Source organism: Seriola dumerili, unplaced genomic scaffold, assembly GCF_002260705.1.
Source record: "Seriola dumerili isolate Sdu_G_001 unplaced genomic scaffold, Sdu_1.0 BDQW01000242.1, whole genome shotgun sequence".
Lineage (NCBI taxonomy): Eukaryota > Metazoa > Chordata > Actinopteri > Carangiformes > Carangidae > Seriola > Seriola dumerili.
Genome location: NW_019174497.1, coordinates 2,103 through 140,925, shown reverse-complemented (window position 1 = coordinate 140,925; position 138,823 = coordinate 2,103). Strand labels below are relative to the sequence as shown.

At 40.6% G+C, this 138,823-nt stretch overlaps 14 protein-coding genes across 26 annotated transcripts in view; 9 read left to right on the top strand and 5 right to left on the bottom strand.

Moving 5' to 3' along the window:
• The window catches only part of LOC111229559 (synaptotagmin-7-like), a 67,466-nt gene extending 53,122 nt beyond the window's left edge, over positions 1–14,344 (top strand). The window contains exons 4-9 of the mRNA XM_022755918.1: positions 6,784–6,886; positions 9,130–9,397; positions 10,871–11,040; positions 11,429–11,543; positions 12,223–12,422; positions 13,157–14,344. Coding sequence (XP_022611639.1) covers positions 6,784–6,886; positions 9,130–9,397; positions 10,871–11,040; positions 11,429–11,543; positions 12,223–12,422; positions 13,157–13,261 — 961 coding nt within the window. The 3' untranslated portion in view covers positions 13,262–14,344. The remainder of the gene's footprint in view (positions 1–6,783; positions 6,887–9,129; positions 9,398–10,870; positions 11,041–11,428; positions 11,544–12,222; positions 12,423–13,156) is intronic.
• Positions 14,345–27,792: 13,448 nt separating this feature from the next.
• LOC111229585 (protein phosphatase 1 regulatory subunit 32-like) lies at positions 27,793–31,368 on the top strand. Its single transcript, XM_022755960.1, has 11 exons — positions 27,793–27,919; positions 28,034–28,157; positions 28,588–28,750; positions 28,861–28,906; positions 29,123–29,223; positions 29,912–29,977; positions 30,074–30,160; positions 30,240–30,305; positions 30,436–30,530; positions 31,139–31,243; positions 31,336–31,368. Exons 1-11 carry the CDS (start codon positions 27,793–27,795, stop codon positions 31,352–31,354), a joined length of 999 nt encoding a protein of 332 aa, XP_022611681.1. The 3' UTR covers positions 31,355–31,368.
• Positions 31,369–33,329: 1,961 nt separating this feature from the next.
• Positions 33,330–34,885, bottom strand: lrrc10b (leucine rich repeat containing 10B). Its single transcript, XM_022756377.1, has one exon. It carries the CDS (start codon positions 34,744–34,746, stop codon positions 33,574–33,576), a length of 1,173 nt encoding a protein of 390 aa, XP_022612098.1. The 5' UTR covers positions 34,747–34,885; the 3' UTR covers positions 33,330–33,573.
• A 5,466-nt stretch (positions 34,886–40,351) lies between these two features.
• fads2 (fatty acid desaturase 2) lies at positions 40,352–46,696 on the top strand. Its single transcript, XM_022756428.1, has 13 exons — positions 40,352–40,536; positions 41,081–41,349; positions 42,211–42,321; positions 42,691–42,888; positions 42,986–43,087; positions 43,158–43,283; positions 43,372–43,432; positions 43,516–43,592; positions 43,827–43,924; positions 44,340–44,436; positions 44,548–44,627; positions 45,753–45,878; positions 46,172–46,696. Exons 2-13 carry the CDS (start codon positions 41,149–41,151, stop codon positions 46,221–46,223), a joined length of 1,329 nt encoding a protein of 442 aa, XP_022612149.1. The 5' UTR covers positions 40,352–40,536; positions 41,081–41,148; the 3' UTR covers positions 46,224–46,696.
• A 75-nt stretch (positions 46,697–46,771) lies between these two features.
• Positions 46,772–70,147, bottom strand: eps8l2 (EPS8 like 2). Of its 6 annotated transcripts, XM_022756426.1 has the most exons (21): positions 69,922–70,147; positions 66,301–66,351; positions 65,860–65,906; positions 59,777–59,836; positions 58,070–58,231; positions 57,409–57,558; positions 56,035–56,114; positions 55,755–55,864; positions 55,573–55,643; positions 55,332–55,458; positions 53,961–54,049; positions 53,781–53,855; positions 52,539–52,687; positions 52,282–52,447; positions 52,161–52,195; positions 51,968–52,073; positions 51,583–51,702; positions 50,196–50,271; positions 49,929–50,100; positions 48,705–48,837; positions 46,775–47,724 (listed from the first exon to the last, which is right to left on the bottom strand). In XM_022756426.1, coding segments are annotated over exons 2-21 (2,007 nt in total). In that variant the 5' UTR covers positions 66,302–66,351; positions 69,922–70,147; the 3' UTR covers positions 46,775–47,646. The 6 variants fall into 6 exon arrangements, with proteins under 6 accessions (XP_022612143.1, XP_022612144.1, XP_022612145.1 ...); XM_022756422.1 differs by having other exon boundaries at positions 46,772–47,724; positions 55,573–55,864; positions 59,777–59,841; XM_022756423.1 differs by lacking the exon at positions 69,922–70,147 and adding an exon at positions 67,232–67,511 and having other exon boundaries at positions 46,772–47,724; positions 55,573–55,864; positions 59,777–59,841.
• A 6,465-nt stretch (positions 70,148–76,612) lies between these two features.
• Positions 76,613–97,938, top strand: myrf (myelin regulatory factor). 5 transcript variants are annotated; one of them, XM_022756311.1, is made up of 28 exons: positions 76,613–77,192; positions 81,591–81,634; positions 85,717–85,807; positions 85,948–86,223; positions 86,779–86,840; positions 87,493–87,715; positions 87,843–87,943; positions 88,116–88,230; positions 89,072–89,267; positions 89,365–89,441; positions 90,008–90,118; positions 90,224–90,329; positions 91,309–91,509; positions 91,787–91,895; positions 92,098–92,207; positions 92,303–92,463; positions 92,588–92,660; positions 92,760–92,842; positions 92,952–93,020; positions 93,124–93,207; positions 93,425–93,492; positions 93,807–93,881; positions 93,961–94,188; positions 94,362–94,455; positions 94,794–94,856; positions 95,368–95,473; positions 95,581–95,655; positions 95,801–97,938. In XM_022756311.1, the coding sequence occupies exons 2-28, from the start codon at positions 81,616–81,618 to the stop codon at positions 95,879–95,881; spliced, it is 3,057 nt and encodes a 1,018-aa protein (XP_022612032.1). In that variant the 5' UTR covers positions 76,613–77,192; positions 81,591–81,615; the 3' UTR covers positions 95,882–97,938. The 5 variants fall into 5 exon arrangements, with proteins under 5 accessions (XP_022612032.1, XP_022612031.1, XP_022612030.1 ...); XM_022756310.1 differs by lacking the exon at positions 81,591–81,634 and having other exon boundaries at positions 87,843–87,922; XM_022756309.1 differs by lacking the exon at positions 81,591–81,634 and having other exon boundaries at positions 90,224–90,314.
• Positions 97,939–98,744: 806 nt separating this feature from the next.
• tmem258 (transmembrane protein 258) lies at positions 98,745–101,702 on the top strand. The gene is made up of 4 exons (XM_022756370.1): positions 98,745–98,831; positions 99,402–99,511; positions 101,316–101,444; positions 101,544–101,702. Exons 1-3 carry the CDS (start codon positions 98,829–98,831, stop codon positions 101,440–101,442), a joined length of 240 nt encoding a protein of 79 aa, XP_022612091.1. The 5' UTR covers positions 98,745–98,828; the 3' UTR covers positions 101,443–101,444; positions 101,544–101,702.
• Positions 101,703–101,793: 91 nt separating this feature from the next.
• LOC111229871 (transmembrane protein 138) lies at positions 101,794–105,706 on the bottom strand. Its single transcript, XM_022756369.1, has 5 exons — positions 105,589–105,706; positions 104,425–104,983; positions 103,232–103,403; positions 102,946–103,021; positions 101,794–102,854 (listed from the first exon to the last, which is right to left on the bottom strand). Exons 2-5 carry the CDS (start codon positions 104,550–104,552, stop codon positions 102,742–102,744), a joined length of 489 nt encoding a protein of 162 aa, XP_022612090.1. The 5' UTR covers positions 104,553–104,983; positions 105,589–105,706; the 3' UTR covers positions 101,794–102,741.
• Positions 105,707–105,893: 187 nt separating this feature from the next.
• cracr2b (calcium release activated channel regulator 2B) lies at positions 105,894–114,645 on the top strand. Of its 3 annotated transcripts, XM_022756365.1 has the most exons (19): positions 105,894–105,929; positions 107,737–107,987; positions 108,065–108,176; positions 108,312–108,459; positions 108,991–109,137; positions 109,248–109,338; positions 109,430–109,525; positions 109,612–109,799; positions 110,808–110,879; positions 111,103–111,157; positions 112,045–112,124; positions 112,226–112,346; positions 112,580–112,706; positions 112,803–112,884; positions 112,994–113,108; positions 113,361–113,468; positions 113,591–113,667; positions 114,208–114,338; positions 114,553–114,645. In XM_022756365.1, the coding sequence occupies exons 2-18, from the start codon at positions 107,739–107,741 to the stop codon at positions 114,290–114,292; spliced, it is 1,953 nt and encodes a 650-aa protein (XP_022612086.1). In that variant the 5' UTR covers positions 105,894–105,929; positions 107,737–107,738; the 3' UTR covers positions 114,293–114,338; positions 114,553–114,645. The 3 variants fall into 3 exon arrangements, with proteins under 3 accessions (XP_022612086.1, XP_022612087.1, XP_022612085.1); XM_022756366.1 differs by lacking the exon at positions 114,553–114,645 and having other exon boundaries at positions 113,594–113,667; positions 114,208–114,481; XM_022756364.1 differs by lacking the exon at positions 114,553–114,645 and having other exon boundaries at positions 114,208–114,481.
• Positions 114,646–114,671: 26 nt separating this feature from the next.
• Positions 114,672–119,478, top strand: cd151 (CD151 molecule (Raph blood group)). Of its 2 annotated transcripts, XM_022756367.1 has the most exons (9): positions 114,673–114,817; positions 115,779–115,863; positions 116,619–116,810; positions 117,539–117,613; positions 117,908–117,928; positions 118,279–118,383; positions 118,540–118,695; positions 118,779–118,865; positions 119,015–119,477. In XM_022756367.1, the coding sequence occupies exons 2-9, from the start codon at positions 115,780–115,782 to the stop codon at positions 119,072–119,074; spliced, it is 780 nt and encodes a 259-aa protein (XP_022612088.1). In that variant the 5' UTR covers positions 114,673–114,817; position 115,779; the 3' UTR covers positions 119,075–119,477. The 2 variants fall into 2 exon arrangements, with proteins under 2 accessions (XP_022612089.1, XP_022612088.1); XM_022756368.1 differs by lacking the exon at positions 117,908–117,928 and having other exon boundaries at positions 114,672–114,817; positions 119,015–119,478.
• A 135-nt stretch (positions 119,479–119,613) lies between these two features.
• On the top strand, positions 119,614–122,691 carry gatd1 (glutamine amidotransferase like class 1 domain containing 1). The gene is made up of 7 exons (XM_022756363.1): positions 119,614–119,772; positions 119,950–120,026; positions 121,582–121,687; positions 121,784–121,891; positions 121,988–122,079; positions 122,170–122,263; positions 122,374–122,691. The coding sequence occupies exons 1-7, from the start codon at positions 119,724–119,726 to the stop codon at positions 122,487–122,489; spliced, it is 642 nt and encodes a 213-aa protein (XP_022612084.1). The 5' UTR covers positions 119,614–119,723; the 3' UTR covers positions 122,490–122,691.
• Positions 122,692–123,326: 635 nt separating this feature from the next.
• chid1 (chitinase domain containing 1) lies at positions 123,327–127,508 on the bottom strand. Its single transcript, XM_022756362.1, has 12 exons — positions 127,130–127,508; positions 126,807–126,950; positions 125,915–126,047; positions 125,744–125,788; positions 125,517–125,623; positions 125,368–125,429; positions 125,161–125,250; positions 124,945–125,046; positions 124,629–124,778; positions 123,708–123,788; positions 123,577–123,619; positions 123,327–123,433 (listed from the first exon to the last, which is right to left on the bottom strand). The coding sequence occupies exons 1-12, from the start codon at positions 127,232–127,234 to the stop codon at positions 123,335–123,337; spliced, it is 1,161 nt and encodes a 386-aa protein (XP_022612083.1). The 5' UTR covers positions 127,235–127,508; the 3' UTR covers positions 123,327–123,334.
• Positions 127,509–128,002: 494 nt separating this feature from the next.
• On the top strand, positions 128,003–135,686 carry ighmbp2 (immunoglobulin mu binding protein 2). Its single transcript, XM_022756110.1, has 16 exons — positions 128,003–128,124; positions 129,038–129,120; positions 129,862–130,031; positions 130,126–130,321; positions 130,437–130,534; positions 130,699–130,862; positions 131,024–131,224; positions 131,306–131,453; positions 131,543–131,717; positions 132,570–132,752; positions 132,840–132,958; positions 133,044–133,138; positions 133,760–133,883; positions 133,983–134,828; positions 134,928–135,127; positions 135,378–135,686. Exons 2-16 carry the CDS (start codon positions 129,044–129,046, stop codon positions 135,573–135,575), a joined length of 2,994 nt encoding a protein of 997 aa, XP_022611831.1. The 5' UTR covers positions 128,003–128,124; positions 129,038–129,043; the 3' UTR covers positions 135,576–135,686.
• A 353-nt stretch (positions 135,687–136,039) lies between these two features.
• LOC111229685 (zinc-binding protein A33-like) lies at positions 136,040–136,975 on the bottom strand. Its single transcript, XM_022756109.1, has 3 exons — positions 136,967–136,975; positions 136,764–136,882; positions 136,040–136,680 (listed from the first exon to the last, which is right to left on the bottom strand). Exons 2-3 carry the CDS (start codon positions 136,783–136,785, stop codon positions 136,130–136,132), a joined length of 573 nt encoding a protein of 190 aa, XP_022611830.1. The 5' UTR covers positions 136,786–136,882; positions 136,967–136,975; the 3' UTR covers positions 136,040–136,129.
• Between the last annotated feature and the right edge of the window lie 1,848 nt (positions 136,976–138,823).

The following is a 138,823-nucleotide window of genomic DNA, read 5'->3' as shown; positions in this document are numbered from 1 at the left end:
CAAATGTAGATTCGTTTATAAAATATAACGAATAGTTAAAAATTAAACCAATGATTTAATGACCCTTTAGTTGGCAATTCCCATCTAAACTTCACAGATGGTTCAATATGAAAAACTGTTCAAGAAAGCTAAAATGTTCCAATATTTCATAAGAAAAAGCAAAGATTAGACCAGCTTGTAAAATATGAATACAAATCTATGTCGCAGAATTCTGTTCTGCTCCATTAATCATCTCTCTGCCCCTCAGATTAATGCTAAGATGTTTAGGAGGCGACCCAACCCCTGGGTTGGGCTCGACCTGACTAAACTACCTAACAGTATATAAGTGGTTAAACCTAGCCCCACCTTGACCAGCTACAACATTAATATACTTCTTACACATTGATCAGACATGTGTCAATGCTAATGATTTTTTAAACATTTGATAATTAAATGTGTCACCAACAGGAACATTTTATTGCAGAAAGTACATTTTGCTGAGAATACTTCTGTACTTTAGGTTAAGTAGGGTTTTGAAAGCAGGACTTTTACTTGTACTGGAGTATTTTACATTGTTGTATTGGTATTTTTACTGATGTACAAGATCACAGTGCCTCTTCCACTGCTGGAAACAGAAATGCTAAACAGCATGTAGGGACAAGTAACAACAGAGAGGCTTTTCATTTACCCCTCAGCAGTGTTTATGCTTCATTGTTGCTTGGCCATAGTTGAAGGCAAGCAAAACAAACACAGTCTTATCCCCACTGGCCATGAGAAGGTGTTATAGTGCATGATATTCATTACGCTCCTTCACTGACCTTGTGTGTGCGATCGCTGGATGAAAGCGTTCTGCGCAGCCATTTGTTTATGAAGTGAGGCCGGAGCTGACTGACAGTTTGAAAGGCACCAGAGCTGGTGGTAGTGATAGAGACTTTCAAACCAAGGTTACACACTCGCAGGGGAGAGAGTGGGAGGGAAGGCTGCGCAGTAAAATAGCGGAGGAACTCGGATGGATTACAAAATTGTATGTTGCTTTGATTATGGGGCCACACATGCTGAGATGTTTATATCCCAGGCATCCATAGGTTGTGGATGTTAGAAAGCTTAATTAGGATGTTAGAGTGGCTCGTTAATGCCTCATTGGTCTTCACTCGTACAATTCTGTTTCGATTCAGTGAACCTATACTGTAGGTTCTCCTCCACTGTTGCTATAAAGAGAAGCCACAATCCCCGAGAGCTTTGAATCTAGATCTCTCTCTGAGCAGCAAGCCAACGGGCCAATGAGGGTGGAGGCTCGGGACAGGGGAGGCGGGATACGTCCTTGTGCCACATTGACATTAAATCCACTTGCCTTTGGTCTTTCAATTATTCATCCATGCATGTTACATCATTTTGAGTAAGCCAGCAGAGTTGTTTCTTGTTTCTGAACACATCTTGCAGATATTAATAGATATAGCTGTAGATTTCTCTGCCTCAAAGATGTGATGCATTCTGAGATTCTCTGAGTGTCCATTAATTGCCAAGTGGGCTATATGATATTGCTCCATAATTTATGAGCTTATTACATTGCTTAAGTGACACGAAAGGCTATGATAAACAGGCAGTTTTGACCTATTATCTAAATCAATATAAATGTGCGTTTATTTGACATCATGACTGCGTTTGTGCTCTTAACGCATTAGTCTGAGTAGGAGGAGTTTAATCTTTATGTGGTGGAGGATGGTGTGTTTAGGCTAATGTAATGTTAGGTCATTTTGAGGTCACATGCATGTTTAGTGCGGTTTACCAGTCTTGTTTTCTTAGATAATAGAAAAAAAACTGCTGTCATAATGCTTCCAGATGATATAATCAGTATGTGTGTTTGGACAAACACATGTAAATTGATTATGCTATGTTCTGCTAGTCTGACACAGTGCTCCTCCTGTGACAGGGGCTTTGCAGGCCCGACTAATCAGCAGAGTCTTCAGGGGCTCTGGTTAAGACTGCCCCTGAGGCTCTGGCGCCCTGTAGCCACCATGCTCATCCTCACATCACAAGGGGAATGTTGAGATGCATTCAGTTACATGCTAAGAGAGGGGGGAAAGAAGATAACACTGACGCGGGGGAAAAAAAAGGAACCACAAAATGAAGAGGAGGAGGGGAGCACATTCATATTTCCATCCATCTATATGTCAGGGGAGGATGAAAGAAAATTCAGAGTGCAAATCCATCTTCCTTCCATGAGAGTAGTAGGAGGGAGTGCTCACTGTATTCTGCACATCCCTGTGTTATGCAGGGCTGGAGGCAGCACTCTAGCCAGCAGGTACATGCTGCTACACATGCTCATCTCATACACACAGATAGATGGATGGCGGTTGGGGAGAGGAGCTATTAGGAGCATTAACCTGGGACTCCTGTGTCCTGCCTCAGAACAGGTGGCACATCTGCAGCAGCCTCCACCTCAGAGGCAATCTTTGAATTTAATCGGGATTCACAACATTTGGTAGACTCGTGTTTGGAGTTTTAATGGACTTGAAAAATGTTTTGATGATTTCATGTTGCTGAAATTCCCCGGGATGATAGGTTAGTTGTTTTGGTTGAGCTCGGAAGAATGACTGCTAAATTGCAGAGAGTATTGGGAGGCTATAAAGGGAGGTGGGGCTCTGAACCGTTACAGCATTATGCTCATCTTTGGATTCGAAAAGAATCCTGTTTGCCATCTACAGTATTTTATTTGATATAGTTAACAGGGCAATTGCAAACCAACCAAGAAGTAATGTGTTAAAATACATCTAAAATATGGCTTCTAATAAAGATAAAATAGACATGTAACAGTATTTATAGAGATCCATGTTTGGAACTGACTGAATTGTGGTGTTGTTTTCTATTTCCTTTTTGGAGTTCAGTGAAAGAAGCAGATACATTTAGCACCTCCCTTGTTGCTTCTTCCTGAAATGGGATTTCAGTAAACGATGCTATTTTAGACTCATTTCCAGTTCCAGAACGTAGGAAGTAATTAGTCAACAGTGAAAACATCCACATTCATGTGCTGCAGCAGAGTCTTTGGTCATAGCTTGAGAAGTGAAGCAGCAGGGATGACTGGCTGACTCCAGTGTGAACGTACATGTGTTTCATGTGGATGATGAAGTTATGTAAGCAGCGCCGTGCTTCACTGCTGCGGTTTTGACTGTGAATGATCCTGGGAAGTATGATGTGGCCCCTGAAGAATGATAGATCTAGTGGGCGACTATAAAATTGAGCATAGACATTGAAATACCTCACTTCACGGTCTCAGGCGAGCGTGTTTGTTTGAGTGTGACATGTTTGCAGAGGGGTGGGGAGTCTGAGTGTCTGGGGGAAAAAAAAAAAAAGCTGGGGCTGGGTTGGGCTTTCTTTCTCGCGTCTCTCTCCAGCCTAGAAGTGGAGTGTCTTTCCCCCCCTCCCCTCCCCCTCTCTTCGAGCTGCTGGCCCTCGGTCAGGTAACAAAACAGGATAGTATCACAGGACGGTGAAACCCAAAGTGGCCCCGCCTGCCTCCATATGTCTGTTCATGTGAATGTGTGTGTCTGCGAGGCTCTCACCCGTACCTGTCATATATCCTATACCTTATCTTCTTTGTTCTCAGTGTGTTTGCCTGTTTGCTGCACCCCTCTAAACACACCCTTCCCTTGCGTCCACTCCCAACAACCTCTTGTCACAACACCTCAAACCCCCATATGTATGGTCTGTGTTTCTAGAGCCGTTGCTATGCCAACAGCCCACTTTCTGTGCCTTAGCTGTGGGAGAATCTGATTTGAACTCGAGTCCACTCTGCCTCCCACTGGATACTGTAGACAACTGCAGGCTCTAAAGCATAAATTTCCACATCAACCCCCAAGGGGTCAGACAGAAAAAAGCATTGGCACCAAAATGTAGCAGTTGTAGTATTACCATCTGCCACAATTAATATTGCTTTTTTAGAAATGAAATAAATTGAGACCAATCTTCGTTTTCAATTCATGATACTCTTCAAAAACTGGATGATCTGGAGGAAGTACCTTATTTTCTGCAACAAATCTGCAGCCCCAGCCGCTTTGTTTAAACAGCCTGGAGGCAGCGCTGGAGCAGAGGACCACCTCAGGTGCTGTAGAGCAGGGCTGGTAGAAAGGCCATTCCCCTGGCTGCACTAGCTCTTACCTGAGAATGCACTGAACCCCTGAATGAAGCATGAAGCAGAATGAATAATTGAAGACGTTCACTCCCCCATCAATAGTTGGGAGGTGGAGGAGGAGGGAGGTGCCTTGCTTTACTTCAAGCCATAAGTCTCTCTCCTAGCTTCAGAGCTCGTTTGAGCTCATCGTCAGATCTTGGTTAAGTGTTTTTACCCAGCCTTTTCCTCACCTCTCAAACCTGTTGCCTGCAGTTTAGAGTCTGTGCAAAAAAACAGGCCCCCCGAAAATGCATTTACCTCCTCCCTTGGCAACTAATACAACTAACACCAATTGATAAATAGTCCCTTCCCTTCTCGAAATGGTTAACATCCCTCCTTCCCCCCGTCTCGCTCTGGTTCCTTTGCTGGTTGAAGTGATTGTCTGTTTGCTTGTCTTGTTTGCTTGCTTTTTCTGTCTGTCTATTTGTCAGTATATTTTCCCCTGGTTCTGTCCTTGTCTTCTGCAAAAATGTACACATTATTGCATTCAACATCAATTCTCATCCAAATTTGCAGTTCAGAGCGCCCAACAAAAAAGTGCCACCCATGAGACATACATTCTCTCAGTGAAAAGCTCAACAGAAGAATGCTGGCCAGACAGACAGACTTTCAATGGGCTACTTGTTTCCTGCCTGTCCAAGGCATTGCCTTCACTCTCTGAGTGACAACTACTTGCATATATTATATATGCACATGTAGCCAATGCCCGTTTGTGCTTTGGCCCCTGTGTCCCCAGTCCACACTTTTAGAGTGTTGCTAATTGGTTGGAAAATCAGGTTAGACTTAAAGTGAACTTGTATCATTTGTAGTTATATCTTCTATTTAACAATGCCCTCTTCTGTAACACTCTAAATGTGCACTTCCTATGTTCTTACTATTTGTCCCTTTTTGTGTTTTCAATGATATTATATTTTGTATTGTATATCTACCCCTTATTTCTCTTTCATTCTATATCTCATCTATCGTTTATTTTGAGCTCTCCACTTAAAGAACGACGATTCTTGCTCTCTCTCTCTCTCTCTCTCTCTTTTTCCTTGTGATCAATTGTATTTATTGTCTTTTTCTTTTCCTCTCTGTGCTCTTTTTCTCCCTCTAGCATGTTCGCCCCTTTGTCTCCTGTTAGAAATATTGTGTGTGCATAGCTCTTTATTTTTTTTTGTCTCTTATTCTTTGATACTTATCAGACTGACCAAACTAAGCCTCTCTTGTGTTTCCAGGCTTTCCTTCCTTCATTCCCTATCTTTTCTTGCAGCTCTGTTTTTTCTCTCTAATGTGCTGGTGTTTGTAACAATCTCACTCTGTTTTGGTTTTGGTTTTTTGTAACCTCACTGTTCATGCTATTAATACTTGCTATCTCTTCTAATACAGAAAAAATAATTTTCAGCTTGCTTTTCTCTTTCTTACATTCCTTGTTAAACCTTCTATCTTATCTACAGTCTTTATGATTTCTGTCCAGTTTGTGCGTCTGCAGCATCCTCTCTGCATCTGCTCGTTTCTTTTCTCTTTCTCTGTGTTTCTGTTCTTGTCTTTCGTCTCTATTTACTGTTTGTTTCTTGCCTAACGGTGTTTCAGTGTTCAGCCTCTCCATGTGCCTTGAGCAGTCATCTATGGAGTGCTGTGTGTCCAATGTGTCATATTGCATTGGCCAGGACTTTTGCATTTGGCTCTTTCTTGTTCTATCTTTTCTCTCATGATTCCTTTGATCTCATAATATTTATCCTCTTTTAATTTTTTGTCTTCTTTTGCCGGTTTTCCTTTTCTTTACACTTTGTGATTCTTGTTGTTATCATGATGTATGAACATAGAGGTTTTTCTCCCACTTTAATGTTATGTTTTCAACGATCCTCATGTGAAGGAACTAAACTTAACATCTATTAACAATTGTACCTAAGTATCAGCTGTGCCATGGGAGATCTCTGCTCTCTCCTTTTATGTTTTTTTTTTTAATCAATATTTTGTGTTGATGCAAAGTTAATAACTGAGAGATTTAAACACACAAACACTATAACATCTGTCCTGTTAAACGTCTGGTCCTCTACATGTTGCTATACATGTCTGTCTACTGTATATATAGTAACGTCCTGTTGCTATACATGTCATTATACATGTGTGTCTTGTTAATGTCTTTAGAGGGACTAAGGGTTGATCATAAACCTCTTGGGATTGGACATAATTAATGGGTTTCTATCAATTTTAAATTTAGTGGTTCTGTTTTGTGTTCTGTCTGAAAATGTGTTTGTTTACTTAGTGGAGGTAACTTTCCTGTTAGAGATATGGATGTTTGCCACACTGGACATATGTATAGTCATCTCAGATTCCAAGTTTCATCAAACACAACCCACTGCATCAAATGTCCTCAGTTCTAACGCCCGACGTTAATCTGTGGAATCTCTGGCAGATTTTATTTGGCATCGCTCATGATAGCTAGAGAAAGCACAATCTACTTTGAAGCGACTTCTGTCCAAAGCAAACTTGGACTCAATTGGTCATTTCAGATAGACGATGTTCTAGCGCCAAACAGGTGGAGGTTGGACTCCCTGTGTGCTCAGACATTCTCTCTTTCTGGAGATGAGTTAGCTTCTCAGCACGTGTCCTCGCTCTTTTCCCTCTGCGTCAAACTGTGTTTTTGCTTACAGGGGCAACAAGCCAGCTAACAGCCCCAAGGGTCAACCCCCTGATGCTGACGGTCACTCCTCCGTCACTGACCTGGCCAACTCTCTCACCGGAGACATGGTGATGGTAAGACCCTCTGTCCCACCACTCATCAATCCCACTGTCACTTACGCTGATAACTCTCGGTGTACACGATATAGGCAAAAGTATGTGGACGCCCCTGTATTTGTGTCCTAATCTTTTTCGGGCCCCATAATTCCAGGTATCGGATAAGGCAGGGAAATGTTACTGAAACAGGAGGAAATAGCAAATTTGTTTGAGACTATTTTTGGTTGTGGAAGAATACGCACTAGTTGGTAATTATGGCACCAGTACGATGTTTGTGGGATTGCCTCAATTCCCTCTATTGAAGGAAAATCACCCATTACAATAACGTGGCCCATTTCTGTGGTTTTAGTAACTGTTGCACAACAGTGGAGCTCTGTGGCACAGAGGGATCATTTATATCAGGCTTTGCCTACACTGACAATATTTGTCAGTAGGTTCAAGTCATTGCTACTTTTTGGCTTGTCATGGGATTTGTTGACAATATGAAAAATCGAGTATTTCCCCAGAAAATCTTAAAGGGACACACCAGTGTTGATCTTCCATAAAACTGGGGAACTCTTGGGGAGACAGATTTAAAATTGATTGGTCAAAACTGAACAAACTGTTCAGTTCACAAAACTGTAACAGATGTGAAGATTATATATTCAGATTTTTAACAACTAGCCTGGATCAAGCTCCAGAACCACTGGATCCCACATGCATGCATCCTACAGTTTGTAAAGCAAGGGCAGATAAGTAAAACTTTCAGTTTCAAACTTGTAGTCTCAAACCCCAAGTCTAGAAATAACCCAGAAGCCAACATCAGGGTTATTTTCTCAGACCTTTGAAAGCTCCATCCAGAGCCACAGAATACATTTTACAGCTGTTTTCACAGGATGAGTAGAACTCCTCCTGATAAGTAAACTGACCTTGACATGACCGTTCCAGTTTGGCGTGGAAGAGCTGGACTGGACTGGACTGGAGTCCTGAGCTCAACCCCCGTCCAACACCTTTGGCAATGAATCAGAACGCTGACTGTGCAGCAGGCTATATCAGCCAAAATCAGTGTCTGACCTCATTAATGCTTTTTGCGGCTGAATGGAAGCAAATCCTTTCAGCGAGAGTCCAAAATGTTGTGGAAAGACGTCCCAGAGGAGTGGAGGAATCACACTGATGCCTGTGGTTTGAGAGTGAAATGTTCAGTGATCACATACGGTATTTGTGTCCACATACTTTTGACCATGAGGTAATTCTTGGTCAGCTGGAAGGGCTCGTGCTGCCGAGTCATCCTCCATGCACAGGATGATTTACAGCTGCACATGGTAATAACGGAGTCATTATAGAAAAAAATACACAGCCAGTTCCCACAGTGGCAATCAAGTGAGACAAGCCATCCAAGGTGACTCACACTGTTTGATAAATTAGACTTGGAATATTTCACACACAGTTCTGAAACCCATGTTGACAAATTCTGAGTGAGTCAGTCTTTGTCACTTTGAAATTCTGAAATCAGCTATTTCAGGTAATGCTCCCAGTGAGTGTTTGCATGCAAACCACTTCTCAGGCTAGTCTTCTTCAAAGTGTCAGTGGAGGCTCTTGCACAAAGTTGGTCTCATGAACTACTTGTTTTTATCTCTTTCAAAGTCCTCAACTGCCTCGCTCCAATGAATGCTATTGTTAGAGAGAGACAGAGAGAAAATTAAAGGACAGAGACAGACGGTGGAGCAACAGGGAGAAAAGAAACAACCATAAACACAACACAGCTGCCAGTGAAGACAGGCAACCTTGAGCTGTGCCTCCCTGGCCGCTCTCTCCATGTCCCTTCATTCAATGCTCTCTCTCTCTCTCTCTCTCCTGCACTTTCTCTTTGTCTCTTGCTCTCCCTTTCCCTCTCTCTGTCTGCTGCTTTCTATCAGATAGCGGCCTTTTAGTACACAGCCATGATAAAGCAGTCAGAGTGGCTGTGAGAGAGACTGGGTGGTCTAAATCTTCCCTATCTACAATCTGAGCACCTCCTGCCTCTTAAGAACATTAGTAAGGAAATTAAACTCTCTCACTCTTCTTAATGTCAGACCAATCTCTGCCTTTGAGCAGCTGCCTCTATATGCCAGGATAGAAATGCAGCTCTAAAATCTCCTCCTCCTCCTCACGGTCTGAGTGCACGTGCTTGTGTCACAAAAAGTGTGTGTTCTTAGACTGAACCTTTTGTGTGAGTGGTTGCCGCTGCTGCTGTTGCATGTATGAGTGTTCATATTTATGTGACTTCGATGGTGGCCCTGCAGCTGTCTCCAGGGTCGGAGGATGATGACGGTGAAGGGCCTATCAGTGAGAAACTAGGCCGGATCCAGTTCAGCATAGGCTACAGCTTCCAGAACACCACTCTCACCGTCAAAGTTCTCAGGGGCCAGGAACTCCCGGCCAAGGACTTCTCCGGCACCTCCGACCCCTTCGTCAAGATCTACCTGCTGCCTGACAAGAAGCACAAGCTGGAAACCAAGGTCAAGAGAAAGAACCTCAACCCCCATTGGAACGAAACTTTCCTGTTTGAAGGTCTGTGTTATTTCCATTCAGCTACTCATCAGAGACCTGTCTGTTATTGTTGTTGTTGTTACACACTTTCCGTTACATTTTGCCATTTTACCCATAAAAATTCCTGAAAACCTGTTTTTATATCATAAGTGTATCCCTATAACATGAAATATTCATAACTAAATAAGCAACTCTGAACATTTAAGCTAAAACAATTGCTATAATTTAACAGTAAAACACTGAAAAACTCTGATAAGCTGCTGCATCTGGACTGTGTGGGTGTTGTTTCATCAGATTTCCACTTGAAACTAGTGAGAATAGTACGAATGAAAATAGAAGTGCACAAATCTCTCATGTGAAATAACCACAACTGTTCACACTTTGGCAGATAATTATGTGTTCATATGAGACCCCATTGCTCATTGAATGAAGCTGAATGAAGAGAATAGGTTTTCAGGGGCTTTAAACATTCTTATATAAAATGATCTGTGCTTCTGTGCTATGCTTGAGAGGGTTGGTTTCCACAGATTCGACAGCTTGGCATAACTCTTTAAAGCAATAGTGGGGCATTTCGGAAAGGTTTTACTAATTATGAAGAAACAGTCAGGAGCTGCTTCTTTTAGCATAAAGACTGGAAAGCTGGAAATAGCTATCCTGGCTGTTTGAAGGTAAGAAAATGCATGTACCAGCACCTCTAAGCCTAATGAACACATTATGTCTCATTTGTGCAATCCATATAAAAACCGAAGTGTAAAAACGTAGGTCTGCTTCGGTTCTTTATGCTAAGCTAAGCTAACCAGCTTCTTGCTGTAGCCTTATATTTAACAGACAGATGTAATAGTGGCTTCTCATTTAACCAGAGAGCGAATAAGCTCACTCACAAGCCCGAAATCTGTAAAGTCTCTCATAGCAATGACAATGTTTCTCAGCGCTCAGAGAGCATCGTGGGAGTTGTGTGACAAGTCACAATGAATGTGTGAAAATAGAACAAAATTTTTTGCATTGATAAAACCTCCAGCTCAAGACACTGCAGTCATTTTTTGTTTAAAAAAAAAAAAAAATCTACAATATTCTTGAGCTCTGTCAATGGCAGATGTTTAGTAGCAGCGTCACAGAGCGATGAGGTTTCACACACCTGTATGATCTGAATTTGTTTCATTAGGACCATCGTGCTCAGATGACAGCGCAGTGTTAAATTAACCAAAATAATGTTCAAAAGGCTCAAACCTTTTCCAAAATTAGAACAATGGCCAGTGCTCTTGAAAAATGAATGTGATAGGTCTTCGTGACTGGAGTATAATGATCCGTCTCAGTCATCTGAGAGAGAGCGCTGGCAGGTCCTGCCGTTTCTGAAATGCACTTTGGCCTTTGCCAAATTCATCCCTGTTAGCACGGTGCAGATTACACTGCTCTCTCTACACTGTCAGGAATATTTTTTCACTCTCTGTAACTAAGCTCACTCCTCAGCGTTATCTGTTTCTGCCTCTGTTTTAGGCTTCCCTTATGAGAAGGTGAGAGAGCGCACTCTTTACCTTCAGGTGTTGGACTACGACCGCTTCAGCAGGAATGACCCCATTGGAGAAGTGTCAATCCCCCTTAACAAGGTGGAACTGGGCCAGATAAAGACCTTCTGGAAGGAGCTCAAGCCCTGCAGTGATGGCAGTGTAAGAGAGAGGGGATGACCATCAGGTCATCAGGCTGAATGATGACAAATCCAGTTTTTTCATTCAAATGTTGTGATTACAGTTTTATTGAATACGAGTTTGATGCCATTCGTTGACTACTTTTAGCATGTGAGCTTGATTGATGTAATTTTAGGGTGAGCAACAGGCTCAGCTCAGCCACCCTGGTCACTGGACCATCTGTGTTTGGCACAAGGGGTTAGAGCAGAGAGGGCAGCGATGTAAGATTACACAATAAAATAGTGAGTAATCTGAGTTTGATATTCCCTGATGAAATGTGATATTAGAGTGAGCGAATCATACTCCATTGTGTGTGTGTGTGTGTGTGTGTGTGTGTGTGTGTGTGTGTGTGTGTGTGTGTGTTCCTCAGGGGAGACGGGGAGACCTGCTGGTGTCACTCTGCTATAATCCCACTGCCAACACCATCACTGTGAACATCATCAAAGCGCGCAATCTCAAAGCCATGGATATCGGGGGCACCTCAGGTAGAGATTCCTCCTCGTTTGTTTAGTCTTTTCTCTTTCTAGCCCTTGTCCACCGGTCTGAAGCCCTTCTTCTGACATTGGAAGCTCTGTGGCTTCACACACAGCTCTGGCTCTGTGTTCAAACATTTCCTGACCTGTCCGTGCGGACGACGGCTGCCGTCTGGCTCCTGAGCCGGGTCGCACCGCAGATAGCTGCGGCAGCAAGGTGACACTACGTCAAGTGTGTCTCCCTTGCCCTCTCTCTATCCTGTTCTGTCTCTTTCTGTATATCTATGAGGATCTTCAGCCTCCCAGCCAAATCTGTGTCAGCCCAGTTTGGTGCTAGTTTTCAAAGTATCAGGTCTCACTGTGAAATGCTTTCTGTGGCATATCTTTGTAAAATTACCTCTTCCTGCCACAGCAGGAGCGGTGGCTGTTAGTATTACAGAGTATGATAATGCTCCAGAATTGGTAGTACAAATCCCAGGCCCTATTTCCATAAATACTTCCTCATTTGTATGTTTCCTAGCTCAAGGGATAAGTTGACCTTGAGCTCAAACTAGGTATCTGCTTCCCTGCTGCCTTCCCTGACTTTAACAATTAAGAGGGTAATTGCAAACCTGACCCTAAAAATCCCCCTCAATGTGCATCTTCATCCTCCATCTCATGTAAACTGCTGCACTTTCCGTCCATATTGCAGATCCATATGTGAAGGTGTGGCTGATGCACAAGGACAAGCGTGTAGAGAAGAAGAAGACGGTGACGATGAAGCGCTGTCTGAACCCTGTCTTCAATGAGTCCTTCCCCTTCGACGTCCCCGCCCATGTGCTGAGGGAGACCACCATCATCATCACCGTCATGGACAAGGACAGGCTCAGCCGCAATGACGTTATCGGCAAGGTAACACTTTGTCAACTTAGTCTTGTTGCCCTTGGTCACAACTTTTCCGTAGCATTTCCATCTCGGGACAACACTGAATTAAAGCAGCGCCAGCATCAAACATGCAGAGACAGCAGATGCATGTCATGCTGGCCTTACAGACCACTGTAATAAATGTATCACTCAATTATGATCTCTTCAGAACATTTGAAAAAATTCAGGTTAGATCAGTCTGCATTTCCAGTCTTTATGCTAAGCTAAGCCAACTGGCTGCTGGCTCCTGCTACATATTTACAGTACAAACATGGTTTGGCTGCTGAATGATCTCTCATCCACTATTATGAACTATCCTTTAACGTCTTGTCATTCTGTGTTTGTGCACTGTCCGACTTGGTAGAATAGGCAGCAGAATTGGCTGAGTGAAATGAAATAATGAAGTTATTCAAGAACTCGCTGTGAAGAGTGAAGCGCAAAGTGTCCCTTACATTCATGACAGTCATTGATTAAGGTTTTAACAGCAAATTTCATTTTAAAATGCATCAGTGATGCTGTTCTCCAGCGCTGACACTGCTGCCTTGTGTGCATCAGGTGCCGAATATCATGTGAACATCTTCCTCTTGTTTCGTCATTTCTGAATAAAAACGGCATGTCTTTACTTTATCAGATACAGTAGATAAAACCAGCAATGTTTCCTATTCCGCGTCTGACAGGACTCTGTCTACATCATCATCCCCTCTCTTCCTCCCTTCTCTCAGATCTATCTATCGTGGAAGAGTGGACCAGCGGAGGTGAAGCACTGGAAAGACATGCTCGCTCGGCCGCGTACTAACGTCGCCCAGTGGCACGCTCTTAAGGCCTGATCGCACCGCCCAGCTCCCTCCATGGCCCCTTCCCGTCTCCTACCCCGCTCCCACTCCTCTCTCCCGTCCCCTCCTCCCACTCCCGTCCTTATGCACAAGACTGACTTGCTGCCAGGCTGCGAAACACGGGTACAATTAGCCATCTGCTCTATTAAACCTTTAAACTCCTTTCTTTCAAAATCTCTACTCCTCTCCGACTCTTCTCTCTTCTTCTCTTCCCAACTCTCATACAGCCGTGTCTTAATTTCTATGTCTCACCACTTTGCCAATGGTCCCCCTGTTTCTGACTGTCTGTATGTCTGTCTGTCCTTATGCACTTTGCCTGTGGAGGTCTGATGTTCAGTTTCTTTGTCGACCCCTTGGTTCTGAACTGCACTGCAGCCCCTGACCCATTTAAGGTGCCAGTCCCGTGGGATCACAGAGAACCTTAAATAACGATCTAATCTCATATAATCCTATTGTATGACTATTCCAGGTACACAATGCTATACAGTATGTACTGTATGTACATATACATATTAATATATTAGGCGTATAGATTGGCAGAACTCCCCCTATACACATGACTAGTATACAGTATGTTATCCATAGCCTGTCTGCTGTTTCCCTTCTCTCCTCTCTTCATTTGTCACCTCGTCTTTGTCATCTATCTTAAGTGTACAATATCCTGTCCCCCATCTCAGTCCTCCCTACTTTAACTCAAAAGTGGTTTAATGTTCAGCTGAAGTTGTCGAAAGCAATCAATACTCCGTTTGTGATGAAACCAGCTGAACTCAAGATGGAATTGTTGATACTGCTGTCTCCCTCTCTCCTTCCTCTTCTCTATGTTCTTCTTTTTTTCCTCCTTATTGTTCCCTCTTTCTCTTCCTCTGGCACAATATTAGTGAATCCCTCCTTTCTGGACCCCCACCCCCCTTGTCGTCTGTGTGCTGTGGGTGCTGTGCTGTAGCTCCAACAAAAATAGAGATTAAAAAAAAGATAAATAAATAAACTGAACTTTCCGATGTTGGGAAAGCGGGAACACAATAAACTCATGAAATGGATCGCTCCTGATTTTTCCAGACAAAAAAGCCCTGACATGGAGAGAGAAAAAAGAAGATGTTAAAAAAAAAAAAAAAAAAAAAAAAAAAAAATTCCCCAAGATACGATGATGTCATTTTTCACAGCATCACCAACTGAGGAAACCAATTTAAATCTTCTTCCAATGTTAAGATGAAAACAGAAGCAAAAAGCAAAGTTTGTGCTGTTGGTGCACACGCATTCAGTTGTGTGTGCACACTTCTGTCTGTTTATCGAAGCTATGAATTCTTTGTGCTGCCCTGTGCTCTTGTTTTGTGCTGACGGGGGTCGATCCCCAGCAGTTTTGACTTGTATGGTGTGCTGCGTTACTGCTGTGTGCCTGCGTGCGCGTGTATATGTGTGTGTGTGCGCATGCGTGTGTGCGTGTGTGTGGGTGTGTGTGTTCACAGGAGCAACACCAATTCAGACTCGGCAGAAATCTTCTTCTCTTTTCTCTTTCTCATCTTGCGCTCTTCTTGCTCTTCTTACTGCCATTGTTTCCCCATCCTCCTTTACTGCCCTGCCTTCTGAACGAGGGCACGGGGAAGTTCTATCTGCACTTTTTGAAAATGTAATAACAATAATAACGATGATGATAGTTTTAATGATGATTATAGTACCGGTGAAAATTAAGGGAGGAGTACCTGAAAGGGTGAGCAGCAGTTGGGGAGAGGCGATGTCCTCTCTGTGATTTCAGGGTTTGGAGATGAAGTGGAGGACACAGAGGATGGATGTAGGGCTCTCATCCTCCTCTCTTTGTTCCTCTTGTTTTCCTCTATGTACCTGTGCACGTGTGTGTGTGTGTGTGTGTGTGTGTGTGTGTGTGTGTGTGTGTGTGTGTGTGCGCGCGCATGCGTGTGCGCGTGTTTGTGTGTTTGTATGTCAGCTACCAGACTCCTGGTGGCAGGCTGAAATGTCAGACCAGGATGGAGACGTCAGGTGCGTCTGCTTGTCACATGGAGGCCGGCCAACACAACAGTGTTACTACACAATGTGTTGCTCAACAGCAGGTATGGTCGGAGCTCTAACCAAGAGTCTGTCTGCTTCTATGTGAGTCCATGAGGCTGAACAATAGGTTGCATATCTGGGAACAGTCAGACAGACAGATGCATTTTTTTTTTTTTTGCTTTAACACGGAAAGCGAAACAAAATAACAAGGCCTTCTCTGCGTTCTTGTTGTTGTTCCCAGAACCTACGAATGACTGTGCATCACAGAGAGTGGGTGTGATATTAGATGATGGTCTGATCTGCCACTGTGAGATACTGTAGAAGCAGATTAGACATTATCTCTTCCCTGAGTGCTTGAGAGCACCACAGAGTGTACTGGTAGCTGCCCTGCTTGTCAGGCGCATTCAGCTCAGCTCGATATTTCTGTAACGTAAATAAAACAGTCAGAAAGCAGCAACGTGAATACCGTCAGCCATTAAGAGCCACTCACACAGGCATCTGCTCTTCCTTAGTGTACTCTCTACTGTAACTGTCTGTCTGGGTTTTTACATTCTTAAAGACCTGTGAAGCATAATCCTGTTGGTAAGTCAGTTTTTTTACTGCAGTGGCTTAGTTTTTATTTCTAAATGAGGACTCGCCTTTCAAATATCTGTCAGGTTAGACTGAGCAAGCAAATCCTAACAGCTGATTGTTTTTTGGCTGAGACATCAGTGCTGGCCACATCAAAACCCATGCTTGTTGGTCCTGCAGTGGGTTTTATTTTCTCTTGTCTGGCTATAATTTGATAGTGTCTTGTATTTTGATGCTTGTTTTGATTTATGCCAATGATAACCTGATCACCATTCACCACTGAGAAACTGAAAGATAGTGTAATTGTAGTCCAATCTACACCGGGTTAGTCTCCGGTCCAGTGTCTCTGTAAGCCAGTCTGGGCCGCACACAGTGTGCTGTATGTGTGTTCTGGAAAGTGTGCTCCGTGTGAGCCTCGGTGCTGGCTGCTGCGATGCACTGATCCAGTCCAGCACCCTTCAGAACAATTGGCCAACCGTGGAACAGGGCCCACTGTTTTGACAGCCACTGCCTGCATTGTCACAGCACATTACACTCCCATTAGGTGGTCAGAAAGGAGCAATATCTGCTTCCTTGGACCTGGGGGACACACTATTTGCAGAAGTAGTACTTGCTAAGAATAATAGAAAACATGGAGCACCGTCCGTCATTAGTTACCCTGAGAATGATGGGCAGGGATAAAAACTTGTCAGTCAAAATTAGGAACATAATCAGTGGGCGATCGCTGCTGCTCAAGCTGTGAAAACCAAATGTGGTTTGACTGTGCAGGTGTGCAGGTGATGAGTCAACACAATACCTCTGCCATTTCCTTTCACCAGGATTACATCTTGCTCAAGGAGTGATAAATTACTATGCTACTTTGGTTTACAATGCTTCGTCATCAGTAACCCTGTAAACTGGGGGATATGGCTTTATTTTTAGTAACATGAGGCACAGTGTGATGCCACTGATCCTCCAGGTAGACTGGAGGGTGGGAGTGCTTTGGGATACAGACTCATCTTAAATGTTTCTACATGTAATTTGTTTATCCCTTGTGTTTTGTTGACATTGGCTTTTCTTCCCCATAGTTTGGGGTCCAATAGACCTGAGTGCTGTATATGTAAACATAATAATAATTGCTAAATCAACCTTTCTCTTTTGTTCTGACCTTACTAAACCCCAGTATGTAGATAAGCAGTAACTATTCCTTTTACCATAAACAGAGCTTGCACATTTGACACACTGACCATAAAGCATTGTTTTAAAACAAATAAGGAAATATTTCATGTTTTATATGGAATGCATATACAAATATGCAGTAATTTACAATCAGAGTACAAATGCAGAGGTGTCAAAATTTGTCTAGATAAAAACACACTACATGAGCAGTCATGCTCAAGGTCATGAATCTTCCATAAAGGTAACTAGTACCTCTAAAATATTGCAAGAAATATGCCATATACAAAGTATATGAAATATCAAATGTAATAATTTGTATACTTTCATAAGATACAATTTCAAAATCAAACTTTAGAAAACAAAGTGTGACATACTTCATCAGAAAGAAAGTTTCACACTCCATAAAATAATCAGGAGTCCCAAACATTATGTTCTGTCACTGCCAGCAGTCAAACAGCAGCACCATTAAAACGGATAGTGAGCTCAGAGCCAAACAGTATAAAGGAGAAAGCAATTTCCAAATCCCAGTTTTATTATACTGCCACCTGTCTCACGCCTCTAAACTTATTGCGTTTTGTTGGCACCAACACTGTCAGCAATGACCTTCAACAATCCTGAGCTCATGAATACGGCATGGCAGCGTTGCAGATGCTCAGTCAAGACTTTTTTTTTCAGACTTGCTCCACTTGGTGCACTTGCTCTCCTTGTGTCCAATCTTTCATCGCTGCTCCGTTCCCTAGTGAAGCCAACTGGTAGCTGCAGGTGTGGATAATTACAGTTTGATTCCTGAGCTTTAATTCAAGTTGACAGACACAGCCAACACTGCTCACAACTTTGCCACTGAATAAAGGCTCTCAAAACAGACTTTTTGGTTACATAAATGATACCTTTCCCCAGTGTATTCGATATCTATCCCTTCACTGTTCAGTCTGTGGAGTATTGGAAAGTTTCTGCAAATTTCTCTTGCATTAAATGCCAATTTGTGTTTTGGCTGCATGACTAGGGATGGTAATGTTGTTCTGTCGGCTGGTCAGCCACTTTTGTCCGGACTGAAATATCTCAGCAACTACTGGATGGATTCCCATGAAATATTGGACAGAGATTCATGGTCCCCAGAGGATGAGCCATACTGAGATTGGTGACTTTACTTCTGGCACCAAAATGAGGTTGACATTTTTTGTTTTTAGTGAATAATGTTAACAACTATTGGAGTGACTGTTTTGAAATTTGGTACAGACAATCATTTCCCCCCTGAGGAATTATAATAGCTTTGGTGATCCCTTAATGTTTTCTCTAGCACCATCCTCGGGTCAAAATTTTGATTAGTTCAATACTTTGGTTCACGACCAAATACTTGCAAAACTAATGATATTCAAATCAGACTCAGCTGTACTTTTTATTTAGCGCTAATTAGCAAATGTTAGCATGTTAACACGCTAACCTAATATAGTGACTGTGGTAAACATACCTGATATACATCAATATTGTCATAGCGCGCACGTTAGCATACTGATGTTAGCATGTGTCTCAGTACAGCCTTACAGAGCTGCTATCATGGCTGTAGACTCTCAGTCCTGTTATCAGTCTGTGTCGCTGGACACATCCATCTCCTGGACTCCATCTTCTTTGAGATGTTTATTCCTGGGTGTGTTCCCCCAAATTTATCATTGTCACCCGCAGCCTTCACTTCTCTGTTTACTTTGTAAATAACTGAAAGCTTTATTGGCTGAAGGGGTTGCACCTGTTTGCCAAGGGATTAGCAAGATATTCTTCTGAGCCTGTTGATATTGTTTGTCCTTGTCATACTCTCAGCCCCGTTCTTTCTTCACTAGTTTTCCTTGATGGATATGGCTTTCTTAAGATGAGCGTCAATGACTCACTCTGTTGGAAAGCTGCCTGCTTTGCTGTAGTTTGTGCAATATTAAATTAAGGGTACCCTGTACTTTAAGAGTTGGGGAACTTAAGGTGTGTGTGTGTTCGTGTGTGTGTGGTTTACAATCAGGCTGAAGGAACCTCATCCTGGAGGCACTGCAGTTGATGTTTTATTCTGCTGAATCATATTATGACGACTGCGGCAGCCCAGAAGTCTTCTGGGTCACCTTTGTCATTGTGTCCAGTCGGTCCCTGTGTGAGTCTCGCCCTGCGCAGACGGACCTCACCTCCCCTAACTCACCCTTTCAATTGTTTTAAGCATCTGGTGAAAACCAATGTGACTTCTCCCAATCAGGGTTCAAGTAAGCATTATTTGAATGGTAACAAAATGAATATGAAAAACAATAAGTAATAATATCTTTTTTCTTTTTGTTCACATTTGACTGTTGGTCAGTGTGTATGTATGTGTGTGCTTGGTGTTCTTGTGTTTGGGTTTATTTCTTTACAACAACGTGATAAGAAAATCCTTCTGTTTTTGAAAACTTTATGTAAATATTGTTGGTGAAAATTAACATTTGTTGTACGCCGAGTTTTCATTTGTCACTTGAAATGATGAAGAAAACAATGATATTCATGAATAACAGTGGTGATGTTGATGATGCTGAAGCTGATTATACCTGCCCTTCTTGAATAAGGGCTTTTGATGTCCGCTGTATTTTTGTTGGAGGTGTCGTGAGGTCAGGGCAAGAGAAACAAAGGGAAGGAGTGATACCCAACACATCCCAGGCCCACTGTAGCAACACTGCCACATACCTTACCCCACCACCCCCACCCCCAACCCCCCAAAACACACACACACCTCCAGGAAATAGATGATGTAGCCTGTGTTATTTATGCCATAAAACATCTTTGTATTTTTATTACAACCAGCGTGTTCCCTGGCTGTGTGAGGGGATTGTTCACCTCCCTGTGGAGTCAATCTGCCCCGGTCGCTTGGCATCACATCTCACCCTGTCTGCTTATAGGCTTGGGGATTTACTGTAATGCCATTGTGTTCGACGGGATTGGCCCTGTACTGACACTGATGATGCCTTCCTCATTGAATTTGGAGTCACTATTGCTTTGCTGGAGGCCATGCATGGGGATGGGCATGTATGTAGGAGGGAGTGGAATTGAAGGGGAAGGACGTACACTTCCCGTCTGACCCTGTAAAGGGAATTCGCATGCTTGACAGTCTGACTCTTATTTGGGGTTAGACTCGTGATTAAGCACAACTGACTGCCGTGAACTCGCCCGACTAATGTGGAGCTCAGAGTGAATAGGCCCGTCTCTTGCTTAGTCAGATATTTGTAAGAACTCTCAAACTCCAGCAAGAAAAACCCAGTCTTAGTGTGAGAGCCAAACTATGAATCGCCATAGTGGAAATAAGGGGTTTTAATCATCAACATAAAGTGAGGGAGAATAAGCTTGATCTTTCCAAATGTCCAAAAGATGCCCTGTGCCTTCTCAAGAGACATAGCCCTCTGCTGCATCCAAAAATTAAAAAAACATGCACAGGGCTGTAGTCCAGCTATTTTCACTGCAGGTGTCTGTGCGCCCACTTCCCTATTTTCCATATGCCATAGCCTTACGTATCTGGCTGGGCCTGTGTACAGTGCAGGGATGGAGCTTATCAGTTTCATATGACTTTTCGGACTGTCCTCACCTCAGACCCGATACGATACAGCAGATACTCCCAGCAGCCGTGTGCAGGAAGGACAGTGGATACAATCCTGTCTTCATTTGTAATACCATCCTTCTACTCCCTCTCACGGGAGTCACAAAATACACACACGCAAACAATCTGCCGTTTATTGATGCACTGAAAATAAATTCTGACTATTTTCCCTAAATCCAGATCCTTCAGAATATGTATTTGTCTTTCGTTGCTGGTTGTAAATAGACTTTGTGACTCAGTTAGAGCAGCCTCTAACTCCTGCCATAATGTGGACCTTTTTTTGATCAGGTAGGTAATAAGCAATACACTTAATTGATCTTTAACGCCATACTTTGAAATATTACTTACCGAGTCTGATTGAGACTCCTTTGCATTGAGGGATGTCGAGGGTAACACTCCTGTTTCTTCACCTCTTTTCTCAACTTGCCACGGCCCACCTCTTCAACAAAGAGCGCTCTAACTTAAAACACACAATTGTGATGTGTACAATCTAATTTAATGTATTTATTTATGTATTTTTGCCAACTTTGTATAGTGTATAAATATCTATAAATATATGAAAAATGACAGTACTGTATAGATTTTAGCTGCCTGGTAAGGTTAATAGTATATACTTGGTAGACTAAAAGAAAAAGCGTAGAGCTGTTCAAAAGCCAGTTACTGACAAAATGCTTTCTGTAAAACCCGGTGCCACTGGCTCTTTTTATATTCTAGGTTTCGTTTCTGGTTTATTTTTTTATTATAGCCAGTGGGATCCAAAGTGTGTGTTGTTCTTCTTTTTGTCCGTTTGTTAATCGGTTCGTTTGTTGTTTTTTCTTGACAAGACACAGCGAGGTTCTGGCAGCCAGGAGAGTGCAGTGGAACGCAGACTGGGACCCTGTGCAGTAGTGTGTGCGTGTGTGTGTGTGCGTGTTAGGTGTGTGTCCGTCCATGGTAGTGCTAGTGCTCTCTGTGCAGTGCCTCCTCCCCTCCCCTCCTCCCTCCTCCCCTCCCCTCTCTGATGTAGTTTGTCATGTGACGCAGTGTGTGTTAAGGTGCAGGATGACTGTGTTTGCTGAAGCTGGCAGATGTCCTCTCTCTCTTTCTCTCACTCGCTCGCTCGCGCTCTCTGTGTCTCCCCATTTACACCCTGCTTCTTCATTACAACGCTTTGTTTTAATCCTCCACCGGGTATAGATTTCCACTTCCTCTGCTCGATTGTTCATTTACTCTCCCATTCAGCAGGTAATGCATACACCTACCAGTCTAATTTCCCAGTAATCCATGCTTCCTCATCTGTCTGTGATTCTTTGTCCATTAACAGTGCTCATCTGTCACCCACCCACATCACCGTAGAGCACCTTGTTTTTCTGCAGAGCTCTGTGGACCAGAGAATGATTTAGCACAAAAAAAGAGGGGATTCATGCAACTCATCCCTGGTCATACCTTCATGGTTTTCCCTTTTGCGATGTTGTGCTGCTTCCCTCCTCTCGTTACAGACTCTGAGGAGAAGGGCAGCTGCTAGCTCAGCACACAGAAACACAAAGCAGCCATATTCAAAAGTCAAGCACAGACCTGTGACTCAAATCTATGTTGTGGTGGCTTCACTGCCGCCCCGTTTGTAGCAAGAGCAAGAGAATAGCCTTAAAGATTGGACCAACTACACAAAAGAAGTAGTGGGATATGTGCATTTGTAGTGGACTATTATTACCTTCCCTTTCCCACACCAGATTTATTACTCAGTATTCCGATGTGTTGCTTGGTTGCTCTGTACATATCTGTGTAGTGCTTCTGTTGATGTCCCTGTATTAGGATAGTAACGGGTTCTTACTGGGCGGCCTCCGCAGACGTCCTCTCCCTCCTGCCTCGTCTCATTTCCTCCAAAACTTCAAACATTCCATTTGAATCTCAAGTGAGCGACATTTTAAAGTTGATTAGACCTCACGCTGCCTGGGAGTAAAACAGCAGAAGGACTGAACCACAGACATTTCCACTGGAGCCATGATAATAACCAAGACGTCTTGTCTGTGCTCACGTCCCTCTGAGAACCACAAACCCGCAACTGACAGCACACTCAGCATAAAGACCCTCGCACACGCCCCTTTGCTCCTCCAGACCCGCCTCCGCGCCGACTGCACCTGGCTCTGAGAGGTCAATGGGTCACCGACTGGTTTGAGGAGCCACTGACCTCCCGGGGGGGGGGGGGAGAAGGGTGAGGTAGGTGAGGAGGTGGGAGAGCCCTGGGAGGTGGCAGAGAGGCGTGTCTCTGTGGGTCACATCCTGGGTCAGGAGGGAAGGGAGCGAGGGCGTCTCGAGGTCAAACCCAGTAGCACTTTGGTTGTGCGTTCCATGTTTTTTTTAGCCTCTCCTGTTTTTTGGCCGAGCGGACTGTGATCTTACTGATTGATTTTCTCGTTCTCCTCCACCCATCAGTGTTACAGAGTGTGTTGGGTGGACGGAGCCATGGAGCTGAGCTCTGATTTTGTTCCATATTAAAGAATCATTTTTACTACATCTGTGTCCAGAGACTCATTGGTCCTCCTGTGTTTTTCCTCTTTTTGTAAGGTTACTGACACTGACACTGGAGGTACACTACATGGCCAAAGGTCTGTGGATAACCAAACATTACACCTGTGTGTGTGTGTGTGTGTGTGTGTGTGTGTGTGTGTGTGTGAGATTGTTTAACATCTCATTCCAAAACCAGCATGATGCTGTAGTTGGAACAATTAGTAGAATAATTAATTTGTCAACAGAAAAAAAAAAACTGATCTGCGACAGTTTTAATAATTGATTCTGTCGGTCGGTCCACCATTTGAACTTAAATTTTGAAAAGATGTTCATGGTCCCCAGAGGGTGAATCCAAGTCATTAGGATTTTTCTGTGACCCCTGATTTTAACTCCACCATAAAGTTTGAATGAAATATTTTATTTGTTTTATGGCCATTTACTTGCAAGCCTAATCACATTCCCATCAGCCTCAGCTGCACTTTGTGTTTAGTGCCAATTGGCAAATGTTAACATGGTAACACACTAAACAAAGGTAGTAAACATGCAAAGAATTCTACGTGCTAAACATCAGCATGTTAGCATGCTGACATTAGAAGTTAGCTTGAAGCACCGCTTGTGTGGTTGCAGAAGTTTAGTGTTGTTTAAGCAAAAATACCGAGAAAGTCATTAGTTCCAGTTTGTCAAATGTGTGTCATCACTGGCTTCCTTTGTTTTATTTAATAGTAAACCAAATAATGTTTGGGTTTTGAGCTGTTGAGCAGAAAAAATAAATCATTTAACTATTTCAACTTGAAGCTTTCCAAAAGATTGGAGGCTGCTGGGATTCGCAGTCTGGTTCATCCACTCCAAGCTTTGAAAACCATTTCTTTGCCGACCTCATCCTGTGCATGGGTGCATTGTCATGTTGGAACAGGAAAGAGCTGCCCTTTGTTGTGCTGTATGCATCTATATGCTGCAACATCACTGTGTATGCCAATAAATTGAAAGCACAGAGACCATCAGCCCCAGAGCAAAATGTCTTCAGCAGAGGCCACAAACTTGTAGCAGCACAGTGTTTCTGTGTCCTGATTTTTTCTTGAAGTGTAATTGCGGTGAAATTAAACAGCAATATAAATAATTAGAAATTGTAATGACACCATTCCAATTTAACATGTACCATCATTTGGTGATAAAGGTAGCAATTTGCAAAGGTTGTGTTTGCCTTTGAGAGCAATTAAAAATGTATAGTGGAAAGCATCTGCTCTGAGCTCCACATTAGTCAGCATGAAGATAAATGAATCACACGGCTACATGCTACAGTCTGAAGGAATCTTTCATCCCATTTTGAAGGATGATGACAGATTTCTCGTGTAGTTTAATTAGCTCCTGCATTGTTCATACAGTTTGGCTCACTTCTGAAATCACACACTTAGTTATGCTGTGTTAGCTCAGTGTTGCAGGTTCAATCCATCAAATATGCAGTTGCATAAACACTCAAAGGCATTTTCTTGCAACATCAACATAATAGTGAAATAGGTTGTTTTTCTTGAATTTCATCTCTTTCTCATCGAGATACAGGATAACCTGTCTTCTACATGTCAGGAAATGTCTTCTTTTATACCTGAATCTCCCTCTGCTTATCACAGTCTGCCTCCTTAGCAATACATGCACCAAAGATGACTTAAACTCCAAATGGAAAAAAATGACAATGCAATTTACTCCAAACTGTCCATGCCAGATTTGCCTATTAAGTACAGCAGTCAAAAAGGAAGCAGTAAGGCGATAAGACTGAGAACAGTGAAGCGTTGAAGCAGAGAGAGCACCTCTGAGACCTGACACAAAAAGAAGGGTCTTAGCGCCTGAGCTGTCTCTTTATGTCTCTCTAAATATTAATTCCATGCTGTTCTATGGCAGACAGAAACAGGTTATTGAATCGACAGAGAAACCGTTGAGATTCTCCTCCCAGTGCATCAGAGGCAGAACTGGGCAGGAAACACAGACGAGCACTGAGCCAGCCGAGCTCCTGCAGACAGGGGCCGAGGTTTCGTCCCTCCCTGAACTACAGCAGACGGCTGCGGGCAAACCAAGCGCATCAACTCAACGGGAGACCCTCGCTTGCATCACCTCCATCTATTTTTAGAACCACTGCACCCACCTTTTTTCATCTTTTAAGCTCCCTCTGTAAGTGCTATCTCAAGTGCAAACTGTTGCAGAAGGTGAAAGATTTTTTTATATGTATATTTTTAGAATTTTTGTCATTTTGAACAAGAATGTGGCCTATAGCTGAGCCTGGCTGCAGCACAGTCATTTTCTATGTGAATTATGCAGATGCAGAACAAGCACAGATTGCTGTGTTGCAGAGATGAACAATCAGAAGAGAGCTGAGAGTCTGCAGGTTTTCATTTCAAACAGAGTACAGCAGGTGCTTCCACTGATCAGTTCCTGTCTGAATCTCAGGCTGAAGTTGTTCTAATAAGTGAAATCATCTGGTGTAATCTTTGACTGGAATGAAAATCGGCGCCTGGTCTATTCTTGCTGTATGGATCCCTGTGAATTTATAATTAGAAATGCCAATAATGCGCACATTGTGTTTAAGAGAAAGGAAGCAGGAAATGAGACTGTCAGTTTCAATGATGCAGGCGTTTCCCTGTAGTTATTTTTTGGAGGAGATAATGAACAGTTCCAGGCTTGGCACAACAGTATGTCAAGCAAGAAAGACTGTGGAACGGCAACACAAGCAACAGCTTGGTAAAGATAGGCTCTGCACACTGCCAGCGTTGGACAGATGGAGGGAAGAAAGGGAGCAAGGAGAGATATTGCAGAGGTGAAGAAGCAGTGTGAATCCAAGGAAATGAGATGAAAAGAGAAGGATTAAGAAGTGAGAATTAAAGGAACGGTGTGGAAACGATGTGACTGTTATGCATTGTCAGATTTAGTGATCCAAAGGTTGATCAGTTACATTTTATACATGTCATTCAGAGACCCACCCAATGATGAAATGGTGAAGAAAATCATGTCTGAGGAGCATGTGGGATCTGTAATATAAGGCAGAGGTAGTTTCAGACAGAGATCACACTGTTTTACCTTTTATTTAACACAAAAGTCCTCCTCTTGGGGGGTTAATTAGTAAGAGTATGTGTGCTTGTCTGTGTCTGGAAAAATAACACTGATGTCCAGCTCAGACTGTTTTTCCTGATGTCCCAAATACACCAGCAGGTGAGTGTCCACTGGGTTAAACTGAGAGGCTCATCATGTAAATGTGCGTGTGCAGATGTATAGATGGTGTTCGGACATTTTCTCCTGCTAACATCGGTGGATGATAACTCCCTGTCTCGCATGGACATTGTTATCAAGATGCCATGCAAATTTCAAGCCATCCATCATTTTTACATAACCTTACATCTTTTCTGGGCTTGACTACAGTCGGGGCCACTGTGGCATCACACTGCCATCCAGTGGACATGTGCAGTAGCTGTTCAGGCTGGAGCTGTGCATCTGATCGTTAAAGAGTCGATGAGCTCCAGGTGGAGAAATTCACCTTACAGCAGCACAAACCTCAGGTCAATTTTACATTTACAATTTTACAATCTGCACCATATACACCACTCTCTACCCTCAAAATGGATAAAATTATTTGAATGACAAAAACATGGTTGAAATATACACAGTACACCATAATAGTTACACTTTACTTTAACCCCTGTGTTTATAAGCAGTATATAACCATTTTAAAATGCAGCTATAAGCAGAAATTAGGATATTTCTAGGTGTTTAAGTTATTCTTATTCAGTTAAAATGTACTTCTTCTTAAAGTCCTTCAAAACAAATTCTGTGTACTGTATACTATTTATGTAGAGGTGATCATTAAATTAATCTGGACTTTATTTTTCTGTCTTTAAATTTGTTTTTTTTTACCTGTGTCTTTGATTGTAACCAGCAAAAATAAACCTCAAACTCAAATATCATCCATTTAAAAAAGCACATTTGGAAAATTTAAGATAATCTGAGCACATGTAAAAATAAAAAAACACAGATATTGTTCATATGCAATAGTTTGCTGTGTCGTTAGTTTTTTAAAAAAGCATCTGAATGTTAAACAATGTTTAAACTGCTGACAGTAAAGTGGGAATCTTACAGTTTTCCCTGCTGCAACATTAAATAACAAACACATGACAGGACATGTGTTAAAGAAATAAAGCACAGACCCTGATATACAGTAGAAACATTATTAAACTGTCGGCAGCCAACCTTTCACTCTGGACTCATTCTTCAGCTATAATGTTCTGCCCTTGTGCTGAATCACCTAGCAACAGAGACCTGTTTACCTACAAAACCCCACAACACAGAGAGGTGAGCAAACAGCCCAGAGTTGCAGGTACATCTCAAGAGTAAGTGAAGCTTTCCCTTGCTTTGGCAGATCCTGTTTTTTTCTGGGGTAAGTTATATCTGCTGTAAACACAAATAGCTGTAACTGTACTGCAGTGGTGCTGTTACTCAGAAATTCCCTCCTCACTCAAACAGCACTTAATAAAAGGAGCACTTATTGCATTATTTCCTATAGGTGCTGTAATTGTGTTTTCACAGAGCTTTGAGTTTGTTTGGCTTCAGTCCAACCTAAAAACAAAGGAGTTACACTTTGCTTGCTTCTTTTATTTTGTGGTTACAGCAGTGCGCACAGGCCCTGAGGATTTCTGCTATCCATCACTGTTGTCACTGACAGTTTCCATTACAGCAGTCACAGATGGCTGAGCCGAGGAGGACAGTCACGGCGACTGTTGGAGCAACAGGCAGCTGGGGAGGACTGACCAGTGACACACTCAAAGTCTATAAAACTTCTTACAGAGCGTCATATGGGGAGAGGGCGCGAGGTGAGAGAGGAAAAGTTTTGTTTCACATGAAACTTTAGAGTCAAACAGCTTTTATCATATTGATTAGGATTCAGTTTAGGATTCTGATGATCAATGTTTGTACGACTGTTTTAGACACAGGCAGAGTGAACCTCTCTTCACACCTCAGACGTGTCAATGAGACAGGCTACACAGCAAACCAGAGACCAGCTATATATTACAGGCCCAGTCTGGACCACACCGACAACCCCCAGTTTGGGTGAGTGGTCATAGAAGGCGAGAACTGGTTCCCTACAGGCTTTGACTATAACAATAACATTTAAATGATCTCAAAGTCTCAGTTGGCATTACCACACTAACATTATTAGCTTTGTCCTTTGGTTCAGTTAGCTACATAAAGGTTACAGCACTTACTGGATTTAAATATTAAGTAACCACTGATCTCAAAAATTGGTGATGTCAATTAAACCCAGTTTGTAGAAATGATTAAAATCAGCTCTGTGGATTTGCCTCCGCTCAGGTGCAACAGAGGTGAATCAAGTTTTGCTTGTGGTGCTCAGTGCATTGAAAAACTGGATTCACACATTTCTACAGGCTGGTCCCTTCACTGATTCAATTAAAGCAAATAGCCTGACTGTGATTAGCTCCAAGTGTTACCTCGAACTCGGGTGTGTTGTTTCTGTCTACAGACTGCTGTTATCTGACAGTTTGATGTCTCAAACCAAACGGCATTACCAGCCCCACATCCGCTCTGATTGTTCGGGGTCTTTGCCAAACCTCATTAACAGATCCAGAGACAGCGGCTTCTGTTATCTGAGGAGTCACCCAAGAACAGTGGCTGCCGAGGAGAAGGTAGGACGTAATAACAAATACACTTGGGAGACGTTGATGAGTGTCACATATGTCATAAATACTGAAAAGTAAATTTCTCATCACCTGTCTTCATGAATTTGTTTCTTCAGACAGAGTACCAAAGACTGTTTGGGCCTCATCGCCTCACGCCAGCAGGTAAAAGAAAGCTTGAAAATGCTGAGACTTAAAGTCCAAGCTTATGTGAAGTGAAGGTTTAAAGACAAGAGAAACAGGAACAGATGGTCTAGAAAAGAGAAACACACAAGACAAAGCACCAGTTTGTGAAACTACATTACAGACTGCTGTTTCATAATAAAATAAATAAAGACTTCTTATAAGTTTTTTGTTGCATTCACACTGTTGCTCTTCCAGTTTCCCAAAACCATGTGACTATAGGTCCTAAAGGAGAGACTGGTTTCACTGAGGGGACGGAGCTTCAGCTTAACACCTTTCAGGAGAAAAACAGCAGCATGGTGAGTATTGTTCATTGAGGGTAAGTCTGATTGTATTCTATATTTTACATTTCTTTATTCACATTTTCTTATTGTCAGTGAATCCCATGAAAAGATCAAAACTAACAATCAACTGATCCTTTGAATTAGTAAAGGTTGATACAGTCTATCGTATTCCTCTGTGCAATAGAGCCAGGAAGGAAAACATATATGAGCTGCACCATTGCACTGGGTGACGTACTCTTTAACTGTAATGACCCTGGGGAGGGGAGTTTATTTTAAGTCAATGTCACATACATCGTCCTGCTGCTGTTAATATTCTGCCAGAGCACAAATATTCACCAACAACTGCACTATTTACCCCCTGTTTGAGTAACGTGTGCTTCTAATGACAGTGCACAGATGTTTCAGGAAAGGTTCTTTAAAATAAAGTCTGCAGACATTTGTTGTTTAAAGATTTACATCTTCAATATGAACAAATGATCTCAAGCGCAGTGCAGCAGCAGCAACAGCAGCAGCAGCAGCAGCAGCAGCGGGGAAGATGGAAAATGTTTGAGAGACGGACAAACATGATGGTTTGTTTTGGCTTTTCATGGGGTTTATTGACAATAAAGAAAGATACAGACTGTTGCTAACCTCGTCCTTTAATTATCATCATTTAAAATGAGACCAACTGTTTCTTATTTGTCTTTGCAAACTTCAGGTTCAGGTTGAACCTCCTCAGACTCACAGCTCAGTGATGAAAAACGACTTCTTGCGACCGTCATTTCTGCAGGTTGATGCACAGTACCCTCCGACTCTGCCCTCTCCTTTAAAGTTGTCATTTCATTATGTGTAAAACTGACAGTGTCCTTCTGTGCTTGTGTTTGAGGGCACCGAGGCGATACCGGGCCTGCGCAGCCATTCTTGTCGAGAAACAGGATACACTCGAGGTGCCATCGCTCCCTTGGCCTGCCCAGTGAGTACTGACCCCCTCCTCGCCAGCTGTAGTAGATTTAGATTTTATCACTTTAACAGCTTTCCCTCTGCTCTTCTAGAGCTCCCTTCTGCCATCACCCCAGACTAAAAGTAATGCACTGACTGAGAAGACCATTGGAAAAAAGGTTAAATATTTCTATATCATAGTCTTTCTTCTTTTATATAAAAATGACTTCCATGTTTGGAGCTGTTATTTGGACTGTTGAGTGTTGTGGTGTTCACTCTGTTGTGTTTGTTGTGTGTTGTGTTTTTTAGGAGCCCACAGGGTCTCTTCTAAATGCTCTGAACAACCAGCCTTTCCCTAATACACCTTTTGATTGTTCACACTTCACGACACATTATAAAAACAAGTAAGTGTGTTTGGTATTTAGATCCTTCACTTAAGTGGCAAAACCAAACTTTGATGATACCCCATTGAAATAAAAGGCCTGAATTGAAAATAGTACCAATACGCAAATGTACATATGTATGGCATTTATGTACATGTAAAAATGATATATGAAACCTATTAGAAGTTGGAACTATTTTATATATCAACATATATGTCTCTTCCATATAAATCTGTATGTTTATGTATGTATGCTTATATTGTAGACACGTTACATACATATATATCCATCCCAAAGCCTGTCACTATATGTTGATATTATATACAGTAGAGTCCAAAAGTCTGACGCCAGTTTCCCAGGATGTGAAGAAAGACATGTCTAAAATCATTAAGAGAACCATATATTTAATATTTGAATAAACTTGCATCTAACATAGACATTTTTTGATATATGTATATATACAATTTTTACTATGGGTATTTCATATGTTATAAACGTGTATCATATGTCCAGAGGATGTATATGCCTTTCAGCTAATTCAGACTATGTATGTTGCACTGTTGCATATATCATTCAAACACCTGTTGAACTGACAAATATCCAGTTTAAAACTTTGTTTTTCTTTTCAGGTTCTGTCATGATGCTGATTTAGAAAAGCTGAGATGCGGCCACACCGGTGCAGGAGTCATCACTGCAAAAATGCACAACGGCTACAATCGTCGGGACATGGACAGGTACACACATGTTGAACAAATCACTACACATCACAAGTCCCGTCATGCTTATGTTTTTCCTTTGACTTACATGACCCCTTTTTATTTCACAGGTTCATCTTTAGGGGCTAAATCTTCACACACCCTGAGATGTTACCTTCACAGCTGGCTACTCATCACAAAAATGAAATTGTGGGTTTCTTCTCATCACATTACTACCTACATGGGTATTTATTTTCTCATAAAAACTGTGGCTTTGTGAGGAAGAACGGTTGCAGTATTACATTTCCTTATAATCAAATCTTGAAAACCTTGATCACCCCCACGTCTGTGTTGTTTTACAATAGTCCTGTCAAAAAAAATGGCTAATTTTCATCTCTTTGGGAAGTCCTTTTTGTGTGAGTTGAAAAGCTGCCAGTCAGACAATTGTGTGAAGTAAGCAGTGTGAAAGCCAAAGAGGGAGTGAAGGCGTTGAAGCACTGTCTTTAACCGCCTCTCTGTCACTGACCTACAGAGAATGAGAGGAGTGTAAACCAATGAGCAAAATAATTACACTCAGACTGAGTGTGGCACTGATTCCTGTGGACGTCTGTGCTGTGTCAGACTGTTTTGCCACCCACAGCCATGGAAGGAGCAGCCGAGCACGGACCGAGGAGGAGGATCGAGTTTCCACCACCGTCACATTATGTGTCATTTACTGCAGCTCCATACAGGACGCACACATACTGTGGACCAACTGTCTGAAACTGCAGTGGCTTTACATCACCCACAAAAGTCACATAAACTAGATTGTGTCAAAACAAGAGACACATAAAACCACACTGAGGGTCTGCAGAGAATTGTTGGTGTCAGAATAAGAACAGTTAGTAGATCTAGTTTAATTAGCTGAATATATGAGGTGAACAGTGAAATAATAAACTTTATGGAAATTGTAGTCATGCTCGTGGCTCTAAGGATGAGAATGTGGAGTCTTTTGGTCAGTCCATCACTTTGGTGCGCACCGAAATATTTCAGCAACCACATTCATGGTCTAAAGCGGATGAATCCTAATCACTTTGATGATCGTATGGTCAACTTTCCACTGATTTCTACTCAAAAGACCAAACAATCAATCAATAATGAAAATAACTTGCAGTCCTTGGTATGTCACTGATACCCTTACATGTATGTAATAAATACTGTATGGTTTCATGTGTGTAATGGGGGCAATGTTGTGTGTCACTTTTTGGAAATATAAAGAGAAGCAATCATCAGTTTGAGTCTGTTTCCCCAACACTGACACACAGGAGTAGGGAGACACGCTGCCACACGAGACCGAGCATAAATATTTCAGCGTGGGGATAAATATTTCACTCTTTCAATTAGATGTGAGAAAAAGATATGTGGAACGAAAGAGGATTAGATTACATACGAGCCCCACATGAATAATGAGTACAGAGATGAGAAGAGGACAAGGCCCGGGCCTGCTTCATGTTCGAGATGGAGCTAGAAAAGGTGTAGTCACCGACAAAAAGGAGTATACAAAGGTCATGATGGACTCTGACCTGCAGAGGGCTTCAGCTTTTTGAAAAATGTTTTTTTCAATGTGAATAATTATTCTTTTGTCCATGCATTTCATGTGTGGAGCCTCCCTATGGACTTACCTTTTATGGTGAGGCACCCCAGCTATTCATCGCTGCAATAATCCAGCTTGTCTCCCTCTCTCTCTTGGCACTGACGCTTACAGTACTGCTTACACAACACTGACAAGGTTTAGGGGGTTGTGTTTAGCATGGCATAAATTCTTTGTGAATCTAAATCCAATACACACATTTACATGTGCGCACGGCCTGGGCTGTAAAAATAGCGACGAGGCGAGAGCTGAGCTGCACTGGCAAGCACATAAAACAGACGCTGACCATGATGTGTGGAAATACTACAGTGTGTCAGTCAGGTAAACAGAAGCTGCTGCTTTTACTGGTTCTGAATTCAGAAATATCTCAACATGAATGACTGACAGACTTCATCAAAGGAGTTAATATTTAATCATGGAAGACTTGGTCTCCTGTGTACACTCAGAGGACAACGCTAATTTAAAACAGCCATAAACACTGAATACACACACTCACTCCACCTGAGACCTGCTCTGATTTGGTAATTTCCAGCTGATTGAGATGTCACAGGTGCTGTCAGTTTATAGGATCATAATGCCCAGCTTTATTTTCACAGTTAACAACGGATTAGAAATTAGCAGCGCAGCTAAGACAGTCCCACACTCGTCCTGTGTCAGCTTCTTTAAAATACTCTATTTGCAGATTTTCTTTCATCCGCCTCCACCTGCCTGCAGATCCTCTGAAGGTATGAGGGGTTTTTCATGCCCCTTCATCTTGTCTCCCCATGTCCTCCAGATCCTCGTACTCATAGTCCATCTGAACCCTTTCGTACTCCAGATCCTCGCCCTCGTAGTCAAACCCCTCTCCTTCACATATAAGCTCCTCAGTCTCATATTCGATGCCCTCTTCATCATATTCAAGCTCAGCACCATCGTACTCCCCTTCCACCTCCTCCCCCTTAACCAGGAACTCTTCCTCTTTAACATTTGCGTTGTCTATGGTCACTGCAGCTTGTTTTGAGCTGCTGTTCTTCAGAATACCGTGAATCACCGGCTCCTCTCCTGCCAGAGCTAACTCCTCAGCCTCTTTCTCTGCGGCCTTTCGTCGCCTCTCCTTCTTGGCCTCACGCTCCTCCAAGAACTCTGCAGCCCCTTCCCCGACGATCAGCGCCTCCTCACCCACGTTAGGAGGGTCCTTGACCGGGTTGTGGTCGTAGGAGAACAGGCGCAAGGCATGGAGACGCTTCAGACTGGGAAACTCTGATATCTTGTTGCGGTCCAGGTCTAAGATCTCCAAGTTCTCCATGCGCAGCAAGACTTTGGGAAAGGTATCAAAGCGGTTTCCATAGAGCCATAATCCCCTCAAAGCCTCCATACGCCACAGGTCAGGAGGCAGCGTCTTCAGCCGGTTGTCCCCGATCTGAAGGGACTTGAGGTGGGGCAGGTCGTACAGTACCCGTGGAAATCTCTGGAAGTAGTTGCTCTCCACCCAGAGGCAGCGCAGACTCTGCAGGTTCCTCAGCTCAGGTGGGAGGGTCATCAACCGGTTGCTGCCCAGGTAGAGGCGAGTGAGGTTAGTGAGCTGGCAGACGGCCATGGGAACATCTTCCAGCTTGTTGAAGTCAAGGGCGAGTATCCGCAGACCCGGCAGCTGGGAGAGGCTGTCCGGCAGAGTGCGCAGGCTGTTACCGCAAACATACAGCTTCTCCAGGTGCATCAGTCCACAAACACGCAACGGTAACCTCTTGAATTTACGGTAGCTCAAGTCCAGCACAGGGTCTCCACTTTCCAGCAACTCCTCCACCCCAAGTGGAAGCTCCTCCTCGACCTCCACTTCCTCCTCTTTCTTCTTCTCTGTGATTTCTGCCTCCTCGCCATCCTTTCCCCCCTCCTCTTCTTCTTCTCCCTCTCCCTTCCTGGAGGAGTTGCCCATGCTGTGGCCTGCAGCCCCTGACTCCTTATGTGAGTCAGGACAGAGTCATTTGATGCTGTACTCTCTGTGACAAGTTAACCCTCTGCCTGGGAGCTGCTGTTGTTTTGTGGTTGAACCCACTGGCTGCAAACAGCATCATGGTCCGGGCCAATTAACACTCTTGCAGCCATGCCACCGCAGTGTGTCAGGTTTGTCTCTGTCCCTTCATCTAGCGCTTCATCATAAAAACACCAGTGGAAAATGTCTAACAGAGTCTGGAGTAATAATAATGATAGTAGTAATAGTAGTAATAATAGTAGTGGTAGTAGTAGTAATAATAATAGTAGTAATGTAGCTGGTAGTTTAGCTCAACAAAGTACAGCCGAATTTTGATCTGAAATTGAATTCTTGCAGTCCTTACCCCTTCCTCTCTCCTCTTTAACCTCCACGAGGCTTTTAAGAGAAAGAGAACGCGCAGCTTTGAGATGACCTGTTCACGTGATCCGGTCTCTCTATCAGAGCAGGAGGGAAAAAAAGTGCCACTTTAGGACACTAAACAGTCAGCTTACTGCCGCTCTTCCTGCCGGCTGTCGGTGCAGGAGTCCACAGTGTGTGCGCAGCGGAGTGACCTGGCCGGCGGCAAAGAAAAACAGTTAATGGAAGTCTGTCCACTAGTTAATGCGGCTGCTGCCCATTAGAGGCCGAGCTCTCCCGGAGTTGTGATCCGCGCTGGAGACAGAGACTGCAACGTTTTGAAAAAGTGAATGTCGAGTGACTGAGAGACTCTGCTCCTGATGTTGGCCGCTTCTCTCCATCAGTGTGAAGGTTTACATTCAACTGAGCCCTCCCTCCCAGGCTCCTCTGTAACCGGAACAAGGGGACATTCACATCACATGGTCAGTGTGTGTGTGTGTGTGTGTGTGTGTGTGTGTGTGTGTGTGTGTGTGTGTGTGTGTGTGTTAGGGAAGTAGTCTATTAAAAAAATCTCTCCTATTTCTTGCATGTTTTTAGACGTTTTTTGTTAAATAGAAAACCGCAACAGTCTCAAGGTTGAACATAAATAAAAAAAATAAAATGTAAATAGGATCAATCTTTGCATTGACAATAACCTTGAAGCCCAGTGTCATATTTTGCTTGATTGTAAAAATGTAAGAACAGTGTACAACTAGGGAAAAAGTACTTGCCAAAGAGCTATTTACACCGTCCATATGCATTTGTAATTCATGTTGGTATGATCACCCAGAAGTAAATTGCCCAAGAAAGTTGTCTTTTTGTTTAAATAATGTTGCTGTACTTTGTTCCTGTCATTATTTTGTCATTATTGTATTGAACATGTTTGCACCACTTACCAAGGAACCATGGTTTTGAGTCAAATGCTGTAAAACCAGAAAGAAAAAAACAAAACACCTCGATCAGCTACAACATTACAAATACTGCTCACACAACAATCCGATATGCAGCTAACACTGACAGGAGCCATTTCTGCATAAGGAAGAGTTAGTTCCTTTAATATAGTTTTATTTGATACTTTAGGTACATTTTGCTTATGACAGTTACAAGCTTTTATTGCAGTAACATTTTGAATGCAGGTCTTTTACTTGTACATCGAAGTACTGCTACTTTTACTTTGTGTAAGTTGAGGATCCAAACACTTCTACCACTACTGTGAAAACATAATCATACATTAATACATGTAGAACAGTAAGAGAACAGTAATCATCACACCGTGTCCCTGACCTCCAAAGATGGTAATCCCAGCATTGGTTTCTATCAAGCTATCAAACACTACAGACATTAGCTTTAGCAGGTTTTTATAGACTAATTAAAAAACTGTGACGACTTTCTGCTTCGACACTGAACAGACACAAGAATAACATATAAACTGCTGCCAACACTCACAGTGTTCAACCTGACACAAGAACCAGAGAGATTTATTTAATTATTGATTCATTCATTTGTAGGATAATTAGTTGTTTAGTCTTCTGCAGTGTTATTGTGGTATTTTACACTAATTTAAGAAAAATAAGCTGTTCAGTTTTGATGCTAAATTATCAGATGATGTGAAACGACCAGATAGATAGATAGATAGATAGATAGATGGATAGATAGATAGATAGATAGATAGATAGATATAATGCAATGGATATTGAAATGAATGTGACATGACTAAAATGTATTCGTACACTGTGGCTCAAAATAGCTGCAAAATTTGAAAGAGCCTTGAGCAAGTTTTAGATAAAAGGGCAACAACAGTTACAGCACAGACGAACTTTCCAGTAAAAGAATGTTCACATCGTTTCCACTCACAGCAATGTGAAAATACTCCATCACAACTGCATGCTGTTATTTAAAGTGTAGCACCAGTGGTGGAATGTGACCAAATACTCAAGTACTGTATCTAAAATCTAAATCTTTAGGCTTTTGTCTTGACTAATATTTATTTAGATACTTTATACTTCATTTCCACTACATTTCAGAGGCCAATATTTGTATGTTTTATTTCACTACATTTACTTGGATGTAAAAGTAACTAGTACCTTTCAGATTAAAACACATACTAAATGATGTATTCTCTTCCTATAAAAAAAAACAAAACAAAAAAACAGTACTGTTAAAGAATAAAAATGAGCTCCTTCTTGACTCAAAATCGTGCATGAGTAATAGTAATCCCAAAACAATAATAATGCAAAACACTGATAGCCTTTCACCTGTGTAACATTGTACTTTTGCTGGGATATTTTACCGAAAATACCTCTGTATTCTTTCTTATATAGATTTTATAGGAAAGGACAGGACTTTTACTTGTAATGGAGTATTTTTACATTTTGATTATTGCTATGTATACCCAAGATGTGAATACTTCTTCCACCACTGTATAGAACCAGCAAGAATGTACTCATTCATAAAATCTAAGTAAGCTACAGGAACAGTCTTTTTTAAATTACTTAATGTTTATTAATTAATATGTTAACACTTTTTGTAGGTGATGCTGAGATAACACTCTTACTGTGACTACTATTTACTACATCCGAATTGGACTTGAATACAGTGCCTTCTGACTTTATTGAATAGCTGATAATAGCAGACAGGTTTTCTGATTGGCAGTGTGTTTTGCTGGTTGTGATACTGAAGAAAAGCCAGGAGAAGCTGCTGGGGTCAGATGTGCAGCGCTTCTGTCAGCCTGATGAACTGTGGCAGAAGAGGCGGACAAACGGGGAGACAGGCTGCACGCTGCTTGAGGATAATCCTGTCTGATATGCTGAGGACTTAAAGAGCTGATTTGCAAATTTCTGCATCGCATTGAAACGACCCTGAAATGACACAATGGACTGTAAGCAGCAGCAGCAGCAGCAGCAGCAGCAGCAGCAGCAGCAGCAGACAGACAGACAGACAGACAGACAGAGACCTCGGGGGGGTGAATGGATGTGACTGTGGAGGTGAATGTGTTGAATGCAGATGAAGCACTGCATGACCCAGCCAGCACATACTGTATATATACAAAAACAAGCAATTAAAAAACTCAAACAAATATAGATATTACAGTTTTTCTTCATTACTTACTCTCTCAAAATGAAAACTTTGTTTAGCACTGTGCAAACAATGGTGGTCAAAATGTTTAGATGTTTTGTCAGTATGGGGAACGTTCCTTATATCCACATTTCACTCTTGACACTGAAACTTTACTGTAGCTACTAGAGTGTTATTTGTGTTCAGCTAACTGACTGCTAATTTTATTTCAAACTGGATACAATTCAGATGCAGATTTCAACAGTACAAGGTTTTACATTACACATTGCACTCACATGGAAATTGTTACTGTATTTTTTATTTACATATAGTAACTGTATTACACCTTAGTCAACACAAAACTTGAAAAGTAACCTGAATAATTCCAGTGTTGATGAGTTTCTGTCTCATCCAGTGTTGATGAGACAGAATGTGTGATTGGTTGATGTAAGATGTGAGAAACCTGAACAGTCAAGTTTCACCTGACAGGCAATTTACATATTCAGCAGACGTTACAAATAAATCCATATTACTGTGAAGATCTTCTTACTGATAGATTGTGACAGTTCACTGGTACATGTGATGACTCACACAGACTTACACAATGAAAGAATTCATACATGTTTTGGAGAGTACGACTGTTCAGCTGAGAAGCAACATTATCAGTTTTCATCAGCAACACATGTACTCATTTGCATATATGTGCTAAAACATTTGCAATTTGTAAAGGAGTGAGAAATTCAGATCTGCTGTGGACAAGTGCCCAGTAATTTGTTGTTTTGAATAAATTCATTATCATTTGAGAATTTTGCCAAAGCACTTTGGAGTCATTTATCATCATGAACCAAGAGCAAATCATTAACGATAAAACATCACATTTGATTTAAATTACACGTCTGTTTCTGGATGATGACAGAGGCAACACAGGACTGTGATGATATCTGCTGAGGCATCCACGGGGTTAAATGAGGACAAGGTGGTGTCTGATCAAAGGAACACATCTGCACCACCCCCTGGTGGAGGTGGGAACTGCAAAAGACAATTTTCATACCATAATGGCTGTGCTCATCAGTGGTATGTTATTAATAACATAATAACACATCATACTAAACTTGCAAAGCTCCTTATTTTTGACTGCAAATACCCAATAAACAATATTTGTGATTTAGAGATGGAGCCAGCTGAAATACATTGACATGAAAACGCCTGGCCCTGTGCTTCCTGCAGCATTGAGATCTGACATATAGATCAAACAACACTTTTAAATTCACTTCAATTCAATTCAATTCAATTCAATTCAATTCAGTTCAATTCAATTCAATTCAATTCAATTCAATTCAATTCACTTTATTCCTCTCCGAGGGGCAATATGCAAGGCCGAGTAGTAATCACATAGTAGCCTATAAAAATTCAAAATATGTAAAAGGATAATAGGCATTTCTGTAATATAATAAGCATAGCAGTTGAATAAATATAATTACACACAGTGTCAGTCCACTTGAAAGTATATGACTGAGGTGACAATCCAATGCCAAGGCCATGTGCCGGAGTGTTCTGACAATGAAAAAATACACAGGTACTCATTATGGCTCTCCCTTATATCACTTATTACATTTTAAAATATGCTCAAATTGGCCAAAAAATCCACTTACATATATTCATCAAGCTGTATTTGACTTTTCTTACAAACTATGTGTATTTAGATTAATGAAATACTTACTGAAGGGACATCAACAATATATAGTATGTATATGATACACAATACAGTACATTTAACAACATTAATCATATCACTTTGGTGTCTCACATCACTGACATTAAAGAGTCTTTTTATGAAAAAGGCACATTCAATCTACTTTGCTTCAGAAAAAAAAATCTATATGAAATTATACAGTGGCAATGTTGAGTAATGTTATACATTAGTGAGGAACCTCTTGAATGTGCGTATGTGTAAATATTTGTTATAATGGGGGATAATGTCAGACCGACGTCCACCTACTGACTCTTTCCATCTCAGCGCTCAGGCGACGCTGCAATGAGCAGCTTGTTGAGCCCATTGCACATGAGCCCGTCTGTCCAGGATATACTGTTCGCCGATTGGCCCAGAAACCCTCGAATGATCAGCTCGGAATTTCTACTGAATGAGAGGGTGAATGTGTCGCTGAACACATTAGGAAAGGCACAGGATGGATTTTGGGGGTGTTTACTATTTAAAATGGACCTGAACGGAACGGGAGCAGATAAAGCGAGCTGGTCTGCTGATGTGACTGAAGACCAAAGAGAGTAGCTAAAAATCTGGAAACTGTAAGTGTGAAATATTTCTCATCTTCATGTAGTGGGCCTGGGGGCTGCACAGCCTGCCTCCCGTTATCCGCGATGATTGTTGAATTAATCAAAGCACAGGCGATAAACGTTCACCGAGGCGCAGTTTGTGGTTTAATAGGTGTGTTTGTGACCTGTTTTTACGCATTAATGGCACGTTATGATGAACTGCGACCACCTACACGCGCTGCTATAAAAATATACGACGCGGGTTACAGCCTAAATATATATTATTATCGGAAATTAATGCAGAGGTGTGCTCTTGACATTTAGATTCATGTTTAATGTCGATATAGACAAATGATGAAACACGCGCCAGCCTCCTGGTTGATTTCATCATCAATTATTAGTGATGTTGCCCTGCTCTTTGTCTGACTTGACTTATCAGCTGATGGTTAAAGTAAAGAGAGCAACAGGTTAAAACCTCTTCCTATGAAAGCTGCTCCCTCTGCTCAGTCTGTGACTCTCAGATTGCTGTTAAAAACACCTTTTTTTCTTTCTTTCTTTCTTTTTTTTTTACATCCAGGTGTCAGACTTCGTGGCTGAGTTGCTGTTCAGTGCGCAGGAGGATCAAGGCCAGAGACAGCGGTGAGGATGGGAGGTGGGGGCCAGCTGACAGAGCCGGGCAGCGGGCGTGCTGGAGGCGTCTACACCTGGGAGGAGGTGCAGAGCCACAGCAGCAGGAACGACCAGTGGCTGGTCATAGATCGAAAGGTTTACAACATCACTCAGTGGGCCAAAAGGCATCCAGGAGGGTTTCGTGTCATCAGCCACTACGCTGGAGAGGACGCCACAGTAAATATGCTTATTGTTTTCTTAGTGTATTCTTCAAAATAAAAGTAATGTATAAACACACTTCAGAGAATATAACTGTGGTTGTGGTGTTCATACTAAGAGCATTTACTTCATGCAACTTGATACTTCCACACCACCACATCTCACCAAATACTGCATTTATCAGACAGGTGTATTTACAAGTTACTGAACCTATTCAAATTTTACATAAAAACACATGAGCTCATAAAATCCAACACATCATTAAATATTAAAACAGTGGTTAACCCTTCACAAAATAGCAGCGTCTGGGATCCATGTCAGATTCAGGTGTCTATGAGTTGTTAGCAGTCAAACCAAAGAGACATTTCCCCTATAAACTTCTTCTTCATTTAAATAGCTGTTCAAGAGAAGAAAAAAAAGCAAATGTCAGAGAAAAGTGTGAAAAATTAAAACTAATTTGAGCAACAGAACTTTTTTCAACTTGTTTGTTCTTCTTTCCTACCCCATCAATCATCTCATGACGCCTGTTTTATCGTGTGATCCTGTGGAGGGAGCCTGACCCCTAGTTCAGAAACTAATCTACCAAACTGTATAAAATAAAACTGGCTGAAATAAAAACTAAGTTAAAAAAAAACAAAAAAAAAACAAAAATAGGCTCCACCTCGACCAGATACAGATCAGCAAAATGCAGCTTATGTATTATTGATATCAGTGATAGCAACTTAAAAAATGAAACACTTTCATTTTTTTTCATATTTGTGAAGAACACTGGTAGTTTTATTTAAGTAAATGGCCTGAGTGCTTCTTCCACCACTGATGAATCTACAGAACTTTTCATTTACCTCATGACAGACAGGATTTCTCATCTCTGTTTTCCAGGAGGCGTTTGCTGCTTTTCATCCTAATCCAACGTTTGTGCAAAAGTTTCTGAAGCCCCTGCAGATCGGAGAGCTGGCAGCGTCAGAGCCCAGCCAGGACCGGAACAAAAATGTGAGACTCATCTCAGCCTCTTCAAAGCAAACCTCACATTATTCATGTAACAGTTTTAGTCTCACTGTGACATGCATGGAAACACCTGAGGAACAAGATTAGGTCAGACCATTCTCAGAACTGCTTTTGAGTTGACTTTTTAGGCACGTGTGAGATTCTGGACACTCGTGTTTTGTTAGCTGTTAGATAACTCAAGCTGCTTTTGTTTTCCTCGTTCTTTACTGTATGAAAACCTTGATGCTACGTCTCCTCAAATGCTTTAAGAACATACATTTCTCTAAAACTGGCAAATGCCACAGCAGAACGTCACCGTTTGAGCTTCACAGGATGTATCTGTTTCACCGTCTCCTCCCTCCTCTCCGCTCTCAGGCAGCAATCATACAGGATTTCCACACTTTACGTGCACAGGCAGAGAGCGAGGGTCTGTTTCGAGCTCGGCCTTTGTTCTTCTGCCTCCACCTGTGTCACATCGTGCTCCTGGAGGCCCTCGCCTGGCTGATGATATGGCACTGGGGAACTAACTGGATGCTGACGCTTCTGTGCTCGGTCATGCTGGCGACCGCTCAGGTGACTCCGACACCATCATCTCTTGGTCTAAACGTTTCTGATGACGTCCGATTCTGTGGCAAACAAACGTCAAAATACCGCTCTTCTTCTTCTCTAGTCGCAGGCTGGGTGGCTGCAGCACGACTTCGGCCACCTGTCTGTCTTCAAGAAGTCCCGCTGGAATCACTTGTTGCACAAGTTTGCGATCGGCCATTTAAAGGTGAGTCTCAGTCATGCATTTCTTTTCTTAATTTTTTTTTTACTTAGATATTAAAATACAGTTTTCCTAGGGAGCCTCTGCCAACTGGTGGAATCATCGACATTTCCAGCATCACGCTAAACCCAACGTCTTCAGAAAGGACCCTGATGTCAACATGTTGAGCATCTTTGTAGTTGGAGCCACTCAACCTGTGGAGGCAAGTAGCACAACGCTGATATTTCTGATTCCTGATTTAATCTTTCACTAGCTGCTTACTCTTAACTCTGTTTTCCTCTCTGTTACAGTATGGCATAAAAAAGATCAAACACATGCCCTACCATCGCCAACACCAGTACTTCTTTCTTGGTATGTTTTTCAAGAGTCATTTAAAATGAATGTAACCATGAATGTGTTAGAGCACTGATAACTGGTAACTGTCTCTCTTACAGTCGGACCACCGCTGCTCATTCCAGTTTTCTTCCACATTCAGATAATGCACACCATGATCTCCCGCCATGACTGGGTGGTAAGAGCCTGTCTTCTGTGTGGCACGAACAAATCTAAATGAGGTTTTTTCATATAATGTAGCCTAACAGTTCTTAATGTAATGATCTGTGTTACAACACTTAAAGAAAAACGGTTTACTAAAACACTGCAGAGTGAGTATGACACATGTAAAAATATGGAATGAGTTAGGGAGTCATGAGTCTTGATAACAAATTAATTAAATTAATCATATTAACCTGCTTGTCTTGTGAAGGATCTGGTTTGGTCCATGTCGTACTATCTTCGCTACTTCTGCTGTTACATACCCCTGTATGGCCTGCTGGGCTCAGTGGCGCTCATCAGCTTCGTCAGGTAAAAGATCTTGTACATGGTACTCTGCCATAAAACCACAAACACACTTCCTATTTAACATACTAAACGTATGTTGCAGCACATCCTCTGAAAAGACATCTGTCAAAATTTGTCGTAGGAACTTTGTGGTAGATACACATTCATTGTCAGTGAAATTTAAATGGGAAGGTGGTCTATAAGGCAACATACCAGAACCCTGGAAACTTAAAAGTTGTACTTTGTGGTGTTTTATATCTCATAGTGAAAAATCAATAATAAATGAGTTATTCACATCAATAAACCCATTCGTCTCAGCTTACAAAGACTTGTAGAAGAGCGCTTTATTAGGAACGATGCTCAGTTTCATACAACACCTCGATCACATGGTGTCACACATTATTCAGTGACTGGTTTGGCATTGTTGTGAATGTTACAGGTTTCTGGAGAGTCACTGGTTTGTGTGGGTGACTCAGATGAATCATCTGCCAATGGACATCGACCATGAGAAGCACCAGGACTGGTTAACCATGCAGGTACCTGGTTTATGAAGGAAACCTCTTAAGTGCTGTGAAATCCACAGTCACCTGCAAGTGATGCCGATGTATGAACTCCTCTGCACTCTTCTGTCTGCTCTTCTTCTTTAGCTACGGGCCACCTGTAATATCGAACAGTCCTTCTTCAACGACTGGTTCAGTGGGCACCTCAACTTTCAAATCGAACACCAGTAAGTAGGAGTGGACTCATCAGCTGAAAGTTTGTAGGAGAAACACAGAGTTTCTAAAGTTTAATGTCAACTTTTTTTTTTTTTTTAGTATTGAGATGAAATTAGAAGCAATCTTTCTACAGATACAAAAGGCATAGAGGGTCGGTCAAACATCTCTGAAAGCTTCTGCTGCATCATCACCATCGAGTGCTTTGAGGCCAAACTATTACAGTCCAGGACCTCTGTGCTTGCAGACAAGGGGCTGAGCACAGTCACAAGAGACTACTGAAAATCATGATACCAATAATTAACTCTTTAAGAAGCAGTGGCCAACCATTACAAACTCAAACTGTGCAGCCAAGCACTCCCCAAACCCACTGAGTTTTCATTTTAAATTCCACTGAAGAGTTAGAACAAGCTGATGCAGCAGAGACCTAATATGACTGTAGAAGACCATTTTAACAACCGTAAAGCTGCTTGGTTTCAGGTTCAGTAGCTATTTCTCATTATTAGATATACAAGGGTGGAGCAATCAAAGTTAAAGTTATAAGGGGGAAAAAAAATTTTTAAGAGGTTAACACCCAAAACCTGCTTATCTGCTTTTAAAAAAAAACAACAACCAGAAAATCTCTCTTCTTCAAACTCTTCAAACTTTGGAAGTAAAATATTTTCATGTAGAACACCAACACTCAGACTGATTGAGGGTTTGAGAAAATTGGTTTTCAAGAAACAGTATGTAAAGTATTTATATTTCTGGATCTTGAGTGAATTTGAAGCACAGAGTGATGTATCTCGTGCTTGTGGAACTGAGAAAAGACGATAGATTTATGTTTTTTAGAGATAATTCAATTTTCATTTCTGGGTGAACTATATTTTCAATGTCCAACTCGCAATTATTGATTCGTCTGTGTCGTCTGGAAGTGAACATTTTCTGCATGTAAGTAGACATGTCTTGCTGTACAGGTGTCATTGCAAAATAATACACAGACACCAAAAGTGAACTTTTGAGTGTGAACCCATTTAATAAAAGCTTGTCATTGTGCACAGGCAACTGTCACTACACTGAACCGCTAAAAACAAATGCTGACACAGGTCGGATGTGTTATACAGTCTGATGAACGCACTCTGCTCCTTTTGTCTCTGAAGTCTGTTTCCTACGATGCCGCGCCACAACTACCACCTGGTGGCCCCGCATGTACGTGCACTGTGTGAGAAACATGGGATTCCTTACCAAATGAAAACTATGTGGCAGGGCCTCACTGATATTGTCAGGTACGTTTAATAATGACTGCCATTGTACAGTTTCAAGACTTATTAGACAGGACAGTTGTTTTTTTCTAGTTTAAATTATAATAGTATATTGGTTATAAGATGCATGTGAACCTACAGTGACAGATTAATGAACACAGAATGTATCAACAATATTTGTAAAAATGACCAGTTCATGGTAATTCCACAAAATACATACTCCCACAAGGTCTTAGATTTACCCAAAAACAAACAAGAGTGATGGTCCACTTGCTGTTTAACTGATGTTTTTTTGACATTTTTTTTTTCTTTCTCAGGTCACTGAAAAACTCAGGAGATCTCTGGCTTGATGCATATCTCCATAAATGACAAAGTGTATTCCCTACACTATACCTGAAAGGAGTGGTGTTTCTCTCCTCTTCTGCATCACAAATCGATTGTATCTGTTTGGTTTTATAATCCAGTGAAGTGTGGGAATGATCTTTTCTCTCCGTTGGTGTTATAGTTAAGTCTTAGCTTACTTTTCAGATTCTGTGCAGGATTTATTTTAGTGCACGTAGGATTGCCTTACAGTATCTTGAGCAACAGTAGTATGCTGTTATAAATACAACAATGAAAAACTGATCGTGAGTTATTTACAGTGATGTTTTTTTTTTTCTTTATCTATCATGTGTGATACCGTTTGAACAATAAAACATGACCATTACGCTGACAAATGCCAGCTCCGGTGTAACAGGGTTAAAATGTTCTGCACTTGTATTTATCTCCTGTCAAACCTAAAGTTTCCTTCTTTAACTGCAACTCTTTTCTCATCTTCTGATACAACAATAAAGAAACTGTGTTGGCTGTTTCTCCACCTCTGGTATTATTAATCCAGACAAAAACACTAAAATGATGTACAAAAGAAGATGTGATATCAAATATTTACCAAGTTTATTTTTGATTATCTTCTTGCGTCCCAAAGTATTTACAAACCCCCTACATCGTTTCGTTTAAGTCTTCATTTAATTATTCATAGCAGAGCAATGTACTCTCCTGTATGTACTACTTAATTTTCCTGTGTCAGTGCAGTTTATGCTGCAAAAAACCATATTAATGACAGCATTTCACTATTATCGACAATGATAATTGTGACTTTCTGTTTGGTGAATGTCTGAATTCTGATTATAAACAGCAAGATTATTTAGATTAAGACCTACTGCTGATTTCCAGTTACCAACCAGGATGAGTGCTGTATTTCTGATATCTGCTCAGAGGACTATCACAGAGCACGGTTTATTATTTTCTATAGCTGTAAACAGTGATGTGAAAATAATTGGCTATATATCAGAAGACGTGTCACACATTCTGGCACAGATTTAGATACAGCAACAGCTAAGATCTACTTATTTACCAGGTCATTAAGTAAACAGCTGCATTAATGACAATGAGCATACACATCGACTACACTGCTCATACAAATATGTATGTTACATACACGTTGTGCATATACATGCTCGCACACACTCACATACACACCCGCACAAACCAAACTGTACATCATTATATATGTTCCTCTTTTCGTACACAAACATCTCTTCATGACAAAAGTCTAATGAGACAATGAAGACAAAAGCAAAAGAATTAGATGAGAAAACACTTGGATACATACACATTGCATGATACAAAATAAATATACAACAATTAAAATGTATACAACATATAACGCATGTTCTACTGTGGGTCATGATTAACGGTAGATTGATTTAAGCAGGAGAAGAAGCGCCTGGATGGGTCGTGCTGGTCGGCAGCTTCAGTCTTTGCTGCCTGAGTCGATTCTCTCCTGCCTCCGCCTCATGATCTCCTGCAGCTCTGAGTCTCCATTGGTTTGCTGTATGGAAATAAAAGAAGATGAATGTCTCTTTATTGAATTTTCCTATTCAAATCTGTAAAAGTAAAGGCAACAGGCTGGTTAAGGAGTGCCACTTTTATTATCGAAGAATAATTTCTGGTTAAATAAATAAAATAAATACAAAGTCTTTATCAGGGCATGTTAAAACAAGGGAAGACACAGCAAATGATCTGGTCAGATGTAAGATGATTAAGGACATCACATCGTATAATTAACCTAAATGTTGTGCAAAAGCGAGAATGTAATGTACATGTAGAGTATTTGGTCTCTACAGGGATAATGGATGCACATGAAAGGAAAAACAGCATAATAAAAACATGTCCTTCTATTTACTCCAAATTTCGCATATATCCTAATGTTATTTATAGTAATATGGGCAATGCAACAGGTAATTAATAATGTCACAGTTATTATTTTATCTATTTCTGCAGCCAAAAAATGTGATAAACGATTGCACCAAGATACCAAAGTAGACGAGTTTCCTTTAGACCACAAATATAAATTCAAATGTGACACACGTATATTTGACACTAATAACTTGCTATAGAGGCATTTTGCTTCACTTCGGGGTTTTTCATTTATTCTGCTCTGTTTGTACATGCTTGTTATAATGAATATAGAAATTCACATAGAAGGGTTAAATTGACAAATAATCCTGCCTAGTTAGCTCTGGCCTGATCACTGCATGTACACACCCATTTTTTGTATTAATCATAAAGTGTGACTCCCTAACAGTCTGACACTGACACGAGCGTTTGTATTCCTGTGTGTGTTCACTTGTCTTAACATGCCCAGATAAAGACTAAGTTGAGACATGGCGGTCTCATTCATTTCTATAGAAGGATTTCAACATTTCTACAGGTGTATTCATTTCTGGGTTAGATTTTTTTTTGTCTAACCATGAATAAAAAAGGTGTGTAAAGGGTTTATGTTCAGGTACAGACAGGTGTGTGACCAACCTCTAGCTGTGTTTTCTGTACAGTCACTTGACAGTAGACACGACTGCCTTCGTCTCCACACACCGCCTTCAGTTCTTCTTTGTTGAGGGAAAACAGCTGGGCTCCCGTCAGGATCCCCAAACATTCAACCGTCCTGCAGACAAGACAAGGCAAGAAATGCACAGGTGTAATCAATAACATTTATAACTGGATTCTTTTGGGGTGTGTCTTTTCCAGTATCATGATAGTGTATGTGCTGGTTCTCTGGAAGCCTTAAAGATTGATGACACCTGCTTTTTTCATCCTATGAAATATAAAAAAAGTCTATAACAACCTAGACACAAAAGAAAGAAAAAGTAACAACAGTTGACGGTTGACACATCTGGAAACAACACATTAGTCGGGACATGTTGCTGTTAGTCTCAATAATAACGCGTTCAATTAACAAAATATCTTTGAACAAAACTAATAGTCCACCGTCATCCTGGCTGTAATTGTACTCAGTGCACCTTGTTCACCATTTCAGTTTAGCGTGTTAGCATGCTAACATTTGCTTAATAGCACTAAACACAAACTACAGCAGAAGCTGATTGGAATGTGATTAGTTTTTCAAGTATTTGCTCATAAATTTTAAAAATTCAATAAACTCATGATAAATCTTCCTGAGAGGAACATGAATATGTGCAACAAATTTCATTGTTGTTGAGATATTTTACTCAAAATCATAAATGACAAATGGTCATGGGATCACCAGAATCTATAGGATTCATTCTCCATCCATCCTGGTCTGTGCAAAATTTTTTATGACAAGCTATGAAGTAGATGTTCAGATAGTTCAGTCTGACCTAAAGTAGCAGACAGACTGACTGACACTGCAATCCCTACAGCCGCAACTGCTGTATCTATTATTGCATAAACAATGTAGAAACACGGGGTAAGGTTTTAATGTTTCCTGAAATTTCAGTTAGAACTTAAAGGGTAACTCAACACCAGGCTGAAAAGCAATGTTTCGCTGCCCTCACAGGTTGAAAGTGTAAAGCCTCTTTGCTTTGTTGCACCTGTAGCCACACCCAGCACTGATGTCACAGTGTCCTGGAGTGCACCTGTACATCACTGCAGCAAGGTGAGAGGTTGAACCACAGGAGATCAGCAAAGACAAGCTTATCAAAGGGGTGTTAAGTCACTCTTTAAGGTGTGAGGAGGTATTTTGATTTGCTGGATCGATGAGCGTCATGGGTGACTTACGGTTTTGAGAAACCTTTTGCGCTGAGCCATGCAGTCACCTGCTCTGGGTTTGAGTCAAAGGCGAGCGGTACTTGGCTGCCAGATGATCGCTCCACACGGAACTTCCTGGCGGGTGGCTGGCTTTTGTTAGCAGTGATCATCATCAATAACTCAGAGGTGACATCATCCATCACTGCAGCACAGAAACAGGATGGCAGCAGACGTCAGAACAAGAGCAACAACTTGTAAAAGCTGCTTCTACATCTGTACTTTGTTGTGTTCACTCACTTTTGTCTTTTTGTATACCCATGTTGAAACTGTCTCCATGGCTCACAGAACCAGGAGGTGACGTCCTGTAGCCTTGCTGCACACACACACACACACACACACACACACACACACACACACACACACACACACACACACACACACACACACACACACACACAAAAAAAAAGTGCGTGAAAACACACACACACACACACACACACACACACACACACACACACACACACACACACACACACACACACACACACACACACACACAAACAAAGTTCATGAGAAAAAACACAGATGATATTATTCCAAAAACAGGTTTGTCTTTCATCTCATTCTGGCTGATACATTTTTGCCCAGGAGCCAAAAGCCAAGTATGTGTGTGAAAGTATTTCAGACCAGGAGGAGTAGCTGCATGCAATACTTGCTGCAGGGCGTTGGTGAACCTGCATACAGTGTATATGAGCGCAGTGTGTGTCTCTAGGAATTCAAGCTTTCAGTGAGGGCAGCTAATGCTGCACAATGTCAATAAGAGCAGAGAGTTTGTACAAGAGGCTGCACTGATCTAGAACCAGAGCTCAGATGACACGACTCTACTGTGATAACATTTTGTAATTAAGTAATTTTGTTGTTATCTGTGTTTCTATTCATCTGATTACTTATTTATCTCTAGAAAATCTCTTTATCATGATCCCTACACTCTGTAGCAAATGAGCTATCTGTCCAAGTGCCCTAATTATCATCTGTACTTTTAACCTGGAAGCAGTGATTCCTACTCTGCAAAACAAATTTATCCACAAGCTCTGATAAAGAAACCTTGACCTGTCTCATTACCATAAACTTTAGTTCGTGATTGCCCACATTTCCCGAAATTCATTCCTGACAACATGCCAGAGTTTCTGCAGCTGAGATAACTGTAGTTGAGTGAAAGTGATACCGACACATATGGTATGTTCAAGGTATCAAAAACTAAAAAAAACATCTATTTAAAACAGAACATGGCTGCATTGCATTGTGGTCCACTGAGTCCGAACTTGGTGTCCGAACAATTATTTAACACTATTGCAAAAATGAGTGTTAACTATTTTCTGTAATCAAAAGTCAGTGTAGCTGCTGGAAACTTTCTGTCATGACATGAAGTTGTTTGGTTTGACTAGTTGCTAAAAATAAAGCAAGCAGCTGCAGAATATACTCAGAGATGCAAAATGTGACACTGAAGGCTGTGATTTTAAGAACTGTCAGAAAAAGAGTGGATTTTTTCCTTTAAGGACTCATGCAGAGAAGAACCCTCATAGACTCATAGTTTTATGGGTGTTATTCAAAGAATGTCATGTTAATACAGGTAATAATGTAATAGGTAATACACTGCAGATAAACAATATGCATGGCAGGTCACCTGACTGTAGTTGCCCTCTGGCTCCTCTATCTTCACCACGTCCAGGATGTTAAATGGGACGTAGCCGGCCTGGCCACTTCGATTCCGTAGTTTCCACCACTGTTTGTCATCCTCTATCACCTGTGAGAAACGATGCACACATCTCACTTCGCAGCGCTGAAATCCGCTATTAAACTCAATATTGCTTTGTGTCCTGGGCTGTCTGTTCACTTTAACAGTTTACAGCTTGTTTACACCGGACACAATCACATACAGCAAAGTTGACATGTTGAATTTCGCTGACAACTAGAGAGGGCTGGCTTCATCCCTGCCATATACCACATCCACGCCTATATTTGGTTTAAGCTTCACACGAAGGGCAAAGAAAGAAGAAACAGTTCCTCACCTCGAGGATTTCATCCTGCAGCACTGACAGCTCGTTGGCATTCCGCGCTACAAAGTGGTAGCGAATTTTGGCATATTTTCGGGTGTGGGTCTTCCCGTTATAAGACCTGTTAAGACACATTTTATCACAGTTTGACCTGTTTTTGTGTTTGTGTTGTTTGGTGAGAAAGTGTGTGAAGGATTTTATTACTCACCCGTTTGATGAGCTTGAGGAATGAGTTCCATAAAACTGAAAATACAGGCAGAGTGTTATGTTTTCAAGGGTTGGGGTCTGTAATGATCAGTGCATTTACAGCCATTATATATAACCCTTACATCCTCGGCTGAGTGTTTCCTATAATCAGGGCTGCTGGGGGACCCCAGCCCTGTGGGTCCCTCTGTTTCCCATGGGGCTGTCCTGAAGAGCTCCATCGGCGGCTCCCAGCCGTTACGAAACTTCGGGTAATAAGGAGGAGCACACTGATCCCTGGACCATTCTGCTCTGTAGGAGCAGGAGGAGTAAAGGCATCGTCAATAGGTGACCTTTAAGCTACACATCTGTTCAGACTGAGCCAGCCTTGATACACATGTACCTGGGTTTGGTCCATCCTTCCCCCAGCAGCTCAAAGATGGTCAACTCTTTGGGGCTGAGGTGTCCCCGCAGGAATTCAACAGCATCTTTGGAAAGGTGAGGAGAGATGACCGAACGCGGCAGTTCAGGACTCCCACAGCTCTGCAGCACCTGTGGACCCATTCATAGACATACTGATGTGACACCACAGAAGAGAGGCTTTGTCTATACAGACACATGCAGTTTTTTTTTTTTGTAAATGTAACACAGTGGTGACACAATGATGCCTGAGTTTTAGTACCACTACTTTTCCCCTTTGGTTTGGGCAATATAAAAATATTTCTCTACAAAGAAGAAATAAACAAGACTAAGATCCAGAGGGAGCATCTAAATATCTATTTCAGTACTCGACAGTTTAATGTCTGATGCCACAAAAACTGGGAGCAATATATTTCCGCCATTCAATCTCAAGACACTTTTGTATAAGGCCTGAGAGCAATAAATAAACAGCGATAAACAACAGCTATTAAACAAACATTTTAATAGCAACATTGTGGATTAAATATTGACAGTTAACTGCTTGACAAATTTCAGTCCACTAAAACACAGACTAATGATGTCTCATTTGAACTTTAAAGCGATTAGAAATTGAAGACAGATGTGGCTGAAGCTGCTGTGTACTGAGACTGATTGTCGAGGACAGCTAATGGCCATGGGGCCACACTTATTACTGCTCCGTCTTTATCTCGACCTTATCAAGCAAATCCAGAGTGTCCAGAGGTTACAGCACCATATCAACACAGAGCCTAATCACTGCTCTGTGTCTCTAACCAGCAGTATCGAGGGGTGTGGCTGCACGCTGAGGCTTGGGAAACCAACATTATGTAAGTGCAGCAGCGCCTGTGCCAGAGCTGAAAGCCACGTCGCTCCAGTCTGGTGAGAGATTAGCAGAGCAGCAGTGGATGTGGTGCCAGACAAAAATAAAAAACAGTAAGAGGAGTGTTTTATGGCGACAATGCAAACACTAAACTGTTCTGATTCTGTGCTTTTAAAAAAAAAGTTCAGTGTACCGTTGTCAGATGTTCCTGTGGTTGTGCGTCAACACTGAGGGTATCCAATGATATTTAGAACTTATTTAGTGTGACATGGATCTATACTGTTGACATCCAGAAAAAATCGCCTTGTTTTCATGCTGATGTCATCGCCTTGTACGACAGCCCTCATCCATAAAAACCTGTTCTGAACATGATTTTTTAGCTCTTACCAGCTCCAGAGGGCCGAAGAGGAAATGAACCAGCTCAGACGCACTTGGATTCTGTATGTGTTTCTTCAGTTTGGCCTGCAGGGGGCGCAGTGACAGACAGACAGTGAGAAGGTGATGAGGAGAGAGGCAGCTGACGATGAACGGGAAGAACAGGGGAGGTTAGGAGCTGTGATATCTCACCAAGAGGTTCAAGGCCAGCTTCAGTTTCTGCAGGCTATCAATGAACTCTGCTTCAGAGGGGGGCTTGGCTCGTAGCGTCAGCATGCCCTCTGTAAACAAACAGAGCAACAATGACCACACACAGACTCCTGAGTTACCAGCTTACCATACAGAAACATTACAGACACAGGTTTTACTTTCTGGTCAAGGTTCACAGTCGTAACCCTAAATGTTATTTTTCGTTCGTACTATCTTATGTCTTTTTAGCTTATGACTCCGGTGAAACAAAGGTTAGCAACACAATCATGGTTAGTTAATAAACAGCTTCACAGATGAAAATTTCACCTTAGACAGAAAGTAAAAGCCCAAGAAAGAATGTGCTACATCTGAGTTTCTCAACCTGCGACCCAGAAGGTCCCGTAGTTCTCATGACCCCAAATACAGAGAGTTATGTGACGTCAATTTGAGTGTGATATTCGTTTAAATTGTATTCTCAGGAGTTGTGAAGTTCCACTGTGCTTACTGTAAAGGGTATGATATATCTCATACCTACTGCTTTTATTTTTAAATTAGGAATATTTAAAAAAAAACAAACATATCAATCAATACATGACGTTTAAAATCTTTTGTCTAACAAGTGACTGCACATGGGATTCTGACCCCAATGTTGAGAAACTGATTCTCTGGATAGAGAATACATCAATTTTCAGCACATCTGTCTGTGTAGTCAGGGGCAACACACATTTCTGGTACTTTTACACTGTTATTACCAAATGATGTGTGTAAAAGTAACAGTCACTGCACGTGTGTTTTCCCCTGACCTCGAACGCAGACAACAATAGATTGTTTTTTAGACTCACGTGTGTGTTACATGTATGTCTCACAACACAGGTAATGAGATGTGGTGATATACGGTAAGAACACAGCATCACACCACTGTACAGTAATACAACAGTAATATTATTACTTCTCTTAATAATTATTAGGATGACACTTTTGGTGTCACTTCCTTTAAAGATTAATTAAGATCAACTCTTCTTTTTAAATTTGTCAGACAAAAACATACAACAACAAAAAATAATGCAATTCAGACAGAAGCGCATTGAACAATCACCAAAGGTGTAGGTGTAACAGGAGAGTAATACAGCAGATCAGCACTCTATTGGAGTGAATAAGAAGTAATAATATTACATCAGTGATTAAAACTGAGTGATGAGATTTGTATTGCTTATCAGAACCCCAAACCAGCCTCTACTACCACACATACATCAGTGGATGTCCCGCAACACAGGACACAAAGAGACACAAAGAGACACAAACATGGCGACGTGAGCAATATGAACATATTGTCACTGCATTCGTGCCACCAGATCAGAAGAAAGGGAGACAGACCTGCTGGTCCTCTCTTCTTATTCTTCTTACTCTTGTTGCGGTGGTTGAGCTGGGAAAAGGCCTCTGCTGCCTTTTGCAGCTGCGCCACAAAGATTTCTATGTCGTCCAGGGCACAGTTGAGGATTTGCTGTGGGAGACAAATCCTGGGGTTTAGCATGTAGAATACAGCATCGTGAGACAGTGAAAGGAGCTGTGTAATATCATCATGGATAAAAATAAATAAAAAAAACCAAACACGCACCACATCTTTCTCAATGCGCTGGGCCAGCTTTTCATGCGACTCCGTGTCATTTTGTCCAGGGGCTTGTCTAGCTACATCCACACACACACACACAAAAACAAAACATAGGAACGCCGCCACTGACAGAACATCATTTTGATGAACGGTGCATGTAAAGAGCGTATTCTTGTGAGCACACTCACCCTGTGTGCTTGTGGCCGCCACTCGTCCCTTCGGAGAAGGTGAGGGGCCCTTGGGCGCCGAGGGCGGGAGGATGGTTTCTCTGTGACGCTTCATTTTCTCCTGGTTCACCCTGGATGATTAGGAGGAGACCTTCAGCACCCTAACATTGAGTTCACTTACTACTGATTACAGATCAGTGTCACCATTAGACTGTGTGTGTGTGTGTGTGTGTGTGTGTGTGTGTGTGTGTGTGTGTGTGTGTGTGTGTGTGTCTGCAGTCTGCAGCAGCAATGTTCTCACTTCAGAGTCTGAAGCCTCATTTTCTTTCCATGCTTGTTGTCTCCAATGGCACTGTCTACATCTGCGTGAACCATCTCAGCCTGGAGAGAGCGAGGAGAAACACAGGGAGGCAGACTCAACATGTGCACTGTGTATACAGAGTTACACACATCAATATGCAGTTTGCAATATGCAATAGTTAGAGAAAAATGTTCTTTCACCTCCCTGCCTCCAACTGCAGCTTTGCTGTCTCAAATGCAACATTGCTGGAAAGGTGCTCTGGATAAGACACCTACAGGCTCGTCTTGTGTCCGACGCAGTTTAAAATCCTACACACTTCACTTCTGTAAAGCTTGCCTACATCTGACATGTCTCCAGAGGTAGAGGAGAGGTGTGATAGAAGTGATGCCTCTCTGTGCAGTTTAAGCCACATATTTGTGTTCAGTGTTGCACAGTTTTTGGCATCACTGTTTTGAGGACTGGAATGAGGAGGGCAGGGGAAGAAAGGACAGGATATATCAGTTTTTAATTAGATTCTGTTTATGAACAGCATTCATGCTGAGAATTGGTTTCCGTCCTGTTTCTGATCCTTTGTCATTTGGATTTAAAGCTTACAGCCAAATTCATGTTTTTCAATCATTGTGTCTTTGATCATCTACGACACAAATCCCTGGCTGCTGCCAAAAATAAAGAGCACTCGGCCCACGCTTTTGCTGTTGTTGTACCCTTCTTACTTACGTTAGGATTCTCAGCAGTGTGAACTTATTTAAATTACATCAAAAAACAGGCAACAGACAGGGTTTGCAATGACGTGCGTACTGTGTTTGTTTGTGTTGTGATGTCTGCTCTAGAAAAGCTTGTGTGTGGTGAAATAAAATTCATCAGTTCATCCAGCTCTTCTCCTGAATCTTAAAGACTCTGAACGCGCCAAGCTTTCTGCTCCTCCTTCACACCAAATGACAGTTGCATCACAGTTTTGATGAGTAAGAACTTTCATTATATTGTTTCAATTAAGACAATGGCGATGAACCAAAGGTTGTTATATTCATATCCTCTAGTGAATGTCGATGATGATCCGCGGTGCCTTGTAAACGCCTCTGTTGAACTTACTAGTAGTCATTCTATACAATAAAGAGGTCACGTCTTAGTGGTTATTGGATTACTGCCTTTCAGTGGTAGATCTTCTCATGCGCTAAAATCTCTGAACAAGACAAAAAAAAATGTAAAAGGATACACACAAACCCACAGCCACGAACAGCACTGAAATCTGACCTAGCACTCTAACAACAGGCCCTTAGATTTATGAATGACATAAAAGACAAAGCCAACCAATCGAGTGTGGACAATAAAGGACGCAAACTGAGCCAAGCCTGTAAAATTCAAACCGAGACCCACCTCCACCTCGTCACAGTGGAAGAAGTGGATGTCGGGTTTGTGCTGCTCCTTGTCCTGACACACGAGCAGCAGCACAGAGGTGTAGCGTGTCTGATTCAGCACCGTCTGACACATGTGGATGGTGGGGAGAGGAAAGTTCTCCAACTCTTCCTGCAGGAGAACGACACAATAGTGGTTAGAGCGAAAGAGGTGGAGGCGGAGAAGGAACAACATGAGTTGGCAAAGTCCTCAGTGAGATAAAATAATACAAACTTCCCCCTTCCAGTCTTTATGCTAAACTAGGCTAACTGGCTGCTGGCTGTAATTTTATACATACTATACAGACATGAGAGCGCTATCAATGTTCTCATCTACCCCTTAGGCACTTGAGCAGTTTAGTCTTGCCACTTAAAAAAAGTTGGAGAACTTTTGAGACAGATTAAAATAAGTGGTCAATATCAATGCACCGTGAGTTCTTAAAACACTGGATCCTGCACTTCCCATAATGCAACAACGGCATCTGTCATTAGATCTTTCCTTCCTGGCAAATACGCTCATTTGATGAATCAACACACCCACTTTGTAATGTAGGCCTCCTGTAAATAATTTATAAGCAATCTGTAAATGTGATGTTTCATTTCACGTTCAGTGCTCGATGTGTGGGCAGGTGTGGAGCTGCTACCTGTGTGTCGCAGTCCAGCAGTCTGACCGCATTGTCAGTGACCTGGAGGAGCATCTCCTGTGTCCATATTTTATCCTTTGAATCCAGAAGAACCAGTTTCTTAATGGCATCGTCCACTGTGACAATGGACTCTGTCTTGTCCATAATGAACGTGGAGAGATGCTGAGGGGAAACAAACAGTTTGATAAATGATCCTGGTTTGAACTAAAATCATTGTCTGTATGGAAAGCAGGACAGATTTACTTTGGAAAGTTGTTGGTGGGAATTTGAAATATACATTATTTACTGTTTGTATTAAAGTAATAGTACAACATTTTGGGAAATATACATTTTTGTTTTCATGCTGAGAGTTGAGGGTGAGATGAGAAAAATTATACCTCTATCACTAACTGTCAAGATGAAGGTGGAGCCAGCAGTTAGCTTAGCTTAGCAGAGTGTTAAATAGTGGCTTTTAATGATGGGCAGATTTGGTTTCCAAATTGTTTTTTTGTTATTCTTTTTGTTAAACTAAGCTAACATATAGACATGACAGTGGTATCGATGTTTTCATCTCACTCTCGACAAAAAAGCAAATAAGCTTATGTCCCAAAGGGTCAAGCTGTTCCTTTAACTGTAACTGTTAACTGGACTCTATCATCATTCAGGCCTGTTTCTTAGAACTGTTATTGCAAAATTATTTCAACTGATGCAACATTTTTCATGTTCCCTTGTTATATAGCATCTTAAATTACTGCCCTGTTTTATCTGATGTCAAAACGGCCGTATTGCTACATATGAGTCTGCGTGTGGCGCCACTGTCACTGTGGCTGTTATCTGTGTTTACCTGCCCATGTGTGATAATGGGGAGGCATTTAGAGAAATCCTATCCACGCAGACGCGGGACATAGTTCAACACCATCCCTAACCTGAAGCATGTCTCTGATTGAATCTTCCAAACATCAGGTTCCCACTGCTGCTGTCAGAGACGTGACAACTTTATTAAGGCGGTGTTCCCGTAAATTAGATGTTATCAAGACATTAAGTGGTCTGTCAGTTTTTATCTTTGGGCAAAAGAACAACACCAGTAAAGCACTTATTACACTACATTTATAATACGTGCTTTGCTTTTATCTTGTTGTTCACATTCACTGACCTTGTTTAAACTATAGATCCATCCATTTATAGAGCACCAGTTTAAGATTGTTTTTCTTTTTTAAGCCTTTTTTGCATTATGTCGCCAGTTATTAGATTTTCCATCTTAACTGCTCATTTTTATACACATTTAAAAATACACAATCTGGTCCCTTTTTAAAAAAAACTCATGGTATCTCTATCGCCTTTCTTTATCTCCCAGTTATCACCAGTCTGGTGAACAGGTACATAAATATGCAACTAAATAATAATAATACAGTAAATTGAATAAACATTCAGATAATACAAAATGATAATAAATCAAAAGGAAAATGGAAAAGTCTGAAATCAATCATAGTGAGTTTTTTATTACTGCAAAAAAACCTATTAAACATTAACTTTTTATTTCACTTTACTGAAGTGTAGTGCCTCTCACACTGATCCATCTACCTCAGCTGTAATACTTTTACACATGAGGTGAGATTTACCAATCTTTCCATTTTTATATATATTTTGCTTGATTTCAAAAAAGTACATAAAGTGTCACATTTAAAAAAACACGTGTTTAACTTTTCATAGAGACAGAAAAGATCTTACCTCGACGTGATACTGCGACGTCTCATGCATGATAAAATTTGAGTTGGAGTATTTTTTCCTCTGTTCTGTTGATAAGAAAACAAAGATATTCAAAGTGAGAAACTGAGAAACCACCGAGTCCTGTCTGTGATTTTACTGTAAATCCTTTACGATGTAGCAGCAGCAGTAACACTGACCATAAGTCCACATGTTGAACGTTTCAGCGCAGCGACCAGATGAAATGAAACACTGAACGACTGATGTGCCAGCTGAAAAGATCAGCAGGGCAATAAGGAAGTGACACAGACATGTAATGTGTGCACTTTTTTTTCTGTGTGTGTGTGTGTGTGTGTGTGTGTGTGTGTGTGTGTGTGTGTGTGTGTGTGTGTGTGTGTGTGTCTGTGTGTATATGTGGGGCAACCTCACTACCAACTGTACTGTTGGGTATCCACTTACAGTTGTTTGCAAAGCATTGGGCACTCCTGGGCAAATTACATATTTTGTTGATTTTTGAAGTGAAAGGAAGTAAATACAAATCCTGCAGCAAACAGACAGTAAATAATGAGCCTTTCTTTAAATGTTAATGCACTTCTCCTTGCAAAAAAATGAAACAAAGGTCAAACTGTATTCTCTCAAATCTTTTAGCACAATTTATGTCCAAAAGTGTCCTGCCAGAGGGCAAGTGTAATGGAGAAAGTCCTATCTGAGATGTTAATTATTAAAAATCTCATATCAAAGAGTCTTTGTGACTTCATTTGCCTAATCCAACGTTATAGTAGGCTATGTTGGCAAGACTCGCTCCTAGCAGGGACCAGTCTGAGGCACAGATTTACTGTGGGGTCAAAAGTCAGTGATGCTACTTCTGAACAGCGCCGTGTTTACGTCCTAATCTGTGGCACTGTATTGTGATTCATCACATGTAACCTTCTATTACGTACAAATTAGGACTGAACATTTAATCAGAATATTATCGATTGCAATATGGCCAAGTGCAATATCATTATCACAGGAGCTGCACTTTTTCTAATAAAGGTAAAATGCGTCACAACATACCATAAATGAGGAATCGTGTTGCCACAGAGATGCCCCCGGTCTACAATTCATGTTCTCCAGACATAAGAGAACATGCTTGTTTGGTACGTGACCCAACTCAAAATCATATCATCAACATTTTGATTTTTTTTTTTTTCAGTAAAAATGAAAATGCAAAAATGACCATTACAACTGAAATCGTGACTCATACCACAAAACACAACATCTGCCAAAATGATCGCGATATGATTTTGTTTGCATATCAGTCAGCTCTCGTACAAATGCTGTACAGTTAACTTGAAACACAGTCACAACACATTAAACCTATTTAGTAGTGAGGCAAGCGGGATTACGGTAAACAGGAAGTGGAATGCTGAGAGTAAGGTTGTCACCATATCAGATTTCAAATGCACAATTACTGTGGCAAAAACACAATCAATAGAAAATTAAGTAATAATAATAATAATAATAATAATAATAATAATGCTATGAGTTAAATTAATCTTTAAAATTGTTTATTGTATGTTTTGTTTCTTTTTTGGCAAATGAATTAGATTCAAATATGAGTGTAGGAAGTGGAGAGAGAGAGTCTGTAACCGTAACTGTACAGAAGCGCACTAAAAGAACAATGACACTTAATGGATAGTGAAAAGGCAACCAGATGAACTGATAAGCAAAATATCCATAAGGCCTCACATCTGCCATCACAATAGTCACAGATCTTTACATCATAAAAAAGTGCAAAAAGTTCAAGAAAAATAAATAAGACAATAAAAAGCAATACAATAAATAAAAAGCAATAAGATAAAATGGAGGAGGTATTCAGACAAACTAACCAAGGCAAACTGTTTTCCCCTGCTAAAGGAAGCCGTCACAGGAGTGAATGGATCAGAAGGACAGGGGCAGAGCATTCAATAGTTTGGGTGCCACGGCTTGAAAAGCACGCTCACCTCAGGTTTTCTAGCAGGTTCCAGGGACGGCCAGTAATTTTTGTTTAGTAGACCGATTGGTTTCGGAGGAGGAGGTCAGCAATTTATGGGCGTGTTTGATCGTGCAAGGCTCTAAAGGTGAGCACCGGTATGTTAAAATGGATACGGAATTTATTTAATTTCTCTTGCTATTTGCTATTTCTGGTTAAAAGCCAAGCGGCTGCATTTTGGACAGTTTGGAGACGGCTCAAAGAAGTTTGATTCAGACAGGTAAAAAGAGCGTTACAGTATCTCAACCTATCGTGCAGGTCATGCCAGTTGGGGCCTTCCTCCCACAGACCGAAGACATGCAGGTCCGGTTGATTGGCGACTTTAAACTGCCCATAGGTGTGAATGTGAGCATGAATGGGGTGTTTGTGTCTACATGTGAGACTGGCTACCTGTTCAGGGTGTAACCCGCCCTCACCCAATGTGAGACTATAAATGGATAAGCAGTATGATAATGAGGAATACCATGTCCACCATCTTGTTTTACTAAACACAAAGTACAGACGAGGCTGATGGGAATGTCATTAGTTTTGCAGGAATTTAGTTACAAAAATCCTGTATGAGATATCAAAAATCTGATTTAGACACATTTAAAGTTTTTTAATATCCACATCCAGACACTCACTCACGGCACCATTGTTCACCTCATTGCCTGCGCTCTTGGCAGGGGCCAGTGTTCTCATTGACCTATTTACCAAGTGAATAGTCTGCAGGTAACAATTACGGTTAAATGAGAGCATGTTCCTATCAACTCCACTGCCAGATCTCATATCAAGTCTCTTTCTGTCCCCCACCTAACTGAGTCAACATTTTAATGCCGCACAGACTGCAGCTCTGCTTTTCTCAGCATACAGACGTTGAGACACATTTTGCTTTATGTGCTTTAGGGTGACTGCGACACAAAAGCCCTGCTGTTTGTATAGCACTTAACAAAATATGTGTCCAAGCCGTACAGTACATTCCAATATTTCCACTATTTGATATCCTCTTATTAATCTTTGTGATGTAAATGTTTAATAATTCTGTGGCTGATCCATATTTAGCAGCACTGAAAACAAAAAAAAAAAGACTTTCAGAGATCACTATATCCATTCAACCACTGTCACTGTCCAAATGACGCAAGCGTTTGTCTTTCCTGTTGCTGCCATTTCCTCTCTGCTGATTCCTTCCTGCTTGGTTCCCCACAGGTGAAACACAAGCGTCAGGTGTCGTTCGGAAAGTCGAGCTCTCCACATGTCTTATTAATGACTGACGTTTATGCCAATCAATTCAAAGCGCTGCGACAGCTTGCAATAAGAACCACTTAGCAGGCAGATGGGCAGATCCTCAGGGCTCTCCAGAGTCAATGACCAGTGATGAACATGGCTGCCTGGCAGATTATCAAACCAATACACGGCCCAGATCAATCAGACAACCCGACCTCCCTAATAACCGCTCTTTAAACACAATGAACCCTGACTCAACCGAAAACCGAGACAGTAACGATCTTTGATGCAATGCCAGGAAAGTGTTCAACTGTCTGAACTATTTTTTACAGTTCACTTTGATTAATAAAGAGAATATAATCCTGTATCTCGACATCAAAAGACTGAACAAGTCCGACCACAGATAACCCACACAATAAGCGATTGTGTTGGAACAAGATGGCCTGTTTTTTGTTTTGTTTTGTTTCTTGTTTTTTCGATTTGACCCCGAGGCACCATCTGGATACGGAAGTGTCGCCAGAAACTATCACATCAAAAAAACCTCATTCCCCACTGAGTTGTTCTCTCAAACTAGTGTTGAGCAAATTCATACCGGTTTACATTGTGCATTTGTGCATCGAGCCAAAGACGTACTGTTGACTTTTTAAAATGTTGCCACAAAAATCACTGATTTACCAAATCAAACATAAAGAACAGGAGTGATACTCAGGAATGGTGCTGACTGAAAGGAATTAATGTACTCAAATCCATTATGGAGATTCAACTGAATTTTAAACACATGCACAAAGGTTAAAGGAAAAACAGCGCAGCAGGAAGAGATGGAAGTTTCGACTCGGTCCGAACACATTTTACCTGACAGAGACATGCTCCTCAACCTCAACCACAAACCGTGTGAGAAAGTCAAGAAAGCCTGTTTGATAGTCCAAAGTCCTGGGATGTTGAGTCTGATGTGGCATCTTTCTGCTCTACTTAAGTTCGAGCTGCTGATAACAGATCGGGTGGGAGGACTGCGTGTCATTTGCATCACTTATTTGCTGCCCTTCAACACGTGAATGACGGGGAGTTTTGCATATGGGAGATTGAGTTGCTGTTGTTCCTCTGCATGTTTATTCAGCAAGGAGCAAGCCGCAGACCCATATCTATCCAAATGTCTGCTGCTGTTACGGATGCTGCACAATATTGTCCGCTCTCCTGCCTCTCTGGTTCAGGAGGACATGGAGGCGTGCTGGTGTCATCCTGCAGTGAGAAGGTGGTGGTGACCATCTGCCACACAAGATGAAACGAGCCAACCAAACGGCACAGTCTCATCTTGCATACAGTAGGATATTTCACTGAGATCACAAGAGTGGGGGCGCATCCTGTGGATATTTGGATTTACGGCACAAAAATGTTTCACAGACGACGAGGTGCGCAGTCAGATAGTTTGGGAGCATCCTGCATCCCTGCAATACCGTCATCTGTCATTTGAAGCGATTCTAAATTTGGAACAGTGCAGCCATGCAGGAGAGCAGGTTGTCTTGTCATACCTTGGTGCAGGTTTCTATCTGGGCCTACGACATGCTATACAATGTTCCTCTGTGTTGGCAGTGTGGAAGGAGGTGCTGGTAGGGACCATTGAGCTAATGTCTGAGGCAGCAAAGGGGAGGACCAGAGTTGAGTGAGAGTCTGCCTCTTTTCACTTTTCAATGCATCTTTTATTCACCTGCAAGACATGGGCATCCCCACCCTGTTCCAACCACACATTAAAAACAGGCACACCCTGCACTCCCAGCTAATGTAACATAACTAATTTCAGTCACGCAAACACACCCTAACACAAGCATGCAACTGCTGAAATAGTAAAAGCATATCATGACTGTATTACTGAGAGCCACCGCAGTCATGACAGTTCAGTGATGCAGCCTGACAATATAGAGCACTACAATGACCATAGCACATCCTTCAATTCAAAATATGCACAAAAAGACAGCAAAACATAAATATGCATCTGCACGCATGAGAATGTGACTATAAAGCAAAGACAGTCATGTTCCCTTTAGGAGCCCAGCCTCCCTCTCATGTCCCTCAGTGCCTAACAGAGGTGTCAGCAGGCTGAGCACGACGGGGCCCCTAAGCAGGACCTTGGCCCCCTTTTATCACTGTCTGTGTGTGTGTGTGTGAGTGTGTGAGTGTGTGTGTGTGTGTGTGTCTGTGTGTGTGTGTGTGTGTGTGTGTGTTTGTGATAGTGCAGCAAGGCCATGGGGCTGCAGCAACATGCTGCAGAGCGAGAGTGCCGGATTTCCTGGCAGAATCATTTGCATAGCAAATTGAATATTGTTGTGATTTGAGTCAATTACAGTGCTGATGCTCACAGCTCAACTATTGACAGTTTGGAGAGATATCAGGGCATAAGAAGTGGATTATGTACTGTATTCCATTCAAGATTTGTTCCTGCTGAAGACACATTTTTTTAAACACATAGTTTCATTTTTTTAAAAACGGAAAGTACTCTGCAAAAGCGGGGCCTTGTATCGTTTAGCAAACATTACTCAAACAGGGTCAATAAGGACAGGGCGGTGTTTGTGTCAAAATAAACTACAGTGTCCTTGTTGATCATAATAACGGAAAATGTCACCCAGTGCAACAGTGTGGTTCATTCATGAGTTTAACTAGTTTTTGTACAACACCTGAATAAGCTACATACTTAATAAATAGTAAAACTATTCCTTGACAAGTAAGAATTAACAATCTCCTTAATTCTAAGCTGTAAGTCATAGTGTAGTACTGTAGTGACTCATGCAAACTAAATAAAGGCATGTTAGGGCAAAGTCTTGAAAGCGGGCCAACAATAAAATACTCCTACTGACAAAAACGGCCCAACTCCTCTACGCACTTCCATGCAGCCACTTACCGTAGAGGGCCTTGGCACTGATCTTGCTGTCCGATCTGGCCACTCCACTGCAATGACAAGAAGAGGAGACAGGGTTACGCTGTGCGCCCTTCATCTTCTCCACTGCACCTCTGGATGTCAGTGTCACAAACCCTCGGAATCTCCCACACTGTCACACAGAGATATACGGAGAACAGACTGGCCAGCAGTGGATGAGATTAGCCTGAGATTCTGAGCATATGGACCAGCCAGGGAGCGAGAGGGGGAGAGTGGAAAAGGGAGAGACAGAGAGAGAGAGGGGGGAGGGCATGGAGGGAGGCTGGAGCCAGGAACCAAGGCAAAGCAAACAACTCTCAACAGAGACGCTCTGTGCCTGAGGTCCCTGACCCACACCACCTTCCACATACTGGGTTAGTGATTCTCTAGATATGTAGGGGAAGCAGGAAGGTGTACGATACTCACTTGGCTTGCCTCGTCTGAGGTCCCAGGACACTCATGATTTCAGGCATCCACCTGAAAAAAAAAAAAAAACAGTGAGAATTAGAATCTGGGAAAGAAAGCGTAAGTGATAGTGAGACACGCAGAACGAGAAGTGGCTGGTGGTGGAGGTAAAACATTTTCCACCCAAAACAAACATGCATTATTTAGTCTAAAAAGACCTTTTGAAAACCTGTTGCATCTTTTATTTTTCAATGTAAGCTCTAATACACGGACCACGGTGTATAACCTTAAAAAGCTGTAGACACCTTATAACGGTTGTAGAAATAATATGCTAAGTTGATGAGTCGTCTACCGAACAGCCTGTTCTTCCACTGTGGAGAGGCAGGTGTTGGGCCTGTACTGCTGGTAGTCAGGGGACTGATCTGAGACAATGGAAGACAGCAGGCTGATATGCACTGTGTAATTAGATCCACTCTGTTGATGACTATATCTGCATAGCTGCAAATTATTTAATCTGGTTGGGTTTTACATCCAGCGCTGCTAACTACTTGATCCTTAGCATGGCCTCTGAAGGAGACAGGTATGAAATATAAATCTGAGAGATTCTTGTGAGCAGGAAATGAGAGAACAAAACTCTCCCACACCTTTACCTCAGAGCCTGGAGACTCGTGTCTGTGACGTGTCTGTCAAGGCACGCACTGACAAGGTTATGTAATATATATCAGGTCTACAGCACACACTGGCTGAACATATACAGTATCAGTATATACTATAGCTGTGGACCCTAAAGTCATGTTACACAACAGAATGGTTTCCTTTTAAATCCTATTATGGGTTTTATTACCGCATTAAATAAACATTCCTCAGTTAATGGCTAAAGTGAACTACTAAATACTATACTATTTAAATATTTAAACACTATCTAATACTTGATATAATAATCACCTTTTACCTTATGTGACTTTTAGACACCAAGGAGCCATGTATCGCTTTAAGCAACCAGTCCAGTTTGTATTATTAACCGGTGGCGAGAGGTTAGGATCCTGTGTCTCCAGCAAGCATTTGAAGTGTTTGTAAAGAACAATCCAATCTATAAAATACTGACCTCATGTCACTTAGGTAAGAACATTTCAGTGTCCCTTTTTTAACCAAGCTATAACACAACCATTTCCTCAAGACATGCCCTACCTCCTCTCTGAAGATCAAATCTGTTATTTCATAAGGAGCAGCGCTACACTACACATGCACAGGGTAAATACTGTGTTTGACAGTTATAGGTTACAGGTACGGTCACTCAAGCTTATCTCACAGCAGATCATAAACATAATCGCTCTCAACAGATAATCTCCTCAGAACTTTTGCAAACAAAGACAGGGCGAATCACAACAATAGCTTTCACAACCTGGGCCGGAGTCAGTGCATGATAAAGTATGACTTTATTTACACAGAGCCACATGTAGGTCCACGCCCCCCCCCCCACATCGTGATCGAAAACTACCGCAACAAAATCTCACAGAGAAATGCAAATAAGGAAAGAAAACTGTTCGTATTTACTTTAGCAAGTCTGCACAAACAAAAAGACTTCCTCTTTCTGTCCTTAACTATCTGGTCATCTTCTCTACACTCTATTGTTTCCAGCTCTGGCCCGATGCCAGGTTTCAGGAGGGAGGTGAAGCCAGAGCAGGAGAGGCTGGGTGTCATGTGTTGTCAACCTAATGGCAAAAGGCCCTTTGTCTGCACACCTCTCCTCCACTCAGCCTAAGGTGCTTATTGTCCAATAATAACAAATTTATTCAGAGGTAACTACAGGGTATTAGAACAATAATTACAGACAAAAGAAGACGCAGAGTGTGCAGGATGATTATCTCAGGCGTACTCGTAAAGCTGGTCTCATTTTCAAAATTACTCATAAAATCTCTCTGTTTTGATTTTCACACTGAACTGAATGAGGATATACAACTTTTGTGTTATTCCTTCATGCTGCATCTGTGTTGTTGTTTTTTTTTTCACGTCTTAAACGTCATTTTGGATTGAAAAAATTCTCTTCAGACACACACAAGAAGCTCCAAAATCCTCACAAACTAACCAACATCTCCACATCACAACACCGCGCCTGTCTGATAAACAGTGTGTCATTATGTAAACCCGAATGTAAACCAATGAACGCAGCCAGGATTTGTGTCTCAACACACAAAAGACAATGACAGCAACGTTACTGTATTGTTGTAACTGTGCAAACACACAGCACAAATGATACAGCAATATGAGAAAAGCACACAAAACAAATGGATCTATGTCATATGACCTCACAACAATAAAATAACAGAGTTATAGTAGCTTGTCTGAAACACATCTAATGCCACATATATGCCACAAGATATTTTGGACCCACATGGGAAGCATAGCAACAGCAGCAACACAATAAGTATCTACAGTAACGTGTCTGGCTGACAACACACGCCCCAAAACAAACCTGAAGCTTTAACAAAGGATTTAAGAAAACAGGGACATATGCTGAGAACATAAATCACTACTGACAGAACCGTCAATGGTGGAATAAACTCAGTATTTACAGCATTTCTTTTTAGACAACTTCAGCCTGATTGTACAAAACACAGGCTGTTTATTTAAAATTGAGCAATATTGACAGTATAGCTAATGTGACAGAAAAAAATATGAGCTCACTCTGATATGAGCAATGTGCCCTTTGCTCCATGCCCCTGAGTAAGCATTTTGTAAGAGACAACAGTTATCAGATTTTATGTATTTGGAGTCATCCAGCTATCTGACTGAATCACATTACATTCTTATGATGGCTGGAGATGATGTTACAGGTTTCTTCTGGATGTGCAGGTTCAGGGTGGAGAGCGCATTCGCTGACTCAGGGCATTAAGACAAAATCAGCTCAGATTTCACACACATGATTCCTGTTTGTTCACATAACATTCATTTCACCCTCCCAGCACACTGACAACAACAATCTTGTGCCAAGACAAAAACCCATACTGAAAGACTAAGACACCTCAAATGAGCAGTCAGTGTTTCTCCTTTGGTTGTTAATGTGCAGCATGTCAACCTGTTGTACCCCAATCAAAGCACATTCCTCTTACCACAGAGCTCAATGCTGAAATTAAGGTTGTGGATTGCATCAAATATAAATGTATAGTAGCAACATTAACGTTAGTCTATGATCACTTCATATCTGCTGCCATTAATGTTATCCATTGAGTCATTTGATACTCACTTACACAATAACATAAAACGATTAGAATAAGAAATTGTCATAAATCATCAATATAAATAAATAAATGGAACTAGTCAATCTCAAGTTTTAAACCAACATGAATGAGAAGTCAAAAAACAGTAACCAAGCAACTCCATCTGCCCAGGAAGACCAAATGACACAATGGAAAGCTCCAGAACAGCCACTGAGTGGACCTTGCGATGAGATTTGTCATGTTTATGTAGGTTGGAGTTCACTGTGAAGACACGGGTGAACTTTTTTTATGGCAATGTGCTGAAAAGAAAAGAAAAGAAAAGAAAAGAAAAGAAAAGAAAAGAAAAGAAAAGAAAAGAAAAGAAAAGAAAAGAAAAGAAAAGAAAAGAAAAGAAAAGAGCGTGTTTATCGTCACACGAACTCACAGTGGTGTTTTCCGGACGGGATGCTCAAGGTGACAAACGCGGGCGAAACAGCGCGTGACGCATCAGCCTGTCATCAGCGGCCGATCAACAAATAAACTCCACAGGAAATAATCGATAAGTGTTATCCCCTGCTGTCAGGTACAACCTTTGGATCCCAAAACTGTAAACTACCCGGTTGGCGTCCAACACAGCACAACACAGGACGCAGCTAGACGTTTGTTGAGGTTGTCAGACACAGTCGCTGTGGAGGCAACGCGGGAGCAGGTGAGTGATACGTGACTCTGCAGGTAACTCAACCCGAGAGGGGAGGAGCTCCACGGACACTTTTGTGAGAGTGGGTCGGTCTGTGTGAGTGTTTGTGGTGAGAGTGTGGATGCACGATGGTGATGCTGCTCACCTTCCTGCAGTGCATAGAGCAACATCCCAAACTCAATCAGCAGTCTCTGCGCTGTAAAACATAAGGTAGCCTACTGTAAATCTTGAGATACTTTATGGCAGTGTTTCCTACCTTTTCTAGCTATGACCCCTAACAATAAAGCTGTATAGCCTACTGTGGCCTAGTTGAATCATCTCGTTATGGCCTTAGTGTGGAGATGATTTCTGGTCAGTTCCACCAAAGTGTTTTGTCCTTTTCTTTTTTTTTCTTTTACAGCTTGATAGAAGTATTTTTATTGGCTGAATAGGTAGAGGTGTATTTCAAAAGACATAAGCAAAAACTAGAGAACAGTTAGAAAAGCAAACATAATTTGCAGAAATATTTTTTCCTTTCTTGTGATATCTGACTTTATATGAGATGCCTCAGGTGCCATAACCAACATTTACAGTTTGGCAATAAAATATTACAAAAAAATATACATTTCAAAAATGCTGTTTATGATTTACAAATGCAATCAGAAATACACAGCCGATTACATCACAGTGCTTCAGTGTTTCACTTTGTGCAGCAAAGTATAGTGACTGGTCTAAACTAGTTGGATTCAACAGGGTGAATGAAAGAGGAGCAACAGTGTGGAACACTGCCCAGGTTTCAATGTCACTGGCTGCTTAGACTGACCACTCTTTGTCCAGCTGTCCCTGCAAAGAAAATCACCAAGATAATGCAGTCGCACTCCTGTGGGTATATTATACTGTATAAACAACCGCTACAATAATCAAAATGTATTATTATATGAGGGAATATGTAAATGTTTGACCTGCAGTGAGCAAAATGCACAAGTGTTTGTATGCTCGGCTGTTGCTCTAGCACAGGCACTCTGAAATGTGATTTGTTTTGAAAGCAGTTGCCTTGGAAACCTTATCACTGGGTTTGATCATTAACTTAACCTGTCAGTGCTGAGAAATCACCTATTTTAAGAATGTGGGGAAGGAAATGATGAAGAGTTAACAACACTGAAAAAGTGCTCTGAGATCCTTACCTGATGTACTGAGGGTCAGTGGCATCAAATATGTACAGTTAAAGTTTAAAGAGGCCAAACTCAAACATTCATTCTCAATTCCTGATTTCTACAGGTACCACTGAGTCTGTGTCATGTAGTTAGAATTTGCCTTGTTGTGGTATGTTAATAGAGGACTGGTGAGAGGTGATATGATGTGTGAGGTGCACATGTAAACAAGTGTGACCAGAGTCCATTTGACTTGAGTATAAATTTCTACAGACATGCACTGTCATTTCAAAGCACTGGAAAAGAAATGTCTTTGAGCGCGACAACCACAGTTGCCACTATTTTATCAAAACAATTCTGCCCTCTACTGGAGAAAAACTGAACAAACACAAAACTTAATATATATGCTACAAATAAACAATAGTAACACAAATATAGATTTTATCGTTAACACATTTAGAGGAAAATAAACAGAAGAAAGTCAGGAAATATCGAACAAATTTATTTACGTTTTCCCTCTCTATCACAGTGAGTTCCCAGAGGAATACTTAGCACAACTGTCTCATTAGTATCATACAAACTGTGTCAAACAAAGGTAAAAAAAAACCTGTCCAAATAAACAGGCATAAAATTAAAGACATTCAAACATGTTACTTTTCAGTTTCTGTGTGAAACAGTGTGATGTTGGGATTTCAGCTGTGACGTACAAAATGACGATGAAGAGAAGGTTTTCTTCATGAGTAGATACTGAAAGAGACAAAGGAAGAACACATAAGCATCTGTTATTACATTAAACTGTTCCTTAACAAACACAAAATGCATTTGTGAAACAATGTTAAGTTGAACAATAATCAATCTTGCATACAGCTGGATTTTTAGGGTCTGACAGTTTTTCATAAATCTGCATCCAGATTGATTTATACATTCATTCCAACCATCTGAATATACAGTATCCATCTTTTCAGAATAAGAGATTGGATTTATCGTGGGAGGAAAATTGTGACGTGATGTGACGACATTGTACAAGGTATACAGTGTCACTTGAATGATTGTTACCCATATCAATAATTCAAACAAGTCCTAAAGGGAACCAGGGCTTACTTCATTCATGAACAAAGGCAGCAATGAAAAGAAAGCTCAGAGCAGTCAGGTCTTTCAAAATATGTACAGTACATGAGATGCTAATTACCTCGACGTATCTTGTCAATCAAGATAAATGGAGCCTAAAATGTGGGCCAGTCTCGTCACCTGATAGTTATGTAATTTACCATCCTATTTATGCTGACATGCAACCATGTCAAAATATGATTGTGATTACATAATCAACAAAAGCTTCTTCATCTATAATGACTGGTGCGCTTTCATAGCTGCAATAAAAACAAATGAAAGTGGAACTAACAAGGTGAGCTGGCCCATGCACGCAGACGGTCATTATTGTGCTCCAGCAGGAAGTCGATTGAAAGCAGATTATTTGTCTTCATCGCAATGAGGTAAATCAGAACGTACTGAAGCTCTGGCTCTCTGTCAGGTTGCCCTTCATACCTGCAGACATGAGCCAGACTCACAGGGCCAAAGACTTTGTTTTACATTATTGTTGGATCTGTATTTGCCACCCTGCAGACAACTCATGGTTTCCACTCATTTCAACACTGTGTAAAAAACAAACTTTCAGAGACTTTATCAAAATAGGTTTTGTTACTGTGAAAAATCTGCTTGTGTTTTCTGTGTCTATGCTGCGATTAAGAATCAGTCAGGACACATTTGAAAGCTGCTGGGATGTCTGAATTATGTATGCCACTCCACTTAAGAAGCAAAGTACAAAAGGTCCTTCAGCTGCTAATTTGCATTATAAACTGCTGCATGTTTGTTATTTAAGTTTGAGGCAAGAGGAAGCACTGTATATAGCAGAAACTCCCCCTTTATTATTTATCTGTCTGTCACTGAGCCTAATTTATGTTTTTATGTGTATAGAAATTCATTTACGGTATTTATTTGTTCTTCTGTGTAGCAGGCAAGCCTTCCATAACTAAGTATTCATGTTTCTTTTCCATTACGGTTTATTATCTGCAATGTTATTTGTCTTTACTCTTCCTCTTTATTTTGATCATTTTCTCACTATATAAATACACCTTCCCATTCCAGCGAGTGAGCGAGTGGTCTCAGACTTCTGGACCCCACTGCACACATCTACATTGATCCTGCTCTCTTGCTGTTTTGCTTTTATATGTTTGAAATTAATGAAAATAAAATAGAAAATATGTATTTAATTTTTCCCCAAAACCTCAACGAAGCGGTGGAAGTATATTCACATGCTGCATCTCGTGTATTTGTGTATTTATAATTAGATTTATGGAATCAACTTAAACAATATGATGTGCATATGACATGCATTATTAGCATGTTAAGAGTATATAAATCGTATGCAGACACTGGCATGGTGCTTTGTACATCTCTTTTATTTTGAAGATGTTGTATCAGAAGCACAGGGATCTACGCTGAAGAGGCAGCATGTAATGAAAGCGTGCTTTAAACGCAATCATGCTTCAGCAGGTGACTGTTCTCTCACCAGAGAGGAGATGGAGGAACTGACATCACAGAGCAGAGCGTCAGCGGGGGAAGACACCCCCTATAGGTGCACTACATCAAAGCACCTGGGAGAGTGTAACATGTCCAGCACTCACTCTTTCTGATGATGGAGCCGAGACTGATCATGAGATAGAGGACAAAGTAGAACACCGTCGGTCTCTGCAGTGGCTGGGAAAGTAACATTAACAGTAACAGATGAGATCTGGGTGAAGAGTTCACCACCAGAGACACAAAGTACATCCTTCTTCTTTTCTTTTTTTTTTGTTCTTCTGACGAGGCTGTACTTTGAGGTTTGCGTCCCAGGTTTGCTCAATCGAATTAAATGAAATAAAAAAAGGATACCTGAGTTCCCACAATGACAGACCTTTCTATAGAGGTAGATTTACTAAGTTATAATTTACACAGCCATAGTTAAATCTCACTGTTAAAACATGGCTTACAAATCAACAAAATAAATCAATGTTTCTTTTATAGTAAGGATCAAATGCGTAATGTGAGAGATTACTATGAACCCACGGAGTATTAACACCAGACTCTGCAGCCTGCCTCGGCTCCTTTTGGGCTGGAAACCCCACTCTAATTCACTCTAATTCACTCTAATTCACTCTAATTCACTCTAATTCACTCTAATTCACCTTGTTTCCAGCAGCAGCTATAGTAGGCGACTGTTTTCAGCAAAAAAAAAAAAGACCAAAGCAGAGACAAATGGAGAATAAATATTTCTTTCAACATGTGAATGAAATTATATTGTTTGCTACATATCTGCTGGAGATGTAAACAGAATAAACTGTTTGATAAAATGTTGGTTATAACAACTTTGTAAAGTGATAGTGTGTTGATTTTTTTTTCCAGCTTGTTCAGGCCAAAAAATAAATGAGTGCAGCTTTGAATAATGTCTAATGGACTGCCTCATGGTAAGTGGCAATGACATGACATTAGTCCGATCACACGATGTGTCTGCTAAGATAAAGTCCATCATTTCTGATATACTGTACCAGGACACAATTTGACACATGTATTAGCAGTTCATATTTTTCAAATGATGACTTGAGCATTTATTATTTTCGCAGGAGGACGTCGCTTGACTGACATTTATTCCCTGGACTTTACGAACCTGAACCTGATCTTAATGCTAAAATTTAACAATTCACCTTGTGGAGATTTCTGTCCCAAATAGGAAGTGAGTCCCCGTAGTGTGACTTTGAGAACAGGGTTTATATTCACACAACGCGTAAGACTATAGTACAAGTACGCTACACACTCATGCACACACACTCATGCACATGCAGTTACAGAGCTATATGAGATAAGAAATACAGAATACCAAAATGAACTGCTTTAACATAGCCAGCTGTTTCATTGTCCCCTGCAGCCTCTATCTGTTTCTCTTTCTTGCTTGTCCTCTGAAACAATCTGCATAGTGTGGCTGAAAGAACGGAGGCGTTGTTTGGGTTGAATGGAGGAAAAGCTGAGGGGTGGAGGGGTGCAGAGAGAGATGCTCCAGCTGTGGGGGAACAAGACAACACAACAGCATCTCACATGTGGGTGAGAGGGGTGGAAGCGGGGGGTGGGCGTCCAGGCTGTGGGGGCTGCACACAGTGGCATTGTTATAAGGGGGGGTGGGATGCAGCTGATAAGGTTGAGAGAAATGGATCATTCCCTCAAATCCTCCCCTTGGGAAGCCTTGACACAAAACACTCCTGTGGTTGTTTAAGCTGGAGGAATTCGAAAGGGCCCCAGATACGTTTTTTAAATCACAACTTTTGCTTTAGTTCAAGGTTTCACAAATAGTTTTAGTAGATCAGGCAGAGAGGATATCTTTATTTTAAGGATCGTGCATCATGCACTGATGAATTGAAGTGTTAACAATGCAGCCTCACTCTATAGCTCTACTGTATTCTGTTTTAGTTAAGGTCAAGTGTTTTCATGAATTACAAGTCAAGTCAATTTCATTATCAACATTTTCCTCAATCAATTCAGCACCCAATTTCCTCAGACTCTCAGGATCAGAAAATAAAATCAGTGTACTGTACATAAAACTTCACTAAAAAAGAAGAAAGGGGAGAAACCTCAGGGAGAGCAGCAGAGGCAGGATCCCTCCTCCCTGGATGGAAAGACAAAGTGTATTTGAGCCCAAATCTCATATTTCAGCTGCTTTGTTTTAGAGCATGATAGGCTAATACATTTATCCTGATAAAATTTATTGACCAAACTATAGACCCATAGGAGAATGACTGCAACCAAATGCTAATTAAGAAATATCTACCAGTTATCTTCTTGATTGATCCTTTTGTCTATAAAAGTGAAAAACCCTCAAAATCTTCCAGAGCCCAAAGTGATGTCTTCAGATTCTACTCGATTTAGCTGACTGACAATGAAAACCCCAAACATATTTTATTAACTATTGTGAATGAAAACGAAGCTGGAAACTGGGGAAATTGACTAATAGTAATTTTTTGCTCTCTGAAATTAACTGAAATTATGAATTGATTAATCATTGCAACTCTTCCCACGCGGAAAATGCACATAATATATTAAGCTATGTCAGGTCAGTGTAAACCAATCGAATGCGGCGGACTCAATGCGTCCCCTACAGAAACTTGAAGCGTGTGTTTTGTGCGGGGATCTTCGCAGCAGCCTGGCGCACATCCCTCACCTGCCTCAGCTCCTCTCCTCCGACTCTCAGCTGCTCACATCCTGTCTGAGAGGGAGAGGCGCAGGAGGAAGAGAGGCAACTCAAGAGCCTCGGGGGTCAAGTTTAAACAACTTTAACCCACACTTTTTTTATACATATATTTCATATTTTCCTTCGATTTTTTAAAATCATTTTCGCACAGGCTGATGATTCTTTTTGAGAGAGGAAACCAAAGTTTATTATGAAGCTTGTGGGCGCTGAAGTGAACGTGCGCCTGAAGGGAAATGTGTTGATGTTGTTCTTCTATGGATTTTTGTTGGCACCTTAATTTTAAAAAAACAAAACAAAAAAAACACACTTGTGACTTTAGTTTTAAAGTTAAAGCCTGAACCGTAGCGTCACTGGAGGCGTTTGGCCATAAGGGACGTGAATCCAGCGCCAAGTTGCTGAGCAGGAGAAAGGACTAGTTCTTCGTGAGCGGTGGATTTATGTAAAATAAAGAAAACTCACGACGATTATAATCTGGATTCCGTGATGTATATGTGAAAGTTTCCCCGATCCGAATTGATTTCGTTCGGACAAGGGGAGACTTTCATGGATTTTTTATGTGGGACCCGCTAGGATGGACGTGGTAGATGAAACAGAAGCGTTACAGAGATTTTTTGAAGGTAAGAATTTCTAATCATATATATATATATATATATATATATATATATATAGCCTATATATATGTATATGTGAGTGTGTTTGTGCGCCTGTGCGTGTGTATTAATACGGGTCAGTATTATCTCATTGTTCAGAAAATCTTAAACAGATTTGACAAATAGTCCTATGTGTATTTTTTGTTACTCTCACAACCACTTTGACTTGTGACTAATTTGTTTTAATGAGAGAAACATGAAAGGTGTTGAAGTGTTTTGCCTGGTGTTTTGCACGTAGCTGCAGTGAAGCCTCAGTGTCTTAAAGCTTGGTTTAAACTGCTGCATGTAGCCTACACATGACAGGTGGTTAACATCACTATGATCAAATAACATTTGTAGTGATCTTTTATGTGAAAGTTGCCCAAACATTAACGTGCACTCTGTTCTCCACTTAAAGTTTTCTCTTGGCTGTTCATCTTTAAAAAAAAAAAAATGAAAAAAAAAAAACTAAAAATGCAACAAAGCAGGAGGGTTACCGGGTGCAGGGAGCAAAAGTGCTGGTGATGGGTAACAGATCAAGTTAAACGGGGAATCCTAAGAAAAAAAACGAGGTGGAGGAGGGTGGGGTTGAGGGTTGGAAGGGTGTAGGAATTTAAGTCAAGATAAATGGTGTGTTTTGCAAGGGAACTGTGGCACAATGTGTGTGTGTGTGTGTGTGTGTGTGTGTGTGTGTGTGTGTGTGTGTGTGTGTGTGTGTGTTACAGACGCAGATGAGCATTGTGAGTGATGTTGTGTTGATCATCATCAGACAAACGATCAGAAATAGAATCAAACTCAGTTCAGAAAAGCAATGATTTATGTTTATCCCCCCAGAAAGCAGCTCAATAAAAATATAGTATTTTATATCATGGCTTTAAATCATTGAGATTTTCGTTTAGTTTTTTCCACATATAAATCAAGAGTTTGTTAGGGTTATTTTTCTATTATATCCTATTATAATTTACTAACCTTTTTTTTTTTTTTTTAGCTTTTTTTGTACATCTCAGTTCCACGTCTTGCAGACTTGATGGTCTGGACTGAATCGAGTTCAGAATCAGAATCTGACAATATATACACGACTCTGTGAACCTTATTCTGTCCATCATACTCCTGCAATGAACATATATATATATATATATATATATATATATATATATATATCACAAACAAGACAATCACATTTTGTCACATTTATTAAAGGAGTTCTCACTGTGCTCTGTGATTTACAGTTTGCCACAGAACTCACATCTTACTAATTAAAGAACTTAATGTCAAGTGTTCCAGGAGAAGTCAAGTGCACATGAAAACATATACTGTGGTTTATGTATAATGAGTTATCTGCAGAGAGACTTTACGCTTTATTATTGTATACACAGAGTGTTGACTTAAATATACACAGCCACCCATGCCTGTCAGAGGTTCCTTGCCATTCTGACAGGAATTTAGTGTGTTTACATTCTTGCTTTGGGAGTTGGAGAGATGTTCTTACACTGGCTTTATTTCAGCTACTCTTGCTTGGACTAAAATGTCAACTTGTCTATGAGAATTATACTGTAGGTGCCGCCTCAGATGCTTATTTTCCCATTTAACTTTTTTTTTTCCTCCTAAGTAAACCTTATGTTATAAAACTCTTAGTTATATATTTCTCAGATCGTGGATTCAGGGGTTCAGGTAATAAACTGTGAATTTAAATTGGTGGCAAAAAGTAAGACCATTAACTCACAAATTTTAAATATTACACAATTAGTCAAAGTGTCCATGTTTATCTTGTCCTTAATCTAAAAGAAACACACACACACTCACTCACACACAGAGAGAGAGAGAGATACTGCACAATAATGGATTTTGGCAGTGGTAAACTGTGTTTTAATAGGATTAGTGAAATATGTATACATTCACACTAATGCACAGTGTACATTCCTGGCATAGCCTCGGTGGCTGTTAAAACACAATGAGGTGGGACTGGTGTTTCTCCTCGGCTATTTGGCCTTCTCCAGGCTCTCGCTCTCTCTGACTCCATTAGAGTGACAGTGAGCAGACAGGGTGAGGAGGTGAGATAGTGCAGACTCACTGGCCTGTTGAGAGAAACGCAGCTAAACCACCAACCCCCTCAAAACTTGACCTTCTCCTCTCTGACTCACTTAGACAACAAACAGTTGTCTCACACTCACTCACAAACATAACACACGCGTTTACTGCTGCTATATTGTGTTATTCCAAGTAATCACCCATCCTTGTGTTACACCTTTAGCATGTCAGCAATATTTAGAAAATTACTAAGAAAAAATAGGCAAATAACACTGAAATAAATATGGATCCAACAGACATTAGACTGTGTATAAATATAACAAGACGAAGGGTCTATAGTCATTCAGTCAGTGGTTCTGTAAGGTTGATCTCTGACACTTTGATTAGCTTAATGCTAACATCCAAATCACAGCTCAAACTAACAGTTATTTTCATTATCAGTTAAACTGCTCATTATCCTTTCAATTAAATGTGACAGTTAAGGAAAAATGACCATCACAATGTCCTAAAGTCCAAGTGAGTCTTGTTTTGACCAACATACAGTCACATAAGACAAAGAAAACATCAACATTGACTGATCAATTAATTCTTTCAGCTGTAGTCAGAAATGAACTAACTAACTAACTAACTAACTAAATAGATACATAGATAAATAAATGAACATAAATAAATAAATAACATGCTCACATTGACAATGCTAAAATACTGATGTTTCACAGGTACAGTGTATACCCTGTCCACCATCTTAGTTTAGCATGTTAGCATGCTGCCATGAGCAAATTTAGCGTAAAACAAAGTGCAGCTAAAAATGGGAATGTCGGTTAACTATACTGAAAAGAGGAAAGAGGAAGAGGAAATGTGAGGGGATCAACAAGTTATTTGAATTCACTGTCTGAGTATTTGAACACAAATTTGTGCCAATCCTGTAGGCAGACATCGAGGAATTTCATGGGATAAAGAAAAAGTTTGACCTCATGGTGGCACTAGAGGAAAAGTCACAGGATCATCAAAGTAAATAAGATTCATCCTCTGCGAGCCACGAATGTCTGTGCAAAATTTCATGGCAATCCATTACACAATTGTTGAGATATTTTGTGGAACAAACTAAGAGCTGCCAGTGCTGCTAAAAACCCTTCAATTTGTAATGAACATGTGTAGGTGGAAGATACTGTTAATAAACTCAGAAATAAAACTTGGAGCACATTCACCTCCTAACCTGAAGGCAGATTAATCATGTTTTTACTCAATATTTGCCTTTGAAAACTAAACCTCACCTGTGATACTAAATAAAAATTCCTGTCAAGGCACATTGTATTCCACAACAGTTGTGAGTCATGGACGCTTCCTCTGATTTACGGGGTTTAACAAATCAAAACGGTTTGTGAATTGCAGTCAGAGGAATGTATTGTTTTTGAGCAGCCAGGCTTACAGTGCTTACGGGTGGGTTTTAAGTTTTTCATGGTCGTGCATTACTCCCATTAGTGCTGAGTGCCAACTGAGAAATCTTCAGCCAGTGAATGTTGTTTATGGTAGAACCAGACCCTGTAGGATTGATCACTTTGTGAGTTCACATTTGTGCAGTAACTGGAAGAGAGGCTGTTATGGAAAAAAGAACGTGATGTGCAGATTAAGGGCGTTATAAGATGTTTTGCTTGCAGCCTGAATGTCATCGGTCGCTATCCACAAATATCTTTATAAATCCAAAGCACAGGCATAATAACTGCAAACGCTCTGTCTGAAATTCAGTAGTTTAAAAGGAAAAAAAGAGTTTCTACTCATCTGTTTTACATAAGTCTACTCTGTTCTCAAGCCTGAATTCTGAGCATTATCAGTCTAATAAGCCAAATCTTCCTCTTCATCTTCTACATGTTGCTCTACATCTTCTTATTTTTACGCTCTATAACTCTGTCTAGCATAGGCCCTCAAACTCAACCTCGCATTTGCAGTGTTGCGTTTTTTTTCCAGCCTCTCTCCGTGTCCCGGTCCCAGCCTTGTCACTCCTGTAATCTCCTGAGCCAGGTCCACCGGTGTGACCAGTGCTTGTGTGCGACAAGGGCTGTGTGTGGTAGCCTGGTACAGCCCTTTCTCATGACTGGGGGAATAATCCTCATTATAACACTCCGCAAGCCTTTCTCACACACACTCGCACACAAACACAATATGCTTTTTGCACACAGGCATGCACGCGCAGACACACACACGCACACGCACACACACACACACACACACACACACACACATGCACACTTGATACCCTGATCTGCGACTCTCAGGTCTGCAAAAGAAAGTTACTTTCAGCCTGAGTAGGGAAACATGTGAAAAATAGAGAGGAATTGTTCTTCTCATCTTCTGTTTCAGGTGCTTTCATCTCAAGGACATCAACATGCTTTGGCTACGCGCAGGTACTCTGCCGCTCTGTCCGCTCTGCTTCTCTTTAGATGTGATTTATTAGTCCATGGTGTCTTAGCAATGCTCTTCGCTCTTGTACCCGTAACCCTGTCTTGTAAACAAATGGAGAAGGTCTATAATTCTCAGGCTATGTCAAACCTCTCTTACACTTTCCTCCCGTAGACTTGACACGTTTCCTTTCACAATCTGTGTCTATTTGTTTGTCTGTGTTAAAGATGTTCACTGTAGACACAATTCTTGTGTTTCTAGACTGTCGAGCAATTTCTAGACCAGCTGTGACATTGTTTGCCTTTGTACATTGGTTATATTGACATTAGTAGGATCCATTAGGTTACTTTTAGTTGATTTTTTGAGTCTCTTCCAAAGTGCTACTGGGAAAACAGATAAAATGAGGCTAAAAGTGCATCAAGGTACAGGACATAGGCTGAAGCCTCCTGTTCATTTAATGTAGACCTGTTATATAATATGTTGAAGGATTCTACAAAGACTAGCTTTATTTTTTTGTTGCAAGGTTTTATTTGTACAGTATGTAATTTGATGTTAAATATCCTACTGTGGTGACTGTCTTACAGTGTGTGTATATGTGTTGTGGGTGTGCAGCCAAGTTCATTCTGCCCTAACTGTTTGATAATCAGATGGACTTTGTTCCCTCTTAGTAAGATACTCTGAAAGTGTTTAATTATTAACACACACATGTGAGTGCTGCACAGATCTCATTTTAGAAGCAAAAATCGGTGAAAAGTTGAGATTAAGTCCTAAAAAATTTTTTGTTCAAGTTCATCTTTTATGTTCATTCAGTGTCGTTTTCTTGGCCGTCACTGGCCTTGATAATATTTGATGAAAACTCTAAAAGAAGACAATTACATTATAGACTATTATTTTGAAAAACATGCAAAGAAAAGGAAAAGCTGTGCGTTTGACTGAATGATATAAGTCAAACCATGTTTAATGGGCACTCACACACTCGGCCCTCTGTTTGTGTTCATTTTAGATTATTACTGCGCTGACAACTCGGGCATTGAAATGGTGGAATAACACACACACATTCATACACACACAAACAAGCACACGCACACACATGCACGCAAATGCTTACACACACGTACACGCACACGCTCCCCTCTCAGCCCCTAATCTCTCAAAAGGCCAGTCTGTATCGAAGTTGGACTGACAATCATTTCACTGTTTCTTGTTGAACACAGCTGGACAGAGAAAAACATAGAGGACAGGGAAATTTACACATCCAGTTCACAGCAAGTTAAACTTAACTGATTCAGTGATTTAGTGGTTACAGTTACTTAATTTATCTTTCTATTCTTCTTTATCCGCACAAGAATAGCATTTAATGACAGCCTTAACTATAAATCTCCTTTCTAAATGTGACATGGCAGCGCTCTTGTTTGTGGATTGTTAGAAAGGTGTTGAAAAGTTCCAGAAGAAAAGGCAACGAAAATGTCTGATCTCATTAAAGATGTTCATCAGCTGCAAACTTACAGGACACTAGCACTGTGGTTGCCATACTCTCGACTCAGGTCTTGACCAGATCCATTTAAACCTTTATGTAGTTCTGTTCTTTGTGATTTTGTTTTACCAGAAAAAATTTCGATTTCCATGATGTAGTTTGACATTCGCTGTATCTGCTCCATGAACTGTGTGTGCCTGTTGACTTTCTGTTAGCTTTCATTGTTACCTCAGTGATCTAACAGAGCTTCTTTTCACAAGTAGTTATGTTAGTTAGAGTTTGGTAATGTAATGTTATATTTAGTTTAATGTCCAAATGACGCAAGTGGGAAGATGAGTGGCAGCTATATAAAAGCTTTTGAACGTCTACTATTTCCAGTAATATACTTAAATCAAGTATTTAAATAGCCCAAAATCACAAATCACAACTCTTCCTTCAAGGGCTCAGCCTGTTAGCAGGCACATCTATGTTTGGAGCTGTTTACCAGAATTTGTTTCCATGTATAGCTATGTCTTACTTTACATCTCCAATTTACACATTTTATGACACGGATAGTCCTGAGTGAACAGGTAGAGGCTGTAGCTGACTCTAAAAATGTCTTTAAAAAAGTAAACATAACTGGGTCTTGGGGGACTTGATTTTCAATCTAGGTCTTGAACTTTTGCCACTCTTGACTTGAACTCGACTGTGCTCGCTCTGGGACTTCTCCTGGACACACAGCCGTTCTTCACTCCAGCCCTGATTCACACAGTAGTTTCTCTAACGTCTTCCTTACAGGTTCTTTTCTCTATCACTCCATCCTTGGACATCAAACTTGTATTCTTGTCTTTCTTGCCTTAGCTCTCCTCAGCCTCCGTCTACCCTCCCCTCCCCTCCCCTTCCATCTCTGTATTTTTTCGTTATCAGGCCTGCCAGCTTAAATTTACTGCCTTTTTGGGTGGGGTGCACATCTGGATCTTATTTAAGGGGAACCATCCTGCTTTTCTCCCCTCGCATTGGCACATATCAAAAGACATTAACCATCTGTTTCTGTCCAGCGAAGAAAGTCAGTATGTGTAAACATGCTAGTTTTCTCAAATAATGTGGTAATGTGAGGTTTTATTAAACATTACAACCTGGGTATTTCTAAATCTGATTGATCAGAGACAAGTGGTTTGTTTTGTGGGTTTATTGATTGATGGTTGTTGCTGACGTGTATGCTGCTGTACACAGTCAACTCTGGGCTTCAAAGCAAATTATTCACAAGAAGGGTCAGGAGAGGAACTGTGACAATAATGCGAATAGATGACATTTCTTTTGGGTTTCTGATAAGTGAAGCATTAGTGGAAGACAAAAGGAGGGAAAAAGAGAATTTCTTCTAATGCTAACACAAAAATTCCTCACATTCCCAACTGAGTAGCTGCTTAATCTATCAGAGAAAGCGTGTGTGTGTGTGTGTGTGTGTGTGTGTGTGTGTGTGTGTGTGTGTGTGTGTGTTGTGGCTGTGTTGTTGGTGTGTGTGTGTGTGTGTGTGTGTGTGGTGTGTGTGGTGTGTGTGCGTGATGTGTGTGTGTGTGCATTGTGTGTTTGTTGTGTGTGTGTGTGTGTGAGACTGGGGTTTGCCTGCCCACCCACTTTATATCAGGTCCTTACCCTCTGCTTCACGCCCTCCGTCCTGCTCCCCCTCTCTCCTCTCCCACACTCACTCTGTTTCTAGCATCTGCAGTTTGGGGCGACTAGTGACTAGAGCTTTAAAGAAAATTCATCTCTGTCTCTCATGTAACACTTGTGTTAAATGTTCTGTGGACAATAGAAAAACAGAAGAAATGGAAGAAAATTTACTCTTTTCTAAATATATGCAGAAGAAAGTGCTTGTTCCACATGTTGGTTTTGTAAAGATTAAGTGGGGTCATGTGTTTGGGATTTATGAGGCTTTGGTTATCAAAGGGTGAAAATGACCCTGAGGTGAAGTAACGGGAGGATTAGGAAATTATAAAATTACCATACTTCTATCATCGTATAGAAAATATTTCAAATCATCCCAAACACAATGAGAAGCAGCAGCCCTTTTAGATTCATCCCGACTTTAATGTAGACATGAACTGCAGTGAACGAAGAAAACAGAGACAACACATCTAGTAATTATGATGTAGTTAGTCTATATTAACTGTTTTAAGTTTTTTTTTCTAACGGGGAAAAAGCAGCTGAGGTACAAAATAATCTCCATCAACTGGAGGGATTCCAGTCCATATGTGTAACCAGCACTGAATCATCAGTACGTGATCTGTAATGTTGACTACTAACATAATTAGACCATTGGTCACTCCTGTAACCTTAATCTTTAAATTCTCTTTGAGCCAGTCAGAACTGAGTTACTTACATTTTCCGACATACAAATGCATTAATACAACGTAATCAAGTCCTTTGGAATATGCAGGAAAAGCCACAGATAATAAACAAGCTGAGTATGTAATATGTTATTAGCTCAATCTTAAAGGGAATTGTAACATCAAAAGCTTGTGTTGAAACTAGAGCTGTTGTGGCAGTGTGTGGAGTTGATGAAAGATTCTCGTTGCTAATTCCCAGATGCTCTCCATCTCCCCCTCTGTGTTCCCGACCCTCCCTTCACCACAGGTCATGATATTACCAGTTCTCTGGAGCCAGCCAACATCGACACCAGTATCCTGGAAGAGTACATCAGCAAGGAGGACGATAGCACTGACATGTCAGTGGGGACTCCACACCAACCCAGCAACGTCAAAACAACATGCACCAACTGAATCAGATCATGTCGTTACAAAGGAATTTGTTTTTTCTGATAAGGCTAATCCCTCTTTTTCTTCTTCTTCTTCTTCTATCTCCCAGCTGTTTCTCAGAGGTCCACAGTACCCCCGGACCAAATTACTCATCTCCCCAGGCAGGAGTGTCCTCCTCTGGGGGGTTGGTGTGTGGTGTGAGCCCCCCTATTCCCCTACGCCAAGGAGCCCCTCCGCCTGGGCCCCCTAACTGTCAGAACGCCTACCCTCCAGGTCCGTCCCTGGGCCTCCGACACAGCTACCCCTGCCTGGGACAGCAGCAGCAGCAGCAGCAGCAGCAGCAGGCTCACATCAAGCCAGAGCACAGGGGCCATTACGCCCCAGGGTGAGCACAGTACCACAGAGGCAGACGGATCGGGGCACAAGAAGGAGAAAATATATAACATGAGCTGATACTTAGGAATGTTGAAGAAATGCTCAAGATGTTCTTTGAAACTCACACTTTAAACATGAAATTAGGCAGAAGTTGCAGCATATGACGCAGTGGGTTTTTTTAAGCACACAACGAAACCAGACACACACCCTACTACAGGACCATTATGCAATCAATAGTTGATTAAGCTTCATTTGTACAAATAAAACATTAGCTGGTCAAGAGGGGGAGGGAGACTGATAAGAGACAGAGAGAGAGAGAGTCAGATTACATCCTGCAAAAAAATCCTGACGCACACAAGCTTGTGTAAAGAACGTCTCCACTGACTCTGGTCCCAAAGGAGAGTTTCTCCCTGAAATATGATGGCAGCTTAGAAAATAGGAAGAATATTCCAGGGAGGCCTTGCCAACTTGAAGCATGGTACTAATTGACCAATTTCTATCAATTTGAGAGTCTGACATTATTGTTCTTGTGAATGTAACATCTACTGTTTTCTGTGGTTTTTAGGACACTACCTGAGTCCCCCCCGGACTCCAGCTCAGAGCCGTACTCTCCACAGCAGGTGAATGGTAAGTAACAGACACTTTTTCCTCTCCATGTCAAAATGTGAGTGACAAAGCATTTAAGAAACAAAATGGTACTTTAATGTGTAGACTGCACTGTGAGCACAGTCAGAGGGAGTGACTAAGTAAGTATTCAAGGTGTATGTGTGTCACAGCAACCTCCTTGCTTTAGTCAATATCTGTTACTCATCTCTTCATTGTTTTTGAACAGGTGAGGAGAATATCGAGTTCATGTGCTAACAAATCAATACATCAAGTCACTAAAGACAGCTTGTGTCTGCCATTTTATTAATCTACAGTTTAGATGCACTGTCTTGAAATTGAATTTTATCATTTAAAATCAGTCTCATTTCAAGCGTTTCCACAAAGACTGACCCAGTTGAACAACAACAGCACTCAAAGTCATGATGTACTTCTTGCTGCTCACACACCTGTGTTGGTCTTGCCCATTAGTAAAAAAAGGTGTGGAATAGTGTTATCTGATTGGCATCCCTCCAGTTTGAAACAGTGGAAAGTACCTTCTGCCGAGGTTGGAGGAAAGTAGAGTAAACTGGAGAAATGAAATGTGAAACAGAGAGAAATACTGAGCTGCATTCTGCGTGCAAACAGTGTGCACGGTCGTGTAACCATTATGCCACATCCCTGTTGTGTCCTTCAGATCCTCACATGATCAGGACCATGACACCAGAGAACATGTGTCACATGACTCCAACGCCACCCCTCCCACCACACGGGCACTATCCCAGCATGCATCGGGACATGTACCTGAAGCCTGAGCCCATGATAACACAGTATCCTATTGGTCCAGCCACGAGCGGAAGTGGAGACATGCAGCAGACGCAGATGCTTCATCAGCTGCTGCAGCATCCTCAGGGGCAAGAGTGAGTCATGAAGTTATGCAGGAGGGAGGGAAGAAGGGAGAGAGGGAGGGAGGGTGGCGCTTTCCAGTTTTGATGGAACGGAAGGAATGGTGGGAAGTTTTGACCGTGTTTCCGTTTCCTCACGCAGCGGCATCCCTGTTCACCAGGCCAAGAAGAGGAAGCACTCTGACTCTCCCAACAGCACCCTCAATTCCCAAATCCTCACAGGTATCATCAAACAAGAACCAGGTAGGCAGGCATCTTTCTTCTCTTCCTCATCTCCTCTACTTGATCCTCACCTGCTTTTACCCTCTACCCTTTAACTCTCACACAGATAAAGACTTTTGCAGAGCAGTTGTGGACATTCTTAACAGTCTTTGGTCTCATTTTAACTCCTGATATTTTAAACTGTTTGTCACAGGTTTAATGCAGGATGCAGACAACACGTACTTGGACCCAAACTATCAGTGCATTAAGTGGCAACCTCACCAGCAGAACAAGTGGACACCACTTTATGACGCAAACTGCAAAGAGCTGTGGGTGGAATTTATTTTGGCATACCTGTACATCTTGAGGTCTTTATTTTGGAACAAAAAGAGCCAAAAGAGAGTCAAAAATGAAAGCAGTTATAATTGGCTAAATGGATAATTCAGCAAAGCATACAGGGGGAGCGCCAAAGGAATAGCAGGGTTGCAGAGTTCTACGAATTCCTCAGGAGTGAGCTGTGCGGGGGAGTGAACGAGCACAGGGTTTTGTGAGGAGGGGGTAAAGGGATAAATTAGTGTGCACCTACTTGTGCTGTTGCAATGCCAAAATAGAAAGAAGTATAGATGGGAGGAAGGTTACAATGAACTCACAAGATCTTGCAGATGTGTTATCACAACCACCTGGTTGCCCATCACAAGTTCGAGCACACCACACCTACATAAAGGAAACAGAGGGTTTTCATTTATATTAAGTTAGATTTAAGTCTTTCAGAATATTTTAGTCCCCTGTGTGATAAAGTACCGTCACCAAAACTGAGGCCCCGGGGTCCCAAACAATGATGCAAAGTTTATTTAACTATAATGTTACTGATTTAAAGTTAGCATTTCCAAAGAATAATAGAATTGAAGGTTTTCCAATGTTCACATTACCTAAAATGTCTATTTCTTTATCAGATAGTAGACTACATAGACTACTACATAGATTACATATGCTCCATACAGTCTTCTCTTCAGACCCAAGAACATGCAGAAGCCCCTGTAACAGAGTAAAGAGTCTCCCCCTAGTGAAAAAAAAAAACTCCACTTTACATTTGACTTACAACAAATGCGAGTTCACATGTATTTCCCATTCACATTACTCACATGTCATGATCCCTTTCCCCGTCTTTAGCCCGATGCCAACCTACCGTGTCGATGCTGACAAGGGCTTCAACTTCTCCTTGGCTGATGATGCCTTTGTTTGCCAGAAGAAGAACCATTTCCAGGTCACAGTATACATAGGCATGCTGGGAGACCCCAAGTACATCAAGACAAGTGAAGGCCTGCAGCCCATCGACTGTTTCTATCTCAAACTCAACGGAGTGAAGGTGAGTGAAGGCAAAATGAACATGACATCGATGTGACGGATAATTGTTAGCTCAACAGTGTATTTAGTACATATTTTATTTCTCTCTTCATTGCTAGGTGGAGGCCATGAACCAGTCCATCAGTGTGGAGCAGTCACAGTCCGACCGCAGCAAGAGACCCTTCAAGCCAGTGCTGTGAGTCTGAACACTTAAAACATTTTTTTTTAAAAACAATATTCAACTTCCCTTATGGACACTGAAACTTGCTGTAATCATTCTTTCTTTTATACCAGCCATTAAAAGATGCTCTTACTTCTTTTTAAGTAATGAAGGACAAAATCCACTGTCCTCATTTCATGCAGTAATGTCTTCAGAAATGCTTCTGAAGCTAATATGAGGCTTTAGATGGACAAATGAAGTTATTATCTTCCAAAGTTACTTTACAAAGTTACTGTTGGGGGAATTTCACACCAAAGACTGTAACTTTGAAAGATATCCACTGACTGATGAGGGCTGATGAGACTGAATGAGGATTATGGATTTTGTCTCCCATCACTTACACTGAAATCACTTAAATACTGGATCTTATAATGGCCAGTATGAACAGGGGCAGGAACAATAACAGCAGCAAGTAAAAACTGTTTCTATTTTCGTGTGGGCACCTGATTATTGTTTTAAGACAGACTTGGAATATTGTGAGCCTCTCCTTTAATTGAAGAGGAAACAGTTTTTTGCATAATGTCTCTGTGATTTTGTTGCAGTGTCACCTTGCCCCCAGAGCAGGTCACAAAGGTCACAGTGGGGCGGCTCCACTTCAGCGAGACAACGGCGAATAACATGAGGAAGAAGGGCAAACCAAACCCTGACCAGAGGTGACACACATGGCATCACATCATCATCGTCAACATGCGATTCACTGTGGTCCGATGAAAGCTCTAATAATCACAGTGTCTCCTGACGATTTTTTGTCATGGCAGGTATTTCATGCTGGTGGTGGCGCTGCATGCTCAGTCCCACAGTCAGAGCTACACTGTGGCTGCTCACGTGTCTGAGAGAATCATCGTCAGGGTAACGTCTGGCCATGTCTGTCTGCCTCCTACAACAATCATATCCCTTGTGAATGTGACACCTTTCTCTTGGTCTACTGTACACAGCTTTTGGCACTTTAAAATCACTGTGTAGATCTCAACATCCCCTCCATTTTCTGTCTTTTCGTTCCTTTTATCTGCGTGGCAGTGATCCCCAGCACACTTACACAATCCAAAATTCATAGTTTAGTTAGAGTTCAAACTATGAAACAAGATGTATTGTTGTTGTCCTGTAAACACCATGTATCTTAAAAACAGATGATTCAGTGGTTTTTAATTATTTATTTAGCTTAAGGATTAGGAAGATTTTCTTAACACATAAAGGAAGATTTGCAATTTTCCTGCAGTTTATCTAGAAATTTAAAATTCTCCAAATTTGTAAATGCATGGTTTTCACTGGACAGCGATGGTATTGTACATACTGCAGATGTGTAAAGCATGGAATGACAATGTATAGTTAACTGTATGAGCCTTATAAGTGTCAGAAGAGCTGTTTGAAAGCTACACACTCACTTTCTTGTTCTTGGCTAAATGTGCAAATAAACACTGAATTTAAACACTGGCTAAGCTATAAGTTATAATGTAGGCTGAAGTCAATCTTTTACATTTTAAGCTTGTGTTAAAGGAACAGTTTTACCTTTTGGGAAATAAGCTTATTTGCTTTCTTTCCTCACACTGTATCTGTGCAGTCAATATGTGACTGTAAAATGCAGCCAGTTAGCTTAGCATAGTATAAAGACTACAGACAGGGGGAAACAGGGAAAAAAAACAATATCTATAAAATAGGCCTACCAGCACCTCTGAAACTCACAACAAAATATCAATCTTATCTGGCCAACAAAACAAATAAGCCTATTTACAAAATGTCAAACTATTCTTTTAAAAATACTGCAAATGTTTTTTATAGCAAATTTTTTTGAAATATCTGAACCACAGTTTCTCTGTGCACCTTCCTCTTTGTCTCTCTGTTACAGGCATCCAACCCAGGCCAGTTTGAAAGTGACAACGAGGTGCTGTGGCAGCGCGGCCAACTACCAGACTCAGTCTACCACCACGGGAGAGTCGGCATCAACACCGACCGGCCTGACGAGGCCCTTGTCGTCCATGGCAACCTGAAGGTCATGGGCTCCCTGGTGCACCCGTCTGACATCAGGGCCAAAGAAAATGTCCAGGAGGTCAGGATGACACTCAGTGTGTATGTATATGGGTGTGTGTTTGTGTGTGTGTGCATGCGTGTGTTTCCAAACTGTCAGTTCGTCATTGCGTGCCTCGTGCTTGTCATCATGCATCATGTCATACAGAGGCCTGTGCCCAGCACAGTTCCCTGACTGTGCAGTTTCACTTTGAGTTTTGTCTTTTCATTGTACTTGATCTAAGCATTTTCATCTGCAACATGAACATGTGTTTTCATACCATCTGCATGGGTGTCACTGTCATTCTGCCTGTGTGTAGGTGGACACCACAGACAATTTGAAACGGATTTCTCAGATGAGGCTGGTCCATTATCAGTATAAGCCTGAGTTTGCTGCCACCGTGGGCATAGAGAACACTGCAGAGACTGGTAACAACCTCATGAATAACCTTTTGCTCAAATTTAAATGTTTAGCTCCATCATCTCATTTCTTTGTACACTGTATATCATCTTAATGTCTTAATATGTGATCTGTCTCTTGCTGCATAATTATGCACGTGTGTCCTGTACCTGTGCATGCTGCCATGCTTTTGCTGCTCTTTTTCCCATCAACACTTGTTTCCTGCTGCAGGAGTGATCGCTCAGGAGGTCCAGCAAATCTTGCCTGAGGCAGTGAAGGAGGGGGGTGATGTGGTGTGCGCCAATGGAGAAACTATTCCCAACCTGTTAGTCGTCAACAAGGTGATGAACGCACACGCGCACACACACACACACACATACATACAGCACAGTCAGACATTACACACACTAACAGCTCTCCCCCTCTAATTTCAAAGGAACGTATCTTCATGGAGAACGTGGGCGCGGTGAAGGAGCTGTGTAAGCTGACAGACAACCTGGAGACTCGTATAGACGAATTGGAGCGCTGGAGTCGCAAACTGGCCAAGCTGCGTCGTCTTGACAGCATGAAGAGCACTGTGAGTGGAGGCACTGTCAGGTGAGAGCAATGACTAATCGCTAACAGATTTAAGCTTCAAAGTAGGCGTTACATGTTGACAGAAAGCATCTTGTATGAGTAGAAAAGAAGTAATGTATTTCTTTTGTTATTCTCGTCTATGTAGCCAATCAGGGAGCTATTTTAGCAGGACGGGAAGCGGCCCACTCAAGAAGAAGACAGTCAGACCTGGGAGCAAGGTCTGTGGGGATACTTGGTGTATATAAAAAGGTTTAATAAGTCAGTGAACAGCAGGATGTAAAGCTTTTAATGTATGCAATTTGTTTTTTTAATTGCAGAACTCGCTTCCAGATCAAGGCTGCATCAGTCAGAGATTCATGCAGGGGACCATCCTGGCACTAGTCATTGTCATGGCCTTCAGGTCTGAAAAAGAATGTGTTTGAATAGATAGTGATGCGAAAAAAAAACTGGTACATCTGTACACAGTAATGACACAATAACCTACTGGATCTTTATTTGTCTCCCTACAGCGTCATTTCCATGTCTGTCCTTTATGTGCTGACTCTTCACCATAGAGGAGACGTCACAGAGAAAGACGCGTATGTGCTTTTGAGGAAATCAGACACTTAGGGTTTAATCAGTTTTCCAATTCTCCTCTTTGATATCTCCTAGAATAATGATGTCTGTCCCTGCTTTCTGTAGCTTTGTTCCTTCCTGTGTTCTCTACATCTCTTGGATGCCCATCTTCACTGCCACTGTAACTTTCTGTCCGCCTGTCTGCCCATGGTACGCTTTCAAAATCTGTCTTTCCTGCCACTTCTGATCTACTTTCAGCCTTATCTTTGATTGCTTAGTTGGGTGTTTCTTTTGTCCTCTCTGAAAGGAGGTCAAGATCATGAGTCACTTATCTAAACACCCTAATATTCATTAGCTTTTAAGTGCATCATTATTTTAACTAAAGCATGGTCTCCACCTGCTGTACTGCTTCATCTGATTTGTGCAGGTCCAGAGCTGCACTGGGATCTTCACGCAAGAGTCCATATACTCCACTGTCCACCACCCCTGCACCTGGTGAGTGGAGATCTCAACTAAGTGGCCTGTAGGATCAAACCTCTCCTTTTGGTGGTTTTGGAAATAACATTTAAAGGAGCTATTTATAAGTTTTGCTTTCGCTACATAGCCAGCGTTAGCATTAACAGCTGTTTACTCACCAGTCTAGAAGAAGTGCCAAACCTGCTACCAGCAAGAAACCACATTCGGTGGCATAGACAACTTACAAATAGCCCCTTTAACAAGCTCATTCAGAATATATAAGAGAATATATATTATACACATTTTCTACTTAGATCTGATCCATTTCTCTCATTGTCTCACAAATCCTCTAGCTTGCTGTCCAACCACAGCCATAAACAACCAATCAACTACAGTTTTGACACAGAGTAACAACCAATCCACAACAGGTAAATCAGCAAATATGAGACGTGTTTTCCTGCATTATTTATTTGCCTTCACTACAGCTTAATTATCTTCCTTCTCTAGATGTAGGCAGCCTGGTTCCCACACTGGGCACTATTATTAAGAAGGCCAAGTCCAGACTGATGGACAAGGATGGCCACAGCAGAAACCGACTGAGTCACACCTCAGCACCCTTGTACTTTGCCAAGTCCAAAAAGCCGGCACCTACAGACCTGGACGGAGTGGGAGCTACCAACCGTCTGCCCGGGGGTCAACCATTGCCACGAAGACAACGCAGCTTACACACAAAGGGTAACTCCACAGACACATCCCAGACATGGCACTTTCTTCACACACATAATATGTGGTACGCAAACACAGTAAAACCATTTGTTTGACAGCAGCAAACAAAGCTCGTCTACATATTGTACAAAGGAATGTTATGGGTACGGTCGCTCATAATGCAGCTTCCCTCACTTTTGCAGGAGGAAGGTCAGCTCCCTCCCTGACTAGTCTTCATATTGTGGAGACGAACCAAGAGATCACAGCACAAAGTTGTGCAACACCCAAGAGCTGCAGGTAAAGATATACCGACTGATGTAAAAATGATGTAAACTCAAGCATCCAGAGCAACTTGTGCGTGCCTAAGACAATGGTGGAGAGAGCTGTCTTAAATCTCCCACAGGTGTTCAGTTGTGTTACGATCTGGTGACATTTTCATACTCATCTAACTAGTCAGTGACACATCACGCCGTGTATGGAAGTATCTGAATTGGTTGTGCTTCTCTATTTGTTTATTCACTTTTTTTCTTTAATTTGTCACTTGTCTGTATGTTTTAAATATCATTTGTTTTTACAGTCAAGTTTGACTTCAGGCCTCTGTATGGTGATAGTACTTTTCTCTATGTTGACTTTAGCTACACAGTATCGCTCCATGGAAAAAGAAATTCCTCCCTCTCACAAATCACTTTGTACATGACGTGAGTATACAAACCTCACACCATCTACATAACTGCACACATGCAGCGCTGACACTTTATTTCACCAGTGTAAATTGAATTCCAAATAATTTCCTGGGACGATTCCCTGAAAGAATTTGGCATCATTATAAGTAACGTAGAGACAGTATTCAATTGGTACATTTTAAATTAAATTAATTCCAATTAATTGCCAAGCTGTCTTAGCCTAGAGTCTTTTGTCATTCACAGTAGATCAGCCAAACATGCAAATCTGTGCAATTTGTTCAAAGGGGAGCATACATTTCAACATGCTGTATATGAAGAATAAAGTCTTCAGGCATAATTTGATGATTTTACTTGGGTTTAAGCAGTTCTTTCAAGGAAATCCCTCCATAAATCATTAACTGGGTTTAAAACAATAAACTCAGAATTTTGCATTTTGCATTTATTTCCAGTTAACGTTCAAGCGATCATTAGACATTTATTAGGAAATGAAAGACCAATAAAATAAAGCATTACCTATTCATTGCAGGTCCACAAACAGCGTGTGGGTACAACAATGTGGAGCCACCAAGGGACGTTTATGCCCCAACCACACAGATGCAGAGCTCTACGGGGGTCAGAGTACATCAACAAAGGTATTTTATAATATATTCAAACATGATTCCTCATATAATTAAAACATATTTCCCCAAGGGTGACTTACTATAAATTTATAATTTTATGCTTTCTACTTTTCTCTAAGGGGACTCGTCACCTGTGGTCAGTGCCTGTGCTGTCTTTCCAGGACATCACCTATCACTTCCGTGTCTCCCAGTCTGTGAGTAAACCTGGCAGAATATGCAGAATGTGGATATACATGGTTTCTCTGTGTCCTGGGATTCATGGTAGTGCTTAGTTTGAGAAAAAAGACATTGGATGGAACTGATTAATGATTGTCATCTCCACATGTGTTTCATTGACAGAGTGAAGTGAGCTGTGCCACTGAAGGAGAAACCTCATCATACTCTGACTACCATTTTCTCATTCAAAGCAGCTGTGTGTGAGGAGGAAGATGATGTGTCCCAGGTGCCTTTAAATACGCCACATTTCTCCTTTGTGGTTCCATTTATACGCTGTTGTGATGGGAAAGGGTTTTGTCTCATTCTTGTACATTGTTTTTAAAGAGATTTAATACAGAACAAACTATATACCACTGTCCCCACTGTAATCCCCTCCATATGTATATGCATTAAGACATCTCTTTTTGCTGTGATCACTGGAGTTTCAAACACTGTTTAAGTTTCTTTTTTTATTTCTGTCACTGAAAATGTTTTAGATCGTTGTAATTGACGACTGTGTTGTGTCACTGTTAACTGCTATTGTGAAAGTAACGCCCATGAGTTTATAGCTCACTTTATTACTGATCACTATGTCTTCCATACTTAATATAAGCCATAATTACTTTTTAGCAGAATTCATGTTTCTAAATCAAGTCCAGGCTAAGATACTGTAGATGACACCGCACACATTTTTCGTTTCGTTTTGTAATACTATGAGTCTATATGTACACTGAAACCAGTGTCAACTGAAAACAAAAACACTTTTCAATAGTTTTATACACTGGAGCGAAGATCATTGGCTTCTGCTGAAGGCCTCAGTGAATGGTTGCAACTCACATCGAAAATATACCTCAGTAGTGTACACTGGCAAATCCTGGGTCTCTACAGTGGAGCTTTGTGTTTGAGACTGCTGCAGTCTGCCAGACTGTCTGCTGTCTCCTCATGCAGCATCTGACTCAACACTGTACAGAGAGGAAAATACTGTGTAGTATTTCTATCTCGATTGTGACATTGAATTAAATATCAAATTGTTTTATAAAATGTTCATGCAAATGCATCAAACTAAAAAAGAAAATCCTCATGACCACTCCTTAAATGAAGGTGTCCATATCGGCAGAGTCACTGGATAACGTGATAAGACTGGATGAGTAAACAAGTCACTGGAAATCAAAGTGTAGAAACACTGACAGCTCTTAGCATCTGATAATGGACATGCAACAAGTCCAACACTGACAATATTTCAAGAAACACTGGAATAGCTTACACTGTATTTTGCTAACTGGACAGAATGCTGGTAAAGCAATAGATGGCATATATCATTTCAGGTGCACGCCCAATCATTTCTCTAAAATGATACATCTCAGCTCACAGGTAAACACAATGTAATTGCATTTATATACGCACACTGCAGAGATAAAATTGGATATTATACACTGGACATTTTCATATATTTCTCTGGATGTTTTTGAATACTTTTCCTGTGCCTATACAATTAAGAGTATGCAGTGATAACTCTTTTGATATAACTGAATTGTATAATGTTTTCCTTTCTGTTATTTCTTGTTTTAAAAGCATTCCTCACATACTTACACCACCATGCTTTTGTTGCTTTTGTCAAAATTAGTTTTTAAATACATATTCCATATGTGTCTGTATTCAGAACAAAAAAAACACAATAGTGTATCTCAAATGTAAAATCAATATTATAAGGAATATAGGAAAAACAGCCATCTGACAAAAGTTTATGGAATTTATCATAATATGAAGACACTGTGTAGTGTTTTTAGTATAATTATTATTACTTAAGTGGGTATAGTGTTGTATTTTAGCTTATTTATAAAGCACCAGCTAGCATAATGAAACCACTGTAGCACTTTTTGCACTGTATATATGAACTGCTCACAGCTCTATCCAGTGCACCAGACTGGTTTCAAATACTCTGGTAGAACTGCATTACATGTAACTGTATAGCTTCATTTTGTTACTACCACTGCTCCTTTTTATCCAATGTGTTTTATCAAATTGTTTTTATAGTTGATATTTTTTGGTTGTTGTATTGTCAATAATATATTAACTTTTAGCTATTGGAGCCCAGAAACGATTGATAAGCATGAAAACACACACAAATACATTTCTAATTTTAGCACTGTTTGTTAAGAGAAAATGCCATAACATTGCAACTTGTTGCATACTTTAATATCACTACTTTTTACTTTTTAGCTCATTTTATCATTACATTTTCAATGCCTTTTGTCAAAATTATGCTGTAATACTATGAATGCATGCAGTAAATAAATTTGTGATTGAATTTTGTGTCCTGTTTGATTGTCCAACTCCTCTGAGCTGAAAAGTGGTTAGTTGCTCATTCCGTCCATTAGATGGCAGCCAAAGATTCATTGACAATACCAAAGAAAGTACAGATGCCCAGAATTTGGCCTGTTGGGTTAAAAAAAAAAGTTCACCACCACCAAACAATAAGCTTTAACAAGCAAGTAATTATGGCCTGGCATGTGGAGATTTTAAACATACATAGTGTAAAGTCTATGAGTTAGAACATTTCCAGTCCAGAAGAAAGAGTCCAGTGGTAGAATTTTAACATTTCTCTAATGTGAGGATTAGCTGCGTTCTCCATGTAATTATTCTGATAATTAACTGAGATAAGATAACTAAGATAACTAATGACAAAACAAGACATTCCAATGTGTCACTATGGGCTCTGGATAAGTATTAATTGTGAACTGTGAGTTTCCCACTATTTAAAAGATCAATCAAAAAAATAATAATAATTATTAAAAAATAATCATTAGTTAAAATGAATAAAAATTGGCTCCACCTTGACCAGCTGCTTACGCATGAATGCATCATGCATTGAGTAGGCTACTTCTACTTGACTACTTTAAGTACATTTCCCCAGATATACTTACATACTTTTACTAAGTAATATATTTTGATGCATGACTTTTACTTGCAATATTTTTAAATGCGAGTTCTTCTGATCTGAATACTTCTTCCACCAGTGGAGATTTCCACGCAGCCTGACAAACAAAACTGAGGGTAGTAATGGCCAAAATAGCGACGTAAAGCATACGTCAGCACGACACCAGGAAGGAATAGACAGTACGTGGCCTTATCATCTTGAACCATAGAAGCAGGAGCTCCGCTTCATTACAAAATGGTAAAATAAATCAAGTTTATATGGTTTATATGAATTCAGCTCTAATACATCATTATGGTTTATGGTTTATGGATCCACGTTATTCTCTATTTCATGTGTAAGACGTTGCGCTCTGTGTGAAAGCGTTGTTTGTAGCTGCAGATATGCAGGCTAGCAGAGGATCGTTAGCTTGTCTTGTCAAATTCACCGATTCAGCTGCTCGATTAAAACTAAACCAGACAATAAACTAGAACTGTGCCCACAGAGCACAGACCTCCGCCAAGGCAAATGTCCAACAGCATACACCAGACTTGAGAGAATGAAATTCAAATTCACAATAAATTATTTGGTTGTGCACCAGAATATAATAGGTTCATCTCTGGCCCGTGCCCTATCTCTCAACCAAGTTCGGTGCAAATCAGTACTTTTGGCGTTATCCTGTTAATAAACAGACGGGTGAAAATATAACCTCCTTGACGGAAGTAAGTTTCTGCACCACTAATCGGTTTGGAAGGAGGTTCGTTGAGGTGGTGTAGCCTCTCTAACCCACCTGGGTGTGCTCCCTCTCTCTCTGTCTCTCTGTCTCTGCAGGAACTCGAGGCCATGACCAGATACACCAGCCCGGTGAACCCGGCTGTGTTCCCCCATCTTACTGTGGTCCTGCTGGCCATCGGCATGTTCTTCACCGCCTGGTTCTTCGTGTATCCTTTCACTGCTTGTTCTACACCACGCTGTATGTGGTTAACATGAAATTAGGGGTCATACCACTGACCATTATTACTGTAGAATAAAATACTTTAAGACCTTGCAAGATTAATTGAAAGATCATATCAGTTACTCTAACTCTCAACAAGTAAAGGCACTGATACTTTAGCTTTATTATTCTCATTATCAATTAATATGGCGATTATCTTTTAGATTGCTTGCTCAATCACTTTGTCTATAAATATCAGAAAAGTGATTACGATGATATAAAGCAGGAAAGCAGCTAATCCTCTCATTGTGGAAGCTGAAATCTGAGAATGTTTGGCAGTTTAAAAAAACAAATTACTGAAATGATTAACTATCCAAATAGCTGCCAATTAATTTTAAACGATTATTCAACTAATTGTTGCAGGTCTGCTTTACATAATACCATAATACCATAGGATTTTAGATCAGTTTCCTTATACCTTCCAGACACCCACTGCTTTCCACTCATTTGAGTCAATGTGAACTTCAAAAGATAATTGCAGTTTATTACAACTTGGTACTTACTTTCACATGTCAGGCCATCACTTTAATTGATAATTGTATGAGCCAAACCATGACTGCACCTTTTTACTTTTTAGTACTCAAGTTTGAATATTTGATAATAAGTATTTAGGATAATTGGAATTAATTTAAGGTTAATAGATTTATAATTTACTTTAGTACTCTGCAGGTATGAATCACGTAAACATTCATGAGTAAAGAATAATTTCATCAGTCAGTCAGTCAATGAGTGGCACCGCTGTGGGGTCACACAGTTTCTTACCATGTCCTGTGGAGCCTTGGTTGTCATCCTGCAAAGCTGTAAATCATGGGACCCTAACAAATGTGGTGTGTTACTGTGTTACCAACAATGGAACTTTTAGACCACTGGACACAGGTAAACCTGCCTCTACAATAACAGTAACATTGTGCTCACCAACTTAATGGCTAAAATTGGGAACATTGTGACACTTCTAAAAAGAAGCATGATGGCACAAGAAACACATGCAGACATTTTAAACAAACCTCAGGTTAGCCAAACTTAGCCGGAAAGAGAAAACAAAGGTGAATGATTAAATTGTTACCTAAGCTATCAGGTGTAAACATCCAAACATGACAGTTTGCAGAATGACTTCCTGCTTCTACTTGACCTATGGAACTTGTTAGAGAACGGTGTCCACACAGGTTTCCTGTGCAATAAGGGATAGTTACAGATATTTTCAATTCGATCCCTTTTGGTCGTATCTCCAAAAGAGTGGGGGATAATTTTGGCTGAACTGAAGAAATATTAACCTCATGCAGAAAGCGTTCTTATTTACCACTAAAAAGCATTTAGAAAAGTCCATGTCAGTATGAGATTTGAGATGATATGAGATCAAGATACAACTTTTACACCACAAATTAAAATCCATGATTGGAACCAGGATGAAATCCAAGTCTATGTTCAGATGCTGTTAAAGGTTTGTTTATTTTGGTTGTGTTAGTAAACGGGTGTAAAAAAGGCCTGTTTTTTAATTTTGAATTTGTTAATGAACAAAATTCTATTTTTTTGTCTACATTTTCAGTGTGCCCTTTTCAATAGTGATTCACGAAAATGTAATGAAAGAATACAGGATGACAGAGCAGACAGTATAGTATAATACACCAACACTACGAACAATTACAAAATAAGCGACACTCACAAATGAAGCAGGAGGCATTAGACCTTGAGTAGAGCACATAACTTTGCTGGTGGTTAGACTTTTTTATGAGCTTGCCTTAACTTTTCATCAGCTATGAGGTGACTTCAACAAAATACACCAGGGATGTCTACAAAGAGCTGCTGATCTCCCTCGTGGCTTCACTTTTCATGGGCTTCGGTGTGCTGTTCTTACTACTCTGGGTTGGCATCTATGTATGAAGGTACATTTAAAATAATGTTAAAGTCTAATGGTTTTTATTTTTAATCACTGAAACAGTTTTGTAGTTGTTAACTGCGTTCTCTCTCTCGTTTTGCTGCAGTTTCGGGTGACTGACTTATAATAATAATGACACATTCCAGTGGAACGAAGGACATCACACACAACACAAAATGGATTTTGGATTTAATTGGACTGCACTGACATTGTGGGATCTTATGGACTCTGGTTTTGTTTTCACAAGTAAAGGGGATTTGTACAACTTTTGGTGTCTTTCTTTTCTTTACCATGATTGCTGCAATGATAAATAGTTATCATTATCTCATTGATTTTATCCGTTATGTAAAATGTTGATTAACAGTTTTATTGAGACCAGACCCAAAGTGTACTGCAACTTAACCTGTTGGGTGCTTTAGGACAGAAGATTTATTTTGTCGCACTAAAGACTATTTATGGTACGTTTCACTAGTGGCGCCTAAAACCTCAATCCCTGATTAATCTTCGTGTTAAAAATAGAGCAGCCTGTTTCACCTTGTCTCCAGGATAATACTGGCTACCCCCGAGATGAAGGATTACACTGGGATTACAGAAGGATTATTTAATAAAAACAGCAGTAAACACGATTCAAAGATCCTCACTCAAAGACAGGAGGAATGAAAATTGGCTTATTAAAATATGAATCATGTAAACAGCACATACTAATCTTATATAAGGCAAAATAAACCAACGTTTCTTCCTTTGCAGGGGAATAACCTTTCCAACAAAGCAATTTTACTACATGTAGTTCTACAAATTATTATACATAAAAATAGATAAAAACAAACTAATGCCATGGAAGGCAATACCTGAACAGAGCTCCCCTAAACATCTGACATTCTTTCAATCTGTTGCATTCTGTCTACAACTCAAATTGAATTACAAAGGCCACATAGATTAACAGACTCAATCCAGATTAAAACAATAACACAAGCCATGGTTGGTTTACCTGCCACTGTAGTGTAAACCATTTAACTGGCTGCCCGCTTGGCTATGAAGAGCCAGTAAACAAACTGTGGTTGAGACTTTGCTTCATCCTATTTATCTGATAGTCAGTTCCATCAGTGTTCAACATCAGCCCATTGCTTTGTTTTGTGTGTAATAGTGTCAGGCTTTCCAAGTGTCAATTATGAAAAAAATCTTAGAAAATAGTTCAAAGTTCAGAATAGCTCATGATGATCAATGTTGCAATGTTGTCAGGGAACGCGGGGGGGGGGCGCTTTCTTGGCAGATCTTTTTAATTCTCTTTCAGAACTGTCCTTTCTTCACTGACGAGCTCTGGCAAAGGCATCGCGCAGCCACAGAGAGTCCTCATACAGCCTCGGGTCTCCCATATACTCGGCTGTGCGCTTGTATAAGTAGTAATATAACACTGCCGCTGTTAACAGAAAGAACAGTTACTCAATGACGACACAGAAAATGGATTAGTCGTGATGTAAAATGTACCACTGCATTAATCCACCAATTACCTGTTCTCTGGAAAACAAAAAGAGCTTGTAGACCATCTGTCCAAACAAAGCGGTTTGAATCAAGCCACCTAAGGTTCTAAAGAAACAAAAAAAAAACAAGAAATTCTCATCAGGTACAGGTTATATGAATTAACATTATGCACTCTGATATAAGAAAGTACAAATTTATATATGGATAGTATCATTTTCATCAATATTTCACTTAGAAACAATAACATGTTCGGCTTAAGTTAGTTTTAGCACAGAGTTGATATGCAGCTGTCAGTGATGGTGTGATGGAGCGTACCAGCACCCAGCAGTGGAAGCAGATGCTGAATGTCAGGTAAAGAGCAGAGAATATCAGCAGAGCCCTGAATCTCTCCAGCAACAGAGACACTAGGCCGACCTGGAACACGTAGGTGTTGAACATCATCAGCAGGATGATGATCACATTGAATAAGATGGCAATGTCCTGGATTCTGTAAACACATATTATACTGGTTTATTTTTCATATTGGTCTCTGATGGAGTGAGCAGTATGGGCCTTCAATTAAGTTATCCATACAGAAAAATGTCCAAAAAGTGTCAACAAAATACACATGACCATGTAGAGTGTTTTTTCAATAAAGGTGATAGAGTAAGATATTAATATAGACCCTGTATGAATATTGATTACTCACAGAAATGAAGGAGTGCTGGTTATTACAGGGCTTCATTCACTAACTAGGCCATTTAGTAATGATTAAAAGTCCAATGTCTTTGAAGCCAAAACTCTTTGCTAAATCTAAAAGGACATGACTTGTTCTCTCAAACAGAGGGACATTTGCCGGTGATAGTTTTTAATTGTTGCCAACCAAGTAATGAATGAAGACTAACCACTGAATAAGACTCTGTAACAAAGAGGTGTTGCCTCTGTACTTTCCAGGTATACACACTGGAAATTGTGATGGGATATAAACGGTTGGTGATCATATCCGATATCCTCGTAAGCATCTGAATAATGTAAATCTCTCTCTAGATTAGTTCATTAATCTGCTGATTTAAGAGAACAGCGTGTCCATATTATAGATTGAATGAATTGAGGAATCAATAAATAATCACCAATTAGAGCTATTTCCAGCCTTAAACATTTAGTTTCAACCCAAGACTAAATATGTCTAAGGTTAGAAGCTAACAACCATCATTTCATTACGGATTAATTAGATTGGTAATCAATCAATTGGTCATTTATTTTATGAATTATCAAGAATGATAAAAAAAAAATGTTCCAGTTGATAATGATATGACATATGAAACATATAATAATATGACTTGAAGAAAAGAAAGCAAATCTGCATGTCTGAAGATGCAGACAGTGTTTGGTATTTTTACCTGATAATGACATGAATAACTTGTTTTAAAAAAAAATCAATCAACTGGAATCAATCCACTTCCAGTTGATGGACTAATGACTGATTGATAAATTAACTGATCTCTTCAGTATGTAGTTTAGTGACTTACATGAAAAGCACTAGCTGGATGACAGGCGCTCCCCTCAGAAGTTCACTGAAGGAGTTGACAAAGAGATCGTAGGCCAACAGTGTTAGCTGGATCAGCAGCACCAGCGAGTAGTTACCAGTCTGAAGCATCTTCGGGAGCCTGATCCTGCGAACCACCAAGCTTCACAGTCTGTTCTCCTATTTTCCTCTGGCTGTTTCTGTTTACAGATACCCTACACAGGTACTTGATGGTGAAAAGCTTGGTCAGTAATCACCCCTACATACTAAAGTGCTAAAACACTGCAGAGGTCTAGAAGCAGGCAGACACCACTGAATTAAAGCTTGTTCATTCACATAGTCCGAAAGTGGTGGATTTTTCCATAAATGCTCTTTTGTTTTATGTATTATTTATTCCAGATCGTTCCTCTGCAAAGAAACATGTGGTTTGTCGTCCTCAGGGAAGAAGAATCTGTGATGACTGCAGGCAGTCCAAGATATCAGATGAAACGCGTTTGACCTTTTCAAATGCTGCATGTTGACATCTTTGCCGTGGAAAGTCTCCTCATTTGCTGCATTATTACCTGCAAAGAAGAATAGAAAGGCTGTGAAACAACAGAGACCTTGATTGTATTGTTTGATAGAAAAAGACATTGTTTCTGTACCTCTATTCCGTACTCAGGGAAGCAACGTTATGTTTTATCTGAGGCTAGCTTTCTCCCGTGCGGTATGAAGGATTGATGTAACTAGTCAGCTTTCTCACACCGCTAAATTAGCGGTAAACGTAACTATGTAAGGTCAAGATGCTCATACTGTTACACAGGCAGGCGTGGAAAGGTCAAGGCTGGGATTACAGATTAGTTTCACCTCCGCGGACACCACCAACCCTTGTTTTGTTGTTGTAGTAGTATTACGCTTCCTTTCTTTCTTTTTACACATCTAATCTCCCTATGACGGTAGGCTATCGTTATTTAGCCCTGGCAGAGGATAATCTTGGAGACGGATAATAGAGTTACTACAGACTTATTTCCACAACACACTCTGTTGGCATTTGGCACAGCTCAGGCTTTAACTTCGTGGAACTCACTTCAGACACGTTTTCTACGTTAACCACTACAACAACATTGTTTGACTTCTTACTGTTACGTAAGCAAGCTACACTAATACTAGTTAACCGATATTTACTTACCAAAAAACGTGTGAAGAGCAAAAATAAGTCATCTTGGGGCAAGAATAACCAGTAAATTGTTCATATTCCCACTTTTATAAGCAAAGAATGCTACCCACTCGGAGAGCGGTAACCATGGTCCATGGCGGTAACGTATGTATTTCCGCAAATCCATGGTAACGCTACCTCTTACCATAATAACCCATTTATAGGTTCTCGAGAAAAGTGTGTCTGCAAATCGCGGCTGCAGGCTGCACTAAACATTACGGTACAGATCCTCACTGCCACCCAGCGGTTGAAGTCAGTATCTGAGTGACTGAGGCGACCAAAGGTAGTAGATACCTGCGTCCAATACACGGTGGGTGAGTAGCCAAACTTTCCACAACTTCGCTGCACTGACATGAAATACAGTTGTGAGTCATTTAAAACCACTAAGACGAATATGTTCATGTTCACCTGGTAGATTAACAACCGACTGACAGCAGTTTTTGCGGCTCTTTTTTCCTTTAATAATAAATGTACATTCCGTTGGTTTTGGTTTCCTCAGTTTAGCCGCATTGCACCAGGACTGCTCGTGTGTTAGCCATTTCAATCATTATGGGGAACCGAGCTGCGTTTTAATGAAACTTTTGGTACAGTCTCAAACGCTAATCAGCATTTCACAACCACGCTGTCTGTTTTATCTTGCTGTTTTATTATTGAAAGCTGTCACTGTGTTTTAAAGCAACATATGTTGTTGAGTGTGGCACCATGTTGACATTTATCACAGAAAGTTTGACTGACAGTTTTGTAGCTTACAACATGTTGTAAACTCTTTAATAACTTGGTGCCACTTTCCCAGAATGTGACAGCAGCTCCACCTTGCACCACACACCGGCCTTGCTAAACAGTGTGTCAGAGGTGTGTTTAAGTTTATTTGACCTTTGGCGTGGCTGCTGGCTAACTGGGAATCTGGTTTGACATCCTTTAAAATATAATGTTTACATGAGCTTTTTATCTGGAAACCCTGCATATCTTTATGTCATAAGCTAGTTTTAAGGCTTTATAGATCATCTGCAAGTGCATTACTTGCCATTATCAGTACATATATACTTTTTAGGTTTTATGCATTCATAGATAGCAGGACTAGATAGATAATTTCATTTATTAGTTGGGCACATTTCAGTTCAGTTTGCACTTTAGCCTGATGAGCTCCAGAGATATATTTCTTCTGCCTCAATTTTGAAACATTTCTTATTCTATTTAAACAAAACTACTTGTGATTTATGCTGCTATGATCTTCCGCTGTGATAGAAATGCCATCTAACCTGAAGCCTGATTGTGTGTGACGCTGTCATAAATCACTGTTTTGTGAATGTCATGGAGATACTGTGGCCTATTTTCCCCATAGTTCTTGAGAGTGAAATTTGTTTGTAATTGTGGTAATTCTGACAATGCAAATATTTGATTTGCATCTCTTCTCTCGTAGCCATCCACCCTCCTCTTCAAGTACACAGTAACCCTTCTCACATGACACCATCCTGTTTTTTACCCTCGACACATCCTGGTGCACCGTCACAGATACTTCTGGCAGCATAGCATTTATATAAGTTTTCCTATTCTAAATAAACAGTGAGGACAAGGGGCTGTGCTGTCTGAAGCCAAGCGTTTTTGTCATAACCTCTCCTGGGAATATTCATTTTTCAATTACGTTTTGGATAGAAATGTGTCAAAAAATTTCCATCATGATGGATCCCTCAAACAATAATAAAATCTCATTGAGTGCAGACATGTCTAGCAGCTGTGGACGATGTGCACACACATAGTCTAATGACTGTGCACATTATAGTTTGTTCTTCACGTCATGTTTGACAAGGGTGGACCTGTAGGACCAGCTTGGAGCACTAAGAGAGAAGATCCAAAATGTCATTAAATTCAGTCCAGTTTATCAGGAAAATGAGAGTAAATGTCTCTAATTATTTACAGTGATAAATAATTTGAATGCTGCTGAAATACAGACACTTTTAAAGATGTAACTTGCAATTATTTTCATTATTGATTCATTTGCTGGTTACTTTTTTTTGCATAATTGGCTTTTTTGCACAGTTGCTGATTATTTTGCTGTTGATTGACTAATTTATAGACACATACACCACCTCCCCCACCCATATCCATGCTCCTCTTGTACAGTAATGTCTATGTGGCTGAATGATGGCGAAGTGTTGGTGGGTCAAGGCAGCGGTGAGGCCGTCCCAGTGAGCCCCAGACCACGGGTCCTGTCTGCTGGGAGCCCCAGGTCGGGCCGCGGACGTAGCCCGCTGGCTTCCCCCAAAGAGGCAGTGCCAGGAAGCCCGCAAGCAGAAACCATGGGCAAGGCCAAGCAGCTGTTCGTGTTGTGTGACAAAGAGGGGAAAGGGTTCATCACAAAGCGGGACATGCAGGTGAGCATCTAGTGTGGCAGAGTAACAACTTTTAGGCTGATTGTCAAGACCTGAACTTTGCATTTTCTTCTGGTCAGAGGCTACAAGGGGAGTTGCCACTGTCCCCCGAACAGCTCGAGACAGTGTTTGAAAGTCTGGACCGAGAGAGCAATGGATTTCTTACCCCCATTGAGTTCAACACAGGACTTGGTGAGTGAAGTGTTTTGAGGAATTTGAGACCACAATTTGCTGTGGCATTTATGGGGAAAGCTAATATTCATTCAAAAACTTTTCTCATACAGTTTAAACAAATTCTTCTGTGGCTTCTTTTTGTCTGTGGTGCAGGTGAGTTGATGGGACTGGAGGACATGACTGAGCTGAGCCAAGACAAAGCAGAGGAGGATGCAGACCAGGTGGACTGGTCCCAGGACGCCGCTGCAGTCAGATTTGTAGATATACTGATTGAGTTGGGAGGCGACAAACTTTTCAAAGAGTAAGATCAATTTTTTTTCATTAAGGCCTTCGTGACTGTTGATCATCGTATTAGCTTAAATAATAATAAATTAATTAATAAACAATATATGATGTATTTTAGAGCCACAAAAATTGGTTCATTAATCTATTACTTGATCAACAGAAAATATATTGGCAACTAATTTGATAATCAATGAATCAATTAAATGCCAAATTTCTCTGGTTCCAGCTTTTCAAATGTGAAGGTTTTCTGGTCTTCTGTCCTGACCTTGGTGATCATGATGGGCATTTTTTTTCTTACCATTTTCTGATATGTTATAGACTAAACAATTTAATCATTAAATAAATCAATACTGAAAATAATTGTTTGCTGCTACCGTAATATATTTTCTTGCTACTGTCAAAAAGACAAAACTGGAAGTGTTTTGGGAAAATCTCCTCAGTTTCCATTCACAACAGTCTACTTTTTATGTAACATAAGTGATTGATGTGCTGTTAAGGTTAGATGTCCTCAGTCTTTTAACTGTTGTGTTGTGTTGATGTGTGTCAGTCAGCAGGAGCTTTGTTCTCTGTGGTGTGAACTCCAGAGAGACAGACCAGAGCTGCTGAGTGTCCTGGAGGGTGTCCTGAGCCACGCTGTGTCCCATTTACAGGACTCCATCCGAGAGAGAGACAGTCTGGAACAAGCCTTACGCAGGTCCCAACTGTCCACAGTGAACACAATATATTGTACATAAACTCTGACAAATGTAACTGTGAGTGTTCTGATTGTGAGTTTTTGTTTTGTTTGTTTTTTTCCTATTTTAGACGGGAGACCGAACACGATCAGGTTATTCGGTCCATATATGAAGACATGGAAAATCAACTCAGAGAGGAGAAACAGAAACACCGGGCTCAGGTACACACGTGTGCTCATTAGTCCAACATTTGTGCCATTTAACAAGAGTGATCGTCATAATAGCAATTAATGAATTTATTGTGAAATCAAGGACAGTATTAAACAGAAGCAAAGAGGGCAGCGACTCGAGGAGGAGCTGAAGACACGAGAGCAAGAGCTGGAGAGTACACTGACCAAACAGAAAGAGGTAGGCATTCAAATGGCACTAATGTTATGTGTGAAGAGTGCTATAGTGTAATGAGTGAATCAACAGGACCTGTCTTTGTTCCTAAGCTGGAGACCAGAATCCGGCAGCTGAGCTGTGAGCAGGCAAACATCAAGGAGCAGAACCAGCAGCTGCGGAGCCTCAACATCCAGTTACAGGAGCAGGTGGAGAGCAGCAGAGAGCAGCTGCAGGCCGCGCTCGGTCAGCTCAGCCTGCTGCAGCTCAACGCTGCCCAGGAGCAAGTGGCCAAGCAGAGGTGAGTGGCTAACAGCACAGAGAGCTGCCTGAAAGTCCCAAGTATAAGATCAGAGATTCAATTACGAAAACACTGTCTCACTTTGTAGTATGGCTGACATTATTTTTTAACTAATTACAATGATCGTAATCACTTTATTTCAATAGTACTTCTTAAAAAATAAAGCAAATATGCTTGAATGCTTTGTAATAAAAACAAAAAATACACATGGGTGTCATATGAGTTTCCTTTGTAGTTCCAGTGAAACTCGCTACAGGCCATGAAAGTGTTTTTATTAACTTATTTATTTTTAATCAAGACCAGCAAAAAGTCACCAAAGCGAATGTGTGATTAAATAAAAGCATACATAAGTGTTTCATGTCAAACAAGTTTAAAAATACCCAAAAGTGTAGAGAATGAAATTACTGTAAACAATTCCCTGGACTTCAGTTGAGCATAAAATGACTCCCATGTCCCTGGCAGATGATCTGATAATATGCAAGAATACCAGGGGTTTATTAAAGGACACAGCTGGCATAATTCTTTTATTTTTCAAGAAACACTATAAATAGATCAAACTAACAATGTGTTTTTCTGTCTCTCAATACTTTCCACCCTGTTGGTGGCACTCAGCTCAGCTTTAAATGTTTAAAAACAGCTCACGAACATTAAACTTCATTTATTAAAAAGGTTGTAAAGTAATAACCTAATACAGCTGGGCACTGTAATTTTTAGCAAACATACTCTGTGTCATGGACAGGGGAATATTTATGGCAGCAGGATGGTGTATGTGGGATCAAATAAACTACAGTGTCCATGTTCATTGTAAATAAGGAACGTGTCTTCCAGAGCAACAGTGTGGCTCACTGATGTGTTGTTAATAGTTTTTGGAACAGAGGACTAAGATACTGTATATCAAGCTTTGGTTGCACTTAGTAGGATCACTTCTTTGTTGGTTTTAGTCTTATTTATGGGGGTTGTTTACAATAATAAAAATATGGAAATAATCTTTTGTTTGTTTCACTATAGAAATGTGATGAAGGTGTCAAGGAACATTCAGAAAGAGAAGGATAGCCTCTTCAGACAACTGGAGCTGTTGAGGTAAATCTAAACTGCTGCTGTTTTCTGTTTGAGTCAAGTTCTTTTGTAGTGACGATGGAAGAAATGTACTAACAAGAATTTGTAGGTAAAACTACCTGAAAAGTCCTTAATGTAATTCTAGTGTGTGTACTTCATGTCTCTGTTTCATTCAACCATTCACTGCTCCAAACATGGATCAGTCAATGTGAGAACGGCTCTAAATGATTTTCTCCTCTTGTGTCAGGGATATGAACAAAACGCTGCGAGATGAGAAAGATGCCCGACAGTCTCAGAGGAGGGTTAGTCACAAAAGCTCTGTCCTTCCTGCTCTGCCATTAACTCATTACCTCAGTGAAGACCTTTGCACCCCATGGACGCAGCAGATTTATCCCCCCTAAGCTAAGTCCATCCTCTGGACAATGATTATTTATATGGGCAGCTGTTATTGTTTGGTTAAAGGCTGAACTTGTGTTAATGTCACTCACACCATTAAGGGGTTTTGCATGTCAGCAATGTTGTTGGTTTTTTCTCTTGTAGTTGTGGTTGGTGAAGTGTTGAAAAGACATTAATTCTGTCCTGTGTCAAGGACACGGTGAAGCAAAGAGTGTTATATATATGTTCATGAATGATATTGTACATAGCACTATTTATGCAAGTGAACTAAAGTGGGTCAGTATTTACCAAACTAATAAAGCCCTTTTATTTATCACAATTCTCACATTCTTAGCAGGTTCCCTTTTATCCCCTCCACATTCCTTCATAAAATTAATATGGCAGTTTTGCCAAAGCTGTTAATTACAGACATTTTTGGATTTGAGCTTCCATGAGTCTTTTTTTAATGAAGTATTTAAGTTTCTGAACAAAGAATCTGACAAAGGACCCAAAACATTCACCTGTTGATTATTTCCTATATTTTTTTCTTGTCATATAATTTATGATAAAATAAGTGTATTGTTGATAAATGATTATGATGTTAAAGTACTTTGTAGCAGAATAAATGTCACTACTGAACGGAATCCTTGCTTTTGAAATAATCTGCCTGTGTGAAACAGTTGGTTTTACTGCAGAGAAAACAGTGTTAATGAATACTCCTTGGATATCTACCATAGCACATCTGTTTATTCAAGTAGGAATCTTAATGCTACTCGTTTCTTCTGCCTTACTTTCCACAAAAAAACCTTTTTAGAATCCAAATGTCACAAAGACTTTGCAGAAGAGAGGGTCAGTCATAGGTAACTACTTACTGCAAGACAAGCCACTGAAAAGGTTTGTATGACTAACTGCATCTGATATTACATTTATCATCTTTGCAGTGAATGACCTTGCCCTAGGAAGCCACTAATTTTGTGTATTCATTGATTCTGAAGACAGCTGAGCTCATCTGATGAGTTGGAGCAGGACAAAGACAAAGTGGTGACAAATACAGCCAAGAGAATCCAACCGTCACGTAGAGTCAGGTGTGAAAATGTTGAACAGGCTCAAACTCAGGTAGGGAAATTATTAAATCTAAAAATATACACAATGTATCCTTAAGCTATCAATTTAACAGCACAGTAGCAGCAAAAGAAGTAATGAAATGATGAATATAAAAGGGCTTTTGGAGACTAGAGCACAGATTTTCATATATCTCTGGCAAAAATGTGCTCCCTCTTAATGGAATAAAAAAAAATACATATTATATAAATGAAATTGTTAAGTTTGGCCTTTTACCTAAATTTTAGAGCAAAATTGTCAGTCCTCATCGAGTGTTCAAGGTGGTTTTCTTGGGGAACTCGGGTGTGGGTAAGAGCTCCTTCATCCGGCACTACTGCACAGGACGCTTCTACAGTAACATGAGTGCAACTGTTGGTAAGATTTTCAATGTATCATTCTTTTCTCAGTGATTAACTTGCTCCTCCATATGTAGAAGTAAGATATGAAACCAGGGCACTCTGTTGTTTTTAGGTCTAGATTTCCACATGAAGACTTTAACTCTGGGCTCCACCACAGTCACCTTGCAGCTTTGGGACACTGCAGGACAGGAGAGGTCAGATGTGACAGCTGTAGAATCATATTTCTTACCACCTAATAACTCTTTTTTTTTTCTTTTTGTGTGTTAATATTTACTTATTCCTTTTTACTGACTCTTTTTCCAGGTTTCGCAGCATCACTGAGCAGTACTACCGGAAGGCTGACGGTATCCTCGCCATGTATGATGTAATGCAACCCCCCTCCTTCACAGCAGTGAGAGGATGGATGGACTCTGTGAAGGTGAGCAGGTGGTGATGTCACAGATGGGTGGATGTAAAAAACATGCAAAACAGTTTACCCAAATTTGAATACACATGTATTTTATTTACAGTGCAGTACAAGAGGAATCTCAGTAGACACATATTTATTTTTGTACAATTTTTATTCATTATTTGGGATGTTTTTGTCAGATGCTAATGTGGATGATGCGATATCACATTTTAAGAACTAACACATTAATATTTGTGTACTGTGACCTGTTGTATGTCGCAGAAGAAGATGTGTGACGGTGCAGTGTTAATGCTGCTGGGGAACAAGCTGGACCTGGCTGACAGATGGAGCAGAAAAGTGACGATAGAAAACGGGCAGAGTCTGGCAGAGGTGAGGTGCATTTGAATTTTCAAACAACTTTCTTCAGTGATTTTTCTCATAATGTTTCTGCTAAGGAAGAAAAATACTTTTTGAGCTAAATGAAATAAAATGTTGTTTTCTTGTTTATACAGCAGCACCAGGCTTTGTTTTACGAGTGCAGCGCCAAGACCGGATATAACATGGAGGAGCTGATGACTGACCTGGCTGGGTATGACATCATATTTTTTTCCTGCACATTTTGTTATTACACTTAGTCAGTCACTGTATATGTAATTGTAGCCAATACTCAGTTGGCAGTTTATAATGTATATCCAGCTAAACTAATGCAGCCTAACACAACAGTCCCACAATAAATCCTACCCTCATGACAGTTTTAATGAATTCAGTTTTATCAGTCCTCATTGAAACTGTTACAGAGAGGTGTTGATTCAACTTCATCGATATTTTCGAGGCTTCAGTTTGCAGTTTTTGCAGTTTTTGAAAAACGCCCATCATAATTTACCAGAGCGTAAGGAGATGCCTTCAAACAACATTCATGTAGCTGGAACCAACATGTGTTTGCTTGCTGAGTTACTCATATTTAGTCCATAATACCATACCATGATCACTATAAATGGGTTGTACCTAATAGTTCCTGTCATATTATTTTGGTCACAAAGAAGCAGGGTCAGTGCTGTGAATACTCATTTTTATTTTCAAACATTGTGCTTTCTGCTGCACAGTGATTTTATACTTCTCTTAATTTTAGGATGTTGGTTGCTCAGCACGATCGACAGTACGTAGATGCACTTTTACTGAGCGAGGACACGTCAAAAAGAGGCTGCTGTACATAAACAGAAGAGGAGTGGCTCCTGAAAAGACTCTGCTAAAAATCCTAAGGTGTCCACACCTTGTTTCAGTGGCTTTACATTTCCCTCCAGTGCCATTTTTCTGTGAATAAGTTTTACTAAACATTATCTGTAAGATTTGCACATGTTGTTATGTGTTCTTAGAATCCATCTAATAAAGGATGTTTTTGATGACTCCCCTGCTGTTAATGTCTTTTGAAACATTTTTGAACAGTCCTTTATATAAGCTAAACTTTTGGTTTCAGTGCTGACCAAGCTCATACACATGAGAAACCAGCTGGGGGCAGACATGTACTCTATATAACTCCTGAAGTGAGAGCTGCCTGTTGTGCCAAAAGAGGACAGACCCTCAGACGCTTGGGTAGGAGGCTCGGCTCTGGGTGTCAACTGAGCGTACACTGTTGCAGTTAACCTTCAAAGACAGCAGCACATTGACACTGGGGTTAGTGGGAGCTTGGAAGACGTTACCCCGATAATCTACATCCTTCAGGGCCCACCACAGACAATCAGGTAGGAGTATTCTGGTCTCAGCGGAAAGGCAGAGAAATTTTTCCATGACACAATGAGTTAAAAATAACTCTGAATATGACCATTAGGAGATTTTCTTTTGCCAGTTGATCACGTTCACACTCGGAGTATTTTATCTTGCGGCTAAAAAAATCATACTCTTAATAAGTTTCTTTTTAACGTGCTTGTTATTTTATAGCTATTGTCTCTTTACCCATTTGTTTTTGTTTATTTCTTTATAAACGAGAGGCCTACTAATACCTAGAATCTAAAGTCACCATCTCATGATGCTCCCAGTCACAGCTTTTCTTAAAATAGAAGCAGAAGAAAGTTCAGTTCAGGTTGGGGTACAAACCGACTTTGACTAATTCATTAAGTAAATAGTTAAATGTCAACAGTATATGACTGGAGTGTGAGAAGATCAGGTTAAGTTACAGGGATGGGGGGACATATATATCTGTCTGCTGGATGATATGTGACACATGTTAAGCATGTTTTCTCCACAACATATTTGATTTCATCAGTGAGCTCTTTACATTGCTCTGTTCTACCAACTTTTTGCAAGTTTGAAATGCAACACCATTTTATTTTTGGTGTACTGTTAAATGTTATTCATTGTTAATGCATATAAAACCTTGAAAAAAAATCTCATATGCATTGTAGTTATGTTTGAGCTCCACCCAGTAAATCACCTTTTCACACCAAAGGTGGAACTAAAGCAGAGTAAAAGAGGAAACTCCATGTGTTTCCGCAACTGACGAGTCTCCATCAGATACAGCACTAATAGGCTTAAGTTTGCTGTCATGCAAGTATAGTAACAGAGTTGTGTGATAGTAATCTCAAGTATTGCATGACAGCAAGTCCTCTCTGTTGCGAAAGCACCAAGTTTTTCATTTGGTGATGTTTTCTGTGTTTGTGTATCACCTCACAATGTACCAACATGTCAGCTTTTTTTTTATTTCAGAATGGAAACACAAGGTGAAAAAACTCACACCTGTGGGACAATTTGTCTGAAATATCTACTTTTTCTCTTCAATATTCTTTTCTGGGTAAGTTAACAAGGAAGTATTAAGATTTTCAAACAATGTATGACAACAAATCTCCCATTAAAGGCTCTATTTGACACTGATTATTATTAATACCATTAGATGTAATAATTAACATGGAGCATTCATTTCATGCTTAGCTTCAGGCACCACAGATATTAGTGAAAACTTTCACTTTATGACACTGAAGCACTCACAGTTACAAAAACTTATCATTACATATATTCAGTAAAAATATGTATATTTTACAATATTATGATCTATAGTTCACTTAAACTACAGATTTTTGGCGATTCTTTTAGTGTTTACATTTTTTCATTTACAACAGTTAATGTGGAAGCAGGAAAAAAATGCTCCATACAGTCTGTACTTCAGAGACAATCCAACAGTTTATTTACATCAGAACCTTTACTTTCTTACTTTATTCTGTTTTACTTTCTTAACTCTTAACTTTCATTTCCTCAAGGCTTTAAAGATAGATTGTATCAGTTCTTGTATATCTAATTTCTCATAGTGCATTTCCACCAAATATCCACTCAGATATGAAACTGTGATATATGTGCATCAGATTCAGAAACAAAAACAAAAACAAATTTAACTGCAGGTCCCTCAAGGCTCCACAGTGAAAGAATAAGGCGTTGCCTTCTTTGCATCACTATCACATTTTAGGAGCTAATTTATAACCGCTGAAAATGATGTGGCACAGTCTTGACAGGAGGGTCTGGTTCAATTGAGCTGATAACAGTACCTTCTTTCAGGTGGCTGGAGGAGCCGTGCTGGCAGTGGGAGTGTGGACTCTGGTGGAAAAGAGCGACTACATCAGTTTACTGAACTCCAACTTTTACTCAGCCTCAGCTTACATCCTGATAGCTGCTGGGGCCATCGTGATAGTGACCGGGATAATCGGATGCTGTGCCACTCTGAAGGAGATGAAGAGTCTTTTGATTATGGTAAGGTGCATCAGTCACAAAAAACACGGCCCTACAGCAGAAAAATGTTTTATAAAAACCATGGTTCTTTACTTTCACTCCGCTCCACCACAGCATTAAACCTCATTTAATTATGTGGAATCAGAAACCAATGAGAGACACTTTAAGTTCCTGTTTATACACACACAGCCTAGTCTGGGTCTATGTGTATTGAAAGTTAATCCTTGGTGACCTTCTGTCTCGTCTGCCTGCATTCAGTGCAGCCCATTATGTCAGACGGGCATTGCTGTCAGAAATAACAGACAAAGTCATGCAGAGTGTGTCTTTAAGAGTGTAGATTTAGAGCGCAGCTCATGCCAGAGGAATGAGGGGCATCACAAGCAGCTGCTTGGACTGAAGAGGCTGTGAGAGGGACAGACAGACGCAGTGAGAGCATTTAATACTGCAGCAACACTGCACAAGCTCTGTCACATTGTGTCTATTTCCATATTTGCCACGACCTTTGTAATGAATAACTTCCTTTCCCACAGTTAAACCAGTTATTCTCTAGAGCACGACTTTTGTTTTGTTTTTTTTGAGTCAAGCACAGATAGTTTCAATGCTGATATCATATTTAAAGTCACATTTATTGTCATATTTCAGCACAGAAATGTACTAAAACACAGTCTGAAAAATGATAGATTTCTTTTTTTTACAACTGAGGTTTATTTACAGCTGTGATCTTGTTTTTTCATGTCTCTTTTCAACAGTATTTGGTCTTGTTGCTCTGCATTTTCCTGCTGGAAATCATTGCTGGTGTGCTGGCCTACATAACCTATCAAGAGGTGAAGTGTTTGTTTATTTCGAAATTCACAGCAATTTCAAGTTGTTTACATTTTCTGACTTTCTTTTCTTGTATTTCATGTGATTTTTTTTTTTTGTCATTCCACTGACTTCAAACACCTTTCTTTCTCTCCATCATGTCTTTTTTTTTTCTTTTACCGCCCATGAATTGCTTCAGTTGCTGCCCTCTCTGTTGCGAAATCTTCTCTGCATGCCTCTCTGTGCATGTTCTTCATTTGTCATGTTTTTCTATCCTTCTCACACTTCTCTTTCTTCCCCCCTTTCTCTGGCTCCAGTGTTTCCCTCTCTGCTACCAGGTAATCTGCTGCCACCTGTCTCCATTTTATATCAACCTGTTTCTGGAACAGGTTGATATATGATGGTTCATTTTCACCCTTTGCACTTTGTCAGTCCAGAAACAAAAACTATTTATATTTGCAAATCAATTTAAAGAATGCTCGTGAAACATGGAGTGGGGGGGTCAGAGGATCTGAGCTCATATATTTTGGGTTATATGTGGGCAGTGCACAGGTACAGTGGAATGTTACAGGGGAAGAAAGAAACTTGACGAGGGGCTATTTTTATTGACTGTGACATATATATATATATATATATGTATTTCTTTTTTTTCCTGAGCAATCACTGAAGTGCTTCTCCTGTCTCGCAGCTGGATGACGAGCTCAGACAGAATCTGAAGGTGACCATGCAGCAGAAATACCAGCAGCCAGGGGAGGAGAGCGTCACGCAGGCTGTGGACAAGCTTCAGCAGGAGGTGTGGAAGTGATACTGCATGTTTCAATCACAGCATCAGCGCTGAGAAAAACTCAGTGATCAGAGTTTGAAATGACAGCCCCTTTAGACTGCACGTGTTCATATGTCTCCTCCTTTTGTCTTTCCTCTTTTCGTCCTTTTACTGACTTCCTTTCAGTTTAAGTGTTGTGGCAGTAACAACTTCTCAGACTGGACAAACAGCACGTGGATCCAAGCTGCAGACTATAAGCGGCTGGTTCCTGATAGCTGCTGTAAAACTCCCAGTGAACTCTGCGGCGACAGGGACCATCCCTCCAACATCTACAAGGTGGAGGTGGGTGGAGCTGTTCATTTGGCTCTGGCTAAATGTTGTATTATAGCAAAATTGTAATTTCTTTCCCTTCCTCATGCTCTCAGGGAGGCTGCATCATGAAATTAGAGGAATTCATCCTGAGTCAGTTGTATATTCTTGGTGCAGTGGGTACTGGGATTGCATTTCTCCAGGTAAAACCCTAACCACTTTGTAAAAATACTGGTCAATATGAACATCTCTTTTAATGTTGTGCAAATTACCGGCAGCTGAATAGTAAACAAAGGTTGCTTCTGTGTGCAGTGTGGAACTAACAAGTTCCCTGTGTCTGTTTTTCTTTCAGCTTGTGGGGATGATGTTTACTTGCTGCCTTTATCAAAATTTGAAAGAAGATCCGTACTGATGTCTGATCAAATATGACAAAATGTGTCACATCATGAATTGTAAAATGTTTGATTAGAAATTTGAATGCCCCAAAATATTCACACAGTTCTGGATGCTGTGAAGTTGTCACTAAAAAATGATGACATGATGATTTTCAGAATAGAAGCACTTCACACTGTAATGCTGCTGGACAGCACTGTTCTTTTCCTGCTAATTCTAATGCATTTAACGCTAACAATGTGTGGATGAATGTGTTACGAAAGTTTTATTTTCATTTCATTTTATTTTCATTTTTAAGTATTTAATGTTGCAAACAGTGTTGGCCTTATTGTTTATCTATTCTGTTTCTTTGAGTGTATTTCACACAGTGTTTACTAAAAGTTATAATTTAAAAATGAACATAGAAATCATTGTTTATTTGTTTGTTTGTTTATTTGTTTGTTTGTATGAAAATAAAAAATACTTGCAGCTCATTAGTCACAGGTCATATTTTCCCTTGCCTTTGACATTGAACTTTTATTCTGAAATCCTTTGAGCGGATGTTGTTGTCAGGTGACAGAACTTCTTCCTCGTACATTTTTTTCTTGCATGATTTCATCCAGTTATCTTGTTATTTTTTTAAAAGAGGCGAAAATATTTCATGTAGAAGGAGCACAAAGATTAATAAAATGTCTGCTAAGCCAACTTGTTTGATAGTGGCGAGCGCCTTTCCTCAAGGTGGGTGGATTAACACACAGCTGAAGCATCAGCGACAAAGTGTTGCACACAATGCTGAATCAGTCTAGTTGTTCCTCATTTCCTCATATGTTTACGTTCAGCTGTCCTAAAGATCAGTGGCTATGTTGTCTGTTGCAGATATGCGGTGAGTTTAAACTGGTGTGTTTGTTTATTCAGGGGTGTCCGCGAGGTCTTTCCATCAGTCCTTCAGTCTCTGTACCTCCGCGTTTAATCTCCAGACAGCCACACCTGGGGTAAGACTTTATTTCTTTTTTTCTCTTTTTCTTAAAGGGCAAAAAGTGAACAGCCGGTAACTTTTCCATAAGCTTCTTTCATGATCTTCAAATGTCTGTGTCTGTGTCTTCCCGAATGGAAGTCCGGAGTCCAGCTGAGCTGAGCTGCTCTCTGAAAAAGAGCTGCCACTGAAGTGAAAATGCTTCACAGTGGGGTCTCTTATTCTGTTGGTCCCAAAATTGGGACTGACGACCAGTAACATCCAGGCAGGGACAAAGAAAAGAAAAGACAGAAAGCTCTTCTACAGACTTGGGCACCACTGTCTCATAAAGCAACATTTAAAAAAGGGTTATAAACTGTAATTAATGACTTCAATTAATCATTTTTATGCTTGACAGATCAGTCATAAGCCATTAATTAAAACCTATCAATAAATGAGCTGCAGGACATCTTGACCAAAACCTATTTATAAACAGCTCCTAACTACATTAAAGCTACAGATGTGATGGATTCTTGTTTTAGTAATGATTTATTAGCATTTATAGGTGGCTGACCAACTTTCACTGATGGCTTGTTGAAAAACTGAGACTCCCACGGCCTTTTATTAATGGCTTACTAATATTTAGAACTGTAGCCTTGATGATTTGGAGCGGTCTCCTTAATGAATTTATATGCCAGCAGCGTGCCATGTTTCATGCTGGAGGAGGATTTTCCACAACCTAGCAACCCAAGAGCTGTTGCTATTAATGGCTTTTTACTGATCTGTGAAGCATTAATAAATTATTTATTAACCATTAATGAAGTCATTAATTAAAGCTTATGAAGCCTTTATCAGTAAGTGTTACCCAGATATAAGACACAATAATATGTTTGTTTGAATAATAGTTTGTATCTGCTCTATTTTTATCCCAGTAAAATTTCAATTACCTCGTTAAAAATTGTTACCCTTCTCCCTCATCTATGATGTAGTTTAAGTATTTGAATATTTGTCATATTAAAGGTTGAGCTACTGCACAAAACATGTCTCCTACTTCACTGTAAACTCCATTCTCGGTGAATGTGCATTGTGCACTGGAGGCTTGACATTTCCACATCACTGGAGCTGCAACTAATGGTTATTTTCATAATTGATCAATCTATCAGTTTTTTAAAAAAATTGTTTAGCCTGTAAAATGTAACATGAAAATATTGAAAAATGTGTCACACAATTTCCTAAAGCCCAAAGTGATGTCTTCATATTGTTTGTTTTATCAGACCAATGGTCTAGAATTTAGAGATATTAAATTTACACTGATGTAAACCAAAAGCATCAAACCCTCACAACTGAGACGTTGTAACTGGGAAATGTCGGACATTTTTGCTTTAAAAATGATGATTAATCGATTATCAAAGAATTTTTAATGAATTAATTGACTTAATTGTTTCAGCTCTGCACATCACACATGTGTAAGTTGCACATTGGATAAAAATGAAGATGACTGCACAGTAACCTCTGTAGTATAACTATGTAAACTCAGCACATCATGTGACTCTCTGCACTGAGGTGAAGGGGCTGAGTCTTTCTCTGAATTGCAGGGGAAGCCAATAGACTTTGTTGGAGTGGATGAAAGCACGGCCAGATGGGTGCAGGACTTCAATGTTAAACCTTACGCAACACCAGCCAAACTTGAATCTATAGATGGTGAGAATATTCATTTCACAGCCACTTGGCTTCTGTCGTTTCTGCTGCCGCTGCTGTTTGGAGTCTGCTCAGTTATGTCATGACGACCTTTTCCAGGTGCCCGATACCAGGCGCTGCTCATCCCGGACTGCCCTGGAGCGCTGAATGACCTGGCACACAGCGGCTCTCTGCACCGCATTCTCACACACTTCATCTCTCACCAAAGTGAGTGTGAGGCTCATTTTAAAAGCAGTCAGTATGTAATCTGTACGTTCTTGGATAAAGGTTGATTTTTTTTTTTTTTTCCCCGTGTGTGTGCAGAGCCAATCTGTGCAGTGGGACAAGGCGTGTCAGCTCTGTGCTGTGCCACTGAGGGACAGAAGTGGATCTTCAGTGGCTATAGTTTAACAGGGGTTAGTCTTCTTCAAGTAAACATGAAGGTAATATACCCAAATATATTTATGTTCAATGTAATTAACAACAGTGACTGTTCTTGTTAAAAGCCCTCAGTGTTTGAACTGGTGCGGAGGCCTGACTTCGCCAACCTGCCCCTGATTGTGGAAGACTTTGTGAAAGACAGTGGAGGTTCATACACAGGTGAGCTGACCTTCAGAGCACAGATACTAAATCAGCACAGTAAAAGACTTAATCTGCATTTATAAAACTAAACCAACCCCCTCTCTCTTGTTTATCTCTGTGTTTTCCAGCAAGTCAAGAAGATGCTGTACATGTGGTCATAGACAGACACCTGATAACTGGTCAGAACATGGAGTCGACCTCCCTTGCTGTAAACAATCTAATCCTGCTCTGTAGTGCCAAGTAAAAATAGTAATGTTTGAATCAGGAGCACTGAAATTCATCAGCTTATCTGTTTCACATTTATATTCATGTAATTAAACAAACATTCATCTGAGATAAATACTGGAAGATGCTGCGGCAGAACAGATGTTTGGCAACACTGTAAATACAACTTCATTACTTGTCAATGCTGTTATTATAAATCTAATAAAAACCACACAATCAAATGTCTTGATTTGAAGATTTGAAAAATGACAAAAACAACCAAAAGAAAACAAACTTGGTATCAGGAGCAGATGTATTCTCGATGGTGGATGCTTAAAGCCAGAAAATTGGATTCATCTTCACAGCGAGCAAAGCTGCGTCCAAGAGCAGAAATGTTTGTAAGCAATGGTGAGTCAAACAGACTGAACAGATGTCTGTGGCACTTGAACTCTGACGGCCTCTGAACAAGAATATACCCCTTCATTTAAACTTTATACATACTGATGATCATGCACTTTCTGTTGCTGAATGGAGATGTGTTACTGCACTCTGACTGAACTGCACAAGTTTTCACAACATCATTGACAAACAGGAATAAAACATACTGAAGTACCTTTTGGCTGCTGCTTGGACCTATTAAATCAACAAATCCCAGTTCAGTCATTTAAACAAGATTTCTCAACACTTTTATGACACTGCTCAGGTTGAGTATTAACTACACCCTGTCAATGGCTCATATCAGAGTTCATTTCAGTTGCTCACACAGAAAAAAAAAATACCTGCATACACCACCTGAGTTTTTGGTGCACGATGTTCAAAAAAAAAAAGAAAGAATCAATGTGCTGATGATCCAAGGTCCCCAGTCTTCACTATCAAGTCCAACTCTCATAGGAGATCATAGAAATAATCCAGTCCTTGTCCCAATTCCCATAAAGAAATTCCAGTACCCAGCTCAGTGGCTAAAGAGACTCTCAGGTAGATTGACTGTAAAATAATTAAAATAATGTTAATCTCCACGTTACTGTAAACACAAGTTCAGCCATGACGTAAATGGCACCTAGTCTTAACATTATTTATGCTGCAACTGTGTTAACCCACAAACTAACTTAAAATGTGAAGAGTTTTACCTTCAGTGATGGAAAGTACACCACGTGTTTAACTGCATTGTTCCTGAAATGAAAGGGCAGGGACAGATCTTGTGTAAAAGAGGCTGTTGGAAGCAAATATTTGCTCTTTCAAAGTACTATACTATTATTACCTCTTGTAACTGAAGTGATGCTCTGCAGAATATTCATCCCAGAGAAGTTTGGGCCTGTGTTCTCGCAAAATCTCAATGTACCTACAGAAAATGAAAGATAAGTGTTAGGCCCTGACAACCTACTGGCCTCCCCCAGCTTCTTACTGTAACACAGTTTTTTTTTTTTTTGCCAAATGTTAGAAAAGTTTGGGCTATTTCACATGAACGGTTTTTGTATTTGTGTTTTTGTCTACTCTTCTCACTGGTTTGATGAGGGCGGGGCTTAGTTGGAAAAAGATGACATCACATACTTCTGTGCACCAGTCAGAGTTCAGCAACATGTGAATCAAAAATCTGATCGCAGTTGTTGTGTTGTTTCTAGGCCAATAAATTCGGATCAAACTACACATACAGTATACAGGCGATGTTCTCTTTTCCAAACTTTAACTTTGATTTTTGCTTATTTGGTCATGAATATTGTATGTTATAGAGATTTGAAAGTTTTAAGGGGCTTTAAAGTCATCAACATCAAATTCTGTTTACAGGTCTTGCGTAGCACTACCATGGGTGTCTAAAGTCTGTTGTGGCTCCAGCGGGACCTACGTCAAGTCTGATAAACTGAAGACTGCAAGTTTGAAAATGCAAAAAAATCTCAGGATGTGGAATTCGACAGAAGTGAGTTCGTCTCTGTGGCCCGGTCATCATCTCTGACAAAGGCTAGCAGCGAGAAACAAGATTAGCTGCTACTAGCATAAAATACCTGAGTCGAGTTGTATTGTGGATAATACATGTCAGAGTTTGACAAGGAAGAACAATGAGTCTGACAGTGTTATAGGAGTGCAAATCAGCGGAGTACTCTTTCTATTGAAACATATGAAACTTTATTTACTATAATCTGAAACTATTCCTGCAGTAGTCATATCTGTATCTGTATTATCTTACCTTCCTCCCAGTATTGGCTCTGTTCCCTGACTTGCAAAATCAAGGCCATACAAATTGAGTCCCAGTAGGATCTTTTGCCTCCACTGAGTGGTGGGTGCAAGCTGGAGGACACAGTCTCTTATCCAGGGCATGGGAGAACTTGGGCCAGGTCTATTAATAAAAAAAAAAAAAAAAACAGAACTCAGAAGATTGTCTGCATTTATTCTGTGGATCTTCTTGTAGCTGTCAGTTTGTCGGTTACTTTAATCATTTCACTAGCTAATTCATCTCCATTTCTTCCTTAACAAATATACATCACCTGTGCCTGTGCACTCACCTGGCACCACTGGAATAGTCGTATGTCATGAGGCTGAATCCATCGACTACCGGAGCCAACTGTTCAAACTCCTCCCTGCCGAACATACCCGGCTGCCCTGAACTGATCATGATTGAAAAGAAAAACACAAAACCAATGGAAAGTCAGCACCAATTTCTGTTTGTTTTTTTTGTTTTTTACATGTATAGTTGTTTAAAGTAAATCATTTTCATTCACCTTGTGACAGCAGGTGGAATAACAAGAATGCAGTCTAATCTTTTTGCCTTCAAAGCCTCACATATGTGTTTCACCAAATGCACCAGCTCCCTGGACGGAGGAGATTAAACATGTTAGATTAATTTTATTTCCTTCTTGAATCATCTCAAAAAGACAAAGACAAAATGTCAAGAGTTAGAATATTGGTCTGGGGTTAAAATAACTCACTTTCTTTTGTTCCCTCCCAGTTGGCTCCACAGCTCCAAGGTGAAGCCGTCAAAACCTTCAGTCTGCAAGGTAACGGCAGCATTAGACAGACTGCACAAACATCGTACACTGTTGCAAGAGAGATAAAGCTGAACACAACACTGTATTACCTTTGCAACATCCACCAGCTCACTTCCCAGTTCCTCTATCTCATCCTCACTCCCCAGCACGATCATGTAGTCCTGGTAAGACCAGCCATCGAATAACAGCCGAGGCACTGAGAGCACAGACAATGGAGCATTTAAATAAGTGAACAAAAGAGTCCTATCTGAAACCACTTGCACTGAGCCACATCATCAGATCGGAGTTGTTGGGTGTGAGGAGGACATCTACTCACCCATCCTGACTTTTTTGTTAGACTTGCGTACAGCTTTGACCCATCCTGGAAAGACAAAAAGACCCTTTTACTTTATGTACATTAGTCCATCTGTTACTTTGATAAGTAACCAAGACTAGAGGAGTGCTTCCTGTCTCATTTTCATTCATTCATTTTCATTGGGTTGCCTACCTGGGTCATGGTCATGGAGTCCCGTAACGTCAAAGGTCTCAGGTCCTCGTCGGCGGAGCTGAAGCCACACTGGAGACAATGAGGTCAATTTGGAGCCAAACATTTTGGCAACGTCATAGCCGTGGGAATTCCACTGCAGGGTGGGAAATTAAGATGTGTAGTTCAGATACAGAGTCAAACCATACACGTGAAACATTAAAGGATAGGTTAATATATTTTCAAGTCAGTCCCATATATATGTTGAAGGAGTTGTTGGACACTCCCATTATTCCTCCTCGTACAACTCCAATGTAAGAGATGGTAACATTGGGTATCTCCTAAAGTTTAAGGCTGCAACTAATGATTATTTCAATTATTGATTCATTTTGGTCCATCACAATGCCGGTCCATAACGCACAGGTTTTAAATTTAGCAATACGTAATGCAAAGAAAAGCATTAAATCTATACAGAGGAGAACCTGGAATCAGCAAATGTTAAATGATGAAATGTGAAATGATTATCAAAAGAGTTGCACACAGAGAGATTTTGCAAAAAGGAAAACTTTGGGAGATACCCAGTTCATTTGGCTAACTCAGACAGTTCTGTGAACATTTCAGTCCCCACCCCACCCCACCCCACCCCCTAACCCCGACCCCCTGTCACCCACCCACACACACACACACCTCTTACATTCTTGTCATGAAATGAAAAGGATCTGCTGACAGCCAGTTTGGCGAGTAAGAACTGCAGTGTCAGACTCTTCCAATGTAAATATGGGCATGTGAGTATTGTATTAGGACAGACTTGAAAACCTCTGAACCTCTCCTTTGATGCTGTGCTAATGGTGTTGTCAAATGGTGAACAGCGGCAAAGCATAATGTAGATGTGCCAGTGACTGGATTTCAGCCTTACTGGTGTGACATATCCCAGTACAGGTCCCTGAAATGTTTTCTTGATGTGAGCACAGTGTCTTTTTTCCTCCTTCACTATGTCTTTCCAGTGCGGGTCTGACACAACGAGGCCTCTCTCCAACACAGATAACTCAGCTGGAGATGTCTAAACAGTGGGATCAAAGAGAAAAGGGAGCACATTTCAGTGACAGATTACCAGTGACAGGCGAGGATAAGGGCCTCTGCATGAAACTGGGAAATTCAGGGGAGTACAGTGACATGCCAGGCAAACAGAAGACTTGACAGCTCACACCCATTTCAAGGTAAAGACCTGAAGTTACTCACCTCAGCCTCAGCTTTATGCGACTTCTTGGCATCAGTTTTTGAAAGTGTAGCACTGGCCAACCAGCAGCATGAGATGCCGTGCAACAGGACTAGCGTCGTTCTCATTTCCAAAAGGGCAGTAAAAGGCGTCGTGAAGCAGTTAAATAAAAATGGGTTAGCTCAGATCTGCAGGTTTGCAGCGCAAGTGCTTCCTTCCTGACTGAGATCTGGCAGATTAAAAACCAGCATATTTTCCTGCGGTCTGAAACCATACAGAGCAACGAGCCAACACGGCCCCGTCCATAATGTTAAAACTTATAACCTGAATTTATGATAAACAACTTGGGCTCTGCTGTCGAGCGGCTGGTGCCAGTTTGATTGACAACTTAGCTCAACGTGTTTCTGGTGGGTGAACGACGCTGTGTAACTTCCGCATTGTGAGCTTTTCAAAATAAAGGTTGTGCATGTGGCCTGCGAGCAGTGTTGCCAGATTCGACTGTTCACCCCCCACCTGCGCGGGCAATAAATTATGTAGGAGGGTTGTAATAGTTTGGGCTACTGTTTGTAACCTTGTCTTTATTCCACATTTTTTAAAACTGTAACGGAGGAGCAAGGGGAGAGATAAAAGTCAAGGATACTGTGTGCGGTGGAAGGGACGGGTGCATGCAGGCAAGGCAGGCTTGTTTCTTATAAATACTCAAAACACAAAATAAAAAATATGGCTACTTTTATGGCGCTTGGGCGGTTTCTAGGCTCGGATTAGGTTTCGTTTTGTCAGTAAAATTTGGCAACACAGTCTGTGACTGAGTGAGAGAAGTCATCTGAGCAGGTAGGTGGCAGTGTGGCTAACATGTTAACGAGTTAGCACAGTCAAAGAAGACGACATGAGTCAAACAAACCAACTGACCACAGAAGATATGACCAAGACAATTACAAGTTGTCCCGCATGATTAACTAACATTAGCTGTTGGGTCTTCTGCTCTTTCGATCTCTTTTCAGATATCTAACGTTAATGGGTGAGTGTCATTCTCGCTTGCTTACTGTAGCTAAAGTAAGTGGTTTGAGTGCAGTGTGGTTAGCAAGCTAACATGTCAGCATTTAAACTACCTCTTGGCACTCGGCTTGTTTTATCTCATGTATGACACTTACCGATAACTACAGTTGAATATAATGATAATGTACGAGAGGCCAAACATCGAGCTTTGTATAAAGATGCACCATGTTGGACATTTTTACATGTGCTGTGAGATATAGTGGGGAAGGTTGGTTGTGGCTTCTTACTTCATTGAAGTTACCAATACCACAATCATAAAAATACTCATTAAAAATAAAAGTCTGCATTTAAAATTTATTTAGTTACAAGTAGAGTATCATAACTCATCATGCAGCAGAATGATCATCCTAATATAGTGTAATATTATTGGATTATGATTACTGATTCATTACTGTGTATGCTGGATTTTATGTTGTAGCTTCATGGCTGGTGTGAAGCAAATTTAAATCACATTTATTCGTGATACAAAAAAGTGGTACTTATTAGTGGTAATAAGTACAAAGTATAATATTAGCATCTGACATTTAGTGGATGTGGAAGTATAAAAGTGTGAAATGCAAATACTCAAGTAAAGTACAATTACATCAGAATTACTTTTAAGTGTTGTACTTGTATAAACGTACTTAGTTTACTCTCCACAACTAGTGAGAGTCACCCTTGTTGATAGGAGAACTAACATATCTGTCATTTACAACATCAGGTTTTATCAGTCTAATGTGACCTGGTGTGTATGACATTAAAATGTAGCAGTTAAAAACAGGTGATAAGTGAAACCTCTCCTGATCTGTAGCTTAGGTGAGGTTGTACTGACTTGTATTGCGAAATGTTCTTTTACAATGATTTTTTTTTTCATTATTACTCTTTGATCTTTTTAGTGAGTTATGGCAGTTGAACAATTTGTGTCAAAGACACTTGAGCTTCTACAGGAGGAGAGGGAAGCTGAAATTGAGGAGACCAGGTAAGTAAAATAGCATCCAGATTGTAATACTTGGAAGAGACAAATTCAAAAAGAGAGGTCAAAGATAAAGCAGTAGAGTCATGAGTTTTAGACTCTGGTACAGGTCAAGCTCCAAAATACTGGGTCCTACACTTCCCATAATGCCACTCATTAGTGTAATCCTGCCAGAGAAATGCCCACATCTTTCAAATTCAACAGTCTCAATTTGAAATGCAAGCTCCCTAATTTGATGCACCCAAGTCCAACCTATCTGGGTTATTTTCGCAAGGGCTGGATATAGTATAATGATATAATATAAGTATAAAGACAGACGCTGACAGTGGACATACATGTCTTGTTCAAAATTGTTTGTCAGTGCATTCATACATTTTTTGCTGCATGCAGATGATCAGCATGGACTTCAGCAGACATGGGCAAATGACATGATGCAGCCATACAGATGCGATTAGTAGAAATTAGGCATCAGACTTGACAAAAAACTCCCCCAGAGCCACAGAAGCTATTATATATCTGTTTTTACAAACTGAGTAGTTGTCCCCAAGACAAGTATACCAAACTTGATGTACATTATGGTGGATATCCTTTTTCTAGACAGGGATTATGGTATGTTTTTGAGGAAAGGCAGGCCTTCTTAAGAACCTATCTTAACCTATTTTACCACAAAATATAAAAAAAAAAGAAACAAAATCTCATTATTGGTACATGCCATTTTAAAATTACAGTCTTGTTTTGTCTCATCAGGCTATGGCAGGAGAACATCTCTCTCAAGGATCTTCAAAATAAAGGTGTTTGCTTGCTGAAACTGCAGATAGGAAGTCAGTCCACAGGCTTGTATGGCCGCACAGTCGTCATCCTAGAGCCAAGAAAGCATCTTGGTTTCTCATCTCTACCAAGCAACAGCTTTGGACCTGGTGAGATGGAAAAATAAAACATTTGATCTTTGTTGTTTCTTGTTACTTTGGTTTCATATTTTGCTTAATGTGGTGTTTATATCTTTTGTTACAGGTGATATAGTTGGATTGTATGACACTGGTGGATGCACCGCAGACTCTCAGATTGCTACAGGGATAGTGACGAGGGTCAGCCAAGCTTCTATAAGTGTGGCCTTTGATGATTCAAAGGATGGCCTCAGTTTTGACACAGACGCTCTTTACATCCTTTTGAAGTTGGCAAATGATGTCACCTACAAACGAATGAAAAAGTAAGTAACATTTGTAAAGTTCTCACTGTAAAGTCGTTACGAACTACGTGCAGTTAAAAGTGAGCTGAGAAACCTTAGAACGACTAATGTGTACTATGTGTTTTTGTGCTTCCAGTGCCTTGAATGCATTAAACAGATACAGCAATGGAACAGCGGCCAATCTGATCAGTGTTCTTTTTGGAGACACCAAACCCTCTTCTCAGTCACAGCCAAGTAAGTCATACTTTACAAAGGAAATATTATCAACAATTAGGCCTTCTATTTGCTGTATGGCTAGGTAGTAGCTTGGTGGTATGCAGCACACTGTTTACACATATTTCAAAACCTTGCAAAATAATGAGACTAATTCTGGCTATACTTCTTTTATGTTTCATCAGATGAGGTTGGATTCTTTAACTTGAACCTGGATGATTCCCAAAGAGAAGCTGTGTCGTTTGCTTTGTCTCAGAGAGAACTGGCTGTGATTCATGGACCTCCGGGCACTGGGAAAACCACCACAGTGGTGGAAATCATTCTGCAAGCAGTCAAACAAGGCCAAAAGGTGCAGAAAGTTGAATTTATTAGTGTAAATGTGAACATATTGTCACCACTGATTATGTTAGTAATATTTATGTGTCGTTGTTGCTGCAGAATCTCAGTCTAGACACTAGTCTAGACTAGTCATTTTTATTTCATTTTCATCGGGTACTTGTGTTTGTGCAGGTCCTGTGCTGTGCCTCATCTAACGTGGCTGTGGATAATTTAGTAGAGAGGTTAGCCCGATGCAAGGCCAAAGTACTGAGGCTGGGTCACCCTGCCAGACTGCTGGAGTCCATTCAGAAACATTCACTGGATGCCATCCTCGCCCAGAGTGACAACGCAAACATCATCACTGACATCCGTAAAGACATCGATAAAGCTTTTGTAAGTATTTGAGCATGTGCTCCTACAAGTGTTTGTGCCATTTTGTATGATTTTTAAATATTGTATTTATTTATTTTCAAGATGGGAATGAAGAAGGCACATGACAAAGGCGAGCGGGTGAATTTCAGAAGAGAAATAGGGGAGCTAAGAAAAGAGCTGAAAACCAGGGAAGCAACAGCCATTGCCCAGATCCTAAAAAGTGCTGATGTTGTTTTATCAACCAACACAGGTCAGTAATGGCCTTGAGTGAAGAAAATATCATTCAGTTGTAGCAGTGATGCTGAAAGGCAATCTGTGAGCACTTGTCTGTGTCTGCAGGTGCTTGTGATGACGGCCCTCTGAAGTTCCTGCCAGCAGAGCATTTTGATTGGGTGGTGATAGACGAGTGCGCCCAGGCCCTGGAGAGCAGCTGCTGGATCGCCCTGCTCAAAGCGCGCAAGTGCATTCTGGCTGGAGACTACAAGCAGTTACCACCTACTATTAAATCACGAACGTAAAAAACAGATTTCTCTTTTTTATGCATTTATATTAACACTTAATATTCTCTGCAGCTAAAACATTTTCCCTAAAAACTGGTTTTAAATCTGAAGCATTTTTCTACAACTGTGAATTTTTATGTCTAAATAAGAAACAATCAAGGTTAACGTAAAAGGAAATCATTCTTTTTAAGAGTTTAGCTCTCAGAAACAACCCCACATCATGTCATCATCATATTTTTATTCTGAATTCAAATGTTTGTAAGCTCAGTGAACAGAAATACATCAACCTTTACCAACTAGCCCACCCTATTTCAAACCAGCGAGAGGAGAACAGGCAAAAACACAAATACAGAAATCTGTTGTCTGAAATAAGCAAAACTGACTAAACTGGTTACAACTAACAATTATTTTCATTATTACTTAATCTGCATATTATTTTCTCGATTAATTGATGAATTTTGTCCACAAAATGTCAGAAAATTGTGCAAAATGTCCTTCCCTGGATCCCAAGGGTCGCTTCTTCAAACTATTTTTCTCTGACCAACAGTCCTGAGCCCACAGATTCTCTTCTTGCTAAACAAAAGCAGAAAATCTTGACATTTGAGAAATCAGTTTGACTTTTCTGACATTTTTGCTTGCAAAATGAATGAAACAATGAATTGAGTACTAAAATAATTAATTTTCTGTTAATCAACTAACTGATTTGTTCGCTAAGCCTCTCAGCTCTGAACTGTTGTAGCTTTAACAGTAAATAGCATAGTCTTGTTGGTCAAAGTAAAAAGCTAACCAAGGGAATTGCTTTTCAAAGCTTTTTTAAAAGATCTTTTTACATGATTTTTATTGTTTGCGCATATTGTTTCCCACAGCGCTGCATCCAAAGGCTTGTCTCTCAGTCTTATGGAGAGACTTATCCAGATGTATGGGGACTCAGTGGTCCGTATGCTGACAGTTCAGTACCGCATGAACAGTGCCATCATGGAGTGGGCCTCCAAAGAGATGTACCAGGGAAGACTGACTGCTCACAGCTCTGTGGAGAGACATTTATTAAAGTGAGAATTAGTTTAGTTAAGGAAAAATTTCAGTGAAGGATAACTCATTGAAATAACTGTTAAATACGCTGTACTTGATTCAAACAGAGATCTACCAGGAGTCACCTGTGTTGAAGAGACCTGCACACCGCTTCTTCTGATTGACACAGCAGGCTGTGGTCTGAGTGAAATGGAGGTCACAGATGAGCAGTCCAAAGGCAATCAAGGTTGGTTGTTTTTATTGCAAAAAGCCAGAATACCTTAACTGTTTGAGTTGTATGGGATCTAACTGTGTGTGTACTGTATCCTCAGGTGAGGTAGACATTGTTGAACTGCACATAAAGGCTTTGACTGAAGCTGGGATTAAAGCTAAAGACATAGCTGTTATTGCCCCATACAATTTACAGGTAAGTCATTATGAAACTATTTTCCTTAAAATAACATTTTATTCAGTGGTACACTGACTTGTAACAGGGCGCCTGAGAATGGCACCTCTATCATTCCCACTCTGCGTTCTGGACGCCTGTTCTTGCACTGTGTAATTTGGTTTGCGCAGGCACGATCATCCACGAGAAGTGCTTAACAATTCACAGCACTACATCACACGCCACCAAATATAAGTCTTCAGCTAGCTATAAGAAGAAGCTAGCTCACTGTTCTGCACAGATTAGCCGCATGCTGACTTGACATGAGGGAACAGCAAGATTGCTGGTTTGTGTGGAGATGATGATTTTGTGTTTGTTGCATTAGCGACTGATAGGCTTTGTTGTCTGTACATGAGCTTTTAGCTCATATGAATACGCTGCTTCCCGTATCCTTATTCACTCGGACTCGGAACCTTAGAGAATTTCATGCGCCAGCATCCTGTAAATATCATATGTGGCTGCAGAGGCCGCTGTCACTACTGCTCATCAAAAGTTACATAGTCATGCTGTAAACTAGAAATCTAAAATTAAACCAAAAGATCTAACATTTGTGTCTCAAAATTGACTCAGTGATTTGGTTTTAATGTTTTTATTCCTGTATAGGTCGATCTTCTGCGTCAGAAACTGTCTACGAGGCATCCAGAGCTGGAGATAAAGTCCGTAGATGGATTTCAGGGCAGAGAGAAAGAGGCTGTGGTGTTGTCATTAGTTCGATCCAACAGAAAAGGTAATTTGTTTTCTCATACCTGCTTCTGCCACACCATGGACCTCAGCAAAATCAGTTTACATACATACAAACATATTTGTTCATTTTTTTTTATTTTAGGGGACGTTGGCTTTCTGGCGGAGGACAGACGGATAAATGTGGCTGTTACACGTGCAAGACGCCACATTGCCGTTGTGTGTGACACTCAAACTGTCCAAAATCATGCTTTCTTGAAGTCCCTGATTGATCATATGACTGAGTTTGGTGAAGTCAGAACAGCTTTTGAGTACATCCAAGATATCGTGCCACAGAACTACACCCGTGACCACAAAGACAGTAAGGCTAATACATCTGCAGCTATCAGCAGCTCCGCATCTACCAAACAAAGTGTCAAAGATCAGGCTCGCAGCAAGGTGAAGCAAGGGCAGAAGAAATCGAGTGGTAGCAGCAGTAAGGAAAACACTGCTGGTTCAGAGAAGTACAAAAAATCCTCTGCATCAACACTCACAGAGGAACAACAGAACAAGAACAGATGCACTGAGATCAGAGAGCAGGTGGAGAACTTTCTGAAGGACTTAAATCAGAGTGAAATACAATTCCCATCATCTTTTAACTCTCATGACCGCCTGCTGGTCCACCAGATCGCTGAGGAGCTGGGACTTGTGCATGAGAGCAAAGGTGAGGGGAAAGACAGGTGTATCAGTGTGTCCAGGCCCCTGGTTTCAGCACCAGCTGAGGAGCCGACACAAGCACAAGAAGAAGAAGAAGGAGAAGAAGAAGCCCAGGAAGAAGAAACAAACCCAAATCCCCAAAGTGAGCCGCGGTCTCATTCTCCATTAGATTTGAAAAGTTTACATTTGGAGCGAATGAAGAGGGAGCAACAGAAAAGAGAAGAAAATGCTCAACGGAAAAAACAGCAGAACAATATCCCGCCAGCTCAGACCCAGTCATCCAAGAAGGCCAAAGGTTCGTATTAGAAACATCTAAATTTTAACAGTTTTCTTACACGTCTGCCACGTGAAACCTTTGTCTAATGTCTCTAAAACTCTATCATTTCTCTGCCAGGAAAGAACCGAACAAAGGCGGGCGCCTGCGACATTGCTGCAGCAGCTGCTCCCGATGATGACTTTGACACGCTTATCAACGCTGTCAAGAAGGCCGACAGTGTGTGCAGTTTTGTCAAGTGTAAAGCATCTGTGCTAACCCTTGGACAGCTTTGCATTTTTTGCAACAGGCAGTACTGCCTCAGTCACCATATACCAGAGGTAAGACAGGGACAAACCACAAATGGTATTTGTTTGGTTGGTGTTTTTTGTGGTGCTGTGTAGGTGGGATTTATCAGATGTGGTGATGCAGTTGTTACTCAAAAAATATGGACAGTGTCAGGAAAGTATTTTAAAAGTCTGTGTGCTGATATCTCACCATAAGTGACAGCTTTAATGTAAGAAAATGATGGAGTGTTGACTTTTGTGTTTTCTCCAAAAATCTAATCATCATGTTGTAAACCCTGTTTAGGTTCACGGCTGTGGAGATAAAGCCAAGTCTCATGCTCGGATGAGAATAAGCAAAGAAGGCGTTCTTTATGCCGGCAGTGGGAAGAAAGACAAATCCATGGATCCCAATAAGAAAGCTTACCTGCAAAGAAAACTGGACTCTAAACTGAAAGATATGGCATCACAGAGGAAACAAAAGAACAAAGAAAAGGACAGCTAATGTCACTAAATCAACACTATAATTAAATGAACTGAAGACTTTTGTTTTGAACATAATTAAACAACTCAGATATATGAAGATGGTTATAGTCTTGCTTAATAAATTATACATTCATCAGGCTCAATTTTTCTTTTTTGTTTCTTTCTTTTTAATTCTTTCTGTTGCTAACCAACTATCCATCTTGATTTGATTTGATACAGTTTCAGATATAATTTTTTAGGGTGCAATCCGACTGAAATGGCAAACAAATATACGTTGTGACAACATAAATGTTCCTGTCATTGGCTCATCACAGTGATAGGCGTTAATATGAGAAAAAACCATGACAATTGTTTTCAACATTATTAATGTTTTCAAAGATCATTTTGTTTTATAATACTGAACATTATTTATAGTTTAAATTTTTTTATTCGGAATTACATGTTTTCACCAAAATGATAATGTTTTCCAACTTATTTGTCGGTCTACTTCAATACCTTTGCCACCCACAAGTGGGCCCCTGCCCACAGGTGGGGAACCACTGCTCTTAAGAGATGCATCCACTGTATGAGAGTCTATTTTACATCCACTGTTATGGTCAGAGGGCAGATTGTCAGTGGTCTGGATATTTTCCCCTCCTCATACAAGCCCGGGGAGACATAGGGGAAAATCCTCTCTGTAAATTTTTCTTTGAATGTGTGTATTGTTGTCAAATCAGCAGCGTTGATGAACACCACCTTCCCTTTGTCACAGTCCAGCTCTACAGTAATCCTCTCAGGCTTCTGCTTCAACATGAGCTTGGTGCGAGGCGAGGTCTGAGCCCAGAACGAGTCTCCATTAGATAGGCCAATCACCCAGAAGCCCTCGGCAGGGTTGAGGAAGACGGTACTCTTCCTTTTGATAGACTCTCGGGCCACTCCAATGTACCAGTCTTTGCTTTGTCCCACATCTACGGTCCAGCTGTGTTTTCCAGATCTGAAGCCAGTTGCTCCCAGCACACACACACGGCTGATGCAGCGTTCAGGGTTGTCAGGTATGAGCTGCTTACTGCCGTACTGCACACAAGTCAGCTCTTCAGAGAACTTTAAGTTGGACTGGGCTGTGTTTGGATCCAGAGTGATGGGAACTGAAAGTGTAAAGCAAGTTCATTAGTTTGAAAATGCCCATACCTCGTATTAAACTTTAACTTGCAGGACATTGTTCACCCACCATATCTGACAATGTTGATCATCTTCTTCCAAATTCCAAATTTAAGTAATCCCAGATGCTTTGCAGAGTTTATCAGGATGTCTCTGATACACTCTGGCTCTCGAATGTTGCATTTAACCCTAAAACATGTTGAAATGATTACAGTGATTTATGACTGTCTAATGGAGACATGGAGCTAATTTTAGCAGATAGCAGGTGCATACCTTTTCTTTGTCTGCTTGTAGTCCTTTTAGTTGAAGAAAGAAAGTGAAGAAATCTCATTAATGAAGTGTTTACTTGAATAAATTAGCAGCATAGCTTTATGCACATCACATGTAGTTGCAAAGCTATTGGAAATTAGCATAAATGAGAAGTGTGTCTGTTATTTAGCCTATACCCTTCATTGATTCAAATAGTGCAGGAAAAATAATAGGAACACCATTTAGTATAACACAATACAGTTCAACAGCACCACAAGACAGACATGAAATATATGAAGTTTATCAAAATATCCTAAATAGTTCATGACCGAAAGCATTCAGTCCACCTCTTTGCTCCAGACTAAAACATCTCTAAGTATTTGAGGGAATGCCACAGAATCTTGTACACATATTCATGGTCCTCAGAGGATGAATCCTCTGACTTCTCCTCTTCTCACTTTTCCTCTGGCCGCACCAGCAAGTTGGCATTAGTGGTTTTTACTGAAATACCTTGACAACTATTGGGTGGCTTTCCACAGCATTTGGCACAGACATCCATGGTTCTCAGATAATTTATCCTTATAACTTTGATGATCCCCTGGTTTTGCCTCTAGCACCACAATTAGGGTGAATTTTTAATTTGTCCAATGCTAAAAAAGTAACAGCATTCCCATCAACACTATTTAACTTTAACCAGAAATGTTTTCATTTAATATTCTTGATTTCACTCTGACACCAAGAGGTTTGAACCAAGAATACGAAATTAAACTTGTGGGTTTGTTTTTTGTTTTTTTGGGGGTTTTTTTTGTGTTAACAAAAAAATACAATCTGGCCCTATATGTGTGGAGATTTTCTGATTGATAACATTTTAATGCCTTTTGCCATGTACAATATTTTAATGCTTCTTTTAATTTTACTTCAAGCTATTTGTCAGGCCTGGCACTTTTCTGTGTTTGCATGTGCCTCCATGGATTCTTTCTAGGTACTCCGACTTCGTCCCACAACCCAAAGACATGCACATTACATTAATTGCCGACTCTAATAACTTTTATACTGTGACCTTTTAATGCCTTACTATACTTTGACTGCTGATGCCTTACTTTACTTGTGATAACATTCTTATACTTTACTATACTATGACTTTTTTTGCCTTACTATACTATGACTTTTTTCATGCCCTGCTATATTATGACATTTCATGCCTTACTATACTATGACAGTTTTATGCCTTACTTTACTATGATGTTTTTAATCCTCACTATACTATGACGTTGTGATGCCTTACTATAGAATGACGTTATAATGCCTTATTATACTATGACATTTTTATTACCTACTGTACTATATATTTTTTATGGCTTAATATACTATGGCTTTTTATGTCTTATCATACTATCACGTTTTTATGCCTTACTATAATATACTTTTTTATGACTTACTATACTATACTTTTTTATGACTTACTACACTGACTTTATAACTTACTACACTATCACCTTTTATGACTTACTATACTATGACTTTTTTCATGGGGTGGCACGGTGACACAGTGAGTAGAACTGTTCCCTCACAGTAAGAAGGTTCTGGGTTTGATCCTCAGGCCTGGCACTTTTCTGTGTTTGCATGTGCCTCCATGGATCTTTCTAGGTACTCCAACTTCGTCCCACAACCCAAAGACATGCACATTACATTAATTGCCGACTCTAATGACTTTTATACTGTGACCTTTTAATGCCTTACTATACTTTGACTTCTAATGCCTTACTTTACTTCAATGTTTTTAATCCGTAGTATACTATGACATTTTTATACCTTACTATACTATGACAGTTTCATACCTCACTATATTATGATGTTTTTAATGCTTTACTTTACTATGAA

Excerpts from the sequence above, each read along its gene's own strand:
- LOC111229585 (XM_022755960.1), top strand. The coding sequence starts at position 27,793 with ATGGCTGAGCCGAGGAGGACAGTCACGGCGACTGTTGGAGCAACAGGC. Across the intron at positions 29,224-29,911 it reads AGGAGAAAAACAGCAGCATG|GTTGAACCTCCTCAGACTCA; the intron begins GTGAGTATTGTT and ends CTTCAGGTTCAG. Across the intron at positions 29,978-30,073 it reads TGCGACCGTCATTTCTGCAG|GGCACCGAGGCGATACCGGG; the intron begins GTTGATGCACAG and ends CTTGTGTTTGAG.
- lrrc10b (XM_022756377.1), bottom strand. The coding sequence starts at position 34,746 with ATGGGCAACTCCTCCAGGAAGGGAGAGGGAGAAGAAGAAGAGGAGGGG.
- fads2 (XM_022756428.1), top strand. The coding sequence starts at position 41,149 with ATGGGAGGTGGGGGCCAGCTGACAGAGCCGGGCAGCGGGCGTGCTGGA. Across the intron at positions 42,889-42,985 it reads TCATGCTGGCGACCGCTCAG|TCGCAGGCTGGGTGGCTGCA; the intron begins GTGACTCCGACA and ends CTTCTTCTCTAG. Across the intron at positions 43,284-43,371 it reads GAGCCACTCAACCTGTGGAG|TATGGCATAAAAAAGATCAA; the intron begins GCAAGTAGCACA and ends TCTCTGTTACAG.
- eps8l2 (XM_022756422.1), bottom strand. The coding sequence starts at position 66,347 with ATGCCTGAAATCATGAGTGTCCTGGGACCTCAGACGAGGCAAGCCAA. Across the intron at positions 56,115-57,408 it reads TCCACTGTGACGAGGTGGAG|GCTGAGATGGTTCACGCAGA; the intron begins GTGGGTCTCGGT and ends CGCTCTCTCCAG. Across the intron at positions 53,856-53,960 it reads AGCTGGCCTTGAACCTCTTG|GCCAAACTGAAGAAACACAT; the intron begins GTGAGATATCAC and ends CGCCCCCTGCAG.
- myrf (XM_022756308.1), top strand. The coding sequence starts at position 77,147 with ATGGACGTGGTAGATGAAACAGAAGCGTTACAGAGATTTTTTGAAG. Across the intron at positions 88,231-89,071 it reads GACGCAAACTGCAAAGAGCT|CCCGATGCCAACCTACCGTG; the intron begins GTGGGTGGAATT and ends CCCCGTCTTTAG. Across the intron at positions 90,119-90,223 it reads AAACCAAACCCTGACCAGAG|GTATTTCATGCTGGTGGTGG; the intron begins GTGACACACATG and ends TTGTCATGGCAG.
- tmem258 (XM_022756370.1), top strand. Across the intron at positions 99,512-101,315 it reads TTCACCGCCTGGTTCTTCGT|CTATGAGGTGACTTCAACAA; the intron begins GTATCCTTTCAC and ends ACTTTTCATCAG.
- LOC111229871 (XM_022756369.1), bottom strand. The coding sequence starts at position 104,552 with ATGCTTCAGACTGGTAACTACTCGCTGGTGCTGCTGATCCAGCTAACA. Across the intron at positions 103,404-104,424 it reads ATCCAGCTAGTGCTTTTCAT|AATCCAGGACATTGCCATCT; the intron begins GTAAGTCACTAA and ends ATGTGTTTACAG. Across the intron at positions 102,855-102,945 it reads TTTTGTTTTCCAGAGAACAG|CGGCAGTGTTATATTACTAC; the intron begins GTAATTGGTGGA and ends TTCTGTTAACAG.
- cracr2b (XM_022756365.1), top strand. The coding sequence starts at position 107,739 with ATGTCTATGTGGCTGAATGATGGCGAAGTGTTGGTGGGTCAAGGCAGC. Across the intron at positions 112,347-112,579 it reads TTGAACAGGCTCAAACTCAG|AGCAAAATTGTCAGTCCTCA; the intron begins GTAGGGAAATTA and ends CCTAAATTTTAG. Across the intron at positions 113,109-113,360 it reads GATGGATGGACTCTGTGAAG|AAGAAGATGTGTGACGGTGC; the intron begins GTGAGCAGGTGG and ends TGTATGTCGCAG.
- cd151 (XM_022756367.1), top strand. The coding sequence starts at position 115,780 with ATGGAAACACAAGGTGAAAAAACTCACACCTGTGGGACAATTTGTCTG. Across the intron at positions 115,864-116,618 it reads TCTTCAATATTCTTTTCTGG|GTGGCTGGAGGAGCCGTGCT; the intron begins GTAAGTTAACAA and ends ACCTTCTTTCAG. Across the intron at positions 116,811-117,538 it reads TGAAGAGTCTTTTGATTATG|TATTTGGTCTTGTTGCTCTG; the intron begins GTAAGGTGCATC and ends TCTTTTCAACAG.
- gatd1 (XM_022756363.1), top strand. The coding sequence starts at position 119,724 with ATGTCTGCTAAGCCAACTTGTTTGATAGTGGCGAGCGCCTTTCCTCAA. Across the intron at positions 120,027-121,581 it reads TCCAGACAGCCACACCTGGG|GGGAAGCCAATAGACTTTGT; the intron begins GTAAGACTTTAT and ends TCTGAATTGCAG. Across the intron at positions 121,688-121,783 it reads CAAACTTGAATCTATAGATG|GTGCCCGATACCAGGCGCTG; the intron begins GTGAGAATATTC and ends GACCTTTTCCAG.
- chid1 (XM_022756362.1), bottom strand. The coding sequence starts at position 127,234 with ATGAGAACGACGCTAGTCCTGTTGCACGGCATCTCATGCTGCTGGTTG. Across the intron at positions 125,430-125,516 it reads AGCTGGTGGATGTTGCAAAG|ACTGAAGGTTTTGACGGCTT; the intron begins GTAATACAGTGT and ends GTTACCTTGCAG. Across the intron at positions 125,251-125,367 it reads CTGGGAGGGAACAAAAGAAA|GGAGCTGGTGCATTTGGTGA; the intron begins GTGAGTTATTTT and ends TCCTCCGTCCAG.
- ighmbp2 (XM_022756110.1), top strand. The coding sequence starts at position 129,044 with ATGGCAGTTGAACAATTTGTGTCAAAGACACTTGAGCTTCTACAGGAG. Across the intron at positions 133,139-133,759 it reads TTGCCCCATACAATTTACAG|GTCGATCTTCTGCGTCAGAA; the intron begins GTAAGTCATTAT and ends ATTCCTGTATAG. Across the intron at positions 133,884-133,982 it reads AGTTCGATCCAACAGAAAAG|GGGACGTTGGCTTTCTGGCG; the intron begins GTAATTTGTTTT and ends TTTTTATTTTAG.
- LOC111229685 (XM_022756109.1), bottom strand. The coding sequence starts at position 136,785 with ATGATCAACATTGTCAGATATG. Across the intron at positions 136,681-136,763 it reads GATCAACATTGTCAGATATG|TTCCCATCACTCTGGATCCA; the intron begins GTGGGTGAACAA and ends TTACACTTTCAG.